At 41.8% G+C, this 127,244-nt stretch overlaps 15 protein-coding genes across 22 annotated transcripts; 9 read left to right on the forward strand and 6 right to left on the reverse strand.

Annotated features, from left to right (window-relative positions):
• Positions 1-294: 294 nt before the first annotated feature.
• Positions 295-4,066, forward strand: lg12h12orf43 (linkage group 12 C12orf43 homolog). Its single transcript, XM_086313287.1, has 6 exons — positions 295-455; positions 759-789; positions 2,330-2,428; positions 2,528-2,610; positions 2,696-2,783; positions 2,875-4,066. Exons 1-6 carry the CDS (start codon positions 326-328, stop codon positions 3,221-3,223), a joined length of 780 nt encoding a protein of 259 aa, XP_086169413.1. The 5' UTR covers positions 295-325; the 3' UTR covers positions 3,224-4,066.
• On the reverse strand, positions 3,333-9,637 carry hnf1a (HNF1 homeobox a). Its single transcript, XM_086313286.1, has 10 exons — positions 8,965-9,637; positions 7,748-7,947; positions 7,463-7,643; positions 7,100-7,302; positions 6,751-6,893; positions 6,528-6,669; positions 6,262-6,450; positions 6,075-6,181; positions 5,911-5,995; positions 3,333-4,040 (listed from the first exon to the last, which is right to left on the reverse strand). The coding sequence occupies exons 1-10, from the start codon at positions 9,261-9,263 to the stop codon at positions 3,910-3,912; spliced, it is 1,680 nt and encodes a 559-aa protein (XP_086169412.1). The 5' UTR covers positions 9,264-9,637; the 3' UTR covers positions 3,333-3,909.
• Positions 9,638-18,642: 9,005 nt separating this feature from the next.
• msi1b (musashi RNA binding protein 1b) lies at positions 18,643-38,053 on the forward strand. Of its 3 annotated transcripts, none has more exons than XM_086313289.1 (15): positions 18,643-18,899; positions 19,203-19,243; positions 19,755-19,836; positions 19,987-20,071; positions 24,725-24,766; positions 26,063-26,155; positions 29,224-29,272; positions 29,764-29,846; positions 29,930-30,047; positions 32,647-32,727; positions 33,571-33,627; positions 33,961-34,020; positions 34,424-34,578; positions 36,163-36,208; positions 36,314-38,053. In XM_086313289.1, the coding sequence occupies exons 1-14, from the start codon at positions 18,841-18,843 to the stop codon at positions 36,202-36,204; spliced, it is 1,047 nt and encodes a 348-aa protein (XP_086169415.1). In that variant the 5' UTR covers positions 18,643-18,840; the 3' UTR covers positions 36,205-36,208; positions 36,314-38,053. The 3 variants fall into 3 exon arrangements, with proteins under 3 accessions (XP_086169415.1, XP_086169414.1, XP_086169416.1); XM_086313288.1 differs by having other exon boundaries at positions 18,645-18,899; positions 36,309-38,053; XM_086313290.1 differs by lacking the exon at positions 33,571-33,627 and having other exon boundaries at positions 18,645-18,899; positions 36,309-38,053.
• Positions 38,054-39,191: 1,138 nt separating this feature from the next.
• Positions 39,192-42,899, forward strand: LOC147316725 (transmembrane protein 233-like). The gene is made up of 3 exons (XM_086313291.1): positions 39,192-40,130; positions 41,059-41,193; positions 41,274-42,899. The coding sequence occupies exons 1-3, from the start codon at positions 39,972-39,974 to the stop codon at positions 41,283-41,285; spliced, it is 306 nt and encodes a 101-aa protein (XP_086169417.1). The 5' UTR covers positions 39,192-39,971; the 3' UTR covers positions 41,286-42,899.
• Positions 42,900-44,241: 1,342 nt separating this feature from the next.
• Positions 44,242-48,948, forward strand: prkab1b (protein kinase, AMP-activated, beta 1 non-catalytic subunit, b). The gene is made up of 8 exons (XM_086313292.1): positions 44,242-44,623; positions 44,780-44,943; positions 45,913-46,082; positions 46,171-46,264; positions 46,381-46,495; positions 47,762-47,895; positions 47,999-48,067; positions 48,225-48,948. Exons 2-8 carry the CDS (start codon positions 44,797-44,799, stop codon positions 48,300-48,302), a joined length of 807 nt encoding a protein of 268 aa, XP_086169418.1. The 5' UTR covers positions 44,242-44,623; positions 44,780-44,796; the 3' UTR covers positions 48,303-48,948.
• A 6,451-nt stretch (positions 48,949-55,399) lies between these two features.
• Positions 55,400-56,885, reverse strand: LOC147316727 (phospholipase A2-like). The gene is made up of 4 exons (XM_086312823.1): positions 56,705-56,885; positions 56,388-56,544; positions 56,158-56,285; positions 55,400-55,930 (listed from the first exon to the last, which is right to left on the reverse strand). The coding sequence occupies exons 1-4, from the start codon at positions 56,883-56,885 to the stop codon at positions 55,806-55,808; spliced, it is 591 nt and encodes a 196-aa protein (XP_086168949.1). The 3' UTR covers positions 55,400-55,805.
• A 5,376-nt stretch (positions 56,886-62,261) lies between these two features.
• Positions 62,262-63,869, forward strand: pla2g1b (phospholipase A2, group IB (pancreas)). The gene is made up of 4 exons (XM_086313295.1): positions 62,262-62,387; positions 62,539-62,680; positions 63,451-63,584; positions 63,698-63,869. Exons 1-4 carry the CDS (start codon positions 62,339-62,341, stop codon positions 63,814-63,816), a joined length of 444 nt encoding a protein of 147 aa, XP_086169421.1. The 5' UTR covers positions 62,262-62,338; the 3' UTR covers positions 63,817-63,869.
• A 4-nt stretch (positions 63,870-63,873) lies between these two features.
• LOC147316729 (perlucin-like protein) lies at positions 63,874-65,679 on the reverse strand. Its single transcript, XM_086313294.1, has 7 exons — positions 65,289-65,679; positions 65,127-65,210; positions 64,926-65,012; positions 64,773-64,823; positions 64,549-64,688; positions 64,342-64,457; positions 63,874-64,220 (listed from the first exon to the last, which is right to left on the reverse strand). Exons 1-7 carry the CDS (start codon positions 65,356-65,358, stop codon positions 64,067-64,069), a joined length of 702 nt encoding a protein of 233 aa, XP_086169420.1. The 5' UTR covers positions 65,359-65,679; the 3' UTR covers positions 63,874-64,066.
• Positions 65,680-66,877: 1,198 nt separating this feature from the next.
• Positions 66,878-68,477, forward strand: cox6a1 (cytochrome c oxidase subunit 6A1). Its single transcript, XM_086312825.1, has 3 exons — positions 66,878-67,049; positions 67,937-68,079; positions 68,182-68,477. Exons 1-3 carry the CDS (start codon positions 66,905-66,907, stop codon positions 68,266-68,268), a joined length of 375 nt encoding a protein of 124 aa, XP_086168951.1. The 5' UTR covers positions 66,878-66,904; the 3' UTR covers positions 68,269-68,477.
• Positions 68,478-69,545: 1,068 nt separating this feature from the next.
• Positions 69,546-73,039, forward strand: LOC147316731 (uncharacterized). The gene is made up of 7 exons (XM_086313301.1): positions 69,546-69,847; positions 69,992-70,166; positions 70,268-70,338; positions 70,613-70,786; positions 70,860-70,957; positions 71,039-71,110; positions 71,198-73,039. The coding sequence occupies exons 1-7, from the start codon at positions 69,832-69,834 to the stop codon at positions 71,339-71,341; spliced, it is 750 nt and encodes a 249-aa protein (XP_086169427.1). The 5' UTR covers positions 69,546-69,831; the 3' UTR covers positions 71,342-73,039.
• A 2,285-nt stretch (positions 73,040-75,324) lies between these two features.
• Positions 75,325-82,077, forward strand: hps4 (HPS4 biogenesis of lysosomal organelles complex 3 subunit 2). Of its 2 annotated transcripts, XR_015131722.1 has the most exons (13): positions 75,325-75,735; positions 75,999-76,089; positions 76,252-76,395; positions 76,494-76,601; positions 77,051-77,167; positions 77,457-77,551; positions 77,656-77,728; positions 79,330-79,454; positions 79,560-80,223; positions 80,342-80,468; positions 80,592-80,618; positions 80,794-80,905; positions 81,192-81,209. XR_015131722.1 is itself a non-coding variant. In XM_086313296.1 (12 exons), exons 1-12 carry the CDS (start codon positions 75,704-75,706, stop codon positions 81,361-81,363), a joined length of 1,860 nt encoding a protein of 619 aa, XP_086169422.1. In that variant the 5' UTR covers positions 75,327-75,703; the 3' UTR covers positions 81,364-82,077. The 2 variants fall into 2 exon arrangements, 1 of the variants encoding a protein (XP_086169422.1); XM_086313296.1 differs by lacking the exon at positions 80,592-80,618 and having other exon boundaries at positions 75,327-75,735; positions 81,192-82,077.
• On the reverse strand, positions 77,438-98,133 carry mlec (malectin). 3 transcript variants are annotated; one of them, XM_086313300.1, is made up of 7 exons: positions 97,117-97,856; positions 96,510-96,730; positions 95,844-96,022; positions 95,358-95,534; positions 92,563-92,620; positions 92,333-92,443; positions 77,438-77,605 (listed from the first exon to the last, which is right to left on the reverse strand). In XM_086313300.1, the coding sequence occupies exons 2-7, from the start codon at positions 96,709-96,711 to the stop codon at positions 77,592-77,594; spliced, it is 741 nt and encodes a 246-aa protein (XP_086169426.1). In that variant the 5' UTR covers positions 96,712-96,730; positions 97,117-97,856; the 3' UTR covers positions 77,438-77,591. The 3 variants fall into 3 exon arrangements, with proteins under 3 accessions (XP_086169426.1, XP_086169425.1, XP_086169424.1); XM_086313299.1 differs by lacking the exons at positions 77,438-77,605; positions 97,117-97,856 and adding an exon at positions 97,899-98,133 and having other exon boundaries at positions 90,738-92,443; XM_086313298.1 differs by lacking the exon at positions 77,438-77,605 and having other exon boundaries at positions 90,738-92,443; positions 97,117-97,851.
• On the forward strand, positions 82,185-85,099 carry LOC147316734 (uncharacterized). Its single transcript, XM_086313297.1, has 3 exons — positions 82,185-83,011; positions 83,877-84,021; positions 84,158-85,099. Exons 1-3 carry the CDS (start codon positions 82,405-82,407, stop codon positions 84,480-84,482), a joined length of 1,077 nt encoding a protein of 358 aa, XP_086169423.1. The 5' UTR covers positions 82,185-82,404; the 3' UTR covers positions 84,483-85,099.
• A 1,726-nt stretch (positions 98,134-99,859) lies between the features above and the next one.
• On the reverse strand, positions 99,860-110,680 carry cabp1a (calcium binding protein 1a). 2 transcript variants are annotated; one of them, XM_086313302.1, is made up of 7 exons: positions 109,680-110,680; positions 103,192-103,222; positions 101,680-101,823; positions 101,471-101,580; positions 101,318-101,392; positions 101,144-101,216; positions 99,860-101,048 (listed from the first exon to the last, which is right to left on the reverse strand). In XM_086313302.1, exons 1-7 carry the CDS (start codon positions 110,415-110,417, stop codon positions 101,023-101,025), a joined length of 1,197 nt encoding a protein of 398 aa, XP_086169428.1. In that variant the 5' UTR covers positions 110,418-110,680; the 3' UTR covers positions 99,860-101,022. The 2 variants fall into 2 exon arrangements, with proteins under 2 accessions (XP_086169428.1, XP_086169429.1); XM_086313303.1 differs by lacking the exon at positions 109,680-110,680 and adding an exon at positions 107,471-108,212.
• A 2,218-nt stretch (positions 110,681-112,898) lies between these two features.
• On the reverse strand, positions 112,899-119,282 carry asphd2 (aspartate beta-hydroxylase domain containing 2). 2 transcript variants are annotated; one of them, XM_086313306.1, is made up of 4 exons: positions 118,963-119,282; positions 116,676-117,892; positions 116,107-116,220; positions 112,899-115,939 (listed from the first exon to the last, which is right to left on the reverse strand). In XM_086313306.1, exons 2-4 carry the CDS (start codon positions 117,538-117,540, stop codon positions 115,809-115,811), a joined length of 1,110 nt encoding a protein of 369 aa, XP_086169432.1. In that variant the 5' UTR covers positions 117,541-117,892; positions 118,963-119,282; the 3' UTR covers positions 112,899-115,808. The 2 variants fall into 2 exon arrangements, with proteins under 2 accessions (XP_086169432.1, XP_086169431.1); XM_086313305.1 differs by having other exon boundaries at positions 118,959-119,282.
• Positions 119,283-127,244: the final 7,962 nt, after the last annotated feature.

The following is a 127,244-nucleotide window of genomic DNA, read 5'->3' on the forward strand; positions in this document are numbered from 1 at the left end:
CCTACTTAATGTGGGTCTGCACAGAATTCCCAAATATTGAGACAAAAATAAACACACCTCATAAAACCCCAAACATGCCATGACCCACTGAATAGTTTTGATAGTGACTCTAGGAAAAAGGAAGAAAACAGGACCCAGAAATGTAACTCTGATTTCCATTTGAAAAGTAATTTGAAAATAATATTTAACCTTGATTTACCACCGTTTCTTAAAACGGAATGAAAGTAGTGATGAGTCTGAGAACGCTTTGGGGTTTTTTCTCACCTGGGTAACAAAATACATTACCCAGAATCCTCTGCTGAAAACACAACACTAATAGCTGCACATGTGTTTCATCATGGCGGCCCCCGTTAAAAAGATGGTTGGGGTTTCGGACGACTCCAGCAGCAGTGACGACGAAGTACTTAAAAGATGTCAGGAGGCGGTTTGGGAGACGAAGGCTGTCAAAAGCAAAGGTTAGTGTTTGCCTCCTCTGTTTGAACCGAGGGGCCAAGCTAGCATACGTGCACCGCTAGCCGTTCCCAACAGGTACCCCGGAGAAGTTTCCACAATATTTATAGTCCATGCATAAAGAGCTGTCGGTCAGTAACATTTTCTAATGAAATTTATTTAATTGGTTACAAATAAACATTACGGTAAGACTCTAAGAGCATAGCGCAGCTTTAGCTAGCCCCTGAGCTTGCTAAATCAACACAGTGCGCGGGTTTAATCAGCTGCAGTGTAGCTCTGTTAAAGACACTAACTCTCTGTGTTTTAAGATGCGGATGCCAGTGTGAAAGAGTCAAAGCGGTAAGTGTTACCTTTTAAAATATCCATTTGCTTCTTTTAGTGTTAAATATCCGTCCAAGTGTGAAAACTGCTTCAATGTTCCAACAGAATACATTGTTGTTCCTTTCACTATTGCACAGGAGGGAAAATGTATGAAAGGTTTAGAGTATTTCCAGATTTGGTTGTTTGACCCACAAAGATGTTGTTTCACGCACAAAAGCTCTGTATGTGAACTTTGTGTCTTTCCAATGTGAGCAGTAAATTGTAATGATATTAGATTCAATTAATGTGAAAAAAAAAAAAACCCCAGATGTACTTAAAATTAGTTTTTGTAAGCTATGACTATCCATCTGTTCTGCAAATTAATCTCGCATTGCGTAATAATAATTTGTTGGTTCAAGTTAATGTTTTTAACTCGAACCAACCCTGATTTCTTTATATTTTGCTTAGAATTGTTTAAAGTAGTCTTGAGCAATAGTTCTTCGGGCTTTTCAGAAGGTCTTTCAGTGTTTCTTTGGACATCGGTTACTTTTTCACTCACTTTCAGTTCAGTCATTGTGCCTGATCATTTTCAAAGGAATGTTGTCTTTCCTTGTTTGTTTGTTGAGCCACTTAACACTGATTAACACAACATTGTGTCTTTAGGCACTTTAATAGCAGCCTGTCACAAAAACACATTACTTGTTACCATTTCTTTAGTTGAAACTATGAAAAATCCCCAAGAAAACACAGTTTGGCAGCCACAAAATAATATTTTTACGCCAACAAAGTGATTACTAAAAAGTTATTGGCCAAAAACTTGGCATGGTTCATAGCGTGTCTTTAAAAAATACGAGTAGATGAAACAAATGGAGAACTAAAAATATCTACAACAGATGAACAGTATCTGAAAGTTATGCCCTTAAAAACAGGAAAACGTTTAGCAAAGACCTGAGTGATGCCCCTCTGTTGATCCATCTGTTGTTCATGAAGCCTTATAACAAATGGTCTCAGTGGAAGTGTGGCTATCAAGAACCCATGCTAAATTACACAAGAACTGGACTGAAAATCGTTGGCAACAGATCTGATGGAGGGAAGAATCCAAATTTGAATTTTATTGTTCAAATAATTGTTAATATGTACGGAGGAGGTCAGGAGAGAGGTACAGCAGTGAGTGTCTATACAGAGGATTTGGGGGTTTTGGGCAGTGGTGTTGGGGATCTTGTCAAAATTGGCAATGAAGTAAAACTTACATAATTAAGAAAACACACAATGGGATACTATCAGTCGTAGATTGAGGCCAGACCATAACATTAGTGAAAGAGTGTGAGAGAATCTTGCAGAAACATCCAAAAAGCTTTAAATGTCCTCCAAGAAGCCTGGAGAAATATTCCTGCAGATTACTGAAAGAAAGGGCAGAAAAATCTGCCTGAGAGTTCAGAGTCAGAGGCTCGAGACTTTTGCAAAAGGCTGTAGATCCTTTATCTCAGTAGGCAAGTACAGAGGTATCTGTTTTTTGTTTTGTTTTTTTATATGAATGTCAGAAGTAAAATAAGCTTCATAAAGTTTTTTTGTATAACAGTCTCGTTGTCGCTGACCATGAACATGATGGCAACGAGCTCCAGGTCACGCCAGGATTCCAGACGCATGTTGCCAGAAAGTTAGGACACTTTCTTGACAGGTAACGACTCTGGCTACAAAAAAACAAAAAAAAAACCTTTTGTTTATAATAATTGATAATCATAAGATTATCTTATTAACCATTATATTTGCCTGTCAGTTGTATTTCAGAGATAAAGCCTCAAACTTCATCCTGTTTAGAACCAGCTAAATGTAACAAAGATGATGAGGAGGAGGAGGAAGGTAAAGTTTCTGGCTCTTTAAGAAGATTTTGTTTCTATGGGAACTTGTGTTCATCTCTTTAAACCTGACAGTTTTCTTCTTCTAGGATTTCGTCTGTTTTCTACATCAGTCCCAGGAAAGAAAGCTGAAGATCCTCCCGCCCCCGTAAGGCGTCGGCCTGCTCCCAGCTCAAGGTTCTTCATCTCTATTAATGTTTTCTTCCTTGTGTTATTGATTCATTTTTATTTCCCTCCGTATGACATTCTTTCTCTCTCTGCCCTTCAGCGACAGCGATGATGAGATGGAAATGAGGCTGAAAGAGGCAGCGGTGTCTGTCAAAGATCTGTTACCCTCGTTGGTGCTCTCACCCCCTTCGATGGAGTCTCCTTGCTCGGTAAAAATGACAAAGACGAAGAAGAAAGATACAGAGGGAGAAGAGAGCCGCGTTAAGAAGAAGAAGAAGAAGAAGAAGAATCAGGAGGATGGGGAACAGGTGGACTCAGATTCTACTCCTGATGCTCAGAGTAATGGTGAGCTCACAAACTCAGAACAGGAACACATGCAAGTCAAAGTAAAACGGAAAAAGAAGAAGAAGAGGCAAGAAGAAAACGCAGAGGAAGAAGCATTGCACTGATTTTTAATTATTTTTTAAATGACTTTCTGCCACGGTGAATTCAAAGATTTAAAATATTTTTATTCAAAAGCTGGGATTGGTCTTTACTTTGTCATTAATGATGTTAAAACAAAAAAGTGAAAATATTTCAAGGTGAGTTAAAAAAATGCAGGTAACATGCTGATGACAAGTTTCAGATCAGTTTACATTTTGTTTAAATTCTAAAACATTTACAAATATTTGAATAAAAAAATACACGTCAGTGTTAATCTTCCGTTGATTTTCTGTGTCCTCGTTTCAGTGACAGTTTGACGTTTGAGTCAGACAGTGTCATCGCTCAGGTGCAACTCTGGGTTTTCAGTGTTACGAAGGCGACCTGCTTCTTACTTTGGTACATCTTCATGGTAACCTACACTGCAGACCTTACCTGCTCGTGTTTCTGTTTCTGTAGTTTTATCTTCTTTTGTAAAATTAGTTGCACTGCTTGTCCACGTTTCTGATTGGTCAGATCTAGATTGGAAAGACCCTGGTTTGACGCATCAAGTTCATAACAGCTTTCGGGTGACTACTTATTCTGAATGCTGATCTTGGGGTGGATGAAGCCAGTATTTTGGGTATTTTGAACTTGCTTTGTAGTACTGGCCCCAAGCTTACATGGCATACGTCCCGATTCACTCCTGAATCCAGCTGACAGTCAGGAGACTCTTTTACTGTGCTGTGGAAACCATTTGTGCAGGGATGTAGGAGCTGATTTCTGTCGGAGACGGTGAGAGGAGGTGAGATTGATGGCTTTCTGTCGCCTGAGAGGAAGGATACAGCTCGAGGCTCTCGGATGAAACTGTTAATTTAAAAAAGAAAAGAAAAGAGGCTTCAGATTGTTTGAAAACAGTGTTTGTGTTGGGACATTTATGAGGATCAGGCTACAAAGACATCTGAGAGTCTATTATCTTTGGGTTCTTTTCTGTGAAGGTGTAGAAGGTAAAAAAAAGAGTTGCTGATATCAGTCAATTGATGTACACATGATAAGAAGTAAATAATGAAACATCTCTGATGGACTAGCTAACCACCCTGTTGGCTTATGCGCCGTAGCCAGCCTTGCTCTATGCACCATGTAATGGGTAAATGTCAGCTTTTGGCTTTGTGCAGTGTTTGAACCAGTCGTCTGCTTTCATGGTCTCCTCTCAGCTGCTCCTTTTAGGGGTTTCTACAGCAGATCATATGCCTCCATCTCACCTCTAGCACCCTCCTCTGTCACACCAACCCTCTGCACGTCCTCTTTCGCTACATCCATGAACCTTCTTTGTGCTCTGTCTTTTCCTCCTCCCTGGCAGCTCCATCTTCAACATCTAATCAGCGTCTAATCTTGTCCATCCTGCTCACTCCCAATGAAAATCTTAACACCAGCTCGGCCTCCTGTTATTTTGTCAAAACCATCTTCTCCAAAGCATTAGCATCACCCCTTCGATTTCCAGCTTCAAACTCGTGAGCCTGTCTGACACTCTTCACATAATCTTCCTTCAGGATCACCCCTAATCCATTTTTCTTCCTGTCTACAGCACGGTAGAACATCTTGAATCCACCTCCAATACTCATGGCCTTGGTTTGCTTCCACCTGAGGCCTGTACTATGAAGCCAGATTTTGGCTTATCCAGATAACTTCAGGGTTAACTCTGGGTGTTCTGTACTGCATGTGGTTCACTTTTTGCCATGGTAACTTATGCTTATATCCTTACTCTCATTCCCCATTATTGTATCTGTAACACGCAACTTCTGTCACTGCTGTGCTACTGGAAACTGAATTTCCCGAAGTAACCCACCCAAGGGATTAATAAAGTTTCATCTAATCTAATCTTATGCCGTGAACCTTACCTGGACCACCTGACCAACCAAATCTCCCAAAAATAGCATCACTATCCCTGGAATCAGGCAGATCTCCATGCATGAACAAGTTCATGGAGCATCGGTAATAATGAATATGTAAATATAGATTTTTACATGCAACTTTATTCCTGTCGGCGCTAAACAATTTTACAACAATTTTATTTTTTCAAGACCTCATATCAAATTTCCACTAAGGTTGAATTCTATTTTTATATTTAGTCTTTACTCTCAAGCTGTAAACAGCACCCAGTCTCCAGCTGAAGGAATAAAACTCAAACTGTCAGGAGCCGGTTATGTTTTGAGTTTCAGTTTCACATTTTTACTGATGCTTTTATTCGCAGCATGTTTTATTCTGCTGGATGAATAAGTTTTAAATGTTCGGCGTGTTAAGCCGTGCCTTATTAAACCCACCGAATGAAGTGCAAACTGCATCACATTGTGACGGGAATGAGAAAGGTATCAAATGGTGATTAAAGATCTATAAATATAAATACGACTGTTATTAAAAGAATCAGATGAATGCTGCAGAAAATTGTGCTATAAATCACCAGATTATCAATCAGTCTTAATTCCAGTGAATCATTTTTTTGTGGAAGTCATGATTTGTAAAACGCCCCTTTCAGTTTGCTCAGACCCTGCCAACATCACCCCTTTCATATGAACCCTTGATCAACTCGTGGGACCGTTTCTCCTGATTGTCAGTGAATCCAGGTGACAGAAAGAGCTCTGGTCTCCTGCAATATATCCAACTTTCCTGTCAACATCATATCATCAATCTCTATCCCTTTATCAGTCCCTACATTTACATGCTGTTTACATCTTTGTACCTGGTGCAGGTGAGTGTGGTTGCATGTTTAGAGAGTCTTCCTGTAAAGGTGCGTCTTCCTGCTCCTCAGGGTCTGTGGTCAGAATCTGCCCGAAACAAAAATCAATGATTTAGGTTTTAAAACTAGATGCTCTGAACAGACTGAGCTCTGGTCAGTCCCAGTACCTGTCTGACAGCAGTGAGGCTGGTCAGGCTGCTGCTGTCTGCGATGACCATGGCTTGCGAGAGCAAACTGGACGGGTGGTACTGGGGCGAATCAGATTTGCTGTACACTGGAACGACAAACAGATGAATGAATCTTTACTCGGGGATGACATGTTGAGCTCTAGTCTTCATGTTACTGCAGTCTTACTGTGACATGGCAGCTGTGCCATGGTTGCCATGAACGGACTGGCAGCCATGTGACTCTGAAGCTGCTGTGGTATTGGCGGCTGAGGAGAGGCGTGAAGCTGCTGCTGGAATGAGATGGGCTGCAAGGTTGTGAAACCGCCTCCCATGTTGTTTATGACAGGCACCGTCTGAGGTTGCGTGGAGGCTAAACCTGTGAAACAGCATTGACGTTGGTCTGAGAATTTTTCCCCTTATTACAAAATGGGAAATAAAGGGAACCAATGTTACCAATGAGAAGGGAGGACTCCCCCAGACTCATGACGCTGGGCACTGAGGCCATGATGAGGCTCTGTGAGGATGCAGGTGAGGCAGACAGACTGTGCAGGGAGGTTAGAGTGCTTACTGGGGGTAGTGGCCCACCACTGGACACCTGAAACCAGAGGATGGCATGAGGATGGCAGCTGGTAATTTAGCATATTGAACCACGAGGGATCCGGACACGAGCTCTCACCAGCTTGGGGTTATGGGTCTCGAGGAGTGTGTGGCTTGGTTCCAGTTGGACTGGACTCACCATGAGATGCCCCACTCTCTCCCCTCCGCTGCCTCTGGCTGAGCTCACAGTGTCGCATGGGATGTGCTGGCTGTATTTCACACCTGGGGAAACAACAATCATCCAGTCAGTCCCAGAACATTTATAAGGTTCGTGGTTTACACACATCACAGCTGACTTTGGTCGATTGCTCCAAGTCTAAATAGAATAAAGGTAAATATGAGCATCCAGCAGCACAACCAGTAGAGTCATGTCTCTAAGCCATTCTGATTTCCCTCTCAAATTTCCATACATGAGGATGGGTTATTACCGTGCTCGGGACTGGGTGGAAGGTTGGCGTTGGAGGATGAGGCAGTCTGACTGCCGAAAGGCGTGTCGAGGGCCAGTTTGTGACGAAAAGCCTCCTCTTTCCGACGGTTAGCGAACCAGTTGTACACTCGGACTTCAGTGACCAGGTTAGAGCCGAGGCCAGCAAGCTGGGAGGGAGACACGCCCCTCTGGAGGCATTCTGCCCTGAAAGAGGAAATCAGACTCTCTTTATTACAATCTTTATTACAAGTGTTAATTGTTATAAATCTATAGAAATATATGATCAGATGCCAAGAATTTAGATCAATCACAGCAACCCTATAAAAACAAGATAAATGAACACAAAATCAAAATCCCGTCTCACCTGTTACATTCCTCCACCAGCCCCTCTCTTTCCTCCTTGCTCGGGTTCTTCTGTCGTTCGTAGGCGTGGAAGAGGATCTGCAGGGATGCTGGACCCCACTTGAACCTGTTCCTCCGTCCTTTCTTGATGTCCTCCCCTTGGTCCTTCACAGTTGCAAGGCCATGTTTGGCATTGGTAAATTCTACATTTAAAAAGTTAGCATGGTTTTTGTTGTTGTTTTTAAACACCTCACATTTTTCTTTTATTTTTGCACTCTTGGAGCTCCAGCACGGCTTGTGTACTCACGCTGGCTGATCTCGCACTGCTTCTTGACATACCAGGTGTACAGAGAAGCTCTTTTTTGGTTCTTCATGGGCGTGCCTTTGTTGAGGTGCTGGGAGAGGTGAGACTGGTTGAGTCCCGTGGACTCCACCACCTCCCGCTGAGGTAGGTTATGCTGCTGCATGTAGCTTTTTACCATTTTTGCAACATGCCAGGGATCCTCACTGTCAGACAGACAGACACCTGAGCTTAAAAACGGCCCACCTTATAGTTTTGTGCATTTTTATTTAGTGGACTTTTCCTTAACAGATACCAGTATATGTAGAAGTGCTAACCAGGCAGTTTGTCACATCAGTAGGGATGTAAAATATGACCACACAAAGAGAGGTTTGTTGACAAAGAGAGATAAGAGAGAGCACGGGGGAACAAAGTCCAGCCCTTTCAGATCACTGGAATGGAAAACATGTAAAAGATTTATGAAGCCTAATTTAACACTTCCTAATTATCAAGTTGAAAACGTCATTAAAGACACACCAAATTATTTTGAAAGTCTCAAACAGCTTCCAAACATTTTGGTAAAGGTATCGGCAAAAATTAGTTGGGTTTTTTTTTAACAATCCTATTTAGAGCGAGCTTTTCCCCCACTTTTTTAAACATTTAATGTTTATGACAGAATGTCCAATGTTTATATGTCTGTGTTCCATATTTTCAGGATCAGGCCTTAAAACGGAACGGACAAAAATCACTCATGCGTTGCGCAAACACAGTCTCACATGACTAGCTCTGCTCTATTAATCTTCACCTCAGGCTCTTGGCTTATTTATTAAGAAATGGTCAGGGAATAATGATGAGGGTGGGTAATTAGTAACTAGCAAAGGAGGAACCCTCTTTATATTCGCCCAAGAGCCAGACTGCAGAGAGAGAGTCAGAGAAGCATGGCAAGGAGGGAGGATTTGGTAAAGACATGGGGACAGAGTGTAAGAAGACAATAGGAATAGTGGTGTTAACAGGTAAATGCGTAAAGTATTGCTTCGACTCTCAAGTGTGTGGTTTTGACACACGGGAGGTAACACAAAGACGAGGAGAATCAGAAGCGGTGGCAAGGATGTTGTCAATTTTCAGAATTTATCCGACCGGGTCCTACTGGAAAAGCTGCTGAGTGAGAATAGCAGTTACCGAGACATTAGGATGATTGTCGCTGTTGCCATTAAGCTTCCAGAGAAGTGCCAGGATCTACTTACTGCAGTAGGTGCTCGACTTCAGTCCTCAATTTGGACGCCTCCTCTGGAGAGAGCTTCTCCAGTTCTCGGAATATAGGTGGCGGGAAATCCATTTCTCCCTCCTCTGAGCTCTCTCCATCCCCCCTTTCTCCCTTCTCGTTGCCAGCACTTGCCCTGTTTCGTTCCAGTTCCCCCATGGCTTGGATCAGAACCTCCCGGGACAGTCCAGATTCCAGCAGGGCCCAGATCAGCTGCTCCTGCAGAGCCGTCAAACGACTCGGCCCCGCTTTGGCTGCCTCAGCCCTCTCCTCTACCTCCATTAGTCTTATGTCTTACCTCACTACTGCCTCGCAAACAAACTGCTCTCATGTGCACTACCACGCTCAAACGACAGCCACACAGCCAGTGCCAGGCCGCATTATTTTATATCTGCAGTCCCTCTTCAGCTCATGAGAAAGTAAACTTTCATTTTCCTTTGCTGAATCCTCCCGATGTGTCCAGAGCTGTCCGGTTTTAGCTTTTCACTTGTTGTTTTTGCTTTCAAAGGTCAATTTTCTTTTAATCTAACCTTCCTCCTATTCACCCCCTCCTCCTTACGTGCGCCCTGTGAACTTTGTCCCTTCTCCCTCAGTCCTCAGCAGGGACCAAAGTTCATCTTAAAAACAATAAATAAAAATGAGGGGTGTTGCACTGGCAGAGTCCACAGTCTACTTCTCAGAGCAGAAAACTGATAAGACAGTGGGGGGAAAACATGACTTGGAAAGTTGGGAGCTTTTTACGTATAGCTTTTTCTCACACGGAAAGGACATTTTAGAAAAATAGTTTTGGGCTTTTTTCTTTCTTATTTTTCATTCTTATTTTTTCTTATTCCATACATTTTATTTGTTAATGCATATGTAAAATATAAAGAAATAAATAAGTCAATAATACACGGAGGAGCAGGAGATCAGCTAAGCAGGAGCAAAGTTTGATTTGTCTTTTCTGCCAGGAGAGGGCGCTGCTGTGTTATCTTTACATTAGACTTTCAGGAAGTTGCTTCATGTTAGGGGCCTTGGTGGAGTGTTTTCTGTCATGAACATGAGTTCAAGACAAGAAAGGACAAAGAATAAGAAAGGAATAAGTTGGCACATCAGTTTCCTAAAACATTTCCACATTTACTGAGAGAGTGCTTTAAGGTCGACCTCTAACACTGTGCTCCCCCCCCCCCTTTTTTTTAAATCAATGTGCACAAGTCAAACACTTTGGACATCATCGACTACTTGTGACTATTTCACAAATTAAACTTTAAAAAAAGGAGCAAGATTTTCTCTTTTTTTTCCCTTGTTTGAAATACATGTGCTTATTTCTAATCTGATTCCAGCAGCACATCCCAGAAAGAGCTAAGAAAAGTGCAACAAGAAATTGGACAAGTGTAATGCAAAAAGCCCCAGACGCCTGTTTTAATATCTTACATTTAATTATGTTAGTTAGCAAAATTTCCAAAGAGCACCCCAGTGATGAATCTTGTAGAAGTAAATATGGGAAGGGGTTTAGACCACATGTATTTTATTCCGTGTTTTAACTATGTAATAATCCAACTTACTTTAAACTCTTCAGTGAAATTGGGAAAAATCTCTGCTTTCTTTGTGCATAAGGACAAAGACTGATGTCGAGTGTCTGTGATTAAAATAGACATAATTATGTAGTGAAAAATCACTGCATGGGCTCAGAAACACTTCTGAAAACCACCGCCAGTGAACACAGTCATCATGCATCCACAAATAAAAGTTCAACTCTGCCATGCATCTAAAAACAAGACCCAGAAACACTGCTGCCTTCTCTGGGCCTTACTGCTTTTAAGACAGCCTCAAGTGAAGTGGAAAACCTTCCTGTGGGCTGTGAAATTCAAAACTGAGGAGAGAGACCACCTGGTGTGTTTTCAGCGTGCAGTTCAGTACAGGGAGCGCATGACTGCACATGGCATGAGGTAACCAAGAGCACCTGTGAGGGCACCATTAATGCTGAACGATGTATACAAATCTACAGCTTTTAGAGCATCAACTGCTGCCATCGTGATTATTTTAGCACGACAGTGCAACCCTGCACATCTGCAGGGTGCTGCTAAACCAGGCTGCTTGCATATTTGGCACATTATGAAATGAAACAAAGAAAACGTGCACGTCAGCTGCAAAGCTGAAATTCTATGCAAAGCATGCAAAACATTTTTTTTTAAATACAGCAGTAGGCCTATGCAAATTCTGCATTTTGCATTTCTGATATGAATATAATCTTATTGATTTTTGACTATAGATCTGATTCTTTATTGAGTCCCTTATTAATTCTTGATCAGTTTTCTTTGTGGAAATTATAGATGGACAAAGGCTTGGAAATCACTGCTGAGTTTGACATCTGTGCGTTGATAAAGAAATTTATATGCTTGGAGAAATATGATTCTGGTATACTGGACAACTTGAAAGTGGTTCACCATTCCCATCTCTAATGTTTAAACTTTAAACTGTTCGGCTGTTGAATTCGAATAATATTATTGTTTCCATAGATTTGCCTTCCCCCTGTCTCTCCCGCTCTCTCCCTCTCTTTTTTTTAATCCACCCTCTTGTTTTTTGACAACATAAGTTGGCAGGAAGACTAAGTTGGAACTGAACTGGAAAGGAAAGAGGGCAAACTGAATAGGAGAAAACCTTTGAGAGTTAATGTAGTCTTTTATCTTTCCTCTTTTCTCTTTACACTGTAAAATGCTCACTTTCTCTGCCTGGATCACCTAATACTATTCTCAGGTTCGGCCTATCAGCACCTTTTTGTGTTGAGCTCCTGTTACCCCACCCCACCCTTGGGAAGATGGCATTATACTGTATTTGGAAGGGTAACAGAGCTGCCTCTATCTCCCTGAGACATGCCAGTGACCTGTAATTAAGTCCCATTGTACTATTCAGAGGAAACTCCTCACCAAAACGGACAGAGGGCAGTTGTGTGTGGATTTCCAGCAGCTCAGATACCGCTGTGACTAATACCCCACCACACAAGCTGGGTTTATCAAAAAGGAACACATGCAGCACACATTAGAGCTTGCATTTTCCCTCTCTGGAGAACTCAAAGCTATGTTGATTGGTAATGAGATACAATCCACGCTGTCCCATCTCTCATTAGTGAGCCATTGCTCGCTAGCTCTCTCTCTCCCCCTCGGTTTCTGTTTCTGCCTCTGCCTAGCGTTAGCCCCCACCCACCACCAACCCCACCATTCAACCCCATTGATCATGCATGCAGAAATTTAACACACCCCTTAATTCCTGTCCAAATAGCCCCTGTCCCACTTCCAGAGCTTCATCTGTTCATCTGCAGAGGGTAGAGTAGGCCTGTTTGCAGGCAGGACACTGACTGCAGCACTCAATGAGGATAAACTGTGCTGGAGAGGACAATCGCAAACCTAAATCAGTGTCTGTGTAACATAGGATGTGTGCTGAGTTGTGCGCTCTGGGCTCGAAGTGTTTCTATAAGGCATGGAAACACTGTGGAGGCATGATCTGGAGGCTGTGTTTTTACTTGTTTTAAAGCAGTTTGGTAGAAACCAACAGAGACCATGCTAGCAGAAACCACCTAGAAACTTTGCTTCAAACCATAACGATTGCATAGGACCGCATGCATGTATACCTACTGCGAGTCAAAGCTGACATTGTCTTTGTTTGAATTGCTCAGGCTATTGATTGGCCTTAACATTACCAGGTCACATGTTGAGTCAGTGTTGAGAAGATTAGCCAGAGCTGGCTTTGGTACTAATTAAATACTTAAACCCCAGCACTGAATGAGCACACAGCACACAAACCTCCTGTTATACCCCGTTGCATAAGCCAGTTTACAGCCTGGAAGGTGCATCAAAATAGACGAACACATTTTTAACTCTACCTGCAAATAAGGACACTGACACACATCACATTTCCACAGACATATTTGAATCCACAGTTATTAGATGAAGCAAGAACAGGAATACTGTATGGTATTGATTGTATTAATAGCACACAAAGTTAATTTCCTGAAGACAAAAGTATGTACATGTGTTGTGGAACTGATGACATGACTCACAGTGTTCTGGGAGACTTTATTTTAGTCTATCACCTCTCATATCTGATGTTTGGACCTTTTTAGAACCACACTAAACCAGACCGAGAACAGCAGATAAGTTCCTGTGTCTGTAAACTGGAAATTTCGACAAGTCAGTCAAACTTAGCCAGACTGTGACAGGAAGTTGAAACTCTTCCTTCATAATAAAGGGTTAACGCTCACAAAAAAGCAGGAAGACTAAAGGTCTGCAGTCTAAAACACTTGGTTTACTCTGGTTTGACTGTAACATAACATGGTTGGAGTGTGATACTCCTAAATGAGTGTCTTTATTACTTATTCTGTTATTTCCAAAATACACATCTAGTCTCCAACTATGGTGGTAAATAATTCTGATGCATGAAATTACAGTGCAGTGAAAAAGTATTTGCACCCTTCCTGATTTCTTAGCTTTTTGCATATTTGTCACATTTAAATGTTTCAGATCGTCAAACTAATTAGACAAAGATTATACGAGTAAAAACAAAATGCAGTTTTTAAATTATGATTTCATTTATTAAGGGGAAAAGTTATGCAAACCTACACGGGCCTGTTTGAAAAGGTAATTACCCCCTAAACCTAATAACTGGTTGTGCCACCCTTGGCAGCAAGAACTGCAATCAAGCATTTCTGATAACTGACAATGAGTCTTTCACATTGCTGTGGATGAATTTTGGCCCACTCCTCTTTGCAGAATTGTTTCAACTGAACCACATTAGAGGGTTTTCAAACATGAGCCGCATATTTTCTTCACTTTGTTTCTATTGACCCAAAGTTTATTTTGGGTCATTGTCCTGCTCCATAACCCAAATACACTTCAGCGTCAGGGCACGAACTGACAGCCAGATGTTCTTCCTCAGGACTTTCTGGTAGAGAGCAGAATTCATGGTAACGTCAATTAGTGATCCAGGTCCTGAATCAGCAAAGCAGCCTCAGACCATCACACTACCACCCCCATGATTGGCTGCTCCTATGATCTTTTTCTGAAATGCTGTGTAAGTTTTACAACACATGTAACTGGACTAAAACCTTCCAAAAAGTTCACCTTTTGAGTCATCAATTCACAGAATATTTTCTTCATTCAGCAGGTCTGACAATAATAAGAGCCGGGTGTGGCTCGTGAAACTGAACTCGGTAGTTAATCACAGTTAATTTAGCATTTAGTTTTTCACACAGGACCAGGTAGGTTTGGATCACTTTTTTCCTGTAAGAAATGACATCATCATTTAAAAACTGAATTTTCTATTCATTTCATCAAATATTAAAATTTGTTTTATGATCTGAAACATGTAAGTGCAACAAATATGCAAAAAAAGTCATAAAGGGTGGGCGAATACTTTTTCACTACACTGTATTCCAAAATATGAATGTAAGAATTTTTTTAGCACACGCAGTCAGAGTGCAGATTACCTATTACTAAAACACTAATCATGGCTCTGTTAATCAATTTATAGTATTAAAAGGGCAATTTCTTTATTTCCATGGGGCTGTAATTGGCTACCTGGTGACAGAGAAAAATTGCGCTAGTTGGATACAATCAGGGGTTATACGGGTAGGGAATGTGAGTGTAAGCTATTCTTATTAATCACCGACCAGTCCTATTAATAATAATACTTTTAAAAAAGTAAATAACATTTTGCAATATTAAACTACATGCATACATTTTCCTTTTCTAGCCATGCTGTAATTTTAGCGGCTTTGATATTCTCCTCGAGGCAGCAAGCTTAATTGAGGTGCTTATCTGTATAGGCCAACCTCTTATTAAATGGTATTAAGTAAAAATAGACATGTAGATTATTTAAGCAGAATAACAGAAACAAAATGAAGTCTCCCTGTGAGTTTCTGGCTTATTCCTTCCCCTACCTTTTCATCCAGCCACACCACCTGCTCCATTTGACTGACAGAAGTGGTGCTTGAACTGCAGAGTGGCTTTTGGAGGAACCGGGGCCCCTTTCGATCTGAAACACGTGCGCAACCATTTGCTGATCTTTCAGGGACAAACAGCAAACTGCTTTAATGAAAAGGCACAGTTGTGGGCAATGGGGCTTTAAGGTAAGCTTTCTTTTTTTGTGGGTGTGTCAGAAGTGTTACCCCTATCAGGAGCAACCCGTATAGCGATAAACCCCACTATCTTTAAAAAGTCAGTGCAGATGGTGAATCAGCGGCCATAGATGCAGGGCTTGCGTAACTTAACACTTTCCTCAGTGCACCAGAGTCTCTATTAAACACGTTTTTCAACTTTTGTCTGGGATCCCAGTTGATTTATTGCAAGCTGCTACATTTTTATATAATCTACAACTACAATCAGTCTAGACCAGGGGTGTGAAATAAGCCAGAATCATCCTCTAGGTGGTCAAACGTGAGATGTATAGAATAATTTTAAATATCGGATGCCATTTTTGCCCCAAAAAATGCTCTCCTGTTCTTGATGTGCTGATGCGATGCATGCATTACTGCATTTAAGGGACTGACCACATGAAAATACAAGCACAGGTGTAATTTTCAAAAAGTGGGTTTAATTTGACCAAAATGTCCAAAAAACAAAACACTGAAAGTAAGCGTTACTCAAAAACACTAGTTAACAAAAAACACTAACTCATCAAACTAATCTTCATTGTTTACTAAAATTCATTTAAATGTTTAGCAAAAAGTTTTGTTTTTTAGTTTGTTGTCCAAAAAACCCTCAACTTATTAAGGAACATTGTACATGCATTCAAATTATTGTGCATTTAAACAGTTCATAATTATTATACTATATAAAATATGTTACTGTCATGTACATAACAAGATAAAATAACATGATATTTACAATCCCCATATATCATTCTCTATTTGTTGTCAATACAAACAAAGGCAGTAAGAAACAGTTTTAAATACCTGTACACAGCATTATTATCACTTTGACTTTATTATTCTATTGACCTTGAAGGAGAGGTCAGAAGTCAAATGTAACATGATATTTTAAATCTTTGTGCAGTACTTTCTATATGTTGACAGTACACACAGTAAGTTATGAGGCTTTTTGTCAGCTTTGAGTTGGCCGTGAACACTAAATTTGAATAAATAGTTAACATGACCCCACTCTAGACCCCTACAATTTTTATCAGAAATCATTCCAAACTTTTCAAGCTATCCTGTTTCAGACAGAATGATACGCATGCATGCAAATGCTAACCTCTTTGGTGGAGGTAATGAGAACTTCATGCCGTTACAGCAGATGGTTCAGTCCATGTGGGTGGCCTTTGCATTTCAACCATTTCCACCTTGTGCCTCCTCTTTGCTCAGACCAGCAAGGACTGTACTAGCTGACACATAACTCAAAAAGCTAGGGAAAAAATTAATAATCAGTCCAGGACACGTTGGAGAGATTATAACTCTCGGCTGGCCTGGGAACTCCTTGTTGTTCCCCCAGACAAGCTGGAGGAGGTGGCTGGGGAGAGGGAGGTCTGGGCTTCTCTCCTTGGGCTGCTGCCCCCGGGACCCGGCCCCGGATAAGCAGAAGAAGATGGATGGATGGAAAAATGATTAATTATTCATGCAACTTCTATAAATCAGAGTCAAAACAGTGTAAACCAAACGTGTTCCATCATTTTGAATGCAGTGTAGTATGATACAGTGTAATGAGAGAAATGAACCAAATTAACTCAATCAAAGAAACTTTTTTTTTGCTGTGTAAATGACTGCTAATTAACTTAACTATGGGACTTATAATATAATATAATAGTCTATAATGATCTGTTAATGGCATCTGATGCAGGGAATTATTCTGTGATCATTTTGCTTGATCTTAGCGCTGCCTATGACACCATCGACCACAAAATCCTACTTAACAGGCTCAAGGTTTTGGCTCTGCCCTAGACTGGTTTTCTTCCTATTTATCAGACAGGACCTTTTCTGTTAGGACTGACAGGTTCACCCCTGACATTGCTGCCCTGACCTGTGGGGTCCCACAGAGTTCAGTTTTAGGTCCATTATTATTTTCTTTTTATATGCTTCCTTTAGCTGGTATCATTCAATCTTTTAGCGACCTGTCTTATCATTTTTATGCTGATGACATTCAGCTCCATATGTCCTTTAAGCCTCATCAGCAGGATAGGCTGTCCACCCTAGTCCAGTGCTTAACCGAGGTTTCTGATTGGCTTTCAAGCAACTACCTCGTTCTAAATACTAACAAGACCGAGACCATGATCATAGCTCCTCCTGAGCTACATTCTAAAATTAGTCAGGTCCATCTGTCAAGCCAAATATTCGAAATCTTGGAGTAATATTTGGCTCTTCTCTGGGTTTTGACTCTCATGTAAAATCTTTGTCCTGTTACTATCATTTAAGAAACATATCTAAACTGCGACATATGGTTTCTTCAGCTGAACTGGAAAAACTCATTCATGCATTTCTGTCATCACGCTTAGATTACTGTAATTCCCTGTTTACTAGTTTGGATAAATCATCCCTCTCTCGCCTCCAGACAATACAAAACGCAGCAGCCAGACTACTAACTCGCTCTACCAAGCGTGTTCACATCACTCCCATCTTATATTCTTTACATTGGCTCCCAATAGAGTTTAGAATTCGCTTTAAAATTCTTGTTTTAACATACAGAGCACTGAATGGCTCTAGATTATTTATCCAAGCTTTTTATAAAATACACTGCTGCTCGTCATCTCCGCTCACAGACTCAGAGTGTGTTGGTTCCCGTACACGACTGAAGACAAAAGGGGACAGAGCCTTTCAGTCTGTTGCACCAAGGCTGTGGAACAGTTTACCACAATTACGTTTGCTTGACTCTGTGGATTCTTTTAAAAAGCAGTTAAAAACTTTTCTGTTCAAACAAGCCTTTTGTTGATCTACATATTTTATATTTTTTACATTATTTACATTTGATCTTTTACATTGTGTATAATGTCTGTTGATTGTATTGTTTATTTTAATACTTGTGTACAGCGCTTTGTGACTGTTTGTCTGTGAAAAGCGCTTAATAAATAAATTTTATTTACTTACTTACTATGGGACTTATGAGGGATTCAGAAACCTTAAATGTGCTATCTGTGGTTGTAGATACACAGTAGAGTAAATGTGTGCAAGGTTAAGAATTTGTAGCTCTTGACAAATAGTTTGAATCGAGGACTGCTTCCACTTATTTCTTGGCTAGCTTTGAGTTAGCATGCTATCTATACCGTCTGATGTTGTTTTAGCAGGATAATGCAGTTGTTTCTGTGCTGAACACAGTTTGCATTCTATCATCACACTCTTGTTCTTTCATGCAATAAAAAAAATAAAGGTAATGTCGACATCTCCCCTCCTCAAAAGCTCTAAACCACTGCACCATTTCTCTCCTCCCTGCGTAAAAACTGAAATCAGCTGATTTTAGCGCAGGAAGAAAAAGGCATGCTTGTTTGATTTTTTTTTCTTTCAATCCTTATGTTTTTGTTTGTTTGTTTGTTTTGTTTTGTTTTTTAAAGACCTAAACACTTTTCTCGGTAAAAACTGTACAGGTGCTACCCAGTCAATGCTTTTATTTTTAAAGGCGTTCCCGGAAGCGGTGGTAGTGATGGCAGCAGCTTTGACTCCGTAGCCGCGTGTCTCGGTGGTGGGATGAGAGAGAGAGAGCGTGAGTGAGAGACAACAGCGAGGACTGACTGGAGGGGGGAGGAGGAGTCTGTCCCAGCCTGCATCTGGCCCGCTCCCCTCTCTGTCACCCCGGGCCAAACCCGCCCAGCTCCTCTCACTCACTCTCCGCCTGTTTTCCCGCACGGCTCGGCCCGGACACACACACAGAGCACCCACTCACACACGGCGCGAGGACACGGAATGGAGACGGAAGGGAGCCAGAGCAGCCTGTCCACCGCGGACTCCCCGCATGACCCCTGGTAATGGAAGAAAACTTTGTTTTTTAAACTTTCTTTCGCACCTCTGATCACACATACACACACCTCTGAAACAAACCTGCTATCCTGCGAGAGGACTTCCACGCACAGCTCTCGCGTAAAATCAGAGGTGATTCTCCCTGATCATCCACCTTTAAAAAAAAAAAAAAAAAAGCTCCACGGTTAAACTTTCCAGGTCTCAACTTTGTCATTTCTGAGGTGCCGCATTAATTTCACCGGAGGTTTTTAAAAAAGAAACGATGACTGTGTCGCCTAAATAGAAATATTTTCTCTGTTTTTCCGCAGCAAAATGTTCATAGGTGGACTCAGCTGGCAAACAACACAAGGTAAATCTTTTTTTTTTTTCCAACACTAGCTCTCCTGAAATGCCACCATGTCGTTAGAAATCCTGGCGTGGATCACAGGGAGCCAAACCAAACTTATTGGAAAAGCTGTGTTTGTTACGGTGTCTGTTGGGATGAACTCAGCTTGTTTTTATTTGTTGTCTCTTTTTTTTAGTTTTGAAGTGGCAAACACGCTCAGAATGAATGCCCCCATTCACATATACCATAGTGGATTCTTATAAGCTCATTAAAGGGGTGGTGGGGAGGTGTTAAATTCTTGAGATTGGAAATGATTTGTGATTTGAATTTTCTTTTGACACGTGAACACGTTTTATGTTTTGTCACTTTTAATCTAAAAATGCAGGAAGTTTGACGAAACAAATCTCAGCAGGCAAATCACCCCCCCCCTCCCCCCAATCCCATCCCCTTTGGTTAACTTTTTGATATTAAAGTACTTATTGCTTGTTGACCACTTGTTTCCTGTGTCTTCTATCCTGCCTTGTTTGATTCCCAGAGGGTCTGAAGGAGTACTTCTGCAAGTATGGCGAGGTGAAGGAGTGTATGGTGATGCGAGATCCAGTTACTAAGCGCTCGAGGTGAGGGAGCTGTTCCCGGAGCTTGGAAGTTTGTCTGAATTTCTGCGATTTTCTCGCTCCTCGTAATGTGTCATATCAACATGTGTCAGTAATGCCTTCCCTCTCTCTCTCTCCCTCACTCCCCACCTCCCCCCACCCTGATGCCCACAGAGGGTTCGGATTCGTCACCTTTGTCGATCAGGCTGGCGTGGATAAAGTTTTGGCTCAAACCAGGCACGAGTTGGACTCCAAAACAGTGAGTTCTCTGTATTTACTTCCCACCACCGGATAATCCCATTGCTCACTGTTTGATTAGTGGATTTTCCAATAATCCGCTACAGAGGTGTAACATTGCTCCATTTTTGGTGTGTTTACGATCGTTCCACCATGTTGGTGTCGCTCGAGTCTGCCCGCCGCCACACCTTACACATGAACCTGTTCATCTCAAAGATGTTAGCGGAGACACATGGGAGGGGGGAAAAAGTGCTCTTTCTCTCCTCTCTCTCGCTCTCTTTAGACAAACAGGCAAAATGTTACCCAGTGTCAATTTCCATAGAAACAAGGGGGGGGGGGGGGGGCTGGACAGGGTTGAATTCACTGCCAATCTTTGATTTGGCCTCTAGGAAGAGGAAAGCAAGACTTTCCTTTCTGCTGTTGGTTTTTTTCCCCTTCTTCTCCTCCTGCCCCCAAGGGGTCGAATTGACCCCGAAAAAAAACTTTCTCAATGAAACGAGAAAATGCAACCTGAAACCATCAAGGTGTGAATGCGGCAACAATCAGACTCCTGTGAGCTTCCTGTTGATCACGGAAAAACTGTGAATGTAGCCTCGAGAAAGTCGCACATTCAGGCCTTTTTCACCTGTGTGAATTCTAACTTCAAATGTATTAATCGCCTGTGTTGCAGAGTGAGTGTGTGTGCGTGTGTGTGTGTGTGTGTGTGTGTCTTTGTCAGTAATGAATGTGGGCTGGCCTGGGAACAATGTGGCCCGTTGGTCGCCATAGGGACCGCTGCCCCCGCCTCTCTCCTCAGTGGGAGTGGTAATGGCTGCGGGTTAGTGACTGTATTGAAATGAGGGAAGCCTATTTCTTCTTTCCCCTCTTTTGTGCTCTGCACGATTCACCTTCTCTGGGAGATAAGTGGAGGTGTTGTAGAAGGAAATGGACGAGGAGAAAATGAAGAAGGGGAAAAAAATGGTTGTTCACTGTAGAAAGTTACAGAAATAAGACATTTCTGTTATTATGACTTCAAAAGTGACATTTTTGGAGGAGTGTGTTGGGGGTGTTTGATACAGAAGTTAAGCTGAATTCAGCTCTTCATAGTTTGTTGGTTTCCCAAGTGCCCGACTGCTATAGTGTCACTTGCAGGCACGACAGCTATGACAAGTAGCACCATCATGGTTGGACGCCACTAACTCACCATGGGGTTTGTTTCCATAGTGACCCCCCCCCCCCCTTTCTTCACAGTTGAAGAATGGCTCTGTCACAAAAGAAAGAAGATAACAATGCACATCATTTACAATCATTTCTTGGATACCAGAAATCAGACTGCGCAAACAGTTGCAGGCGCAGAGAGAAGAGGTCATGACACCGACGGTTTATCCTCCAGATAAGCAACTTATTAAATTCATCGCTGGCTCCACCGATAATGATTCCTTGTCTTTAATTTGACACCCCCCCCACTCCACCGCAGCTCGTGCATCAGCGCAGCCTCACGGGCCGTGGAAGGGCCCCTTGTGGCTGGCACTTGGGTGTCGGTGGTGTTTTGGTAGGGGTGCCGTGGCAGCCTGTGTGTGTGTGTGGTGTGGAAAGGGCTCAGTGATCAGCCACAGGGGTTGGATGGTGAGTAGAGTAGCCCTTTTAGACCGCTGCTCACCCTGCCCCCTCTCCCCTCTCTCATGCAGACAGGTTATCCTGTTAGAGAGGGAGAGAGAAAAGTTCTCCAGTGGCAACAGAAAGAATGTGCCATGCTGTGACCGACTGAACCGCTCCAGCACTGGAATTAACGCAGCTTTGCTCGGCCGCGAGGCTGAGGAGCGAATACTGTGCTGCAGAGGAATTTATTGGTACTTATTGTGTTTGAAGGACAGATGCTGTCCGGTGTTGACCAGTGTGCTGCAGCAGGCCTTACTGTGATTTATGCAACTGCTGCTCTGCTAGCTGCCCCTCTGGGTGTCCTCCCGGCTTCCCACTGTCTGTAAAGTTAGTGACGGCCGAAGCAAAAGACACCTTTTGTGGGACAAAGTGTCCATTCAGCTGCAGCTCCAAGGTGCAACTGTGGAGAGTTTTACAACAAAGTCACACAGCCTTTTAGTTCGAGTTGCATTAGGGGTTATCCTACTCCCCCCTCCTGCTTAACCATTTCCATACTGAGATGAGTGGAAAGACTGAGGTGGTGGTGGGGGCAGGATAACCCCGTCTGTGATTACTGTGACTCTCCTAACTAATAGGATTGGAGTCAACAAGCTTGAGTTGTTCCTCTGAGATGTTGAGTGCGGCCCAATCGGTGCGTTGCTTTAAGTGCGTTCCCAGCTCAGGCTGTGACAGGCAGCACACTCGGCCAACTGTTGCATAGCTGGGATGTAGCCGGTCAAAGGGGATTACCCTGATTTCATAAACCTCTCTTGGAATTACGTTCAGCTTCTTCCCTGTTACCTTGAGTCCGGTGAGGTTAGACTCCTCTCTAAACTACACCTCTGAGGCCTCACATGTATTCATGATATTTCTGTCCCATATGTTTATGTTTGTTTGTTTGTTTTTTAAATATAAAAATCTCACGAGTGAATGTTTTTTAAATTAAAGCCGTCCCCCACCCAAAAAAACCCAACAAAACAAATTTTGTTTAGAGTCGTTAATCATTGAGAACAAGATGCCCCAGCCTCATAAAAGTCCAGTCAGTATGTATGTGCATTGGGAATTTCCCAGTAAAGTTCACTTCTTGCATGTAAGGTCAGTTTTTAAGTAAGTAGAAAGAAACGTTCAGCAGGTGAAAGCGAAGCTGGTCTCCTGTGTCACACTCTGAACACCTGAGGCAACGGGATGAGTCCGATAAACACGGCCACTTCATGTGCTTAATGTTCACAATTTCCTCACCACGGATGTGCCGTGTGCTGCCATGTGTTTGATTTTGTGTGTTTGTGTGTGTGTGTGTGTGTGTGTGTCTTGTTTGTTTGAATGTACACAGGAGTTTTGGACATCGGGAGGGTTGGTGACCGGAGGTGACTATCAGAGTAGTCTAGCCACCATAGAAACTAAACAGTAGACTCTGCATCTGATCCTCCAGTGTTAGCCTATAGTCTTCTCACTCTGCTCTCTAGAAAGAAAGTGAAATAAATAAATAAGAGACAGAAACTTGCGTTGGTGATGTCGACTCTCATTAGAAAACTCTGGTAAATGCACACGGTTTACCATAGAGGCTCTAGCTCTCTACTGTAGTTCAACTCTACCCTCTCATGGTTACGGACTAATCTTAGCGCTGTACTGTCTCACCATCTGTTAGTGTAACAGCAGTACAGTGTGGCGTAGTCTAGTTGTTCTCTAGCTCTATTAGACCGTATAGACTAATATAGAGGTCTCAAATTCCAATTTTACAGCCTGTCTATGATTGCATCTTCATGGTGTGGTTTGGCTCTCTCTCCAATCTTAACCTTGGTGACATTCGGGGGGTTAGTCCACATCAGTTTGGGTTTTTTTGTTGTTGTTGGTTTTTTGGGGTTGTATTAATCTGAAATGAGTTACTCAGTTAAAAAAAAGCACTTTTATTTTTCTGGAAGTAAAGATGACGGACTGCAGGGCAGACCAGCCAGACCACCTAAAGATCACACAGGTCGAATGGTTTCTATTGTTGTCATCGCTTGCGTCACAAGCAGGCCAAAATCGAACGAACAGACTTGGTGTGTCCGCTGTCAGCGCGATGTGATTGACAGCTCTTTGTCTTCCTCTCCTTCCTCGTTTTCTCCCGCTGTCTTTCTGACACACTTGACCTCCGTCTCCGGCTCTCCTTCCTCGCCGAGGTGAGGTGTGTTTGTGATTGTGGTGTCCGTGTGAGATTCCAGGAGATCACATGTCACATGGTGGTGACGAGAGAGGCCTGGGGTTCGCCGGACATTCCCAGGCATTCCACCTGCGCGAGCACGCTCACACACACACACACGCGCGCACACACACACACACACACACACACGCGCGCACATGCACGGAAATTTACACGATCGATCAAGCCAGAGATGCATGTGCCTGCACCACACAGGCAAATCCATGCAAAATAAAAAAAACACAAACTAGTAGCACACCCTCGCACACGCTGCACACTCACTGACAATGTGTGGCTTAAGCAGAAGAATGTAGAGCACGCACTCGCTTCGATTCAGTCGGCCTTTTCAGGCAGAGTTTTTTCCCGTTTTGTCTTGGTTGATGGAAAATGATCAACAATTTGTAAGTACTTTATTAAGAGACGCTCGCTGGAGTCTGGTACAGATTATTATACACTTGATCGTGCTGGAGGTGTGGCCAAAATAAGACGCAATCACTACATCAGTGTTGATACACGTAAACACGCACACTGGCATCACACACCTGGAAGACTCGACGCTTGAGTGGCCAAAGTCTGCATTCGGATTTCTGATTTAAAGAGAAATCTGTAGATTTTTCGTTGTGGTGTCGTCACGTTTTCTAGTACAGCGAGGCCCAAGTTTGATGTGAAAAACAGGTTTTTTAGACATCAGTGTTGTGTGGTATTAGTGAACACGTGCGCTAGGCATGACAGGATAACCTGGATGTGTTGTACCTTCTCTGCTGACTTGCTAAAGAATGAAAGATGAGGGTCTGATATCAGAATACACCAGGGCAAGGCGGCGGGTTATAGCAGCGCATCACTAACCAGGTCCTCTTTTCTCTATATCCTTTGTTTTAGATCGATCCAAAGGTCGCATTTCCTCGCAGAGCCCAGCCCAAGGTGAGTCGAGCGGCCTCCTCGCGCGTGTTTTCTGTCACGTATCTGGGACAGTGCCTCATAATGCTGATGTGAGCACAGGTTAACAAAACCTTTTAGACCCTCACCTGAATGTCGGTGTTACATTTCAAAGCAATGATGTTCATGTAAGTCAAATCAGAGCCAAGCGGAGCCTTATAATAATGAACAAAACAACTGTTTTCCTTTTGTTTGATGTACAATTTGTAGCTGTGCTTTGACAAATAGCTGGAATTTCAGTTTTACTGATCTTTTTCTTTTTAAAAATTTGCATTTACTGTTGTACTCCAAAGTCCCACCCTGACTTAAGTTGGTGTCCAGCGCTGTTCGAATGATTAGTCTAATTAATCAGTTAGTCGAAGTATATAAAATGAGTCGGCAATTCTGGCAATCAATTAGTTGTTTTAGGTCTTTAAAAAAAAAAAAGGACCCAAAATTTGACGAGTCCAATCTCTGAATGTTTGATGGCTCAGTTTAGTAAAAAAAAAAAGTGGTTTTCCTTTTGGACTGCTGGGACAGATTAAAAACAGCAACAACACTGCCCATGTTTGTATTTTAGTGAGTCATTTGTAGTGTTATAGTTACAGAAATTGAACATTGAACAACAGTTTATTCTTTTGGTTTTCTCTCACTGACTGCTAAGAATAAATTTTATATATTCACTAATGGAAAGCCAGCAATACGTCATACAGCATCACTCACTCACTTCGCTCACTGGCATCAGACAAACTGCGAGGAAGTGAAACAAAAAAGCCCAAATAAATAATAACAGGTGTCCAATGCTTCCTGTGCACACGATTGGAGGAACGCAGGAAGTCCTGCTTTTTATTAAAAGATTTTGTGAATTGCTGGTCAGCGAATAACACACGAGAAGCCGAATCCTTAGCATGTGAATCTTTTAAAATCAGGGCTTTTTATTGTTTTGTTTTTTTTAAATCTTCACAGCTTGAGGACATCAAACTTAGAGGAGCAAAGTCATTCACAGCCTTTAAAACAGAGTGTTGCATTCTTGCTTAGTGTCATTACGGCTAGTCAGTCAGACACTTTCACATGTGGCCTGTGCTCTTGTAAAACCTGGCAGCAGTTTGTATTGTGTACTTAAACGGCCTAAAGAAAACATGTGGATGATAATTCTACCATTACACTTAATGACTTCATATGATCAGCTTTAGTGACACAGCTTTATAATCAAATGTAGCTCTCACTGAACTCCATGTGCATGCATTTCTAATGAAACTGGTTCATGAGTGCTGCCCTTTCTTTCCTCCTTCTTTTGTCCAGTTGGTCACTCGAACCAAGAAAATCTTTGTGGGAGGCCTGTCGGTGAACACGACTATCGAGGACGTCAAGCAGTACTTTGACCAGTTTGGGAAGGTGAGTGGTGGGTCCACGCGGTTTGGAATGAAACCAGCCAGTCCTTACGGACTTGCATAAGTTTGCCGGTGCAGAAACAAATCAGCAGCTCAGAAAAGCCGTAGTACCACATCCCACAAGCTCGGCAGGTTCAGATTCACAGCACATTCTCGGAGAAAAACTTCACTTTGAATCAAGCGACTTGACTGGGAGTGAAGGAGTTACTGGGGAGGAGGGCGAGAAAAAAAAGGCTCGACGAGGACAGAAAAAAATAACGAGGCTAGGAGGCTCTGGGAGCAGCAGGCGAAGTTTAGGGGGACTGGAAGACGGAGCGAGGGGTGGGGGGAGGAGGTTGTGTGAGGAAGGGGGAGAAAAGTTTTGTAGTGAGTGTGCGGTGATGGAGAGGAAGGAGGAGGGATTATCAGAATCTGAATTAATCTGATGTAACAGCTGCTCCTACCCACAACCCCCTCCTGGCCCGTTACCGTGGTGACCCGGCTTGTCCATTGTCCCCAAGTAATTCTGCGGGTAAGGGGGTTTTGTTCTGCGGGAGGAGGGATGAGGCGGCGTTAGCATAAGTGTGTTGGTTGTGGAGAGTGGGGGGGGGTCCAACTCACGAGTTTGGGAGCAATAAATAGAAGTTGAGTTGTTGTAAAAAAGCTTGTAAACTTGGCGCTCTTCCTTCAGTTTCTTACGTCGGTGTTTTTAAAAATTAGGTTTGAAAACTTTTTTTTTTTTAAAGATGTTTTGTGTTTTGCAAGATTCTGAAAGGCGTGGGGGCCGAAAAATAGACCGTGGGCTGACAAAGGCATCGTCAAGGGAGGGAGGGCCTTACTGAGGGAGGTTTGCAGAGGGGTAAGAGAGGGAACTGGGTCAAAATGGGGTATGTGTGAGTGCTGATCGGTGGTGGTGGCGGGGGGGGGACCATTATACTGCTGTATAAAGCTGGGCAAATATTTTGCTAGTTTGTTCTGAAGTTATCTGCATACTGGTGGTTTCTGGATTAATTACAATCCAGTGTGTCTTCTGATATGAAACTGACCGCATGTAATACGTGTGGTTTACATTCACACACTCAGTTCTTTCAGTTTTTCGGGGATCTTGTGCAAAGTTATCATTCAGACTTTTTTGTCCAGCAGATTTCAGTCTGCACCTCAAGCCCTTTAAAATGTTTTAAAAGCAAAGATGCAAAGACTCGGTCTGAGGTGCTGCGTTTCTGACCGCGCGTTGCTTCATTTCCAGTGCCGAAAGGTTTGGCCTCGAGTTCCTCTGTTGCTCCCTCCTCAATCATAGCGTCTAGATGAATTTTTGCCGAGAGATATATCCAGGGATGGACGGTGAAATGCAGGCTTCAGCCATCCATGGAAGTTCCTGATTAGACTGCCTCACTGGACCTTTTGTGTCCCGTCCTGGTGAGGACAAAGGAGTGCGGAGAGGGATGGGCAGGGGATAACAGGGAAGATGAGAGGTGGGGGGGAAGGATGAGGGGGAATATTGTTTGGCAGTACTCTGTGAAAATGCTCAGTGTTTGAAATATTGTGCAGTTAATTCTGTTCCCGCCATTAAATATTGTTTTGATCTTCTTCATAGCATCCCAAAGGCCGACATGTGCGGTTTGAGCCCACGTCGGGTTTCTGTTTGCTTTAGTCTGATCATCAATCACTTGCGCCAGTCTGCACGCCGACCCTTTCCTCTGCTTGACTTTGTAGTAACTTTGGGCCGTTTCTCCCACTGGTGTCCAGAATAAAGGCTGTTTTTTTTTTTTTTTTTGTGCAGAGATGGAGACTTGTAGGCAGTGAGTAAATGTCAGGCTGGAAGTAAGCAGTGACTTGAGAGGCACACTGACACTCCTCACTCACCTTTGACCTTTCTGTAGGCAAATTGCCCTTGTGGGTTCTCACACACACATACACAGACACTGGGCAAGGACTGACACTCCAATGTCACTATGACAAATTACTCTGTGGACTGTCTCCAGTAAACTTATTATAGACCGAGAGCACAGATTTACTTACCAAATGTTTTTGTGGAGCTCTGAAGTATAAACATGTCAGAAGAGACTAAAAGCGAGAGAAATAAAAGCAGAGACTGAGCTAAAGAGTAGGTCAACTTTGACAAAAGAAGCTGTGTGTGTGTGTGTGTGTGTGTGTGTGTGTGTGTGTGTGTGTGTGTGTGTGTGTGTGTGTGTGTGTGTGTGTGTGTGTGTGTGTGTGTGTGTGTGTGTGTCGAACAGACACCTGTGTCTTTGCTCTATAAAGGGAGGCCGGGCCAGAGGGAGAGGTCAAAGGGAGAAGAGGAGGAGGAATTATGGCTGACTGTGCCAACAAACAAAGCCTCCAGGCCTCTTTGTTCTCCCTCTCCCTCTCCCTTTGTCTCCTCTTTTTCCTCCCTTTCCACTTTGACCCACTCTTTTTTCCTTTTTTCCCCTTTCTCCCTCTTACAGGACTCTCTGTGCTCTCTTTCACCACATCTCCACCTGTCGCTATTCCTCTCACTATCAGCTCTCCCCTCTCATCGAGTCGCCACCTGCCCGATGGATTCACCTTTCTGCTTGTGACTCGCTACTTTTTCGTGTGTGTGTGTGTGTCAGTGTTTCTCTCTTTGCAGTGCTCTTTGTGTCATTGGCACTCTCCCATCATTCATAAGGCATATTTGATGTTGGGCTTGAACTTTCCTTTCTTTTTCTTTTTCCCCCTTTTTTTTCTTATAAGGACTTTTTGTACAGTTGCCATGGTTATATCAAACTCTGGAGGGGGTCAGAGGGTGGGTGGTTTATTAGCTCTCTGTAAGAAGGAGCTAACGCAGCTTCCAACTTTTTGTATCGCCTGTTATGTACGTGAGCTTGTTGTGGAGTTTTTCAACATATCTTCCTGTTTTTGCCCCCTCGGCCTCCTCTTTGTAACCTGTCGCTCGTCTGCAGCCCTCCCTCTGCCTCCCCCCTCCCCTCCTCCCGCTTTCTGTCCATCTGTTGCTGAGCCTCCCTGCAGAACTTGAGAAGGGCTGAGGTCAGGCAATATGCCGCGTGGTGAGAGAGAGAAAGAGAGAGAGAGAGCTCTGAGTAAAAAACTGTGTTGTTTGTCTCCCCTCAGGTCGACGATGCCATGCTCATGTTCGACAAGACCACCAACAGACACAGAGGTGAGATGGACTGACCCCGCCTTCCCTCAACTCTTCCTCGTTTTTTTCCTCTACTGTTCCCCCACCCATTTCTGGTTGTCTATTGATCCCTCTCCAACCCCTCCACACCCCCCATCGTCCTCCTTCCTGTGGGCTGAGCTGCAAGGAGACGAACGGGGCTAGTCTAATTAGCCAGTCCGTTAATCGGGATCAGGATAAAGCCTCCTTAAGCACCTCCTCCCCACCCTGGGATTGATCGATTATGACAGCCTACCAGCTTTGCCCGGGCCTTCTGGCCAGGAAGGGAGGGAGGGAAGGAAGGATGAGTGCAGAAAAAGGAGCATTGAAAGAAGGAGGGGGGCAATGTGTTAAGCGGCTATTACACCACTAATTACTCCACACTATTTAGCTGTACTACTGTACAGAAAGGCCTATTGTCTAGTTCCAGCGTGTTGTGTGAATTATTACGATCTACTGTTTTTTAACTTACAAACTTGCCTTCTGCTCGTCAGGATTCGGCTTTGTAACATTTGAGAATGAAGACGTGGTGGAGAAAGTGTGCGAGATCCACTTCCACGAGATCAACAATAAAATGGTACGAGGGCTCGATTTGCCACTCTTGCATCAGCACAACATAGAAACTAAGGTGTGATCATTCTCCTCTCTTCTGGAAAACAGGTGGAGTGCAAGAAAGCGCAGCCCAAGGAGGTGATGTCCCCCACCGGCTCGGCCAGGGGGCGCTCTCGGGTGATGCCGTATGGGATGGACGCCTTCATGCTGGGCATCGGTATGCTGGGTAAGTTGGCATCGATCAGGACAGGAAGGATGTGGCGGCGCACATGAACCCAACGGTAACTGCTCCAGCATTAAAGGCCCAGCTTCCTCAAAGGTCACGCGGCGCCTCGCTGGGAGAAGGCTGACCACTGCAGCCGGCTGCTCGCTTCAGCTTATAACTCTCCCCCAAGCAGCTCATAAAAGCTGTGACCTCTGTGGCGCTTTAATACATGTGTTAACTTTACATATTAAAGCTTGAATACCACACTTGTGTACAGTTTAGAAAGTCACAGGGGGTACAGTAAAGGAGCGCAATAACGTGGCTGAAATACACTTATATTTATGCAACCAAATAGCACCTTTTAATCCCTTCTTTTAAAAACTGTTTCCTCTGATTTGTAGCACCTGTAGTCACGTTTTTGTGGACTGGAGCTAAAGCCAGCATCCCTGTAACTTCACCAGCTGGGGTGGATCCTCACACAGCTAAAGACAATATTTTCCAGTGGTTTTTCCAGTCGATCCTTGGGTTGTAAAATGAGTGAAATGGCCCTTTGAAAAAAAAGGTCTCAAATAGGGCTGAACGATTATGGAAAATAATCTAATTGCGATTTTTTGCCCCAATATTGCGATTGCGATGCGATATGCGATTATTTTTTAAGGTATTTGTCTTCTGTATTATTAAACAAAGACAAGCAATACATCATATAGTATGGCCAATACTATATTACATTAATTTTAAACTGTTCTTTCCTGGAAGACAGACCTCTGTTATGATGACATGAGGTGATGCATGAATTGATGACTGACATTTTTATTTAACTTCTTCAATCACAACAGTATATTTGAACATACACAATAGTTTATTTTTAGCTTACAAACATCTGAGCATAAAGTGCTGACAAGGAACCCTGGTGTAAACATTAAAATGAAAGTCAGTACAATGTGCAGATTGCAGAAATATACATAAACAAAATCAGTGGCTTTACCACACTCAGTTTTTCGACATCTGTGAACTACTAGACAGTCATTCAATTAAAAAATAATATTAAATAAATAAAACTAATAAATAAAAAATACACACAGCTTACTGATCTCTGCAGTCAGTAACATTACACATAAAGTGCAAACATAATAGCAATTGTATAAACACACACACAAACACGCCTTTAAAATTTAAAGGCGTGAAATTGGACGGTCTAGTTCTGATTAGCGTCACCGCTGTCTCGGTGGAGTTTAATAAACTCGGCCGCCTGCTTCTTGCTATCTAAAATATAACCAGACACTGGTGTAAATTCTCGACTGTCTCATACTTCTGTTTAATAAGTTTTCTGTTTGACGTTTAGTCAGCTGTGTGAAAACCAAGGAGGAACCCACCCGGGGGATTAATAAAGTTTTATTTTATCTAATCTAATAACTTTAATCTCAGCCAAACCGATTTACTCACGAACAAACAAAACACTGAAAAAAGCCCAACAATAACATTTTTAGGTTGTCTAAGTGACTTATATATTACGTTTAACCCGAGCAGCGAAACTCCGCGGTGATCTGAAAATGATGTGCCGGGAGTTGTGCCGTTCTCGGCCGCATCAGTAACCCTCGAGCTCCCGGCTAGCTGTCGAGCTGGTGGGTAGCAGATGCCTCTGAAAACGTCGAAGCACTTTTGCAAATATGGGATATCTTGATAAACCGAGCAGATATTTGATGTTTACACAACTACTTTCTCGCCTGAAAATATGTTAAAAGTTTATTTTGTGACCCAGAAAGATTAGTATGAGTAATTTTAAAACTTAGTAGCGGCCGCCATTGCTGGAAACTGGAGTTTGGCTGGGCCGCGCTATGAATTCTGGGATATGGTAGTAATTTGGACAGCCTTCGGCGCGTCGCTGTGACGTAATCGGTCTACAAATGCGGCCTCAGGAGGATGCAGCCCATGAATTGTATAATATAATCGCAGCCTTTGCGGTTAGAAAATTGCACTTGATCATGTCGCGATATTATCGCAAATGCGATATATCGTTCAGCCCTAGTCTCAAACCTCCATTACTGTGAACATTATCCTCTACAATACACCCTTTACCCTTGTACTGACAACCACGCTGGTGCTACCACCTGCTGTTCAATCTGAGAACTACTTTCTTCAGTTTCAGTTCTTTAATTATCCAGTGCATAGAAAGGATTTGGTGGCAAATTCTTTCTCTGAGGTGAGGATTTAAAAAAATGTTTACATTACTTTTGTTATCCTGTTGCGCTAATGCTGGGTAACATTATTGTTATTCCCCTGAATGTTCTCCTGAGGTAGGTTCTTCAGGTGTCAGCTTGCATTACAAAGAAATTCCCTGAGTAATGAGCACCGCTGAGAGTGTAAGTGAAGACAATGACAGAAATCCGCCCAGTCCCGTCCTTGCGAGGAAATCCAGATCACAGGTGTAGGATATCACACACCTGCATGTCACGGATTGTACAAAGCTTCACTGTTAGGGGGCAGCAAAACAGCACACACGCATGCATTCCTGTTTATCTATTTCATGTTCAGTATTTCACCACATGTGTAATTGTCCTCACTCGGGATACATCCCATGTACGCCTCAGTTCGCATATTAACGCCAGTTTTCTTCCCACAGGTTATCCAGGCTTTCAGACTGCCACCTACACCAGTCGGAGCTATGCTGGCATCACTCCTGGATACACCTACCAGTTTCCTGGTAATCGCAATATACTTTATGCTCCTTGTACCCTAAGGACTATTCTTTTTAAAATCCTATTTCTGGGAATAAAGATACAGCCATCTTTAGTCGATGTGCATCCTTTGGAAGTGCCTGGTGCCCACTAAAACGACTCTTTCTAAGACTGTGGCTCAGGGTCATGTTTAATAAAACAAAGAATGGACACATCAGGTAAATAATCCGAACTGATTTGCACAGTTTGCTCCCAGCAGCCTTCTGCTGGAGGGAATTTCACACAAAGGTCCCAGTTTGTGTGAAATCGCACGTTCCACAGGATGTATTGAATAATGAGGTGGAGTGTTGTGTCAGTGAGTCAACTGAATGAAGTCAGTAGCTGGAGTAGTGTCACGTTGAACAGCCAGTAGACACACTGTCACAAATACAAACATGTTTCCATGGAAGCATATAAAACACAGTGAGTGCAAATGGCTGCTTGTAAATATCAGGGAGTGGAATTGCATCTGCTTTGCTTGAGTGTGTGTGTGCATGCATGCTAGCATGACATTGAACTTTAGTGATGTGGAAACGATTCCAGTAAAAGAAAATGCGACGCTTTCTTCTGAATGATTTGAAATGATCAGCCTGGACGACCAAACTGTAACTCTTGCTCTATTGTTTTGCTGTCTCAGCAGGATGACTGTGTGTCATTTAACTCCACTTCTTAGACTGTAAAACATCTTTCCGTCCTTTAAGTACACGCACCTGCCCTGTGCGTGTACTTCCTCTCACCTGTGATTTGCCCCTCCCCTTGGCTTTGTGTGTGTTGTCCTTGCTGGCAGTGGTGGTGTGTGTCTCAACAGCACTCTGATGTTTCTGTTTTAGAGTTCCACTTAGAGAGGACTCCCCTTCTGACTTCACCCCACCCCCCTGAGCTCACAGGTCAGTCAGTCCCTCCTCTGGACTTTACAAGCAGCACGTTGTCAGTCTGCTACACGCCCACAATAGCACCAACACATGATCACTCTTTGGTTTGCATGTTTGTGTTTGTCGGTCCTCCTTGGTTTCTAGCTGTAGGCTGATTGCTGACAGTAATGGGGGAAGAAGTAGGTGTTTGGTTTAAAGGGCTCCTCTGGTGACCTCAATGGACCCTGTTTTAAGTTAAATGATCCTAGAATCTGCAGTTCTTTATTGAAAGTTGTTAGCTTCCTTTTACATCTAACATTTGCTCTATCATATGTTTTAACTTAATCTTTTCTTCTCTGCCTTTTTTAGCCATTCCTCTCACGGCATATGGACCAATGGCAGCTGCGGCAGCAGCGGCAGTAGTCAGAGGTACCAAATGACATTAAACACAACATCCATCATCTGGTCAAAATACTATTCTCACCATCCTCAGCTGCACTTATCATCAATTTGAAAAAATATCAGCAATCAAATTATTATCAAGTTTTAGTCTAAACTGCAAGTGTCAGTGTGGGCATAAGTGGTGAATCACCTGATTGTTAATGCTAATCAATGAACCGTGCTGCTAGTGTGTCTAAAAATGAGATTTTTCTCATCCAGTGTGAGACAGAGAAATTACTTTCTCTCCCTGCAGGTTAGAAGATTTACATTTTAATCTGTGTTAAGTCCTCTTCATTAATCCAACCTCTGCTCGCTTAACCTTGGCACTAAAATGATAGTTGAGACAGGTTGATGTCTCCGTTATTGTGACGTCATTATTTTTTACTTTCAGGCTCCACCCCGTCTCGTTCTGCTGGATTTTTAGGTACAAGCAGCCCAGGTCCGATGGCAGACCTTTATGGAACAGCCAGTCAGGAATCGGCCGTCAGCAGTTACCTCAGCGCTGCAAGCCCTGCACCAAGCACTGGATTCAGCCATAGTCTGGGGGTAAGTTACTGTTGCCATTAATTATGTGTTCCAGTTTTTGATTTGAGTCGTGTCTGACCCTTAGTATCACTAAAGCTGTAACTTCTGTCTGTTACATCAAGTCTGTTGGTCCTCATTTAAAAAAAAAAAAAAAAAAAATCACATTTAAGCTAATTTCCCGGTGAAGGCAGGTAGCATCTGCAACGCTTACTTTAACACTGGTACATCACTGCATTATCCTACAGTTTGTCTTCTAATATTTTAATTATCATAATAATTTAGGCTGAGATATTATGTAAAAGGTCAATATCACACTCTTGTCTGTCCATTAAATACAGAAACTGTATATAGAAGATGGGCATAGCATCCGTGTCTAAAAACCGGTTCATCTGACTGATTTATCTGCGGGCCAGTATTGTTGGCCAATATTAGCTATTTGCTAATTTATCTGTATCTGCATTAATGGCTGATAAATGAGTTGTGTGGTTGCATAGTCTGGCCACCAGAGAGAAATGCAAATTTCCTTTATGTAATACGCATTTGGGACCCCACAAATACAACAACCAGCTGATCCAAGAAGAGTCGGGCAGGGCGCATAACAAATGCTAGGTTATTCTGTTTGGGTTTTGTGTATCCAAGAGGGAGAAAATGGTCTCTACATCCTGATATAAGTGGCACAGTGGTTAGCGGTTAGCTGTTGCCACACAGCAAGAAATCCACAACAAAAATAACATCTTGATATCGGTCTTAAAAGTCCAATATTGGCCCCGCTCTACTGAAGTCAATGTGCAAGTGCCTTAAATCCACATTCCCAGTAAAAGCAAGCAGAGCATGACTCCTGTGTCACTTTAGTGTATATTTTGCTTTTGCTGTAAGTTAATTTAGTGAATTATGATCAGGGTCAGAAACGAGTGTAAAGCAGGCTCCACTCATTAACTAATGATTTGCGATTGACAACCTTTTACCCAAAGCTAAGTCTGTCATGGCTAAAAGGTTCATCTTGAGGCTTAAAAGTGGTACTAATGAGTGACATCATGGATGCTGCTTCCATCTTTTGTATACAGTCTATAAGGCTGTATATATCACCATGCTAGCTTAGCTTGAGACTGGAAACAGTACTTCTAAACAGCAATTCACATTAAAAATGTTATTTTTTTTTATACAAAAGTGTTTTTTAAACCGTTTTCATTGAAGCAATCAAAAATAGTTTAGACATGCTGGTTAGCGATGGTGGTTTCTGGTTTTAGTCTTTGTGCTAAGCTAACTGTGGGAATTGCTTCCTGTTGAATGGACAGATGCAGGAGTGGTATTATCTGATCTTATTTGCCATTGCGAGAATGCAAATAAGTGCTTTTCTTAAAATGTTGAGTGATTAAATGAACTTGTTGAGTGAACATCACAAGAATAAACATTAGAAGCAGATTCAGCAACTCTACAATTTGGTGTTTAAAAAAAATTAATCTGGCCCTCATTTAACAGCTTATTTTGGTGTGTGTACATTTCCAACTCCAGTTATTACCACCTTTAGCCCAAGATGGCAAAAGTAGTCAGCGTAGCTCTTAGGCTATATGAAATCATACTGACCTTGCATGCTTGCTCCCACAGGGCCCTTTGATTGCCACGGCCTTCACTAACGGGTATCACTGAGAGTGTGAGTCAGTCCTCCTGCTAGCTGTCATCCTTTAAGTGTAACACATACGAGTGCTTCGTGCTGCCTAACCTGTGAGTAATCCCGCCGGTTTGTGTGTCAGTGCAGAGCTGTAGACTGAGAGCTGGAAGGAGTTGAAGCTGCTTTGGAGCTGATCTGGCCTGTCTCTGTCCAGTCCACGTCTCCGGCTGGGGTGGCCTAACCTGTAGCCAACCTGCCCTGGTGTCAGCTACATCCAGTTGACTCTACAGACACCACACTAAACTCCACCACAATTTTTTTTTTTTTTTGGGGGGGGGGGGACTTAAAAGAAAAAAAAAAACCTTCTCAAAAGGAGCAAAAACGTTTATCACTACATGTAATAGCAACACATTCAGATGCTGTATTTCTTTGTGTTTTTCCTCTGATATGTTTTTGTGATGGCTGTGTTATTTCATGATCTGTTTTGGCTGTGATTCATTGGTTCCTTTGACCTCTTTAATCTGATCTCTCTGAGATGGGAGGAGTTTAATCTCCAGGTGATGGCTGTTTGAAGGTCAGGAGATGTAAAATGTACTGGAAAGCTGTATATTTGTCACTAGTTCATACTGAATTTTAACATTGGGGATTAATACTTTTTCTCAAATGTGTCACAAAGTGTATATCTTGGTAGTTTTTTTTTTGTTTTGTTTTTTAACAATGACTCGTTACTAATAATGGTCAGACGACAAAGGTCATTAGTCTCTGTTACGTAATAGGCCTTCATGAGGTGTACAATTTTGTAAAATTTTGTAAATACGGCTGGTTAGCGGGTGAGAGGGTTCTGCAAAATTTGCGTCAGGGAGGCGGGAGCGTTTTGGCGAAATGGTACGATCTCTTTTATCAATCTTGACTGATAGTTTCACATGAAGGTCGAGAACATTTCAGTTTGTCTGTCTGTTACTGTATTTCTCTCCAGGCGTTTATAAATGATGCGTCACGTGAGTCTTACGACATTGAGGAGCAGCGTCAGAGTTTTACTTGAGCGGGTGAGGGGCTGCGTACTGAGCGACACTTGCTACTGTTCGGAGACGAGGGGTGTGGAAGCACTCCTGTTGGGAGAGGAAAAACACGACTTCTTACTTTATCATATTGTTGTTTTAACTGTGATTTTTAAATACGTGATGATTGTGAGGGCAAATGAAGGACTGTTACGATGGAGCAGTCGTGCACAGTTTGCGTTCTGACTGATTTCCTCTGCAAGATGAGTTGATATTTGTGTGTCATTTGGTCTTATTCACATTGGTTTCCAATGTGCCATGTTTTGTTTTGTTTTGTTTTTTTGTTGTTGTTTTTTTTTTTGGGGGGGGGTACCTCTGCTGCAAATGTGAAATTTTAATCTGACCCTTTTTTTTTAATTATTATTATTATTACATTAACATTGATATAAAAGTGTGGGTGGTTGAACCTTTTAGAAAGGTGGGGTCTTATTAACTCTTGTTTACCTGTCATACCCACCCCACAGCCATCCATCGCTGCATATCCACTGGAGGTCACAGACTGGAGCAATGTGACTTATTTCTTTTGTTTTGTTTTTAGACCAAAACACTTATTTTCAGAGCTACTAGGATTTTGCACTGGCCGGACACGATAAAATAAAAAAGCACTCCCCATCTACAAAATACCAGGTTTTTAAACATTTTGATACACTCGCTCTGTCTGCTGCGAGCTACCATGGTATTTCAAACTCTGATGCTGATTTCACTGCATTATAACAATCTTGTCAACACTGTAACATTTTCTGATTTTCATTTTTCTCGTGTTTATTCCTTTGGAGGAAAGCAAAACTTTTTAACTTTTATTCCTAATAAATTATTTTAAAACATTCCACTTTTTTGTGTCCTGTTTGAGTTTTTCTTGATTTCCTACACAGACTTGCTTTTTTTCATTTAAAACTACTATTTCTAAGGAAAATGATCTTGTATTTCTAGCTCCATTTATTGGCTTGATTTGGCACAAATACATGACAGCAGATGGCCTTTGCTGAGTAAAATTAGTGCGTCTTAACATTTGTCCAGAATTATCATTTGTAATAAACTTCAGTACAAAACAATAAGTAAAAATAAGCCTTTTATAAAATTACTCAATTTTTAAAAAACAAACAAACCCCAATGTTATGTGTAATTCTAGTTTCTTTACTATGATATGCTCTAAAGGAGAACCAGCTTTACTCCACGTTGCTTTAAATTTGCACAAAATCCATAAAAACAGCATTGTGCAAAAGTCTTGAGCCACACATTTCTTTATATGTTATTGGGAATGTAAGAATTAGATGCAGTGATGTATTGAAATGTGCAAACATAAAAGGAACAAAAGTACATAAACGGAGTTTGTAGGATCCCAACAAGCTTAAAAATGAATATTTGGTATGACTACCTTTATTCTTCAACACAGTCTAAACTATCTGAGGCAGATGTCTTCTAATTTCTTGAAGTAGTCTTCAGGAATAGTTGTCCAGGCTTCTTGGAGGACATTCAAAGCTCTTCTGCTGTTTGTTCTGTTCTCTGTCAAGACAATCCCACGCTGCTTCAATAATGTTGAGGTCCGGGCTCTGAGAAGGAGAATCCATCAGTGACAAGAATTTTATCCTCCACTTAACCACTTTCCGCTGAATTTTTTAAGGACACACTGCACACCATGCTGAGATATACCCAAGCTTTTTGGGAATCACCTTGTTGGTGAAAATACTATTTTATAACTCAAACTGTGTTGTATTTGGCATTTTTCGTAGACTTGACTAAAGAAATTATGTATTTTTTTAACCTGGCGTCTAGTAACAAAGAAGCTGTTCGTGTAGAAAGAACACTGGTTCATCCCTTGAGAAAGGTGCCTTTTCTGTGTTTGGACAATTGCTGGGTCAGTGGTAAGTGGGTTACAAAAGCATTCCTTCGACAATGGTCAGGTACAAGGACTAGACTGAAAAAGTAGCCAATGTCCAAATAAACCTTGAGAAAACCTGGGAAAAAGATCATCTTAAGAAGGTCTGGAAACAAAATGTAAAGAAATGAGGGTTGGCTCAAGGCACAGTGCTATTTTTATTATTGCTTTAAATGTGCATTTCATTGCCATCAATAATAATAAATTACATTTAACACATTCCTATGAATGTAATAGGCTACTAGATAAATTAGTTGAAATATATGTGTATTGTTTTAAGTCTGTTTTCCTTGTTGAGCTTTTTTATTTCATGCCTGTACACGATACATGAGCAGTAGGGGATGGAGCACAGAGGCATGCAGAGTTTTAATGTGTTTATTAAAAATTAATGTTTTATTTATGTATCCATTATGTGTTCCTTTTTTGATATACTCTCTCTCTGACCGCATTAACGTATACCATCTGGGTTCTGAGTATGGGGGTACATGAGGTTGGAGGAAAAAGGGTAGGGTGGACCTTTTTGTGTCATATTTTGCTCTGTCACTTTTGAGACTAAGCTGATGGTACCTTCTCTTCCTTTTTTCACTTCCTCCTTTTATATAGGCGATAATAAATAATTGATTACAAAAAAAAAATGCATGATTACAAGTCTGAAGTAAAACATTATAAATGTATCTGCTCAGGCTTCTTGCCTCTGTTCCTCTGCATCTCTCTCATAATCTCTGCTGGCTGATTTCTATCTTCCATCATCGCTGCTCCACTGCCTCCCCTCCCCTGCTTCCACCTCCAGCCTCCCAGTGTCTCCCAGTGTCTCAGTGCTGTTGTTTCGCCTCTCTGCTTTCTACTGTCTCGGCGGGTGTTGAAGCCAGTCATGAACACCAAGCCCTCGCTGGATGGGAGCTCTGACTTTGTGAAGAACGAGGAGGCTCGGGAGACTCCCCCTATGAGGAGCTACCTCTGGCTCACCATGTTCACCTGTTTCTGTCCTGCGTGGCCCATCAATATTGTGGCGCTGGTTTTCTCTGTCCTGGTAAGTTGCTCGAAGCTGGAAATGTGAGGTTTCTGAATCCTGTCTTTTTTTTAGTTTAATGAATAGCTGTGGGTTAGAATGCGTAATGTTTTTAAGAGGTATGCTGGCATTAAAAAAACAAAAACAAAAAAACAAATAAATGTAAAAAAAAATCAAAGCATATGTTATCCTGCATAAATGCATATTTTATAGGTAAAAGTACCACTGCTGGGAAAAACTCTACAGACCACGTGGGGTGATTGCAATAGTTATTAAATATGGAGCAAACATAAGTCAAGTGAGAAATTTGCATCTTTACTGTGTAAAGTTATTCCAACCCACTTAACGTTTCTGAGTGGCCTAACATTAACGCTTCTGCTGATGTTTGCTAAGATTAAATATACCTCCTGTTTCTTTCCAAGCATCCAACCACACCCTGGACTGCTTACAGTAATGCTCCATACAACGATGCTATCAGACCAGCATGTGGATAAAGCTCAGGAAAGAACATCCATTACCAGCCAGGGTGGCACAAAGTTGAACAAAGTTGAAGAATAGATAGCAAAGATGCATTTAGACTGATGTCAAGTCTTTGAGTTGTCAGATGAGACGGCGTGAGTGCCAACAGCAGCTGCTGCATTGCTGTAGCCGTGAGTAATAAGATGAGGCATGCAGGCTTAGCAACGTGTGGTTACCACTGCTTAGGACATTGGCTACAATACAAATATGAATTAGAGACAACATGAGAGGCAGGTGCAGATGTAACGCACAAATAATCATTTCCTAAATGTTCGGTGCAGATTCCCATGAAAGCCACGTGCTGTGTGTCACTATGAGGATTATTATTATTGGGAAAGTGGAACTAGTCTTTTCCTCACAGCACATTTGCCCACAAAACATTACACACACAGTGTGAGCATGTACGGTAATGTCCGTAATTGTCCCAAAGGCCCAGAAGAGCTATACCCACGAGGACTATGATGGCTCCAGACGGCTGGGTCGGAAAGCTCTCCACTTGGGGATTGCCTCGTTTGTCATCGGTGCTGTCATCATCACTGCGTACATCATTATACACTTTACCACGGTATGAATGCACCAGATATAAGAGGTGTATAAAAAAGAAAGAGCAAGACATTTCAGCAATCTGTTTTTTTTCCATTACAGCATGGGGTGTGACCTCTTGAGGGGAAAGAGGAGATGGAAGAGGCGAAAAGGTGGAACTGTTACGGCGAGATGAGCACCATGTGGTGGAAAGGAGCTCTGTTTGGCTTCTGTCATCAGCAGCTTTGGAGGTTTTTAAAAGATCTGGTGGACCTAATTTTAATGTACCGTACATCCTGGCTGAAGCTATTATGTAAATGATATTGCAATTGCATTTTCACAGGCTATGTGAATGTAAGGTAAAAGAGGAGCCTTTGCTGTACTACCAGTGAGCAGGGTTTTTTTTAACTAAAGGGCTAAATTATGAACCGCTATCAGATAACATCTGCTTGATAACATAAACAGAAAACATCTTATTGTTTGAAGAAGCCACTGATAATTCTTAACTTGTGTTTGCAATCTTACTGTACATGATGTGAGGTGACAAATACAACATTAAACGTTTTGTTCACAAAAAATGGCCAATTACACAAAATAGAAATGACACAATATTCATATTTCCTGTCATGCAGAATAAAAACGAGTTTAGAAGTGCTGATGGCAAAGCTTAAACCTATACCAAAATGTATATTTCAAACAGGGACTCAACTCATGTGATCTCCTTACAGTCAATAGTATGATTATGATCTGGCGACAATATTGCCACACTATAGTAGGTTAATTTCACAATACTCAGTCCACTTTGCCTTTTGGCCTCATTTCACCTTCTTTGACACCTGCTGCAAGCTGTTGACTACGTGTATGAGTAGTTGTAATCTGAGAGGTTACATTAACGCTATTACAGGGCTAAAAATACAGCATGCAATTTTTACAGTTTAATCACTGTGCTAATTAAAAAGAAAATAAAAGTCTAATCACCAGCTTATAGTAGTGAAACTGCTGGCACATTGCCGTGAACCCAGAAGTATCTTAATGAAGAGGTTTTCATTGTGATCTGTGTTAACCTCTGATTTTGGCATTTTCCATCGGCAGAACCTCATAAAACATGAGTGCCATGCTTCTCGGCTGATCGTAAACTCTGTACAGCACTGGAAGAAGGTCATCTCGACTTGGTTTTCCCTTTGAAGTCCCTTTTCCAAATCCATATAAATCCCCAAGAGAGAAAAGAAGGAACTACATCTCTAATTGTAAACCTTGGCTGGTGAAAATGAACCATAGCTAAAATCTTTTGAATGATTTTGATTTTTGTGCTTTGGACCAAGTTTCCAATGCTGCAACACTGGAAAGTAATCTGTTTGCACATGAAGCACTGAAATTTTATAGAGAATATCCCTGGAAATACAATAAGCTGCTGATTTTTTTTTCTCCAACACAGTCTAAAATAAAAATGACCACTGTGGAAACGACTGCTAATGTTAATGCTTTTGTTTAAGATTTTCTTTTTGAATCTTAAAACTGTAACATTGTGACCCACTGAATTTTATTTCAAATAAAATGTCAGGATGTTTAAATGTATTATGCTACATTTGGATTCTTTTCAAAACATCTATCAAATATTCGTTTTTTGGAATTGCATTAAAAACAGGACATCATATTGCTTCAGGGAACAAACTGATACACGTTAAAATGCATGCTGTCAATTGTATTTACATGTACAGTAGTTCTCTCTCTGCTAATCCAGACAGAAAAAAAGAGATGAATTTTATTAAAAACTGATGACCCTGTGTTGTTTTTATTTTGAGTGCATACAGTAACACCCGGATATATGGATTACATGAAACTGGAGAGGTGTGAGAATGTCTCAGAAGAATCAGATGTGAGTGCTGAGCTGCAGAAACCTATGGATCTGTGATCGTAACACAGAAAAGCTGGCAGTACGTCAGTAAAGAACAGGCGATAATTCTTTTATTTAGCAGGGATAATGCACATTAATTAACATGAGCACTTAGATCCATCATTTAAAAATTCGATATTTAACCATATAAATAATTTTAATCTCCACTTCCTGGCAGGATGTTAGCAGTTATAAACATGCAAATTAACAAAATTTGACTCTATTTACAATTTTTTTCCTGTATAACTAAATCCAGAATTAAATTTTAAATCCTTTTCGCCACATATAAGGTATTGAATCATTAGAACCCATCTTTACTGTATCACTCCAAAAGAACAATTTGCCCCAAGACTGTGGGCTTACCTGTGGCTCCTATGGGTATTTAAAAGTAGACTGGGAGGCAGAGCCTTCAGTTTCCAGCCTCCTGGTCTGTGGAATCAGCTCCCACTTTGGATTCAGGAGACAAACACCCTCTCTACTTTTAAGATTGGCTTAAAACTTTCCTTTTTGATAAAGTTTAGAGTTAGGGCTGGATCAGGTGACTCTGAACCCTCTCAGTTACGTTGCAATTGCCCAAGGCTGCTGGTACATCCCATGATGTACTGAGTATTTAATCTTCACTCACCTCTTTTCAAGCTCTGTGTCTCCGCAATTAATCAATATTTATTATTAATCTCTCCCACAGTGTGTCTTTTGTCCTGTTTCCGTCCCGTTCGCCTCAACCGGCCATGGCAGAGCTCTGTCCCTCCCTGCTGGAGGTTTCTTCCTGATTAAAGCGTTTTTTTCTCCCCACTGTCACCAAGTGTTTGCTAATAGAGGTTTTTTTTTTTATGGTTTTGGATTTCTCCGTATTAGTTTCTGATATAAGCGCCTTGGGGTGACTGTTTGGCACTATATGAATAAAACTGAACTGACGATAAAACATGCAGAAAAGTGGAAATAGGCACATATAGTTCGAGTCCAAAAAAATCAGTTTTAATACATACACTATGTTTGCATTTTCTTCTAAATGCATTCGAAACCTTTAAAACCTTAAAAACTGTGACTATATTTAAAAAAAAATCGTACTTGAACGCGGATGATAACGTCCAAGTCTCTTTTTCTTTGGGCATTTCAATGATTTCAAGAAGCCGCGGGACACGACATATAAAAAGATGAGTCCGCCGCAGTAAACGAGAAGGTCTTGTCAGTGACGACAGGGCAGCAAACAGTTAAACTGCCTTTGAAAACGAGCACAGGAGGCGGAAGAGGTGTGTTTTCAACAGGCCTTCAACGCCAGACGCTGAAGTTTCCGCTCAACGGCGAAAGTCATCAGAGTACGGCTGACTAAGGCGGAATAAAACTAAAATCAGGGCAGCGGAAGGTAAAAAACGAAAGAAAGAAGGGCCAGGAGAAAACTTGACTGCTGTTTTGTATTAGTCCGCGGGGACGGAGGACGCCGCTCGGCTCTGCTGTTTACAGGCAGAGGAAAACTTTCAGGAGACGGAAAAAGCAACGATAAGGACACAAGAATAAAAACACCCCGACCAAGGTGCTCATCCTGCAGGAAGCCGAGGCGCCACTGGGAGGGTTTATTTTGGTGGGTTATTTGTAGTTGTTAGCTGGCAATCATTGCTGCTGCTGTTGTTATTAGTGGATACGTGAATTGTATCGCGAAGGGCCCCTGGTGGTCATTGTAGGGACCACTGCGGGGCTCCCGGTAGACTCTGCTGACTTGATGCGTTGTCTCTTGCAGTGTGTGAAGCCATCAGGATGGGGAACAGCAGCAGTGACCGATCCAGTGGAAGTCATGGTGAGAGGTCGTACAGAGAGGGACATCATGGAGGGAAGGAGGCTCGTTCTAACATCATGATGGACAGCGCAGATGATGCAGACCTTTACCAGAGAGAAGATCAAAAGGTATTAGAGCAAGTTTACACCATGAACTCTTAAATAAAGCTTTCTGTTCTGTCCCATTGCACTGGATAGCAAGTGACATGCAGGCTTTTGGAAGTAAATTTGTTGTTAAATGAGTTGGTACCAATTATTGTACAATTAACCAATTTCCCCCCCAACCACAACTGGTCGCCGTGGATGGCGGCCAGTCCCTGAGCCTGGCTGTTCCGTTTGAGGCTTCTTCCTGTTAAAAGGGAGTTATGTCACCAAGTGCTCGCTCAGAGCAGGATTGTGTGATTGCTGGGATATTCTCTCTATTGTATGCTCCTTACCTGATGATATAAAGCACCTTGTAACAGGTAGCTGTTGTTGTGAATTGACACTATATAAATAAAATTGGATCAATACCTCTTATATATGGTTTTAAAGAGATAAAAGAGGGGCCTAAACTAGAATTATTAACCAGAAGCTTTTATTTTTACGACTGATCAGAGTGCAGTGTAATGGAGAACAAGAGGCAGGATAACCAGTTTAATTAATGCTGAGGCAACATGTTGACACTACCTCGGAGGAGGGAGAGCAATCCAAAGAGCTTAGTGTCTTGTAAAATAGTTGGTGCAAAGTGTCAGTAATGTGTCAAAATGGTCAAATGTGGTCTGTTCAGGATGTGCAAACTGTGTGTAATGGATGTAAGGAAGGCTATATATTCTGTTAGTGATGTGTACACAAGTCAAATGTTAAAACAAAGATTTGTCCAACAGTTTGTTTTATCAATGTCAAATTCCTGATAAAGGTGAATTAAGTCTTTTTGTATCTAATTGGAGAGTAACATCAAAGAGCATCATAAGCTAAAGCTATGTTTTAGAGGTTACACATACAAAAAGCACTTTTCTGTATCCTTTAGTGTTTTTCTAAGTTTGCCATTCAGTCTGGAGAAAGACTACAGGCGCTCTTGCTAACAGGGCAGTAATGCAGTGATATCATGCTTCTCAGTCTCCACAGGAGTTACAGGAGTTTCTGGCCTGGCAGCAGGACCTGGAGAGCGACGCTAAAAATCTAGCGCAGGCCAGACCGACTGTGTTCAGATGGGCGGGTGCAGCGAAAGACGTCTTTGTGTCCGGCTCTTTTAACAACTGGTCTACCAAGATCCCACTCAACAAAAGGTAGTTTGAGTCAGGGGAAAGCAGCCTCAGAGATGCTTCACTGTTTAAACTTATTAAAAAGTAACAAGCGGTTGTTTCTCAAACCCAGTCGGAATAACTTTGTGGCTATTGTGGACTTGCCTGAGGGAGAGCACCAATACAAGTTCTGTGTGGATGGTCAGTGGATCTTGGATCCGGCTGGGGTGAGTGGAGGTTTTACATTTTGGGGTCACTAGTTTACTCTTATTAGTGGTTTACACTTAGAAGTGTGTATCATTACCTTTTTAAAATGTTTTAATTTTTTTATGCTCTCACACAGGCCGTGGTAACGTCTAAAACTGGAACAGTCAATAATGTCATACAGGTGAAAACAACAGACTTTGAAGTCTTTGATGCCCTCAGGATTGACTCTCAGGACTCGGCTGACGTCTCGGGTATGGAAACTTGTTAATTTGTAACTCAAAAACTTTGAGGTGGTTCTGTAACTCCAAAGCATGTTCAGACTTGGGCCATATTGATTTGTATGCTCACAATTTTGGATATTTGGCTGATTATTGCTTTGATGATTGTACCCTTAGCAGCCAGCTTGTTACGTAGGTACACCCATTCAGCCTGTTGTTAACACAAATATCAATCACATGGTAACGACATGGTACATTTGGGCATGAAGCTGAAGTTCAAACAAAAATGCAGAATGGAGAATAAAAGTGATTTTAAGTGACTTTGGCGTGGTTGTTGGCCGCACACTGGTCTGAGTATTCTAGAAATGGCTGATCTGCTGGGATTTTTTTTTTTCCCCCCACAAAACCATCTGTAGTGTCTCTAGCTAATGGAGTGGGTGGGACAAAATATCCAGTGAGCGGCTTTTCTCTGGGAGAAAATGCCTTATTGATGTGAAGTCAGATGGACTACAGCAGCAGAAGACCACACCGAGCTAAGAACAGGAAACTGAAGCTATAATTTCTGTGGGCTCCCGACTATGTAAACAACATAATCCCTGTATCAGTTCAGGCTGCTGATGGTGTATTAGCGTGAGCAACACCAGTCTACCCTGAATATTGCTGATGTTTGAGATGACTCTGGTTATCTCAAACTGGTTTTTGTTTGTTTTGTTTTTTAACATGACGGTTGGTTCACTGCTCTCAAATGGCCATTGTCAGTCCAAAGAGGACTTTGGGATGTGGTGCAACACAAGAATTCATATCATGAGTGTGCAGCTGTCAAATCTACAGCAACTGTGATGATGTCATATCAATATCAAATTAATATACTAAATCTGAGGAATGTTTCGGCACCTTGTTGAGTCTATGCAGCAAAGAATTACAGCAATTATGCAGGCAACAGGGGTACTAGCAGTTTTTACCCAATAATGTGGCTGCTGACTGTAGATGAATGATTGGAATCGAGTCCAAACTTTATGCTGCCTGATTAATAAAGATTATTGATGGAAAAGCCTTTGAATCGATTGTCCCAGAAAATGATGGTCTACATGCGCCGAAACAGCTAAAATATGCAGAGTGCAGCTGCAGCATTTTGGAGGAGTCTGGTTTTTATTTCAATATTGCATATTGTTTTTTTGTTTGTTTTCACTGGTGTTTGTTTACAAAGGGTCCTTGAATAATTCTGTCTGCTGTATCTCTCTGTAAAGCTTTATTAAGGCGAAGTTATTTATTTGTTTACATTTGATCACTCTTTCCCAGACTTGTCCAGTTCTCCTCCTGGTCCCTACCTACAGGACGCATATGTAACCAAGCCAGATGACAAACTCAAACATCCTCCTTTCTTACCTCCTCACCTGCTGCAAGTGCTGCTCAACAAGGACACTGGTATTTCTGTAAGTCCAGGCTTTGAGTTGTTATATACATTTAATTATATAATTATTTATATGCATATGTTTAATTTTACGTTTGATTCATCCTGCTGTGAATTTTCCACAGTGTGACCCGACACTGCTTCCAGAGCCTAACCATGTGATGCTAAATCACCTGTATGCCCTCTCCATCAAGGTAACAAATTGAATAGATCTTTTTTATTTTTTAATTTTTTATTTTTGCCCAAATTGTTAATGCTGTAGTTCAGATTGTGATTGTCAGTTCTCACGGTGCTGTGTCAAAATGTCATGCGATCATGTGATTGTGGGTTGCTTTCTGTTTGTTTTTAAAGGACGGGGTGATGGTTCTCAGTGCAACACACCGATACAAGAAAAAGTACGTGACCACTCTTCTGTACAAGCCAATATAATCCACGGAGGTGCGCTCCCTCCTCCTCTTTTGAAATCGATCTGTTGGTGTACACAGCTGCTATCTGGACTGCTTTGCTGAAACTGGACCTAAAATATCTTCCTGATATCGGTTTAAAACATTTGGTAAAGTTATTGATTTTGAACTGTTCTATGATCTCAGAATTTGAAAATGTTGAAATGTTCAATGTTTGCAAATACGTGTTATGTTATGAGCAGGCCGGTGTTTTAAAAGACTTCATTCCAACTTCACCCTGATTAATTAATACAAGTGTGGTTGCTGGAGACCAAAATGATGAGGACGGGGGAGATCTGTAATCGTTCAACTCTGACGCCAAGCCTCAATTTTGACATTTGTATTGAAGTGACCTGGAATTGCCTGAAACTGAGACTTGAAAAATGTTAGTTTTACTAACCAGGAGGCTAGCACAGCTGCATCGGCTCTCCTTACACGAGGAAATGGACACAAAGACACTAAGAGGTGGAAAAAATGTAACATGTAATGAATTTCATATGATTCCTCTGTTGTTTTTTGTTTTTCTTTTCTAAAAATACAATGTTTTTCAGATGACACATTATAAATCAGAAATAGAATGAAATTTTCATAAAAAAATGATGACTGCAAAAATCCATTAGTGCTATGAGTTTTTGTGTTTGTGCGTGGGTTTTTATTTTTTGAGGTTGTATGATTCTGTGCACACACTGGGCTTTAGAAACCAGGTTCTTGTTTTTGTCGTGAATTGCACGAGTACACTTATTTTTAGTTCAGCATGAGATGAGCATCAGTGTCCACCTGTGCAGCTGTTCTTATTTATTTTTTTTATTTTTTTTGAATGATGCAATTTGTAAATGAATATACTAAAACAGCTGTAGTCAACATACTCAACAGTATGTTGACTCTAAGCATAAGCATTCACTGCACCTACTGTATCTACATCCAGGTAAAGATTCACATAATCAAATTGTTTTTAAATGGACACGATGAAAAGCAAAACCTGGAAATGGTTCAATTACATATTTTCAGTCTTTTTTTTTTTTTTCCTGTTGTTTGTGCCCATAAAGAAACAAGTTTAGCAGAGTGAAAATCAGGTAAGGGAAGCATGACAGATGTTTACTTCTGTTGCACAAACATGTAGGTAAAGGACATAAATAACATGAACATAATACAGAATGTTATATTTCTATATTTCTAATCAACTTGGTAGCTCTTGACACTTGACGGAGAACAAATTTTGGGGTCAACTTGAAAGAAAGGCACATGTGAAATGTAAAAGAGCAAATATGACATGATATTTAGGTGCAAACTGTTATGCAGCATTTAGAATCCCCATATAGCGGTATCATTTCCTGTAATATGCCAATACAAGGAATTTATTCCGCTCCCCTCCAATCATGGACCATCTTCTAATTCAGTGAATGATGGTCAGCTTATCATTGATCTTTCCACTCAAATGTGGCTGTTCTTCTCTGTCACCCAATTGCAGAAGCTGCTTCATCAGCTGCAAAGCAAACAAACCCTCTACAGCCTTCCTACTGCAGGATGTCACTGACAGTAGCCTTGGTGCATAACCGCAAGTTGTAATAAGAGGCTGCAGACCTCAGATTTTTAGGGACTTCTGGTGTAGACGATAAGGCATGCGTTTATGAGTATTTTATTTAGTTAGCAGTAGTTTTCAAGTTGGAACAGTGGTGGTATAATGGTGGAGTAATGAAAAGCTGAAACAGAAAGGGATTTGGGTCATCCCACTAACACTGTCATCTTTACTCTCATGGAGTTATGTGCACTGTCGATGACTTTTACAGCTGGGTGGAGATGTTGGTCCTCTTGAGGTCTTTATAGATTTGAATTGAATCCTGTCTATAATCTATGTGTGATCTACAGACACAGCAACGAAACTGAACTTTTGAAACGAGGTTAAACAACCAAAGGCTTCCTGCTTTAAATTAAGGAGGCTGGTTTAGTTGATCACAATAGCAACCTAGTAGTTTCAGGGCTTTGTGGAGGCTGATCACTGAAGTTTAGGAAAATTACCGATGTCTCATGTCAACTATATAGGATCACCACAATTTACAGGCAATTTTAAGTTTTGAAAAGCCCCATTTGTGTGTGTGTGTGTGTGTGTTACTGGGGATATTTTGTCACTCCAATGATAAACTGTGTCACATTTAGTCCTGGACAAGTAAAGAAGGAAACATGAAATACAAACATGATGGTCGTGAAAATTAATATTTGTGATGGAAAAAAGCTATGAAGGCCATGTTCTGTGCAAAAATACTTTTCAAATTATATTGTTACTGTAGTCAAATGAACAAGTTGTAATCCACCATCACTTAAATAAGAAAGTAAATCAACAAAGAAACTTTTAAATAACCAGTTCTTAATTCAGTTTTTGGTTGATTCTCGGGTTTTACTGTGCTGTGTTAAATGACTGGGTTTCGTTAGGGTTTATAATCAATTCAATTCAAACTTTTATTCATATAAATCTAATTGACAGCAGTAGCTGTCAAGGTACAGTATGTGATATAGACCCTACAGTATTAGGGTTAGTAATCAAATGATACCCTATGAGCAAGCACTTGGCAACAGTGGGGGGAATCTCCCTTTCAACAGGAAGCAACCTCTGGTAGGGTCGTTATTTGCCATGACTGGTTTGGGGGTAAGGATAAAGGGAAGAGAGCATAGAGACAGAACAAAAAGCACAGCGTGGGAGATAAAAGATAAAGGTTAATGACACGCAGTAGTAGTATAAGCACATTGGAAGTACTCACTGCATCATCACAAGTCCATCAGCAGCTTGAGCCTTTAGTATCGAAAGGGAAAGTTTTAAACTCAAAGTTAAAATTAAATAGATGGTGGGAAGAAAGGGAGATAGGAAACTAGTAAGTGAATTGGAAATGAAGGGAGGGAGCCTGAGAGGGAGAAAAGGAGAGAAGGTAGGAAGATAGAGTGGGAAGATGCTGTGAAGAAAGGGAAATAGGGAGGGATTAAGGAACTGAAGGACAGAGGAAAAAAGGCATAAAGATTGGAGGAAAGAGGGAAAAGAGTAGGAGGAAGATAGAAATATAGGAAGGGAGGAAAGAGATAACACATGAGTATAGGTAGGAGGGAGGAGAGAATGAGGAAGATATGGAGCAAAGGAAGGGAGACAAGGGAGGAGGATCAAGGGAGAGGTAAATACAGGGAGGGGATAGGATGGAGGGAGGAATAAATGAAGGTAAATAGGGATGGAGAAATTGGAGGAAGTGGGTGAGGGGTAAATACAGGGAGGAAGTAAGGAGATAGAGATGGAGGGAGGGTGGGAGAAATTAAGGCACATATGGGTACATACTAATAGAGAGAGAGGGAGGGAAGACAAATAAAGGGAGGGAGGGAGTGTGTGTGTACTGTGTGTTACGCACTGATCAATAATCAGTCATTTGTTCCATTATAAGTGGTCACACTAATGGAAGCAGAGCAGCTGCAGACAGTCTGACTGTAAACTGATTACATTTCATATTGAAATGTCTTCACAGACTGAGATTCAGTCAGAGTCTGAACTTCAACATCTTTTTCACTGAAAGTCACCTAAATCAGTCCCACTGGCTCGACCCAGAACCGGAATCACTTAAAGATGTCACAGGTTCTGTAAAGGATCTGCAAACCGTGCCCAGGTCTGCTTGCATGGTGGAGTCGGACATAAGTCGGACACAAGACTCAGAGCTTAGTTTTAAACTCAGTTTGTTGAACAAGCTGCCTGGTGTAGGGTCCCAGTGGTCTTAAGACCATAACCCAATATTCTTCTCTTTGTTTGAGGTGTGCAAATTTATCTCCACCCCTGCACTGAGACTAATAGATTTACCTGCTGACACTTGTAGTGTTCAGTCCTCAGTCTACTTGCAATCACACCTACAGAGAAAAAAAAAGTTAGATTTTTCTCTATGCAGGTGTGAAAAAAACACACCTTTAAAGGTGTTTTTATTGATTAAAAACACCTTTAAAAGTTTCTCACAATAATTGAACTTACCACAGCAAAAATTGTCTTTAGGCCAGTGGAGCCAGGTTTCTGGTTTGGGAGCAGACAATTAATGCCTGACTAGTTTGTGCCGTTCTGAAGCTGAATCCTGGGGGTTCCAGTATAAAAAGATTGGGATCCCAATCTTTTTGTACTATTGTTAACATTGTTAATCAGAACAGTTTTCTTCTCTCAAGTCACAAAAGTTGGTGATGAGCCAGACTGAACATATATCTCCTCTGATGTCTATAGTTTGGATTCAGAAGTCCTGATCAGAATCCCACAAGGGATGCTCTTAATGAGCCATAAGAAACGAAAACCCTCTGCGTGCGTGTTGCGGACAGCCATTTTTCTGAAGATGAAAGTGTGCAATTATCCTTCATCATACTTCGAACTCATCAGATTTAAAAAGTTAAGGACACTGATAAAACGCTGTCTCTAATATGTGTTGATTTTTACTGTGTAGTTGTTCATGTCATGTATCACCCCCAGTACAGCACCACAAAAGCACAGTGCTGTATGCTCACACATGCTGGAGCTAATCATCTCTACAGGAGGCGGTGCCTGATAACGCTCTCGCTGATCATACCTGTGTTTCCTCTCAGATGACTCTCTCCATGTACAGATGCTCAGTCAACTTGGTGAAGCCCTGAAAACACCTGTGTATTATATTTGTAGGCATAAAAGACATTTTATAACATAACAAATACGTTAATATAAAAAAAAACTTGTGTCACCAGTCACTGAACTTCTGTCCCTTAAAGTGTGCAATGAGTACAGATAGATGAATGAGACACTCTGTAAATAGTCAGCAAGTGTCTTCTGTCAGATTTCAACTACAGCACAACATGGAGACGTTTCTAGGTAAAGTTCTGAAACACGGAGAGCAGCAGCATTTCAGTCTTGGTGGTTCCAAATAAAGACCAAAAAAGTGCACTGAACAGAAAACCCCCACAGATTTACCAAAGTTATCTTCAATCCAAAGTAATGTGATGTTAAAGATGAATTGCACAAGGCACATTCAAATAATATTAAGAAATCACACAAGTCCTTTGTTCCGAGAGTTCGTTGCAAGGATGTGTCAGAGTATTAGTAACAGATTCAGAGAGTGGGACTCAGAGGCTAAGACGACCAAGAACCACTTACAAAGCATGGGAGGTGACAAAAACTAGTGGGCGGGGTATGGTCACATGGAAGTGTTGGTGACAAGAAGAGATTAAGCATCTGAAAGACAACAATGAGCTGATAAGTTCAAAGACCAAGGCATATTGTGGCAAAACAAAAGTTTCACAGGGCCAGCATCAAGCATGCTGGGGGAGATTGTCTTCAGATTTACTTGATTAACCAAGATACAATTCAGCAGGATGAACAGGCATTGTTTCAGTAACAAAGTCATGTTAATTAATGAGACACACAATGTGTAAGGATCAAAGAAGCTTCATTTCAAAGAACTCCTGTTGCTTTAAAAATACATTTTTGATATGCTGTCATGTTATGAACTATAGTTTTCTGGGGTTTTTTTACCAGCTGACATTTAAAATTGCAGATTCCAGTCCTATTTTGTCACAATCAGCTGCGTAGCATGAGGATAGTTTTATTGTGGTGCCAAATGCAGAACACAGCAGACAGAAGTAAAAAATATGGCAAGCCTTTAATGCTGAATAGTTCAAAGATAAACATGATCCAAAAAACAGTGGAGCCAGGAAATGCAAATAACAAGGAAACAGTAGGAACAATAATACAGGAAACCCAGGGAATGCATCCAGGAAACAATGGGAAACACAGAGAAACCAAGACAAGGAAACGTCTTGATGCATCATCCAGGAAAGTAAATCTCCAAAAGTTGATTCTGTTCATCAGGACGTAGTGTTTTGTGGGAGAAACGTTTCGTCACTCATCCAAGTGAGACAAGGAAACACACAAGTGGAGGCTACGTCCACACTAACACATTAGTTTTCTCGTTTTCTCTCCGTTTTGGCCTCCACACTGAGGCGGCGTTTTCGCTGGTGGAAAACGCATACATTTGAAAACATTCAAATGCAGTGTGGACAGCGAAAATGCAGACTTTCTAAAAAGATGACGCATGTTAGTCATATGATGCAGTCATGTAACCAATTAAACTAAGATAGCAGAGGGCATTCTACAGCAGTTGTTTTGTTTGCTCTCAATTTTACAGCCCTATTAAAGATTAATATCAGTTTGTACATGCTCCAGATAGCTTTTCTTTAAATTCTTTAACTCTCACTCGCTTTTGCAACTTTGTACTTTTACGCAGCAACAACTCCACCTCATTGTTAGTCCATTTAAAAAAAAACTCGGTGCTTTTTCTCAACATTTTGCTGTAACGTTTCAAAGAGCCGCAAAGTAAATAAACGGCAGACAGAAATGAGGCAGGTCGAATCTTCTTGCGTTTCACGCATGCGCAGTGCTGGAACGTAAGCATTTTCGGACTCTGTGAAAACGACTGAAAAAGACAGTGTGGACGCGTTTTCAGATGAAAACGCTGTTTTGAAATCTATCTGGGCTAGTGTGGACGTAGCCTAAGTCAATACAAAGCACAAGTGACGAAAACTAGGAAGTAACTAAACAGAGAAGACAGACTCTAACACACAAACCTGACACAGAAGGGGATAAAAGGAAGGCTAAGAAAACATAAAAGAGACCATAAAGAAACCAAAAAACAAAGACTTGTGATGCACATGATACACATCAGGAATAAACAATACTGGTCAAACTAAGAACCAAAGGGTATGTTCAATAATAAGAATAAAAAAAAGTCCAAAACAGAAAACCCAGGACCATCACACCTCACTGCATTTCTTTTTCCTGTTAGCTGTTGGTTTAGTTTGCTGTGACTCTTTTGGCCACTGTGCTGGCGAGAAAAAGCGCAGTCCCATCAGTCCTGCTGTTCCCGCATAACTTACTGATACTAAGACTTGAGACAGGGTGATTAAAATGATAGTCCAGCAGCTCTCTGTATTACTGCCCTCTGTCAAGGCAAAGACTTTAGATGACACCATTAATTTAGGTTCATTTGTTTCAAGTACACGAGTGCACACATTCATCCTGAGCTCAAGCTAGATGACCATCAAGAACCAGCTGTGCAGTTTTATGTTTTAGATGATGGCTGTCTTTATTAATGGCATTTGTACATTAATAAACAACAATTGGAGGTTGTATGAATGAATCAAAACCAATCAACTTTCCACAGTTTCCACAGTGACCACTTTTCTATACAAGGCTCCACAGATCTGAGCTCATTTTTGAAATAAAAGCCAATTGTATGTTGTACGGTTGCTTTGCTGAAACCAGACCCTGATGTCAGTCTAAAGACAGCAGAATAAATTTTGTAATGGGATCAAAAGTTGAAAATATTTCAGTTAAACTTGTGGATCAGTGTTCAAACTGACACCTTAAAAGAATGAGTCAGCTGTGTTATAAGTGCTTATGAATGGGAAATAGTGAGTATTGAAAAGTGACAAATCAATCTTTCTGCTGTGGTGGGTGATGTGATCAGTTGGCACAGTAAACTGAGTGATCCAGGTTCTTGTTTTCTGGGTTGTATGTATTCTGGGCAAAGCAGTGAGCCGCAGCACGATCACACTCGCACACAGCAGCTTGACACGTATCGTTGGCCGCTGCAGAGAAAGAGCTGTGTCAGCACATGAATACACAACTTCACAGTAATAGCTAAACATCTAACACATTTAAACATTACAAATGTGGCGTGGTTCCATACATACATGGACAGTTGGAAATTTGTGATTTAAATACATTTTTTAAAACCCAGAACATTAGAATTTAACTATTTCTTTTGCCCAAAATGTGTGTGTGTGTAAGCCTGTTTAGTAAGACTTGTTGTTACCTGAGCAGGTCACTCTTTGATTATTGCAGGTAAAATCGAAATCAATAATGTAAGGAAGGTCTTCAGCATCCCCGCATCCAGGAATCTTTTTGCTATTTGCATAGCATTTATCGTGAATTTGGCAGCACCTGCAAATGGATCGGGAGGAGAGAGCATGTTTGAGACAATGTCAAGTTCCCTTCTATTTCAAAAACTGAAAACAAGTCTGATGTGTAGTGTCTGATTCCTACGCATCCACTCCATCTCGGGGGGTCCCCTTCCCTCCGAAGCCACAATAGCAGCCGTAATTGTTGTATCTTAGAGGGTTAACACCGGGCTGGGCGCACTGGATCATCGACCCAAAATGCCACATTGCCTTAGGCAGCACTGCACCACTGACCGCACAAGCTGTTAGGACGTACTCAAAAAATCGATTAGGAGAATTTATCTATTTATATATATATAAAATCTCTTGTAAAGGAAAAACAATAACAACAACTTTTAAAGCGATACAGTCATTGTGTAAAACACGACTGATAATAACGTACATAAGCTTTTTCATGCTTACCCGTGAGAAGCAGCAGCAGAGGAGGAGTAATCAAATTCATGGTTGCAGTCACATGAACCTGAAATTTGGTACAGCCTGCTTTTATAAGTACAGGTGAGAGGGGGTGGAGACATCTGTCAAAGACTAACATCAAATCTGATGCTCTGTTAGGCCAGCACACTTTGTTTTTCTTGTATTTCATTGGTAGAACATAACAGCATTTACTCGGTTTCTGTACTGTGTAAATTTAAGGTAATAAACCTCACTTTAGTATTTTTATGACATGCTTCTTAAACTTTGTTTAGAAAAATCAATATCAAAGTTTCAGTTTATAAATTATGCTTTTATATATGAACCACCAAATGGTACAGTTCAATCACATGCGGAAAGCACAAAATAATGGAAAGGAATATTCAAAGACCTAATTCTGAAGCAACAGGTGAGAGGTGAACGATCAAAGGAGTTTATTTCATCCACTAGTTGTTTTTCAGCAGCAGTGAGTGGTGGGATGCATAAGTAGTCAAACCATGCACTACAGTGAACTTGAACTAATTTATGGGCAGTGGGCACAAAGGCTTGTTATAGTAGGACAAAATGCGATTGGACAGTTAAGATCATTCCCTCAGCAGACTGGTGAACTTGATGTGAACCTGATGAGTAAGAGCAGACCCCAAAATCAGATTTCAGGTTCAATTAGAAGATCGGGGGATTAAATGCTATGAAAAATAACTTGATGTTTGTTAAATTAAAAATGAAAATCTAAATGTTCTTCCAAATGTTCAGCATGAGTATATACAAAAAAGCCATGACATTTTGGGACTCTTACAGCACATCGTCCACCTTTTCTGCCAGAAAATAAAATCCATGCCACGAGACCAGCAAAACCCTTTAAAAACCAGTTGGAGTTGGTACTAACTGCCCCTTTCAGACGCACTCTGACACGTACAGATATGCTCCGTTCACTCTCAGAACAGCTCTGCCAAACACAGTTTAAACACCTGTCAGAATAAACCAAATCAAAGTGCAGTGCCATTGAAAAAAGAGGAACTGGCAAAAAATCCTGACAACCAAAAGAAAACTGTGTATAATGGCTTCACTAGTAAAGCACAGATTCAAGTTCCTTCTATAAGGAAAACATTCAGAAAACGTTTATAAGAGCAAAATTATGGAGAATACCAATGGATCATAAAAGGTCTACAAAAAGCCTCTAATTAATTAGAGAATTTATAAAATACAGAAGGTTACATCAAAGATATCTGGATCACGTGTGCAGCTGAACGCACCGAGAAGAAAAGAAGGTGGCACTTTGAGCATTAGTAAGATCTATTAGTAAGGTATTAGCAAATACTTAATTCATCATTTATACATCATTACTGCTTCTTAGTATGGCATTTCTAAGTACAGGTATGTTTATCCATCTGTTACGTTTAGGCCGTTCACGTTTACAGCTGTCACTGCAACCGCATCACTGCTAGCAATAATCATAGTCATAATAATATATGTGCAGTAATAAACTGCTAAGCAGGACTAATGCTATATAAATGATGGATTAAGCATTTGTTAAAACCTTACTTATATCTTTCTGATGCTTAGTAGTGTGACATAAGTGGCATTGCTAAAAAAAACAAAACGTCAGTGACCCTTTAACATACAATTGCAGTTTGTACACAAATGAAAATAGCTGAAGTTATAACACTGTACAGAAATAGAGATCGACACCAAGTCACAAGTGATACAGTTACAGGCCTGTTTCTCTGCTTTTACAACTCTTCAAAATACTGGACGAAGTTGTCATTAACAGATGAGAACAAATAAATTGATAAACACAAAACAGCTCCGGTTCTTGATCACAACAAAAACAAAAACGTTTGTGAACCTGGTTTTGGAAGGATAGATATATCATTATATCTATATTTATCAGATAAATAAAAAAAATTTCTTTCTCTCTTTTGTGGGGCGAGTGTAGACAAGTATTGGGGGGATGTGGGGTTAATGGTGATCAGGGAAAACTGGTTTTGAGCATGTGGGAGGGATTAATAAGTGTGTAGGTATTCCTTCCTACTCTATTTTGGACTTGGCAATTGAGTTGGTATTTCATGTCACGTTTATATTTTATGTGTATATGTTGATTTGTTTGATTTACATGTCTGGAGTAAAAGGTTATCATCATCATCATCATCATCATCATCATCATCGTCATCGTCATCATCATCGTCATCAAGGAGGCAGTCACCATGTACAAATATGTCACCGTCTGAAGGTCAGTGAATGACTCACAGCTCAGACATTCATTTGATATACTGTGAAGACTGTATATAATTAAAATATTAATTTAATTATATATGCATTACATAGAAATCTTAAGGTTATAGCACAAAAAATATAATGTGAGATGAGACCTTGGTGACCTCATATCTGGCTTCAGAGACGTATATACGGTTATTTATGGGGTTAAGCTTTCATCACCATCACCTGCCTTTATATTTTATGCACATTTTTATATAATGAAAGTTTGTTACAATATTTTTTACTTTTAACTGAAAATTTTTCTTCTACTTGCCTCTATTATATGGTTGGTCTTTTCTCCCTGGTCACTCTGTGTTTCCATGGATTTGAATTGTTGGAAGTTGAATTAAAAATAACTCGTCAGCCTCACAGCTGTGTAAATAGCCAGCACTTACCACAGTTCCCACAACTTTCCACAGCACATTTCTGACGTGGGGTGTTTTATATGTGTATCTCATAGTGTTGTCACAAAAGGAAGCAGAACATGATGATGAATGTGCTGGACCTTTACAGCACACTGAGTAGTTAAAAAAATAAAGTGATGCATATTAAAGTACGGCTGACAAAATTACAGTTAGAGCTTTAAAAACTGAGAGAGATCAGTATCAGTGCCAGTATCAGAGTCACATAGAAACCTCTCCTCTAGGACTGCTGACAAATCACAAAGAGGACATCTATGACAAAAACAAATGCTCTCACGTGGATCTCTGCGGGTCACATGAGTTTATTTTAATTAGACTCGATTTTTTTCCCTCTACTGTGCAGTTTACATTTGTCAAGCTGATATTTACTTAGGTATTGCCAAAAGCATTTGCTCGTTTGCTTTCACACGTATGTGCACTTGAGTGACATCCCACAGGGTTTAATATGATGTTGGCCCACCCTTTGCAGCTATAACAACTACAACTCTTCTGTGAAGGTTTCCACAAGGTTTAGGAGTGTGTTTAAAGGTCAGCAAATATGTCTGGAGTTTTGATCTCCTCCATACCTGCTTCATGCCCTGGAGGACGGGGCTGTGGCCCCCCCACACCCTCTAGCAGATCATTACATGAAGGAACCTTTTAAAAAAACAAGCGTGTCCATGCTCACAGGTGTACACACGGGTGATCACACCCACAAACTACACCCTTTTTGGCTCCTACCTCAAAGCACACTGTGTTCTGTTGATCTTATGTGCTGCACAATAATGTTTAATATTTAGTATTTACTGTCATATTCCCATATATCATTGTGATGTTGTTTATTCTATTACTCTTGTTCTCTTCTGCTTGTTTTCTTTTTTCTTTCTCAACAGGTGATCCAGGTGATTGATATATGCATTTTTTTATTTCTTTTTCTCTTTTTTTTTCTCTGCTCATTCTGTTTGTTTGTTTTTTTTGCCCTTCTCCCCCGTCCCTCTTCTCAGCTGTTTCTCTTTCCCTCTTTCTTTCTCCCCTTCTTTCCCCCAGTCAAGTCTGTCCCGTATTAAGCAAGTGAAAATAAAATAAACAATAAAAGGTGAATCAAATGGACCATTACGGCAAGGCTGGGATGGTCAATTTGGTAAAGTAAATCCGTTGGGCATCTTTCTTTGCCTTTAGACAACAATTCTGATGGCAAAAGAGCCAAACGGGACAGGCCAAAAAAAAAAAAAAAAAAAAAAAAAAAAAAGGTCAGCAAATATTTGTGGAAACCTGACATAAGTAACATGCCAGAACCTCAATGCGCATTAAGATAATCCCCCAAAGCTTCTCTTAATCTGCTTGAATTATTTTCTATAAATTCATTCTTCTTGCACTGTGCTACTGCTGCACAGTAACTATTGTAAGTGACCACAGGGAGGCAGTATAACAGCCTCCCTGTGCTGAGGGAGCTGGAGACCCAGCCCTAACCCTAACTTTTTTTGAAATTCCCCAAATGTCCAAGAAATAACATCCCTCTACTCTTTAAAGACCTCTGCATTTTTTAATCAACATCTTTGACATCTTGGAAATCTTGAAAACATTCTGGAGACATTACATGCTAAAATGTGACTGCTCTGTAGTGTAGCTCTTATTTGATTCAGTGAGCAATGACTGGTACTCCAGGCCTGGAGGCTTTAGCACACCTGCTGGTGACTGTGACAGGCAACACTGCTGAGCCTATTTAGGCTGTCTGTGTCCGTGCTGTGACCGTAACTGCTGTAAACAGCCTTGCTTCACAAAGACCCAAAGAGTGGATCAAAGAAGACACAAAAATGATCTCTGGGAGACTCACAAAAAGCAGCAGTCTTAAAAGCATCATTAATAAAGAGAACCACCAGCAGAGCCATGACAGTTAAGTTACACCAGGATACAATCGTTCAATAGGACCGTTGCTGTTAGGCTTTGCTCTGTTGCACCAGTAAAACAACTGTATTCACTCATAGAAACTTTGAGATATGTGGCCTTCTGTGTTTTCATGTTATGCTCTCTTATTTTGAACAAAACTGCTGCATGTATACTAAAGCTACATATACTTGAGTGTTTCTCTGAGCAGAAGCAATAAAAAGACAACAAGCATTTCCATTTCCTGTCTCCAACATGACTCCTAAAAAGACAGCATTTATCTTCTCATGGACTCCACTAGTAACCTATTATGTGCTCCATAACTCAGCACGAGTCGTCCAGTTGTGGATATGATTCCTCGTGAATGTTCAGGAAAAAAATCATCTCTGTCATTCTTAGCCTAATTTCCAGGCAATGTGTGATACTAGAAGTGATGTGGTAACAGTGACTGCTGTACACGGTGTAACAGCAACAGACGGATAATTATCACACACTAAGGAGGAGGAATGGTGAATTAAGCACTTACCAATACTGCACCAATACCTTACTAATATCCTACTAATGCTTAACAGCCTGACATTGTTATAAAGTTACCCAATTACCCTATTTGGGCTTCTTTTTTTTTAAAATTTTCCTGAATAACGTGGTCTATAATGTATTTCTACATTTTCTGCTTACTCTGTGCTCCCTTGGGTTTGGATTACCTGGAGTCAAATTAAAACTTGAACATGCACCTGTGTAAATAGCTAACATTTGGCACAGCTCTCATGACCTTCGGTTGCACCTTGCTTGTGTTCGGTGTGCATATAAGATCAAAGGAAATTAAACTTTACACAACAGAAAAAAAAATCAACCAAATATAAAAAGCATTAATGTGTTTGTGCTTGCTCTTATATGCATGTGATTGTGTATGCACCTGTTGCTTATTTACAATACATGTGGATCCATATACGTTGTATAAGGTATTAAATAAGGGACTGGATGAGTCCCAGCAGCTGGTCAAAGCAGGACCGCCTCTCAGTTGGACGGTCAATATAAAGCAACAGCTTTACCCCAAAGACCATTGAGACACTTCTCCAGTAAAATGCATCTGAGTCATTCTCTGCTCATTGTGCTCTTCGGCCTCCCAGCTCGTAAGTTTAAAAGTATTTGTCATGACAGCTCTCTTTCAGTGAAACTGATATCAGAAAATCTCCCAAGAGGCTTGAGTTTTGATTTTGCCTGATGCAATGCCAGACAGTTCTGGGATGTGAACCTGCTACATGTCTCTGTTGGGTCTCGTAGTGCTGGGTTATCGAGCTCTGTGGCAGTTCAGGTCCATGATCCTGTGCACGGTACCCGATAGCTGGCCAGCGCTGGACTACGCTGATTACGGCTGCTACTGCGGGCTGGGAGGCTCTGGCACACCTGTTGATGAGCTTGACAGGTAAGATTGCTGGAGTCGTACTGCTCATGCTGCCTGCCACGTTCTGTCCCCCAGTGAGATATCCACCTCTGAGTCTCCCACAGTCACTGTGAGTTATACGGTGTATCGCACAAAGTATTTAAACAAACTTAGCAGGAATAGCAAATAGTTTATGTAATCCAAGTGGATGTATCAAAAAAAATGTCATTAAACCCAAGAGTGTTTTTCTGCAGTGTTAATATCACATGTGAGGAGATTTCCCACAAACTGCACAACTGCATGATTATTACTTAGCTGAACACAGGCTGGAAATCTTTATTCACTCTAATCTTGGTCATGGCAGACACGAGTTAAACTTGTCTTTTCTCAGCCACACAAACAGTAGAAACCACATGAGGACCACAAAACTACTTAATTCATTATTTGAACATTAACAGTCCCGTGAGCCTTTGTGCTCACAGTAACTGTTTCCTCAGAAAAGCCATTCAGTTGTATGTGTAAATTAAATCTATTGCATTAATGGAATTTAGCTAGAATTTACAGTGTTCAGTGAAAAGCGTTTCTTGTGCAACTTTGCTTTATTATCTCTTTTTGTTTTATTAATTAAAAGCTCATTAGATAAAATTGATTAGTGAACTCAAGGCGTTAAAAATGTCTCCATGGACTGAGCCGCACTGTTACAGACATATTTTTTAACGTTTGCTTTTTGCTTGTTATAGACACAGATAGATATAGATAAAGAAAATTAGTAAATTTAAAAGGGTTGCTTTAATGGTCTGTGTTTGTTGTAGGTGCTGTCAGGTCCACGACCAGTGCTACAGTGATGCCATGCAGCACGATGACTGCTGGGCCATCCTGGACAACCCCTACACTGAAATATACAGCTATAACTGTGACAAGGCCAGCAAAACTATCACCTGCCTGGGTGAGTGTTAACAACAACAGCAGTGTACTATCGATCAACCTTGTCTACAGCTAGATTTTCTCTTACTGTGTACAGCAAACACTCAACCGTCTTCTCTGCCTTTCCCCTTGTAGATGACAACGATCCGTGTGAGAAATTTATCTGCGAGTGTGACAGGAATGCAGCCATGTGCTTCAGTGAGGCTGGTTACAGTGAGGAAAATGCTGACATCCCGAGTGACCGCTGCCAGTGAGCTGAAGAGGGCATCATCATTTGAAAAAATAAAACATCAGTAAATGAATAGAAGTGCTATTGTTTCCATAGCTATTTATTTATTGTCCAAGAAAAGACTTAAAGACATACATGCACGTTTCATCTATTTCTGTGACACATCAGCACCAGTAACATCTTTTCCATCATTCTGGACTCCTGCCTGCCATGCAGGGTCTGCCTTGCTGGCGAGGAAGGGGCGGGGTTGTCATCTCAGGGCGTTCCCCTGTTCCTCATGCCCTTTTCTCACAGATGTAGCGGTACGTGATGTTACAGTCGGCATCATTCCACAACCTGCGTTCACGTCTTTCAGGCGGATGAAGCTGCCCGCAGTCCTCTCCATTCTCTCTGTATTCCCAGTCGTCTGGCTGACCTTCATCCCAGAAACTGAACACAATCAGAAGAGGGAGGAGAAATAATGATGCCACACACAGTGATGACTTCCTTCTGCCTCGATTTGTTCCTCCCACTCATCTGTCTTTACTTTTTTTTGTTACATTTCTCTTACGTTGGGGTTGACCTGTAGTCAGTTCCGTCCACCCAGCTCCACTGTCCCTCGTGATGTCGTTCCACGAGTCCGATCCAATAGCTATACTTGATTGGAACAATTCTGGAAATGTAGTCCTAGAAGTGATTAAAAAAAACCCTTTGTTTAAGACTATGTGTGCTTCTTAACTGGCATGTTCACAGCAAGCTGATGTGATAAGGAGCTCACCAATTCCTCCGCAGTGTTCAGAACCAGCAGGTGTCCTCCGTGTGCTTTGCACTGCTCCTCTGCTTTGCTCCAGGTTATACTGGTGATGGATACCAGGTAACAGCTACTCTGGTAAGACACCCAGCCTTCGCTGCATGTCCCTATTATGATAACGATTAGCATATGTTGACTGTAAAAGGAAATAAAATCTGATATAAATGATTTAAAAGCATGCGGTTTAATACCTCTAACTGGGGTGAGCTCCTCTAAGGCGTCACTGTGAACTGTCATCTCGCCTTAAATGTGGAAAACCACAAAACGACAGCGCAAGATTGTGAAGAGGACTAAAAGGTTTATGTGTGCACATATTCAAACCAGATATCATTTTGTTTTTTAACCTGAACTGAGAGCTGATGTTGTTCCTCCATGGTTCGTTTTCCCAAGATACTGTTTGAGATCTGTGATTTCCCTGCTTAACTGTGAAACTTTAAGATAAAGGAATGATAGAAAGAAAAAGGTTAGATTCTTATACAGTTATGTAATAATATATGAATGAACCAGCTTTACTTGACTGTGGTCAATGTGGACTATAGTCGTACATTTGATCCCAGTTACCAGCAGCAGAATCAACAACAGCAGCACCAGCAGGCCATAGAGCACAAAAATCACAATCCTCTTCATACCTACAAACAGTAACCAACCAAATCACTGGAAACTACTGGAAACTACTTGATTAAAATGAAGTGACGTGAAAATGTTACCTGTCTTTGTGGTGTTTTCATGGACAGAGCTTCTATCCAAAGATCCAACCTGGTGATACTGAAGCTCCATTGCTGAAAGAAATCAGCTGATGCAAATGTGTGCATAAGTACTTAAAGCGCAGTTACCAGGATTCAGTCTAGAGACATGATCAGACTACAAGAGGTTAACCAAATGGTTCTTGTTTGTTTTTAGGCCTCATATTATGTTAACTATTAATGGTTCAATAAATAGACGCTGGTCTTTTAATAGTCTAAAAGCAAACACTTTCAAAGGTGTACAGCTAAAATTTGAGTTATTGTAAATGTAAATTATGTAAATACTTGTTGTATTTATTGATATTTAGATGATTACATTTATAACCCCCTGTGTCATGCACTAGTCTAAGCCTGCAAAGCCATATCAAGAGCAAACAATCCCAACCAATAAAACTTATCACTCACCTTGATCAGCCAGAGTATCTGCGTATCTGGACTCTGACCATGCAACCCCACAAAATCCTCCCCTGTTTAAAGAGAAACACATTCCAGGCACAGGAGACGTTCATAATGTGTTATAGTTATTTAAGGTTCATGAATCATTCTCTTGGGGTGAAGTTGAGAGAATTTAGGGGCTGTAACAAAAAAAAATGAAAGTCAAAAAAAAAAACTAGCTACAGTGGTGTTGGGGATCTAATCAAATTTGAGTGAATTATAAACACAGAAAAGTACAATCAGATTTTGATCCACCATGCAATACCATGTGGAAAGGATCCCAAACATTACTGGAGCAGCGTGACAGACTACTTAAAGAAATTAGAAGAAAGCTTGCTTAAGACAGTTCAGGCTGTGCTGAAGAATAGAGGTGACTTTCAGGATCATTAGAAATATTTTTTTCCCTCCATATAAACTGTATTGCATGCTACATAAATTGCTGCACATAGACTGCTGGGGGACTACCATGATGCATTGAGTTTTTCCTTTCCTTTCACCTTTCTCACTCACTATGTATTAACAGACCTCTCTGCATTGAATCACACTTGTTATTAATCTCTGTCTCTCTTCCACAGCATGTCTTTTATCCTGTCTTCCTTCTCTCACCCCAACTGGTCGCAGCAGATGGCCGCCCCTCCCTGAGCCTGGTTCTGCCGGAGGTTTCTTCCTGTTAAAAGGGAGTTTTTCCTTCCCACTGTCGCCAAAGTGCTTGCTCATAGGGGATCATTTGATTGTTGAATTTTTCTCTGTATGTATTATTGTAGCGCCTTGAGGCGACTGTTGTTGTGATTTGGCGCTATATAAATAAAATTGAATTGAATTGAATTGAATTTTGCATTCAATATACAATATACAGAAACTGAGGGGAGGCTGAACTAAATTATATATAACAATATTTTACAAAGTTACAAAATATGAGAAATACCTTTAATAAATACAAATAGCCCAATTATAAATATTCAGGATATTATAGGGATTAAATATATACGAATGATACATATAGAAAACCTCACATCACATGAAATCAGAGAAAACAGATCACGGTTACAGCTGTGTTGTATTAATGTGAAATGCAGGCTGCAGTTCTCCATCTCGCCGCTTGGTGACACAGCAGAGCTCACAGTTGTCTGGCCTTTACGTCACGCATGTGTACAAACCTCTTCCGGTCTATTCGTCAGCCAGAAAGGAAAATGGCGGCCTTTGGACGTTTCTCTCAAGTGTTGCTGAGGTCTTCTTTGACCCAAACCCGGCGTCAGCTCTCTGCCGCTGCCGGACACGGCGAGCAGTCAGGTAATTATAACGCTCTATTTTACACAAGTGGTTGCATTTAATTTGTTTTGGCTTTAAGACGACCTGTTATGTTAGATCCAGTGACCTTGCTGAGCTAGCTAGCGTTAGCATTAGCAGTAGCAATGCATCCTTGAGAGGAGAGCACGTAGTCGCTGCCCCCCGAAACTTGTGATTTTCTTGCATTTGTTGTTGTCTGTGTCTCACAGCAGCGCAGTCTGTTAGTTAATATGATTTAAAAGTGGAGCAGTGTGACGGAACAGCATGTCTTACGAGCTAAAGTGCAACAAAAGATGAAAGGATAGTCACAAAGACACCTGATAATCGTTATGACCGACAGCTTGTAAAGGAAGTATTTATTTCAACACGAGAAAGGCAGACCAGTGTTAAGATAAAGAGAGGATAGGCATGCGTTTTGAGCAGGAAGGAAAAGGACAGCTTTGAACTGAATTGACTTGAGTTGAATAATTGTGGAGATGCAAGGAAGTTGAACTGTTCTTGTATAAATGCACAGTTAATTTTGCATTTCGCATTGACAGTCTTTTAAAAGAGAGACTTTAAACCGTGTCTAACTATTCACTAAGTGAGGTCATATCTTACAGAATCTTATCAGAAATCTTACAGCTGAAAGTAACAACATGCATCCAGTGGGGCCTTTTTATATGGTGTATTTTTGGACCAGATTTGAATGTAACTGTCTTTTAGTGAGTTAAACTGGTTGTATTTCTTGGATTTAGTTCTGGTCAAGGGCATGCTCTGTCGACTGTCTCAGGGGCGTTCATATGATCTAACAGTGTCAGATGTCAGCACATTGTTATCATTTTACTTCTCTTTCGCTCTTCTTTCTATTGTTACTTGTTAGTTAAATAATTCTGATTTCTTATCCCCAGGGAAGACCTGGAAGATCCTCACCTTCGTGGTTGCCCTTCCAGGTGTTGGAGTTTGCATGTTGAACACATTCTTGAAGGAGCAGCACCACAGCCATGAGCAACCAGAGTTTGTCCCCTACACCCATCTCCGCATTCGCAGCAAGGTCTGACTTCATGAGACTTGTAATTTTAAGTGCTGCCTTTAAAAAAACAACAACATTATTTTTGACTTAATTATGTTTTTCTTATGCTTCCTCTCCCATTAGCGTTTCCCCTGGGGTGATGGCAACAAAAGTCTTTTCCACAACCCACATGTGAATCCTCTTCCTGATGGCTATGAGGGACATGAGTAAAAAACAAACCTCCAGATGTCACAGATGGGATCAGTCCTTGTTAAGCAGTTGTTATTGGACCACACTCCTATTCACAGTTTACTCTTTCCTCTTTAATCGTTTTACCTCTGTGCTCTTAACACAGGGCACCTGAACCAATAGCTCCTTTGTTCTGGACCATTATACAAAATGTCTGACTTAACATAAATAAAGTAACTTCTATTACCTCACTTCATGTTTCTTGTATGTATCCATGCAGTTTGACCCATTTTATTTCCAGTTAGAAAATAAGTAGAATTACCCAGTTGGGCTGTTGTTTGTTTACCCTGTACATGTCCTTGGCAGTTCCAATGCCCTGCTTTGGGTTTGCTCTGGCACTGGAATACTGCACCTTGTCCTTTGGCCTGTAGGTGCTGTTACAGACTCTGAGGAGGAGCCGCACGTCACTCATCCTGGCTGGGGAAAAGCTGGCGGTATTTTGTGACAATAATGTTGCCAGTGCAAAAAGTGAAATAGAACAGCCCAGTCTCAGTATGTTCCTCTACATTCTTGCTCTCAAACAGTGACCAGTCGGTATCCATGAAACAGTCCTGTCACAGAGACGGCCTGTTCTGGCCAGATTTTAACCTTTTTTGTGAGAGGTTTGGATCCAATTTCTAATTACTAACAGCAGTTTTATTGAAAAAGCATACTCACAAAGCACAGGAGTTACAGTTTGTAAATAATTATCATTCTTCAATATAAAGCTACTCTCATCGGCTGCCTTAGTCACGACAGGTAGCAGAGCATGTTGATTTCATGGTCACGGTCACGTGAATCACTACACTATGCAGCCATCATTGTTTAATATCGTTTGTTTTTTCTTTTAGATCATACACAAAATCTTAATAGACCCTGTTCATAGCAGACACTGAGAAGTCCTAATAGAGGAGCTGGCAGTAACGAGTGTTCTTTCCCCAGTAAAAGCTTTGATGTCTTGCTGAGGGAGTGCCTGCAACTCCAGCGCTGAAGCAGCTCTTGTGTATTGTTCACACCTGTCTTCCTCTGTTACACATAAAAGAAAAAACCCTTTTCTTTGTCTCACTCAGTAAAATCTGGGTCAGGCTTGTGCCCGTTCAGTCTGTGGCTACCCCCCCAAACCCGACATGACTCCTACGTTTTCCACAGTTCACCAGTGTCTATAAACCAGCTCCGTAAGCTTGTCCCGACCCAACAACCATTAACGTTATCAGTGATGATGTGATGATTCGCGCACGTGACTCGCTCTTTGTTACAGACTCCACCTCTTTCACGTGAACGCGCTTTAAGCCGAATTAGAAAATCCAGGGTTAACAAAGCTCGCTGATAGACAGCTCAATGACACCGTTTACCTTTGCCCGCTTCTGGTTTTTTCGAGGCTAACTGATGATGGGACTCGTGCCGTAACTAACCGTGGCATCGATCAAGCTCGGCTTTACTCCGTCTCGCGACCGCGGGTTACGATTTGATTACTAAATCTAGCATTGAAACATCTCGGATAACTGCGCGTCCCCGCTCCTCCACAAAGGGAAGATCAGTCGCACGCAGAAACCCGGATCGAAATCCATGAACGCAGACGGAGGTGAGGAGACTTTGTGCAAGATCACACAAACTGTAACAAAACCCCCAAAAAACAATCAAAACCAACAACAATCATCACGTGGTTTTTGACTCTCATTCGTGCACATTTATAGTACATTTATATTTCTGTGTTATTTTAAAACAGATTTTCAGATAATGAGGAAACAGGAGAGGGCGCATTTTTTCAGCTCCAAAGAGCAGGAGCTCATTCTGAAGTTGTATGAAGAGGAGAGAGAGATACTAACAGCTAAATCCAACACCACCAGTGCCTCTAAACTCAGAGAGGAAGCCTGGCAGAGAATTGCTGATAAAATAAATGCGTAAGGACATTTATTCACTCGTGTGAGTGTGATTGACCTATATTCAAATTATTGAATATAGACCCTACTGACACATCATCTTTATTTTTCCTGCTTCACAGGGTCTCAGACAGTGGCTACAAAAGGACATGGCAGCAAGTAAAAGTCAAACACAAGAACATTGTGCAAACAGGTGCAAGCACTTTGTCTTAGTTTTGATCTCAGCGAGTCAGCAGTTGCTTCGTAAAAGAGGTTTTTCTTTGTGGTTTTCTGCAAATCATTAAGTCTAAATGAATGAGTTTATGATCTTTGAGCTTATGAACTCTCCGCATCATTAAAATGCTTTATGCACATACATGCACTAGCATGACGGAGCTGTATAACATTCAGTGTTTCTCTTCCTGCACTGGCTCAGAGTCGGTAAAGTCCAGGTGTGTTACGTATCTGTCAAATCTGTCCCTGTGCAGCAAAAAGGAAAAGGGTTGCAATGATGAGAAACGAGGGCGGCTCGGCGACCCCGTCTCTGAATTCGGGTGAGGATGACGTGCTGCATCACAAAGACAATGGGCTGAGGGTGGAGGTTCTCCCTGGAGGCGCCTGTATTGACCCAGCAGCTGTGTCTGACAGCTCTTTCATGAGCGGTAGGTGAAATTCACGAGCATCCCTGCAAAAGTTTCCACATTGGCTTATTTAAATGTTTCTTCGCTGCTGCAGTGTCGGGCCACCCTGTCCTGCTGCTGCCCATAACAAAGACTGAACCAGAGAGCCTCAGCAGCGACGAGACGGACATTAGTGACACTCAGTTTGAAGGGGTGAGTACTGCTGCGCGTGCATCTCCTGGAGCTTTTGCCTGTGAGTACTTGGCGTGAAGACTGGATTGCTCTTTTTAACAGGACGTTCACGGCAGCAGCTTGCAGGAGGGCGCTAACGCGGCCGGGGCTACAGCTGGTGGCAGAAGCGGAGAGGTGAGGTCCATTTGTCACAGCTGTCCTGTGCTAATGAGAAGAAACGAATGCAACAAGAGCGCATGTTTTGTGTAATCTGATTCACAGAAGCAGACAGAAAACCTCAGGTCTCTCTACTGCTCCTACCTCAAGAAGGAGATTGAGAACCGGGACCAAGAGATGGCTTACAGAGCACTTAAAATGAGGAAGCTGGAGAAAGAAATCTTATTACTTGACAAGCAGCTGATGTGATTGCAAGGAAAAAACAAAAGTACTTCTATCCTTTTATGTGGAAAAACAAGAATTTGTTGAAATGACATGTTGCCTTTTACCCCGGCACGCTCACAGAGGTGTGTTTAGGTTGTAGTTGGCTGCAGCTGTAGGCAGCATAATCTCTTACATGCTGGTCAGGGTTGTAATGATACATGTCACTACCCTTTTTTTTTGCAATATTGCATCACACAACTTATGCAACGGTGCTGATGCTGCCGTACACCGATTCTCAGACCACGAGAGTGTTTAAAGCGCACTGATGGAAGGCAGCATGGCTGCTTGAGGGTTCACAGTAGCATGTAAGTGGAGCCTGTGAGAGCACCATGTTCACTGTACTCTACCTCAGCAGGTTTAAATGAACGAATGCAACAACAGATGGCTTTAATGTCAGAAGAGACTTTTAGGGCCTTTTATATGTATTTGTGACAACTGGTCCAAATCTTATGCTTAAAATTTTAAATTGAAATTCTCAAGCTCCTTGGAAAACATCCTGAGGTCCAGGAAAGATGTGACAGAGAGTTCTTGCTGATCCACTTTTATTAACCTTTCTCTGAAGTCACATTAATGGATGCCGTTGCTAAGCAGATGCAGCTAATGCAGTCGGTGTTCCACCAGAACCCTCGTTCTGTTTTGATGATTTTATTCCGGCCAGTTGTGGTTATTTATAGAGATACTTCATTAAACCACACAGTGTCTCACACAAGGAGACATCTTCATGACATGACAGATTTGTAACAGTTCATCATTTTCTTGCGGTTGCCTAAACGAAGCTCAGCGCGGGAGATTATGTGATGACTTGCGTCATTTCTCAGTCATGTTGGTTTTTTAATACAGGACGCTCCAGCCTATCCTCTGCTAAAGGATAGGAAGCATCTGAGCATCTTTAGCATCCAAGGAATTTCACCAGCTCTTATCATGGCTGCCATGCAGATACATCTGAGTCACTTTGCTCAGTTGGAAACCTTCTACAGCAAAGCTGACTCTTTGTTTTTAATCACCAGCACGCAGAAAATTGGTGCTAACTGTTCTGTCACTGCTGGAGGCCTCCTAATAAACAGGCCGCTGGGTCACGTGATTTTCAAACGCATAAACTTCGCAGTTTATAAGAATCGTTGTCTGCTCGTTGTCTATGAACAGCTCTAACTCTCTGACATTTATCTCCAAAGAGTGATGTAAAAATCATGAGGTTCAGAGTAGAAAAAAGTCAACTGTTTTTTTTTTTGTTTTTTTTTTTAAAGAAAAAAAAAATGCATATATCGATCACCTGGATCACCTGCTGAGAAAGAAAAAAGAAAGCAAGCAGAAGAGAACAAGAGTAATAGAATAAACAACATCACAATGATATATGGGAATATGACAGTAAATACTAAATGTTAAACATTATTGTGCAGCACATAAGATCAACAGAACACAGTGTGCTTTGAGGTAGGAGCCAAAAAGGGTGTAGTTTGTGGGTGTGATCACCCGTGTGTACACCTGTGAGCATGGACGCGCTTGTTTTTTTAAAAGGTTCCTTCATGTAATAATCTGCTAGAGGGTGTGGGGGGGCCACAGCCCCGTCCTCCAGGGCATGAAGCAGGTGTGGAGGAGATCAAAACTCCAGACATCCAGAGGCCCCCAGAACACAAGAGACCAAGGAAGACCAACAGAGGGGCAGCCGCGCCACTGTCCCAGAAAGAGCTGAGGAGAGTCCCAGATGAGGGCTCACTCAGCAGCCGCGGAGCAGAAGCCAGGGGGAGTTGCAGTGACGCGCCCGTGAGCTCCGCCGGCAGCCAGCTGCGCCTGAGTAACCGAGCCCCAGGCCGAGAGGCCGGGGGCACCCCACCTCCGAAGTGGCCCGAGCGAGCCCCAGGCTCCAGGCCCCGATAAGCGGCCGCCAAGGAGTGAGCCGGTGTGTACCTGGACGCCCATCCCCGGACACAAAGAACCACCAACGCACCGATGTCTGAGGGGGTCCGCCACTGGCAGGGGAAGTGGTGGTAGGGGGAGATAGGCCTCCAAACCTTGGAGGGCCTGAGATGTCCCCAGAGAGGTGGCGCCTGACACCCAACCTGACATATAGACACAGACATACAGGCACACACAGATACAAACATCCATTCCCACCCTCATGCTCTCATATGCACTTACTCCACACTCAACCAACGTGGAGACAGACATAAAGAGACGCTGTACACACGATCACACTCCCCAAGCGTACTCTACAAACCGGGTCTAGGTGCCCCCGCCCCTGGAGGGGGGAACTGCACCCAGACCCAGGTGGTGTTTCCCTTTTCCCTGCGGTGGGGGGAGGCAGACCGCCCCGACTCCGCAGCAGCAGGAAGGCTCCACACTCCAGACCGCAGTCGGACGGCCAACTCCTCCTCCTAGTCCTAGCCCCCCTGCTCCAGCAGGTCGCAGAGAATGGGGGTGAGAGAAGACTCCAAAAAAGTCAACTGTTAATCATTATGTTGATTAAATATTAATTTTGGTAAAAGTGTGTCTGCTTAGTGTAACTATTACTACTTCATATCATCGCTGTTGAGTCCGGTGTGCCGGAGAATGGGTTGTGAAGACTTTTATACAGAGACAGGTGTGTCCTTGGACTCCCACAGTGCACTGCGCGCCTGTTTGTGGGTCCAGAGTTCGCCGTTAGGCGTGGACATTGCCCAGCAGCTGCACGTCCTCAGGAGGCTTGGACACTAAATCAAAATGTCTGGGCTGGACTGAGAGTGAAAACAGCGCTTCCTCGCCAAAAATATTAAACTCGGGTCCCTCCTTTTGAACAGCTGCATGCTTAAACGTCTCCCTCTGTCACCTGATAAGCAGCTGAGTCCAGTGTCATCGCGCTTTCCTGCAGCCATGGGCTGGCTAGCGGTGCGCGTTCACGGCCCACGAATGGTAGCCATCATTAATCAAGAGCAGAGAAACGGATGTGCGATGGCTCTGCGGAGGAAAATGTGAAGTCAAAGCGGCTGTAAGATGTAGAGCGTTTCAAAATTTTCCGATCCAGTCCCAGTGGAAACACGCGTGATGCTGAGAGGGGCTCGTTACAAATGCGTTCTTATTGCGCAGTTTTAAATCCACGCTCGACCTTTAACACCGTGCGCGAGAGTGGAGCTGCTGGAGGTCACCTTTCCTGCCAAAAGCCTCTGGCACTGCCTTTCCCAGGATGAAGAGCACGCGGGCATCTCACGTTTCCAGGCTTATGATCGGTTGTTGTCGAAGTCTTATGGAGCAATACACAGAAACGGTCCATGTAATGTGCCACCGGTTTAATTTAAAAATAAAATACAATAAAAACAGAACATTAGTTTTGTGTGGATGTGATTTCTTCGTCTTTTTTAAAAGTTCTACCTAAAGCATCCGTTTCCACATAAATCAAAGAGTAATTTAAACAGTTGTAAATGACTTCTTGGGCTATAATCTGTCAAAAACACCTCAAACATAACTCTCATGAATGATATCAAGTCATTCCGAGGCAGAAAGAACGGCCCTGTCACAAAGTAGAAGCTGCAATCAAGTTTTGGTAAAGGGACTATTTACTGAGACTAAAAAAATGTCTCTTTAAAGAGAGATCTGGCCAACATGGAAACAAATATCACATTTCTATAAAGATGTTTTAAGTGTCAAAAAAGAACTGGACAGACTGTAAATATGGAGTAGGAGCAACCAGGCTTGCAATGCTGATCATTACTTGATTTTAGCCCTTCATAAATCCTGTTCATTACCAATAAAAATGGCTTAAAATAGACACATTTGACTGTGCAGGATTCATACATTCAAAGATGTCTAAGAAGCACGTTGTCTGAAAACGCCATGATGGTTTTACAAAACAAACAAACAAAATAAGAAGAAAGTGACACTTTTCACAACAATTTCACGTAAAAGCACCGACACTGGGATCATAATCAATGTGACACTAAGAGGCAATCCGCCAACCAGCAGTGAGTAATCCTCACACACTCTCGTCTTCACCTTTCTAGTAATGTGCAGCGTAATGGCGCACTAGTTTGTCCCTGTGAGCTCGCCGTCCTTTCACATGATTTCCACTGCGTGTGACTGCCCTGCATTCCTCAAGTGGCGATATTTTCTCTGTGTGGAAGTAATTAAAACTTACGGCGAGCGAAACGTAAACATGGCGTGAAAACACGCTCCGTGGCCGTGTTTTGAGTGATCTGCGGCAAACAGCGGACCGTCTGCGGCGTGACAGGCGATTACTAAGATCAGAATTCGCGGATAAAACATCAGTTCCACTTTTTGTGTTTTAGTAGTTGTGTGTGTGTGTCAGAGTGCATCTGCAGCCTGCTCGGGCGGATGGATACAAGATACTGAGGGGCTCCTGGGGGCTTCGCGTCGGTCATGGCTGAGCTTCTGCAGCCAGATTCAAGAATGTAAGATCCGCTGAGAGCCACCTTTACTACAGACACCAGCTACAGCATGCAGGATGGACCATAAACATACACGGCTTTGCTACTTAGCTGATAGTGAGCTACTACATTATTATAGCAAACCAAACACATATCTTTATGCACAAAGTTAATTAGATGCTTGCTTCCAGCACAGTATTACTACTGCGTGGTTGAAATGTGTCTTTTCTTGCTTCTTTATTTCTTAAATGACACATTTAGCCACTCGTGTGTGTTTACTTCTGCAGGTGTAACTATTTCTTCCTATATGATGGATCCAAGGTCAGAGGAGAGGCTGATCCTACAAGAGACGGAATCTGCTACTTCTACCCTGAAGAGGTCTGGCTGACACAAAGTGCTGCAAGCTGCACGTCTAGTGTGTGTGTGTGTGTTAGGGAGTGTGTCGAAGATGATAACAATCTCCCAGCACTTGTATTTGTGTGCGTATGTTCTTAGCTTGATTTCAGAGAAGTCTGTGAAAGCATCACATGTCTCTGTCAGACCCCACTAGACAAACAGGAGCTGCTGTGTGGGCAGCTCGCCGGCGTGGGCCGCTGCGTCTCCGAGCTCTCCTCCTCTCCAGCGCGCACGCTCAGGCTGCGGCGCAACAAGTTCGCCATCCGCATGAAAGACGACTTCTTCTGGGTGAGTGGGGCTCTACTGGTGGTCCAGCAGCAACCTCTTGTGATATTTCAGGCTTCCCTAATGGTTATTCTGGGGATGTGTTTTCTTTTCTCCCCCAGGCGCTGGGCTGCTCGGTGGATGTCCCTACTGTCAGCGTGTCTGAGTTCCTGGACCAGCTGATAGACCTCTTCTGTTTCTACAACGGCCCTGTCCGCCAGAGCTATCAGGTGCAGCTGCACAAATACTTCTGCTTTGTTCTACGTAGGTTTAAGAAACATTTACATCAGCCGTCACAAAAAGATCAAGATGTCTGACAGCACAACCAGTGACAAGTTAAAGGGGCAAAAAAACCTTTATGTGTGTGGCTTTCAGCAACACTGTGGGGCTTTTTATTGAAATGGTTTTGGGTGGACTTAGTGTGAAGGGTCAGTGCAAACTTCATGTCTGGTCTCTTCTCTGAGGAGCCTCCCTGTGCTTCATCCGTAGCACTGACTATGACAACAAGGTGAATCACACGCTGTGGCAGGCGAGCAATCTCGGCCCATGTGAGACATTTCGGGCCGTGCCGTTAAACAGTGGTCTGCCACCTTTATGTTTGAATTTCCTTTAATTTGCCACCTGTCTGAATAAAATCCCCAAATGCTCATTGTCATCGAGTTTGACCTTTGCTTGGCAGCTCAACAGTCAGGAAACCCTGGCAGCCCAGTGGGCGAGGTACCTCTCTCACCTGCAGTCAGGATCCTCAGAGCTTAGTCACATCTTCAGCTGCTTGAAGACCATCGACTCGACTAACGTAAGTACTAAAGGTCACACGTGGGGTTCTGCTTTTAGCCTGCCGCCACTCAGAAGGCAGAATATATAACAACATCTTGTGGTGTTGAGTAAGACCTCAGCATGGCTCGACAAACCATCAGCGGTTCATTTCTGCTTATTTAGTGTGCCTGCAGGATACATGTAAACAATACAGTGGGCACACGCTGGAGATTTGCTCAGTAGATGATAATATAAAAGCAAAATCATTTTTTTTATTGTTTATTTCTGCATGAGCTGCAGGTAACATTTCATCGGATTCATTTCCTCAGGTTGACCCTCTTCTCCTGCTCAAAGCGGCCCTCATTCTTCAGGCCTGTCAGCGCTGCCCTCTAGTGTTAGCTGGATGTATTCTGTTCAGAGGAAGGTGAGCTGGCGTTTGAAGAGAACGGCCACGACTTCTTCTTTTAAATGTCAGCTTCTGAAATCAGAAATTTTTTTTAATGTATTTTTTTGTGATCTGCTTCAAAGAGTTGTCAGCACACAGATGTCTCCAGGGCTCACAATGAAGGTCATGATTCACGAGAGTGAAACATACACCAAGGTAGGACTTCAACATCTGTCCAGAGGTTTCCTCAACTTTTTTTTTCTTTTTTCTTCAGATCAGCAGTAGTACAATCGTAGATATAATGAAAAGTTAACGTAAGTAAAGCAGCCTGAAAAGACGAGACGCACCAGCCCCCTCCCCCATTCACACGCATACACATAATTAGGGGATGGAAGCTCAAGGGTACTTCGCAGGTCCCTCCGCTGTGAGGACACCATGCTTGATTGATGCACTGTGCAGTTAGTGTTTTGTGACAAATTTCTTTATTTGAGCAAGCTGCAAAAGCCATACTTTAGAAGTCAGAGAATAACTTATTCTTCATCCAGGGTCACTCTCTTTGATGTGATAGGTCTATAAACGCATAATATTTCCACGTCTCCACTGACTCTATATATTTGTTTCTCTAAGACGCAGGCAATCTTTAATAATGTCTAAAATGTAACAAAAAATACAGCATAACTTTGGCCTGCTGTTAAAGTGCAGAACGTCACTCGTGGACGGGCTATAAACAATCAAGAAATTGTTTAAGTTTGAAACAGCAGCTTGTATGCATTGTAAAAATGAATGAATATTAAGTGTTGGCATATTTTCAGCCTGATGAAAACTTGGTGTATCTCAACATGGTGTGCAGTGTGTCCTATTAATCTATAACAGATTAATAGAATCTGAAAGCAATGTACTTAAGAAATAGGGGAGAAAAATCCAATAATAATGAAGGGAAACGGGGAGAAAGGTTTTATGGAGTGATGAATCCAAATCTCCAAATGTAAAAGTTTTGTTTCAAAGACACTCCGAGTGTCTGTGACCATCTATAAAACACAGCGGAGGCTCTGTCATGGTTTGGAACTGCATTCCCACCAGTCGTTTTTGAGATCTTGTCAAAATTAATGGAGTTATGAACCCAGTAGAGTTCCATCATTTTCATCCACTGTGCCAAAAAGTGTTTTATTGGAAGCAGCTTCATTTTTCAGCATGATGATGATCCCAAACACACAGCCAGTGCCCTAAACCTGGGTAAAAAAGACACAGTGGAACACCATCAGTCATGGACTGACCACTCCAGAGACTGGACATCAACATTATTGAAGCAGTGTTTTGTCCGTGAAGAAGCCTGGTGAGCTATTCCTGAAGACTATTTAAAGAAAAGTATAAGAAAGCTCGTCTAAGACAGTTCAGGCTGTGTTGAAGAATAAAGAATAAAACCTATAAATGACAGAAAACAGAAAAACTGGAGTAAACCATGACAACTAATCTCAGCACACGCAGTGATTCATCCTGTATGCTGCTGCTGTGACCCCGGGGTAGCTCAGCTATAAGCAGCTAATGCAAAGACGCAGGCAGAATTGCAGTGTGGTGCCAGGTGTTCTCACAAGCTAGCAAACCTGTTAGATTCCCTGGGAGGATGTGGGCTGGTGGATAATTAAAGTGGGCTGATGATGCAGCTCTCACTCTCAGAGGTGCTCAGAGAGCCTTTATTGTCATTGTGCAGAAAGACACCGAAGTAAGGAGTGCTGCTGCTCCTGGTTGTTGCATTTAAGTGTTGCTGCTGTATAACAGGCAGCAACAAATAATAATAATATTTTTGTTTTTTTGTGTAGGCTCAGCGGCCTAATGGAACAAGTGCATCAAGCTCATTTAGCGGTACTGTCAGCTCCACAACTGTGTTCCTGACCGCGCCTGAACTCCAGGACCTGCAGTCCGCTCCTGTCGACAAAGGTTTCAGGTGGTTTCTCCTTATTTATTTTACAGATGATATTCAGTGAAGCTTATTTAAACAAGCTGCTTGAATCCCTTTGTTACACAGTTCTGACATTCTAAAACCTTCCAGCTGTCCTACCACGCCACAAAGAGATGGTCCCTCAAAGAAGACCCGCCTGTCAAGGACTTTATCCGACACTCCTTCTACTGAGTCACAGGTGTCAAATCCAAGTTTATCCAAACCTCCTCAGAAGGCGTCCCTCAGCCCTCGTTTGTCAGACTCCGATGTGTTCAGCCCGGCTTCGTCCCACAGCGCTGCCAATTCCCTCAACCCATCTCCACAGTCGCTCAGGTTTCTCTCAAATGGAGAAAACACTGTTGAAGATGAGGCGGAAGAGAGCCGCTCCCGCGACAGCACAGGTGGTCGCAGCCAGATTCGCAGTGAAGGAGACGGCTCCGTGTTTGAAGAAGACTCCCATCTAAATGGAGGAGAAGTGGAGGGAGCTTTTGGGGGTGTGTTTGAGTTTCAAGCGGTCGAGTCTGGAAATGAGCAGCCGCACGATGATAATGTGGTGGAGGAAGACAGCAGAGTCTCCCGTGGGAGTGTTTCAGGCCACAAGGCAGGGAAGAGCGATCCTCCTCCTCTTCTTCCTCCTCCTCATCGTCTCTCTGACGCCTCAGAGGAGAATGCGCTGATCCCCATGACGTTGTACATGCACAGAGTGAAGGGCTTGGTGCTGGCTCTGCTGGTGGAGCCTCACTTCATGAGTGACGCCACTTCTATGGAGGAAGTGGTGAGGGCTGTGTTTTGTCTTTCCTCTGCAAACTGCAGCTCAATTTAAATTCAAGCAAATGAGTGCGTTGTTTTTGCCTTTGTCATGCTGATACGTGGCATTGTCGATCTGTCTCCAGTATCACAGCAGCCTGGCTTCACTCAATGGACTGGAGGCCCATCTGAGGACCATCTCTCCGGGTGCCCCGGGAGGTCCAGGGCCCTACACCTTTGCCCATTTCGACTGCATTCAGAGCACGCTCACAAGTAATAACTGCCCCTTAAATATCTAATCAGCTGTCTCCCTGCATTAAATATTCGGCACTCCCTGCGCTTGTCTTTTCAGCTTTTTTTCATATCTGATATTCCCAAACATTCTGTCTCTTCCAGTTTTCCAACTTTCACTTTTCTGCTGAAGTGAGTATAAGTCCCTGCATCTCTACCCAGGGCAGTGGGGCTAGGAGGGGGGAGGGTTGGTAGATTGTCTTTGCATGAGCTAACTGCTAATTTCAAGGACTGTGATCAGCATTCTTTTGAGCTGCAGGCATGCCTGTCCAGGTTAATGTGCCTCTGTTATTGTGTGTCTCTGCAGCCAACCTGTCTGGCCGGTCAGGGGGAGCCTGGGATCAACCCTTTGTCAGAGCCACATCACTTCTTCACTCGCATTTCTGTAACACTGAGACTCTGCAGGAGGCTATTATCAGGTCAGCATGGCAATGATGCAGTAGCTTTTGGTGTGAGAGGGTGGAGGGGGCAGGGGGATTTCTTCTTCTTCTTCTACTCAAGTAAAGGTTAGAAGGGAGGGGGGATTATTTGACAGTTTATCACGTTCATCCCTCTGAACCTAAACCTTCCCTTAACTAGCGTGGATCTCGCTCTGACAGCTGATGTTTACTGGTAAAAACCTCCCACACTGTTTGCCTTCTCTAGTGTGTTTGTTTGTTGCACAGCGGGCTTGAAATTTAAATCTGCGTGACATTATGTCGGCAGGAATGCCAGCACAGCTGTGTATGGCACCCGCAGCGTGGCCCAGGAGACTTACTTCCAGCAGAACGGAGGCTCGCTGAGGAACTCGGGCATCCCGAACCACCAGGACAGCGCTTTCTCGCTACCCAGCAAGGCCCGGCACAGACTGCTGAAACACGGGGTTAACCTGCTCTGACAGGGCAGCGTCGGGTCGCCCGTTCAGGAGGAAATGTATTTCACTGGGAGAAGAACTGCCCTGTAAGTAACATTAAAAAAATAAAATGGAAAAAAAAGCTCTGCTGTAGGAAATTTTACAACAGGATTACATCTTCTTTGCTGCCCTCCAGCTGTGGTTTACTTGTTCCCATGCTGTACATTACCGTACACTGTGGCACTGTGCTGTAAAACCCTAGTGGATCTCATATTCACAGCAGAACTGTTTTTTTAAATTTATATTGTAACTATAAATTTGCTATGACAGTGGATGCTTGTTAAAGCTTAGTTAAAGTAGGTTATGTTTACTTCCATGCTTGTATGAGTCTAATTTTATTTGTTACATTTAGACAAAAATAAAAAAATAAAGTAACTGTCTGCAGCAGATGTTTCTGTTGCTTTCACTCATGCATTTAGACTGAAGCCAGAATCGTTATCCTCTCCCACATTTGAGAAGAAAAACGTGCTTGTTCGCTGCTCCTGTATTGGCTTATTTGTCTAGAAGTTCTAAAGCATTTTATAATCAACTCTATGTCAGCAATCAAAAAGTGTTATTTAAATATTTGGCTATTAGGACTGTGATTTGTCTTTATTGCTGCCATTTACACAAAATGTGTGTATTCGAAGGTTGTCTGAGAAGAGGTTTGCTGTGATGAACTTCTGTGTGTTTTAAAATAAAATGTGATCCGCTCTGAGTTGGCCTCTTATGAGTTACTTTTCTCATAACTTGTTGAAAACAGCTGGGGTTGCCTGACCTTCTTATGACTTCAGTGTGGAGCCTATTGTTTTCTGCCTCTTGCTTAATGCCTCCGTTCAAACGACCATGAACAGGTGTGTGCAAAGCGGTCTGAAATGCCAAACGCATGCCTGTAAGATGTTCATACTTTTGCTCTCTCAGAATATCCTCCCCTATACGTGTTCCGAGTAAGGTCGTTCTCGACCATCCAGCTATGGAGTAATTAGGGCAATTAGCTAAGTAGCTGAATGTGAATGGGCTTGCTCGGCGCTCTGGGGGCGCCTAATTATGCAGGCGCATTCAATAAAAGGCAGCGGGGGTCAAATGGGTGGGCAAGGCACAAAAGGAGGGGCAGGGACTGTGAGGAGGGCCAGGATTCAAATTCTAAGTGGTGTGTTGTCCCCCCATTGTCAGTGGGGTATAATAGCGAGGGGTTCAAACTGGCCGCAAGGCTTTGGAGAGCTGGCATCAGAGAAGAAGTGGCCGCTCCTCGTCGCTGGAAAAGCACTGGGCGGAATTCGGGATTTCACCATGGCCTCTTCAAACTGCACGCGGATTACATCACTTTTCATTTTAATGATGCTGAGCTGCTGTGGAGTGTTCGGGCGCGCGGTGGGCACATCGGAGCGTTTGTCACGGGAGCCACACGAAGCGACTTTACGCACGGACCGGTGCGCGGAACTGGAAGCACCTTGGCTGGAGAACACGCAAGAAGCTCGCGTGGATAGCGGGACGCGTTTGGAGATCAGCATGCGGCACTTTTCCGCGAGAGCTTCACGTGGGTTGGTTTTTCCAGGAAAACCTCTGTTCGGCTTCGTCCGGCGCGTCTACCGCTGCTGTCAAGAAGGAGAAAACTGCAGGAGGCTGAAAGGGATTCAAGGTCGCATGAGAGGAGGTAAGAAAAAAAAGAAAGAAAGAGAGAATACACCCAGGCAAAAGAAACTTTAACTTTTCACTTTAACTTCATGCTCGTCCTGTGGAGGTCAGATGTGCTGAGCGGGATTGATCCTGATGGGAGGGAGTATTTCTAAATAATCCCCCAAACAAACAAAAAACCCAACTAAAATCGAAGATCGAAGATAATCCCTGTGGTTAATCCTCCAAAACAGAGTTCAGTTCAATACATAAAACTAGCTGTGTGGTAACCACGGGAACGGACTCTTCACATCTGTAAGCATCAGCTGGCCTCCACACAGCTTCTTCTCATATTTCTTGAGCTTACCTGCTATATTAAGAATCTTAATAATTCCAGAGTTTAAAAAAAGTTGTGCTGCAAATTAATCAGGAGAGAAGAGAAACTTTGTTCAGTAAACCATTCTGAATGGGTCTAATGAGCGATGAACTAAGTGAATAAATTACAGGGATGAATTGGTACCTAATTTAGCAGAAAATTAAGCAAAAGAAACATGAATAACACGAAGCAGCCACACACAGAGTATGCATTCTGGCTTTTCCCTTTAAAAATATCATTTTTCAGCAGAGGTGAAGTGAAGACAGAAAGGCAGTTTGGGGGTGGATAATGACTTGAATAATGCAGCTGCAGGGAGGACTGTGTTATCTGCACACAAATGAGTCTTAGCTGGCTTAATGTTCCCTTCAAGAATTGTTGAGACATCCTGCTGACTCATTAACAAGGCATTAGGAGTGAAAACATCACCTCTGCGGCAGAGCCTGACATGAGTGAATGTGCTTCTCTGTGACATGAAATGCTGTACTGTGACTCTGGCAGACTGTTAATTGCCTCTTCTCCGCCTCACCAGATACGGGTGTGGAGTTTGTCCTCACCAGGGAGATCTTGTCATTAACGGTTACAAGAGCCGAGCTTCACCTTCAGCTTTCCAACCCGCAACATCTGGACATCCGCCCTGTGCTTCCATCCATGGCGAAGCACAAGCTTCCTACAAGGTACAGGCTCAAAACTCAAGAAATGTACTTTTGGTGTTTTTACACACACTCTTATTCAAGACCCAGTAATATCATTTGACTGATGGGCTCTGGGAATGGCTGGCCTGATTGTGACACTGTCTCTTGCCACCTTTAGGTACACTCTGGGGTCACGGGGTCACACCGTGGAATTGAGAGTGGACCTGCTGTTCCTTTTCCACAGCGCACAGGAGGTCATAGGTGGTCGAAGGCAGGGCCCCAGCTTGACAAACATCTGGCGGGTGGCGTTTTTGTCCGGTGGAGATCCGCCGGGTGAAAACCCCTTCGTAAAGGATCCGCAGGACAACATGTTGGGGAGTCGTCCTCTGGATCTGGGCTTGGTCCTGGGTTGCAGTCAGGGTGGAACTGAGGTGTCATGTAGAGCTGGTGGTGTTGACTTTACGCACACACCTTTCATGGCTCTTTATTTTGGATCAGGTTAACAGTTGGACCTGACTGTTTTTGCATGGCAGCATTCATCAGTCTATTGCCATTACCAGCTGAACACAAAAGGATGCACTTCAAATGTCAAAATGATTAATTTATAGGCTAAAGCTTATGTAAACTATCTATTTCTCTCTCTATATATGTAAATATGTACATTGTAAATATGACATACTGTAAGTTTGTGTAATTTTGTGGTTATGAGACTCGGTCCAGCAGCAAACCGCGTGGCCTCCTCAGTCTGCTTTGTTCAGCAGCTGTCCTCCTTTAGCTACGCATGAATCTGCCTCGTGCTTCTATTTAAAGAAGTTTTCACAGTTGGTGGGAAAAGAAGAAAAAAACAACACCTGGACAAACAAAGGGCTTGCACATGTGCTGCGACCATGCTGAACTGAGCTGTGATTATTCTGTTCATTTGTGAGGACGTATGGTTAGACCCTCGGACCCTGTGACACTTTTCTATCCTACCTCAGAAACCGATGATTATCATCGTTCACTTTTTTTTGTGATTTTCATTTGTTTCATTTGTTTACTCAAAATTTGCTTTGCTTATGTGGTTGAACTGACCATAAAATAACTTATTGGCTACACAATAAATCAGCTATTAATAAAATTCTTTAGACGACAGTGTTGACTTTATTTATCTGTGTTGCTGTCCCTAAATTTATGGCACCAAGGAACACAAGGCATAAGATGGCACGACGCTGCTGCCATTCAATAAGGATTTCAAAATAAAAATATATACTTATGAAGGACAAACAGAAAATAAGAGATGAGAGTCCCAGCTAAAAACACCCCAAAAAAACCCCCAGGCGGTCCTGAGGTGGTGCTTTGCCTGACTTGGAAGAGATTCTTTTTTGTTTCTGGATTCAAAATTGTTATTTTCTGGAACGATTCTTTACCATTGTGAGATACAATTTTGCATCTTATCGCCAAATATATACCAAACTGAAGGAATATGACATAAAATGAGATCCAGATGTTCCTGATGTGGTGTGGCATGTGTGTTTTCAGCCTCTGTGGAGGTATTCAGTTTCAGGCTTGTTCAGTTTTTAGCCTTTTTAGACTATTTGAGTATTTCTATTATTACACACACACACACACACACACACACACACACACACACAATATCTCACCCTCTGACTCAGTTTGCCAGTGGGGGGGTGAGGCACTCAAAGCTATTTGAGAGCTGCTACCCTTAATCTGAATAACAATAATCTGGCCAAAGGGTTCAGGCAGTGAGTAGCCACCATCATCTGAGAGACAATTATCCATTTGTGAAGTAATTAAAAAAAAAAAAAAAAAGAATAATGTATGTTATTGTGTTATTTATGCAAGGCGTCACATGACACGGGCACTTTTAAGGTTAAGAGGTTTAAGGCAGAGCCTTGCTTGTCCTGGATTTTTAGCTAACGCTGATATTTAGGCGGTATCAAATGATGTACTGGTTTTAAAGTAATAACAAGAATTATCTGATGACCTGATCTTTACTGCAGTTCAGTTAAAAAACAAATTCTTAAAAATATATTTGCACATATCAGACGACATATACCCTGATACAGACAAATGTGTGATAGATCAATAATAATTACCAAGCCAAGCCAATATGTTGGAAGCTATTCATGCATCAACAAAAGGTACAGTGGTCCCTCATTTCTTTATATGTTGTTAAGAAAATGGGAAATAGGTGCTGTGGATGACTGAACCATGCAGTCAAACTTGGATCTAAATCTTTTTTGAACTTTGTGTTCATAATTTCACCAATTTTGGAAAGATCGCCAACGCTGTGTCTCAAAGATGGCTGTCTACACTCACTGTTGTACCTCTGTACATACTGGATTAATCACTCCATAAGATCTGTTGCTGTTCAGTCCAGCTCGTGTCATTTAGCATAGATCAGTGTTTTCTCCTCGTTTCTCTTCATTAAGCACGACTTCTTTCCACTTAGACCACTTCTGTCCAGATGCATCTCTCAGTATCAGATCTTTTATGGATTTTTCAGTAAAGACCTCATTAGATTCCATAAATTACTTTTGCAAACTGTTCATCTGGTGAAGATATATTTGTTTAGGCTTTTGCCATGCAGAGAAATACCAAGTTTTCAACTAACAGCTCTGTGGGAGTCTCCTTGTTGGAGTAAAAACACTAGTTTGTGTGTCAAACTGTTATCTTTACAATTTTTCATAAATATAGCTAAAGAAATAGGAACAGATGTGTTCCTGCAACAGGCTACAAGCAGTAAAATGATTAAATACTACTTTTTGTTTTGCCAAGTTCTCTATTATGTGTAGATATTACTGGTTTATCCCTTACGAGTCTTTTATGCTCAAGTGATTGGTAACGTAACAGAATAAGTTCCTCTGAAAGTGGGGGAGGAACAAGGACTGCAGGGAAAATGAGCAGATAACACTACTTAAATACAACTCTGGCTCCTCGGAACAAAAGAAAGAGAAATGAGGGGTGGCTCAAGACTTTTGTACGCTACACCAAGTCCAGCATACTACACACTTTAATTCCAAAGTACTCGGCCTAAAAGAAATTCAATTAACCAGAGCACTATGTTCAAATATTAACTGACCTGGAATAATTGTAGGTGGTAACTCCTGGGTGGTGGAGGTGGAAGAACAGCAGCAACACATTCTGATAAAATAGCACATTTATTAAAAAGGACAGCATTTATCAGCAGTTCCCATATATGCCATATCTGAGGCAGAAGATCAGGGGTCTCGTATACAGTTTCTCAGTCCACCTGCTGCTGCTTACATCCCTCAGAAGAGCAATTATTTACCAAACACGTGGGTATAAGGTACAACTTGCACACTCCATGTCTCACGCATACACATTCACGGCAGCAGACCCGGCTGTTCAAATTGAATGGGCTGCTGCCTGGGCAATGGGCAAGTTGGCTGATTTCTGCTGTTCAAATTTGTTTCCGTTTAAGTTGATCTCACGTTTAGTTTAAAAAAAAAAAAAAAAAAAAAAAAAAAAAAGTTAAAAGAAAACATGCCAAAACAAAAACAATTTTACAATAATTACAGAGCAATTCAAACGACTCTTTTACAATGATTTTTAAAAAAACAAAACAAAAACAAGATTGAGTATTCTGGCATGGCCTCAATAAACGCGATGACAAGACATGAAATGACGTGTTAGCTTGATTTAGCACGTTTCCCAGGTGAAAGAAAGGATGAGAGGTAATTATTTTGCACCATGTTAGGACTCTGATGAACAATTTGGATGGAATGACTGAAATTCTTTGGTTCTCTTGTGGGAAAAGAAAAAAAGCAGAGCAGATCTTCATTCCACTGCGGTAGTTAACTACGAGACCAACAACAAAAGGTCTGGAAAGAAGGATGTGAGGACACTGCTTGAAATAAGTTGTGGGTATATGTTTATTACACTTTTCCTGCAAAACTTTTGTGTTTTTTTAGTTGAGGTTAAGAACAGACTTGATATACATTTTAATTCTTCTAACATGTGTCCTGTTCTCCTAAAAAGAGTCCTTCCTGTGGAATGAAAATCTAGCCCTGAAAAGTTTTTTGTACAGAGAAGGAAGAAAAAAAATAAAATAAAAGGCTGTTTTGACATAAGCCAACAAAAGAGCCACCTCAAGGCGAATGATGGTAAAGCGCATTTGTATTTAACAATTCAAGGCAACAAAGACGCATGCACACGCACACGCACACACACACACACACACACGACATTTTAAAATACACGAGGCAGTGCAAAATGTCACACCAATAATATATCACGTTTTAAAAAGTCAAACTAAAACAAATCCTGAGGAAAAAAAAAATTCAAACAAATCCAAGCGTATTATAAAATATCTCCAGGTCAGCCCCGCTCAGATTTAAATTACACCTAACGCAATGGAAGATCCCATATATTCAGAGATAATCTCATTTGTTTAACAGACAGCTCATCTGGCTGCCTGTTAGAATTTTTATACTCTGTACCAATAACCATTTCTCCCCAGAAGAAAAGGCCACAAAGTCATCTTCATAAGAAACAAAACAAGATCAAAAACAAACCCTCACTTAAAACCCCAAATTAAAACCAAAAACATTGTCGTCACACGATAAAAAGTGTGATCTTGTACCTTATATACAAACGCGACTGTGTAGACTTGCAGAGGAGCAGAATATGGTGACTTTGGCGCTGGATTAAATGAACGTCTTGCATCTTTTCAGAGGAAAGAAAGGCGCTTACACAGATTGGTGACAAATGAAATAAAGAAAAAACAAACCCCAAAACAAAAATCAGTCACACACTTGACGACTGCAGCGAGGAGACCTTATTTTCTGCTGTGCTATGAGGCATTTTGATGGGATGGCTTGGGTCCACTTGGCCCCCTGAAGCTGGTGTTATATTTTCCCTGCAAGGGGTGAGAACAAGGCTCCAAGAGGACATTGTGTGCCCCCCCCCCCCCTTTTTTTTTTTAAAACCATGCAAATTGTACACTATATTATAAATAGTACACTATTTATAATAAAGAACTATAAAAATTTCTTGATGGCTTCTTTGAGCGATGGACGCAAGCTTGCACATGACAAGGGTGGAGAGTCCACACCAAGCTGGGAGCAAGTTGTTGCCCCAAGTGGAGGTGGTTGAGTATCTCCAGGTCTTGTATGTGAGACAGAAGGAAGGAGCAGGTGTATGCTCCAGTGCTCTGTCATAGTGAGGAGAGCGCTGAACTTGAAAGCGAAGCTGTCGATTTACCTGTGGATCACTTATGGCCATGAACTCTAAATAGCAACCAAAAGAAAGACTGAGCAAATACAAGCGGTGGAAATGAGCTTCCTCTGAATGGTGTCTAGGTTCTGCCTTAAAGACTGGATGGCTATTCAGGTCAGCAGAGCTGCTGGATCTCTGCAAAAAAATGAGCCAGTTCAGCTCAATCAGGCATCTGACTTGGACCTGATCTGCGCTCCTGGATGAGGTGTTTCGGTTACGTCCAACTGGGACTAGGCTGGAGTAGACCCCGGACACGCTGGAGAGATTGTGTCTCTCTGTCTTAGGAACACTTGAAGGTAAAGGAGGTGGCTGGGGAGAGAGAGATCTCTGCTTAAGGAGCTGTCCTGGGACCTGGATAAGTGGCAGAAAATGCAGACAGATGGAAGGACTACACATTCTCGATATCCGTGTCATCAAGCGAGCCTAAGTGCCACCATAAAGGCAAAGGTCAACGCAATCAAATGGTCATCTTTGTCCTACAAGAAGAAACAAACAAAAAACAAACAAACAAACCTTCAAACCCGATGGGAGTGACTTGAAGGAGGGTCCAAGTCTAGTCTCACTTCCAATTAAAAAAATAAAAAATAAACATGCTGAGACTCAGTCAAGGCATTTTGGCATCACCAGCAAAATTCTGAAGATACTAACAATTAACCACTTAGGAAACCCCACCAGGTTTGGCTACCTTAACCCAACCAAAAATAAAGTGAAAATATGAGTAAACTTCACACTAAAACAACCCAAACATGCTAAAGCTCCCGCATAAGACACCAGTCAGTTTCCTTCGTGACACACTTATCTGGAAACTTCTGGAATCAGTGCCAAGGCACACTGAAACACTGTTGGTTTGTTCTTTCATTTCTCACCAGTCTGTATGAAATAAGAGTAAGATATTACAACATTCAAAAGAAACAAAAAAACCACACAACACTACCATAAACTGGCTAAATATTTTCTGGCACCAAATTTTTAAACCACCATCAATCACAATGAGGAGGACTGAGGAGTAAGGAAGCATCCACGACGCCTGAATTATTAATCACTTTTCAAGTACTGCGTATGGCAACAGCAATACTAGTCAGAGAAGGGAGAGGAGGATTGGGTGGATGGGTGGTGAGTACTTAAGACGCATTAGTGAAACAGGCAAAGTTACAAAATCATCCTCAGAGTAGAGCTAAGCACTTAAGGTAAGTAACTAGATACATTAACAGGAGACTTCACAACAACGCCACCAAAACCAAGAAACAAAGCTTCTTTTCAGTCTGCGTGGAAAGCCAACAAGAACATTTTTTGTCCAAAAGATCAAAGCGGACGCCGACAACATAGATATGTGAGAGAGGGGGGGGGCTCATAGATTTCATTTTGCCCCAATTTGATCAACTCAAAAGACCGAAATATGACCCCACGGGAAATTCACAATGTAACTACTCAAAAATGTACAGGCAACACTGAAACGTTTGACGACAACAGAATGGAAAAAGCTAAGAGAAGAATTGAATAAAGGTTCACACATAACATCCGGTACACAGTTGATTATTATTATTTTTTTTTAAACTTATATTATTGTTGTGCTTTCTCACCTCTCAGAGGACAAACATCCGATATACAAAGAGTGACTTGGAGAATACATGGCAAGTGTATCGAGGGGGGGTGATTTGTAATCATTTAGAATCCTAATATCAAGAAGTCCTGACCTGTTGTGATAGTTTAACACTTCAGAGTCAACTACTCACATTTGTTTTAAAAACACATTTTGGACAGAGATATAAAATTCAAATTTAAAAAACAAAACAAAAAAAACAACAACAGGCCACCATGTTTGAAGTTTTCTGATAAAATAACAAAAATGACATTCTTTGGTGAAACAAAAAAGACACGCACTAGTGAATGAACAGAAAAAAAAAGGCAGATGTCACAGAAAATACAGCGATGTAACTGACTCAATGAAGCTTTTCACAGCATGAACTTTGCCTCTCACCAAATATGAATATGGCGTCTTTTACTGAAGGAAACTGCTTTTTTTTTTTTTTTTTTAAAGATTAGATGTGCGACTTATAAAATAAATCCATCCTCGGGATGACCCCCCCCCCCCAAAAAACAAACAAACAAACAGACAAACAAAAAAACCGACCAAACAAACTCCAATAGGGTCTTGTAATTTGTTATCACAGATGAGCACATTTTTTGATGCCCCTGATTTAGTATTTGGTGGAACAATACCAAAGATGTTCATCACTGCACACAGACGCATTTCTGAAACCCGACCTACATTTACGTAAAGGCAAGGCGAATTAGACAGCAAGTGAGCCCACCGGTTTGCAAAGGACTTTCTGATATTTCAACATGGCAGGTAGAAGATGGCACGTCAACAAAAAAGGACCAACTAGAACAGAAAGATACGAATATTCCATCTCTGCACTTGTCTCTCAGATGACAACTGCATTTCCATTAACCGTGACCGTGTTTGATTTCTAGTTAGTTCTATTTAATCAAATTCTCAGCAGTACCATTTCCAATTTGAAAGTAACATGTCTGGCCAGATGCTGAGCAGGAGTGCATTCTTTCTACGCCCCGTACAAAGCAATGCTTTTTAGTTTACAAAAACCGTCCCGGACCAAACACTCTTGAGCATCCTTTTAATGCCGAAATGTTTTTTTTTTTTCTCCCCAGCCTTTGAAGGACTGGTGTGGAAATGGCTAACACTGTTCAAAAGGGTCAGCAGAGGTGGATGCAAACAAATTCACAGAGAAGCGCACAGCATACACTTCCTGCATCCCCCCCCCCCCCAATTCTTACAGCATCTGCGTCGTCTTGCAGTGGGTCTTCCAAAAGTTATTGTCTTCTTTGTGTACTTCCTTGTCCAGCCCTCTCCTGTGTGTATGTTTTATCTGTGCTGCTGTTACCACCCCTCCCCCCCTCATTCTCCTCCTCCCTTCCTTCACAGTCCCGTGTCCGTCTCGTTAGTAGATAGTTTTAGCTCACAGCCGGCAGAGGCAGAACAGTGTTGGGATGAACACCCCAAACGCAACGAGGATGGGAAACATTAGGCTGCTGTTGTCAGCTGCGTATGGGTTTGGTGTTCGGGGGCCTGACTGGACCCTGTGATGGGTACCTTTTGGGGGCTTTTTCTTCCCACCTTCCTCGCCTACTTCACCCTCATCATCGTCGTCGTCATCGTCCTCAGGCTTCTCTAAGCCAGGGTGAGGTTGAAGCTTTGGTACATCTTAAAAGATGTAGAACAAAAGTCAGGGAGAGCTCGCTGGTCCCAGAAAGTCAAAATGCTTTAGTCAACACACTTCACTGTAAAGTGCTGAACAAGTGTTTAACAATCTCAGGACTCACCTTCTAATGTCCCCTTCATCACGTAGAGAGCGCAGATCTTGGGGTTGTCATAATAACCCTGAAACAGCAGATTCAAATGTAAGCAAAACGTGTATCCACATATACTTTCAAAGCTCCCATTTAGTTGTTTGAGTTTCCATATTTGTTTCTCGACTTCCCATTCAGTTTGTGGTGTACATTTAATCCCATTTTGTGTCCAAATGGAGTTCAACTGATTCAGGGAAGGAAATCTTTTTAGACAGGAAAAATGCAAAGAGTGCCAGTGGTCCACAAAAAAAATGGAAGAAAGAGGTCACTGCAGAAACTTTCCCAAGTATGCCACTTTATACATTTAGCATACAGTTGCATGCCCTACAAACAGGCTACCTGCTGTCATTCAGAGCTTTAAAAGGAATCATAAAGCTGTATTTTTTCCCCCTATGGCTGCAGCTCATTGATCAACATTTATTAGTATAAACTGAAAAGTGTAATAATTATGATGCATGTGTGCGAAAATAAATGGTGACTAGACAATTTCAATTTGGAGTCATTCAGTGAAACTAGTTAAACACATTTGAAATGAGAACACTACATAGAATATTTGTACAGTAACAGAACCCATGACTTAATTTTGGTCATGTTGCCACGTCACTCCAAAACCGCAAATAGCAGTCAATAAGAAGTCACACGCATGTGCGCATTTTATTATTTTATTGATTTATGTATTTTTATATGTGTGTGTAAGTAGTCCTACTTAATTAGGTCAAGTAAATTTGATTTTAATTCATTCATGCTCTTATATCTCAAAAGTCTAAAGTCGAACATGATGGATTATGTGAATGGGAAACACAATACTGCTGCTACACTCACACTGGAGATACTTAACAAAATAAGAATTATTAACTTCTGATAAGGAAATAAATAGCAGGTCACATCAATGAATTAAAATAAATCTCAAAAAGAAAAAACCAACAACAATAAAAACTTACTTGACCTAATTAAGTAGACAGACAGACAGACACACACACACACACACACACACACACACACACACTCCATTTTCAAAGGCACTTATTGGGAACCTCACTGATAACATCGACTCCACTATTAACAGGAGCATGAAAGAGATTCAAGATATAAAAATATGGTACAAGATGCACGATCTAAACTATTCTAAAGACAATTAGGTTGAAAAGCTTCAAGACACTATGGGGGATAAATGATACCAAGGAAGGCAACAAGGTTTGTGAGTCAGCTGAGACAAGGGCATGCCTCAAAACACAGGGTTCAAGCACTGATGAAATTATTATTATTATTTTTAATCATTACATTAGCATTACATTGTTTAAAGGAAAATAAGATGTTACAATGTTAACCAATCCAACCATTTTGACACCCCCAACTTTCGCAGACATTACCCACAAAACTCTGACCACCTGTGTCGATATGAAAATAGATGCAAGTAAACATCCAATAAATTCACAGGCAGCACGGTTGTCCTCTACTCAGACAACACCCTGGCCTGAACTAAATAAACCACTTCTAGCAGTGAGAGTCCTGTTTTGCGCTGAATGTTGGAAAGGACAGCTTCAGATAATATCTTGATGTGATTCTCCTGATATTTACCAAAGCTCGTGTGTCAAGATGATCCAGAAATGAATAAACGCAAAATCACTGAAACGAATGTGAAACAGCACGCTACATCTGTGACATGAAAACAGACTGTTCAGAAAGAATGAAAACCACAGATGTGCCACACTCTTAGTAATCCTGTCCTTCCTCCGCTACTAATTTGAATTCACCACCTGCAAGCATCAAAGCAAGTGATGTACACCTAGGTTTAATTTTTAGCTTATTTATAACAATTCATAATCTAACAGGTAGTTGTAGTGATATCAGGGAGGAAAAAAAACAAAACATCATTTAATTTATTTATTTGTTTTTTTTAAGAAGCATGGTAGGGTCTGGGCTTTAGGCTTTTTTCTTCAGGGGCTTTTGAGTTTAACAGGTTCTGTGACTCCACCCATAAACAGCATAAACAGCATCTGCTGTGCCAGTTATTTTCTTCAGTTCCTTGACAATAATAGTAGGAACAGGAAAAAAAAAAAAAGCCACATCAAGTTCACTCTCCCCTAAGAGCCAATAAGATACTGGATGGTTATCAGTCAGTTTCACAGCCCACACACCAACTGGCTATCAAGAGACACTTTCACAAAGGGAGTTCATTATGCAAAGCTTTATGTGTGTCAGGGGTAATGGCACCCATGACACACAAGTAGTTATGCTCATATCTAGATCAAACTGCATTTGAGTTATATTAACATAAAGTGAGTACTACCTTTTCTCCCAACCTCTGACTATTACACATAGCTGCTTGTTGCCATCTTACAATGCTAAAACACTATTAAAGATATAGAAAATAAGAATTAAACACTTAGTTCATCGCTGTTTTTGGACATGTTGGGTTTAAAAAAAGAAAAATAAAGAAAAGTGTTTTAAGCTCAACAATTGACAAATACTTCCAAATACAGCGCTCTTATGTAAATGGCCTGCATTACACATTCATGCACTGGTGATGGCAAGCTACATTGTAGCCACAGCTGCCAGGGGGGCCCTTTGACCACCACCAGTTGGCAGACATGGGGTTGCCCAAGGATATTTAGCATGCAGCCAGGAGGCAGCCTGGGATCGAACCACTGACCTTCTGATTAGTGGCTGACCTGCTCTGCCACCTGAGCTACAGCCCCATCCCACACAGTATGTAAACTGTGTGTAAAAATAGCCAAGCTCAGATAATTCAACAAATTAGAACTCACCTTTACAAACTCCACAGTGAGCTTGCCATTGAAAGTGGACACCTCTCCCTGCACGCTCAGCTTGCCCCGTCTAATAGAGAAGGGCACGATCTCATCATGAGCAGTACTGTGTCCTACTCGATCAAATATATCCAGGTCCTTCACCACCACGTGGCCATTTAGACGAACATCAAACACCTGGAAAAACATTCCTGAATCAGTAATGATTAACACCTCATTCTTGTACTGTCACTCACAGACACGCTTAACAGGGAACATTAACAACTCATAAAGTACAAGAAAATGTGGATTAAAGGTGAGGTTATGATGTTCCTTTTACACAGTGGTCATGAGATGGGAAATATACTGGGCCATAACCAATTTAAATGCAACAAAAAATGTTTTTATATAAAAATGCTTCCTGTCCCTTTATTCATTATTCTCACTAAATTAACTTCTTATTAATTAGCAAATCATACCATGAACAGCCTTTTAAAACTGCCTTACCTTTTGCTGTGACTGAGCAAAGTAAACTTCTGCATACTTCATAACCAGTATATACTCTCCTTCTTCACGAATGGGGACGTCATATCCAAAGCTGTCTTCATTGTAGCGCTCTGTCTGGTACAAAATCTGGTCCTCCTGATTGGACCGTAGTATTGGCAGACGCATCCCATAATTAGAGGCTACAAACGGACAACATCATCAGGCTCGGTATGCAATCAGAAGACAAGATCTGCCTAACAGCAAGAGTACTAGAAATGTGCTGCTTTAGTTGACTTGCAGCATATTGCAAAATCCCACAGACCTTCTCTACATTTGATGACATAACAGCACCGTGCGTCAAAAAAGTAACCAACCATGCTGCGTTTTCACCAAGGTTCAATAAGTTCGCCTCAAAAATGGAACCAAAAACTGTTCTCCAGTCACGCTGATCACATCACTACCTGCTTCCTCTACATATTGAGTGGGGCGGGGCTGTAGCCCTCTATGCTGACTCCTCATAAGTTTGGAGCTACTTGCGGAAGCCAGAACACGCAGGGGTTTCTGCAGGAAATGCCAATTTTACCTCCGTGGAGCACCTACCTTCACAATGTCACTCTCACTAGAACATCAGAGGTGAAGCCTAGCGAAGACACGCACGCATCTTAACAGTTAATCACGTTCACTCACCTTTACCAAGTTTCCCTTCCAGTGGGTCCTTTTTGTAGTGAATACCGTGCACATCTACATGCGCGTCGCCCCCGGCATTTACAGCCCAGATAACCCGTTCAGAGAGGCTGGGCCCCCCACCATCTGCCCAGGACTGCTCGGACAGCAGCGACAGCACCGCTGCGACCAGCCCGGCGACGAGCTGCGCCGTGACCCGCTGCATTACCTCACACCGCCTGCTCCTGGACACACAGACAGATATTCAGCGTCGGTATTTCCCCGCATGCGGCATGTAACATTAACTGTACCACATTAGCCAGTGTCAGGAGCTAGCAAGCTCGTCTTGATGACATGAAACATGATATCTTTAAGTTAGCCAGTATGCTAACAGTACCGGCAGTGGCATTTTGCACATACACACGGAAAATGTCAGTCCAGTCATAAACAATTATTGTAATTTCACGGTGACAAAGTCACGACATATCACCTCTGTATTCATTGGCCAAAGAATAAAAGACGACGAGAAATTAGCAGTGAATAACGTTGGTTATTTAGCTAGGCTAGCTTGCTAGCTAACCTACCTGTCTAACCAGAAATTCTTGGTGAATGAGAGCCCGGCAAATCTTACCTTCCCCTGCCACAAATATCTCCAACCTGGATTTTTCCAAAGTATAGGCGTGTCTCTGCTTGCCCTGTGAAGCTGAGTGCCTACAATCTACACTGTGCGATAACTTCACCTAGTGCAGATATTGTTAGTTGCTGCTGACTACAGCCTCCTACACTGACTTTCATTCAATGTGTGCATCCAAATGAACATTTGCTCTGCTGCTAGCTGCAGCTGCTGGCAGTTTGCAGGGGGCGGAGCAACGCTACCTAACTACACTTCAAATGACTGACAAGTACTTCGTCCAATCACTTTACTCCGCCGCTTAAAGGTTTCCCGGACCGTCAAACACATTTTGTATAACACAAACCAATCACACAATTCTTTGTTTAAACACAAAAAACACAGCTATTAATTCACTTTTAGAAGAATATGACAGAAAATTACTTTTTGAGGGCTGGAACAATTATGCACACTTAATAGAAACAGGCAAGACTTGTCGTGCGTCTTTTTTCCACGTCAAGTGAGGGATTTCAGCTTGAAAGCCCCGAGTTTAGCCTTAAAGGCAACATAGCGCAGAAGAGTCTTTAGAAGAGTTTTAGGAAGTGACTATGAGGCATAAAAATATTTTAAAACTTCTAAACTCTAATGAAACTATCATTGTGGACTTCACAGCGTGTGAAGTGCTGTATTTTTCAATACTTGCTTAGGATTAAAGCTTTTTTTTGCCCGTCGGTTTAACCATCAGTCCCTTCAAAAAAGCCGCTCGAGGGAAGGCTGTTAAGAAATCTGACAGCTCTACTCACTCTGTAAAAACAAAGGGGAAAAATATTCAACGCTGTACTTCCAGTATTTTGTTTTTTCTTTTAAATACAATGAACTGAACTATCTAGTCATACAGCATGCAGCACGTGTTCTTTAAGAAGAAGTACCGCCCCCTGTTTTTCCGGTATGGTAGGGTCTCGGCCAATTGGGAAAGTCCAACGCAACGCGCATCCAGGAGAGCCCTCTGCGCGAACACGGGGCACCTGAGATTTGGCCAGAAAGAGATGAATGAAGATAGTTGCTATGGCAACGGCCAACCGCCACGGATGACAGGTGTTTTACGACTGCCCTTTTCCCTTTTTAACTTGCTAAATATCCTTTCTTCTTAAAGTAAAGCCTAATAAAAAGAAATAGTTTAGTGCAGCTGTTTCTCTGTTTGAACCAGTACTGACTGTAGTGTTACGGCGGCACACGCCTACAGAGACCTAGTGTTTCCACGAAGCACATTGGCTTGTTGCTGCTTTACAGACATTTAGGGCTCGGCTACATCTTTTTCTCCAGAAGACAAATAACCCAGAGGCAGCACGTGATAGTGCAGCTATGTCGTGGGTGTTGCAGTGCCCGCCTCAGTGTTTGGTTGTTTGTGCATGAAAACTTCATCTTGCACTGAAAATGTAGGCAAAGCATTAAAACAGACGTGTTCTTTAACTTTGTTGGTTGCTGCACATATCAGAGTACTCTGAATATGGTCAGTTTCTGAATAGTCTTACCTGGGAATTTTAATAAAGAGATTATAAAAGCAAATGTATGTATGTTTGTTTTATGGAAAATTATTAATTTGCATGTAATTGTCAAACATATTCTCAATAACGAAACTGATAAAAGTTCACACAGGAAGAAGGCACAGTTAACCTCACCCACCTTCACCCACCACTCCTTGCATCCTCACTGTTACACCAGAGCATACCTCCAGTTCTCCAGGCTCTGTTGCACCTGTCCCCTCCTCTCACTACAGATCACAATGTCGTCTGCAAACATCATAGTCATAAAGACTGCTGCCTGACCTCATCTATCAGCCTGTCCATCACCACTGCAAACAAGAAGGGGCTCCCTGATTGATCCCTGATGTAATCCCACCCCCTTCTTGAACCTTTCTGTCACACCTACCGCACACCTCACCATTGCCTCACTCTGCTACTCCTCACTTCCTCATGCAGTACCACAGTTCCTCTCTTAGTACCCTGTCATATGCTTTTTCTAGAACCGTAGATGACATTTGATGATTGTACAATAATATCAAAACATACCCAGCTAGCAGACTCACAGACATGCCCAGTACAGTATAACAGTCTTGAGCTACCTCTTTGGTTTTAAGCAAGCCTTATTGGAAACACCTTCCGTTTTTAGCATGAAAATGATCCCCAAAACACTGTCAATGCACTAAAAGCATGTCTAGATAGAAAAACACACAATGTTACATTATCAGTCATGGATTAGGCCTCCCCAGAGCCTGGACCTCAACGTTACAGAAACATCTTGAATGGAACAAAAGGCAGAAACATCCAAAGAAGAGCATTGAATGTCCTCCAAAAAGCTTGGAGAACTATTCCTGAAGACAACTTTAAGAAATTACAAGAAAACTTGGCAGAGGGAGTTCAGGCTGTGTTAAAGAACAACATTTGGTCTCACCAAATGTTGACTTTCAAGCTCTTCAGAACTGCACAAGCTCTGTTTTTGTCTTTTATACCGACTGCATTCCCACGCATGTTTGCACATATTTAAATAAACCGCTGCATCTGTTTGCCGCGTTCCTAGCAAAATATAAAGAAATCAGGGTTGGCTTGTGATTTTTGAATACTGCTATATGAATGACAAATATTATAAGGAGGGCGGAGATTTGTCCTCAGGACATGCAGTAACAGCAGTCTCACAATCATTCTTAAAATGAATGCATTATAGAAAAACAAACAAAAGGTCCACACTGAAATAATCTGTTGTCATGTTTTCATTTTGATCGAAATATCAAACTAAAGACAGCAACACATTTTCCTTGGCAACATCACCACAATAAAAGGGGCTCAAATGTAAACACCTTTTATTCTTCTACAGTTAACTTGGCGGCTATTTTGTTTACTTTGTTAGACAGGAATGCAAATGTGCATACTGAATGTAATAAATGTCTTTGGCATGCATAGAATTTTCTTTTGACAGCACTGACATGTGGAGCATTACCACAAATACAATCATTGAGACACCGACAGACAGTACATTTACAACGTTATCACATCCACTGTAAATACGCTTCATATACGTTATTTCTACTGTGTAATCCCAGACAGGGCAAGGTGTTTCTTAAAAGAGAAAAACAATCTTGACATTGGCAGGATAGTGTCAGTTTGGCTCCACGGATTTAAAAGCTGTGCATCTTGTTCTTCTATAAATATTTCATCTGCCCTTCATCCCAGACAAGTGAATAACATACATGAAAAGTATTTATATTCAGCAGCTCATTATCATCAGTCTACTGAACTGCATGTCACACAGTGGTGCATTTTATCAGACTTTAACTGGCACAGTGAAAAACCACAGATGGTCACACAGTTAGGATACACAGTTAGGACATTGCCACCACATGGTTTCCTCGGTGGAGCACCAATGTCACACAAAGGTCGTTCTGGTTACAGTTTCTAATATAACACATACTGGGTGAATATATAGTGGAATTTTCAACAGTACAGTGACCTTTAACATCTTTTCTACAAACATTCGGCCTCTCATTCTGACGCCGTTGTACATCAAAGGTGACATTTTGTGAGACGCGTAATTAGACCACGTAAAGACTAAGACACCAGCGATTTATCCACAGAGGAAGTTATTAGTGTTAATTAAAGTGCAAAAAAAAAACAACCCAAACATAAATTAGGTAATCATCAGCTAGGCTACAGCGAATTCTGCCTCAGTTGAACTGGAGACTTTTCAGGAAGAACACTTATTGACTGAAAGCGTGAGGTGACGCCTTCACTCTGTAACATTCAAAGTAGTTTTATTTTCCAGTGTCATTCAGAGTTGGATGGCTCAGAAGTTCTCAGTATGTCGTCTTGTTGTAGTTAGTCTAGTGTAGAGAAGGACGTAGCTTCACATTCAGGACCGATCATTTTAATGATCTCAGCGAGACATCATCCGTACAAACTCTGAAAGGAGAGAAGAAAGAGCACGAAACTGCAACTGCAGCTCAGCCACACTCTACGCTACACCTTAAACAGGTTGTCTGAAAAGGACGTTTTACCTTCAAAGTCGACAAGTCCGTCCCCATTCAAGTCCACATCCCTTAGGATGTCTTCTACTTCCTTCAGACCAACCTGAAAAACCAAAACCAAACAGGATGGTAGCAGTGAGTAAAGCACAACAAAAAACGTCTATTTCATTAACGATAACTCTCTCGCTCTGAGCTGAACCTTACTTGTTGTCCCAACAGTTTTCTCATTGCGTCTCTGAGCTCCGACGTGCTTATGGCACCATCTCCATTAGTGTCGAACTGAAAACAACAAGCCGAGGTTCAGTATTGAAAACAGAAAAGTAGCTAATAAAACCACTTGAATCCAGACAGTCTCACCTCCCTAAATGCGTCTTTTAGCTCCTTTATTCCAATCATGTCCGCAGTTTCGGCGAGGAGTTTTGGGCCCATCAGCTCTACGAAATCCTCAAAATCAACATGACCTCCCACTTAAAAAAAAGAGAGGATTTAGTACAAATTTCAAACCTCAAAAGACACAGAGGATATAGTTATATGTGTGATGTGTATAGATGACTGCTTGTCCTTACAGTTCATGTTGATCTGTTGGCTTAGTTCTATCAGCTCCATTTCAGTTGGCATGTATCCCATGGTCCTCATGCAGTTTCCGAGATCTTTGCAGCTGATGAAACCGTCCTTGTCTTTGTCAAACTCTTTGAAAGCATCTCGGAGCTCTGTTATAAAAATAGTAACAGAAATCGTATTAGTAATTGAATTATATTGATCCCTAGATGGTATATATAAAAGATGGCTGTAAATGTACAAGTATAGAGCAAGTGGAAGGGCAAAATTGCCTTAATTATCCATTCTTACAAATGACCAGAACGGGGTGACTAATTTGATTGCACTTGATTTATGACCCCAGTAAACATGTTCCTTTTTTCAAAAATCCTAGTTTTGGGTCTCATTTATTACACTAGGATGTTCATTTAGTAAATTGTTGTCTCATTAGAAATTACATTGCTAATAAATCAAAGTACGATGTGGCGTGTTCTTGTTTTTGCTCAAAAACACCAGTCGCTCCTCACATATGGTTCAAAAAAGCAAATAATAATAATAGTCAAAATATTGAACTCAGAGCATGAATACAGTTCCCCCTGCCATCCTCAGAATCAGGTTAAAGTTCTGCCAAAACGAAGAAGAAGCGAACATGATCCAGAACACGTCTCTCTACTTTTAGCTACAACTCATTTTCACTGACTGAGGCAAAGTATGAGACAAATCAAAATTTATAATCCTTTTTGGAAAACATGGATGCTGCATCCTCTGGACTGAAGAAGTCGGGGAACATCCAGCTTGTTATCAGCACCCAGTTTAAAAGCCTGCATCTCTGACGGTATGCAGGAGCCTATAGAATTTGCAACTTGCACACCTGGAAGCGCACTGTCAATGCTGAAAGGTATATATGAGTTTTAGATCAGCAAATGGTCCAGGCATCGTCTGAATGGGATGACCTCACATATTTAAAAAATATTGGAAACATTGCAAAAGGGAAAATATGACGAAGAAGAGCCAGGACTGTTTAGCAGCTAGAATCACATATCAGACAAGAATGGGACAACATTCCTTTCCCAAAGGTCCAGCAGCTGGTCTCCTCACTTCGCAGACATTTACAGTGTTGTTAAAAGTAGAGGGGATGCGACATAGTGGTAAACATGGCATTGTCCCAACTTTTTTGAGATGTGTTGCTGCTATTAAATTTAAAATGAGTTCATATTTTTTCTTAAAATTATCCATTTCCTCAGTTTAAACATTTGACATGTTTTCCATGTTCTGTTGTGAATATAATATTTGTTTATTAGATGTGCATTTTGTTTTTATTTACATTTTTGCACAGCGGACTGGGGTTGTAGCGTCTGTGCATTGATCTGTACTCTAGCCCTTTCATTTGCACGTTGTTTCCATTTACAAATCCTGGTAATTTTAGACTTATGTTATGAAGGATTTGAATAATTTGTTTCATCTTTTCACTCTCTGTTTTGTTTATCTTAATGGCCTCAGCAAAGAAAGAAAGTGACAGCATTAAGCAAAGGGAAACTTACCATCCATCTCTTCTGGCCTCAGCTCTCTGTCCTGTTGAGAAAAAACAGCACAAAATCAAAATTACAATCCGCGAAGAAAACATTCATCATCATCATCATCATATCAAATATTCTTCTGCATATGTGCTCTATGTAGACATACTGATGACAATGCTGTGACTTGAGTGACGCCTGACTCTAAATCAGCAGTATTTTCCATAACAGTCCGCAGACGCCAAGTAAACTTCAGCTAAAGTAAAGATGTAAGAGCAGATTGGAAACGATCTCATGTCGTGATGACCAAACTTCTGGCATAAATAGGCCAATTCCTATAAAGCATAGCTGGGAATAAAGACTCTGGAGATCATAGAAGAATGTGACTGTTTCTATTTTTTTCCTGCTTGCTTACAACGGCTTACAATGGCTTACAATAAGTGCAACCTTTAAAGGACAGAGAAAGAGGCAGACATGTCCCAGAGTCCTCAGGGGTTAACAGCAGGAGTCGTGTGAAGTCTAAACACAACACTGAGGGCTGACATTGGGCCCGAAGAGCTCTCAGATGGGAAAAAACTGACATAGAAAACAAAGAAGAAATATGAGCCCAGAGGACCAGCCAACCCAACATGAATGCACGTGCAGTCCACGAGCAAAGCCTGTGTCAATCAGTCACTGCTAATACATCAACCATTATCGGTTATCCAATATACTTATGCTACAGAAAAAGCTGAACGTCTTTGCAGCGCAACACATCAGAGCAAAACGTTTCAAAGACGCTTGTTTGTTTTATGCAAATCACCATCGCGATCAGTCACCACAGTGCAGACAGGAAAATACATGAGCTGTGGATTTTGTGTGTTCTTACAGGAATAGGTTGACATTTAAGGCAATAAAAACTTTTTGCCTTTCTTGCCAAGAGATAAATTACAATGACATCATTCTCATGTCTGTGTGATAAATATGTTGACTCAGGGGGGAAACAGCTAGCCTCAATCTGTCTGAAAGTAGCAAAATCCACCTATCACCCTCTAAAACTCACAAACTAACATATCACACCCTTTTCTTTACAGTGTGTTGAAGTGCACTTGCTGCTCTAGCAATAGTATAGCAAATAACCTCTCTAAAAGGGGACCTATTATGTTTATTCCAGCTCTATATGTTTGTTGGACTCAGCTGGAGTGGTTGTGAATAATTCAGTTAAAAAAAAAACCTTGTTTATCTCAGAAAAAGAGTTTTTACAGCAGTCTGAAGCCTGAGGTTTTAGCCACAAGGATTACTTCTACACACACCGTTCAACACCTTGTTAACACAGACATCTAATCAGCCAACCACAAGGTTGTTTGTACCAGAGGTTGATCTGGGTATTTTAGAAACAGCTGATCTGCTGGGATTTTCCCCACACAACTGTGTTTTATGTGGTTCGCTTTATAGATACTGGTCTGAAAAAGAGAAAATATGCAGTAAGCCGTAGTTCTCTGGATGAAAACACCTTATTGATTACACAGGCCAGAGGAGAATCCCCAGACTGCTTCAAGCTGATAGGAAGGCGACAAAAACTCAAATAAAAACTTGTTATAACCAAGCTATGCAGAAGAGCATCTCTGAATGCACATGTAGAAGACCACACTGGGGGCCACTCAGGTCAGCTTAGAACAGGAAACTGAGGGTACAGTTTACACAGACTCACCAAAATTGTGCAACAGAAGACTGGAAAAACCGTGCCTGACATGACGGGCCATGATTTCTGCTGTGAAATTTAGATAGTAAGATCAGAATTTGGCCTAAACAACATGGATGAAAGCATGGATCCATCCTATGTTGTATTAAAGGTTCAGGCTGGTGGTGTAATGGTGGAAGGAATTTGAATATATTAATGTATTTTCTTGGCTCACTTTTGGGTCCTTTGGGACCAAATGAGCATATAATCACCACAGCCTACCTGAGTATTGCACATTGTGCCCATTTTCTGATGGCTGCTTCCAGCAGGTAACACACCATACCAAAAAGCTCAAATCATGTCAAACTGGTTTATTGAACATGAACATGAGTTTACTGTAGTCAGATAGCCTCCTCAGACACCAGATAGCAATCCATAAGAGCACTATTAGGATGTGGAGAAACAGGAGACTCTCATCACGGATGTGCGACGGACAAATCTTCAGCAACTGTGTGATGTTCTCATCTTAATATGGATCAAAATCTCTGACTTCCCCACACCTTGATGAATCTGTGCCATAAAGAATTAAATCAGTTCTGACTCAAAAGTGAGTCCAACTTGAACTAGCAATGTCTACACTACATATACACATTATCCATCTATTTTCTTCTGCTCATCAAATTCAGAGTTGTAGGGGCTGAGGCTCATCCCAGCTGTCACAGGGCAAGAGGCAGGATACACCCTAACCCTGGACGGATTGGCAGACTGCTGCAAGAATAACACATAGAGATAAACAACCAATTACATCTACAGTCACTTTAGAATCAACAATTAACTGAACCTCATTCATGCTTTTGGACTGTGGGAGAAAGCTAGAGTACCTAGAGAAAACATACAAACTCCACACAGAAAGACCCCAAGCTGGATTCAAACCCACAACCCTCTTTTTATGAGGTAACAGCGCCAGCCACCATGCCACCTCTATACACTATACTGCAAAAATGGAAAAGCATAATAGGCCCCCCTTAAAACCACAACATGCCCCCCTTTTAATACTTTTTTATATGGATCGAGTAAACAAGCTGCAGCACGTTAATTAATGGAAGCTTAAGCAGTGCTGGGAGGCGTATGCTGTTATCTTTGGACAGGAACAGGCTTGATGTTTGCCCTTCTTTTTAAATCTTGGCACTAAGCTAACTAATCCAGCTCCAGCTACACATTAACCTGACAAGCGGAGCAGTATGTCAGAATGCTGCTGTAATATTTTGTGCACTCACTGCACAAACATGCAGATTTTTGATGTTAAAGCGAGAACAAGAGAGACAGAGAAAAGGTGTGTCTGCATTGCTACAGCTGGTTGTCCACGTGTGACACATGTTTGGACTGTTGTTGGGTTACATGCATTGCATTTAATCTTTCTGACCTTCTTCTTCACCAGTGAATTCCAAGCTTATAGCTGAAAATGATGTACAATTAAGTTGCAGCTTCTTTAATAATTGCAGAAATGACAGCTTCTCTGACAGGAAGGAGTCATTAAAGAGAATTTTTGTCCAGACTTACGTACAGCCTGCCTGCACTTTGCCATGCCTTTACTCAGGAAGACACAGGATTGTCCCAGTATGTTGCTCACGAGAACGCAGTTTTGTGTCACCGAAACAATGGAGTCCTGATAAGACCCAAGATACCCAGACTGGCCCATCTCCTCACAGGACAGCACCACTCTGACTCTCCGCTCAGCATCCTGGAGCATCTTTCCAGAGGGGTGCAGAGACACAGCAGAATGGAACAAAGATACAAGTTGAGAGGGGAATCGTGAGCTCTTATGAGAAAGTCACTATAGACCTCCTGTATACTTTGAGGGATGACACAGCTGAGCTTTGCAGAGTAGAATAATACTATCTAAGAATTATATATCAGTGCCTGTGTGTGTGTGTGTGTGTGTGGTGGTGGTGGTGGGGTGCAAGTGTGTATACAATAGAAACAATGTGGAAAATATGAAGACACGACTGAAAGGTAAATACATCAATAAACCAGCATGCTGCCAACTTTCCACTCATCGTTCATAACAGTTTACTCGCCACATTTTACGGACTGGCACCTCACACCTATACAGTGTCACTGGAACAGTAAACACACACACAGAAGCAGAGAAAAGGCAAGTGAAAGCACCGGGGAAGAGGTTACACATATACTGATCACAGACAGACATCACAACATCATGTCTTCTACAGGAAAGCAGTTCTGGATGGTAACAAAGATCTGCAAGTTTCTGAAACCATCAACCTGACTTGAGTTTAACAAACTATACTCCAGAGCAAGGTTACAAAGCAGTGCAGTGCACGCACATCTGCAGAATTAAACATCAAACTCTGTTCTTTTTTCTTTCTTTTGTTTTTTCTGTGTGTGTGTGTGTGTGTGTGTGTGGAGGAGGGGGGCTAAAAATGAGTATTCATCTAATTAATAATTAGGTGCATGCTTCTTGCATTACCATGAGCATTTGCAATAAAATAAACAGAAACAACTGCAGAAAACTATGCACCACCTATGCAGCAGTACAGTCTGCTTCCAAGTTGCAAGTGCTACTGTAGCTAGTACAAGAGCTATGAAGGAAGCTGAGAAAGGCAGAGTGCAGCAGCACGGGCTTACCGTTCTCAGAGGCCAGTCTAAGCAGTTTCCCATACCAAAGGAAAGAAGAGGCACCGAAAAGGACCATGTGGGCCTTCTCTCCGTTAAGCTTGCACTCTGGGTTCTGAGAGGAGTGTAAACTCTGGTTTCAACAAGACCCATGAAGCCTGGGCTTCTAACCTGTTCCTACAGCCGAATGAGAAACTGTGAAGGATGCTGTTCTGGACTGTGGAGTGTAGCAAAAGCAAGACCAGCAATGATATGGAAAGAGTGAGAGAGAGTTGTGGGGGTAGGGGTAGAACATAAACGAGGGCGGGAAGTGGATGGACCAAAGAAGGAAACAGAATTATGCAAGGAAAAGAAGACATGTGAGCAATATTTCACCTGACTGTCACACTAACCAGACTACTATAAACAGCACGGACAGCTCCAAACAGATTAACAGACCTCCAAACACGAGAATAAATGAGAGAAATGGCGTAAACTTTCCTACAGCAAAACACAACAAAGCATTAACAAATGTAAAGTAAACCTTTACGTCATGGGTTGCATGCACTCTGGGAGGGTTTTGGAAAATCTGTAGCAGGCAAGTTTGGAGGAACATTCTGTGATGACCTATTTACAGCTTTGTTTTCCTCCTTGGATGAACTCTCACTCCAGAACAGTTTGTCAATGTCCAGCCTTCAGATTACATTTGAATTCATTTATGGCCTTTTTATATTTTATGAATTTTGATTTTTTTTTTTTCTTTCTCTGCCTTCCACCCACTCACCCACCCACACACACACCCACACATCATCCTTTGCCCTCTGCAGGCTAGAGGAAGGTCATGCTGACCTACAGCAGCCACATGGAAGAGACACATATAGAAAGACTGTGAGTGGCAGGAATACTGTCAACATGTAGTCCAGCCATTGCAGTTAAATGTATATCTACATGTGTAAGTGCTCATTTTCATGTGTGTTTCTCTTCTGTGCTGCAATCAGTGCAATGTAAATCCTGCTTACTTTGTATGTACTACCAGAGGCACCATGCGTTGGTATTGCTCAAACCATGCGTTACAGCATCGTTGCTTCTGTAGCTGTCTCATCAAAGCCCCCTTTCAGGTCATGCTAATGTTTTCATAGAACTGCTCACAGACTGACTCACGGGTTATTTGTAGAAATGGCTTTTGTACTACAAAGCAATAGAAAATGTTTCTCTGGAAGCCACAAAGGTTGATCTCCATGTTCCGGTGCTGAGCTTATTTTACGACTGAGATCGGCCTATTTTGGCAACGTATGTAAATCACTCCCTGATTCATAATCTGACTAAAACCCAAACACTATAAAAGCAGCAAATAAACTCTTGGCCTTTGTGGAAGAGAAAGAAGAGGAAAATGTCCTCAGTAAACATCATTACCAGCAGTTTAAGCAGCAAGCTGGAGCTTAGTTCGGATTTTTCAGTGTAAAATGAAACCTGGCTGCTTTTATACATACCCCCCCCCCCCCCCCCCCCCCCAACACACACACACACACACACACACACACACACACACACACCAAAATGAGCACTGATAAAAATCCAAGCACATTAGGCTGAACTCCTTTCTTCTGTATAAATAGATTTGTCGCCCAAAATAGAAGCCCCCTCATCATCAGCAGGAACATCAATTTTATTTCCTTCAGTCACAAAACAGAAAACGCAGCAGTGTGCCTGACAGACTGATGCTGGAACATGAATGAGTTCCCTCCCCCCTATTTTTTCCTTTGAACAAATACACATTAACACATGTGAGATTTTCACCTCTCTGATGTTGGACCATACAGGACTGAGCAAACCTGTAGGAGGAAGAACTGTAAAATTATATAAGAAATGAGATGTTTAGATGAAGCTTTTTCTTGTACGTCCAGCAGTGTCAGTGTTTGCTGACAGCATCACAGGACACACACAGGACTCAAGGGAAGCCACATGTACACTTCACTGCTTCATATCTGTGTGCACCTCATGCATAAAAATATACTAACAACAAGGCGGCCTTCAGCAGAGAAGCCTCAGAAATCAATGCAGATATAGTCTTTTTTTAAAAAAAGGTTTCTAGTAGGGTTAAAAAAAAGAATAATCATTTTCATACAGGTTATGGAAATGGGGTGTCACTGTCACAGCGTGTAAAATGACATTTACCCAGCTGTTGTGTTCTAACTGAGACCACACTACTGCTTTAATTCTCCCGTATATTTCAGGGCCTTACCTGCCCAAAGAGTGAATTGAGGATGGTGCGTAAATTAATATCTGATGCAGAAGAAGCAGCGCTGGACCTCCGAGAGCGACGAGAAGACCTGCTGGACAGCGGGACCAGGGAGTAAGAGGACGGGGATGGACTGCTGACCTGACCGCCGCTGTTGGCCGCACTGGCCCCGTTGCGGTCCCTCGGCTCGCAGAGGGGAACCCTGTCGTCATTGCTGTCCGACAGAGAGGGCACCCTGGGGACCGCGCGGGAGTGCGTGTGACAGCGACGGGGATGCTCCGGTTCGTCCGGTCCCGCTGCTGCCGGACGCTCGTCTCGGTTGTGCTTCCTGCGGTGGTGGTGACGGTGTTTTGATGTCCTGGAGCGCTCCCTCACACTTCGGCCTGCATCTCCGTTCGGCTCCGGCGGAGCGGAAACTTGGCTGTGAGGAGCATGTGACTTGCACTTGCCCCGAGTGGCTGCATTATTACTACTGTCCTGGCTGCCGACGAGGGAGGGATGGCACAGGGGTCTCCGGGCACTGACGTCGCACTCGGCCGACCAGAAGGATTCCTCGGCTTTGCTGCTGCTGCTCAGAAGCGCGGCGGGACGCTGGTTGTGATGCTGATGGTGGTGCTGATGGTGGTGCTGACTTCTCTGGCTTTCTGCCGTGTGCTCTGGGAGGTGTGTCGGTCTCCTCGCGGCCGAAGACGATTTCAGTAAGGAGGTCGTGGAATCAGATTTTGGAAAGGGGGTGCTCATCGCGGCGAATCTGGTCCGGTCTCTGTGTGCGGGCTGCTCATCGACACCATTTGCCGTTTTCTCTCCATTGTCGACACATATTCTCCCGCAGAGCCCGCTCGCTTCAAGTTGAGCTACCACCTGATTGCTGTGCGGCAGCGGTGCCGGAGCGCGCACAGACAGTGGAATAGAGGCTGCAGAGCGCGTCACCTTCTCATTGATGTGAATGTCTGTTTGTGTGACATCGGCTGTGATGTAGGTGAGGATGGTAGTATCCCAAGACAACACGGTGCTCTAGTTTTCAGTGAGAAAATAACAGATACTAATCTGCTCCTTAAATTTGAATTCAAAGACTCTAAAAATAATAACGTGAACTGAAACAGGTGGAGAATAAATATCACAGGAGCTTTAATTAATGACAGAACTACGCATTTGGATAATATTTACCTAAAACTGAGAAAGTGGCTATTCTGCACCATCAGGGGCGTGGCTAGAGCGGGTGTGGTTCAAATTTGTTTTTGGCCAGCATCCTCGAAAATTATGTAATGGTCAAGGTGGTGGGAGGGGGTGTCGGGATCTGGATCCACCTCGTCCTAAATATAAAACTTTAAACCCTATAAAAAGTTATGTTGCTAATGTTTTATTAATGTAAACTGCCCAAACAAACAATCAACAGAGGAAGAAGGAATAAAAAGAAAGCATTATTATGCACCGTAAGCTCTTATGTAAAACAAAAGACTATTCAAGTTTTGAAAATTGAACTCCCCCGCACATGTCTCACAGTGGTTTGCGCCGTTGTCTAACTGTTTTACTCTGAAAAGTTGAGTGTTAGACAAAGGAAGTGTGAGACCCTACACTTTCTGCCACATAGGCAGATAAACATATTTACACATTTCGATATGGATTTGGATTGTCTTCCTGTTGCGTCATTGTGACCACCAAAAGGAACTCATTGCAATAAAGTAGCATTTTTATAGCATTGTTCTAGAGTTACTGACCAATCACAGGAGTTTGGACTGCAAGCCAGATTTAACCTCACTGATACAATGTTATATACTATATAAACTTTAGGTACTTTGTTTATCTCATTATGGGAAAAGCATGGACTGTGGGAGGAAGCAGATTACCCACAGGAAACTCATGGAGGAAGAACATGCAAACTTCACAGAGAGAGGCCCCAGCCAGGTCTCAAACCAGGAACTTCAGTGCAGTGAGTGACAGTAGCTGGCAAGGGTTAGCACACTTTACTCACAGCAAGACGGGAAGGTTCCTGGTTTGAATTATAAGATTTTTTGTATGTTTTTGCACTTACCTGCTTATTATTGAATTTTTCTTTGACTCAGTGACATCAGTGCAGTGCATATATCTTTTATCCACTGATAATCCTTGTTTGTATATATGTTGCTTACATTTCAATAACTATATAATCTTAAAGGTGGTCTAACCTTCCACCAACATCAACTATTACTGCACAGACTACTATGACAATGTTGTGCCTATGAAGGGTGCAGCTTAGACAACCACTGTGTTTCCTGTTCTGTGGCATTGGCATCAGGCCTTGAACAATCAGAGCTATAAAGCCCACGTATGGAAACACGAATGAAACTTTAGAGAGGTACTACAAATACAAACCACACTGATCTACCGTGTTGTGCAAAAGTCTTGAGCTATCACTCATTTCTTTATATTTTGCCAGGAGAAGGGGAAATAGATGTAGTATTTAATTGAAACGTGTGCAAATATACATATAAATACAGTATATAAGGCAAAAATAGGATTTGTACAATTCTAACAAGCTTGAAAGTCAGTATTTGGTATGACCGCCTTTATTTGTTAACTCAGCCTGAACTCTCTTCTTGTCATGTCTTTAGGTGGTCTTCAAGAAAATACATGGGAAATCGGAAGAAATTGTGTTTTTGTGACAGACTGCTAGTAATAAAGTGGCTGTTTGCTAAGCTGTCTGTTATACTTGAGTTATGTGCCTCTCTGGTCAGAAACAAGCACTGTACTGAATATGAGTGAAAAAGCAGCCAATGTCCAAAGAAAAACTTTGAATGACCTTCAGAAAGCCTGGACCACTTTAAAAATTACACGAAAGTTTGACTGCTTAGAAACAAAATATAGACATGAGAGATGGCTCAAGACTTTTGGACAGCACTGTATAGGAGACACACAATTTTTTTTCATTTGAAATTTTTGCATTGTGGCACAGTGTTTCTGACTTGACATCATATACAAGTAACAAGTTTGAAAGGAAATAACTGTCACAAGCAGAAACCGGAGCAGTGACAACATTGTTGCACTGGTATGCCTCCTTGTGCCAAAAGTATAAAACTGCATCTAGATGACAACAGGGAACAAACTCTTGCTTTATGTTGTGCAAGTAAAAAACCATAAGACTTTATCCTTCACACAAGTTTTCTCTAGCAAATTGAAGCCTACCTCCGACTCACATCTGTAACTCCTGCGTGCAAGTGAGAATTCAGACACCAGCTGGTTAAATAAGATACTCGACCATTTATTAAATGTACAGAAATACTGTTCAAAATTCACACAAGAAGGTGTCAAACAACAAATCCTCAGTCCAAATGTAAACAAAACGGTTGCCCCATCATCATGTAGAAAGCTTTAGGAATGACAGTTTTCATTCTCTAAGATGGATTAACAGCGCTCATGATTCGAACCCAATCACTGACAGCTGAGCGTCAGCGTCATCCGATGCCGTCGACAGCTCGGAAATGATCACGCCTTTGTAAACATTAGAACTGATGGGTACCTTGAATTGCAGTGGACTAGTAAAGCTGCTGAAGACTCATTTTCACTAGCTTTTAGACTGTGCACATATATCCATCAAGTGCTGTTAAAGAGTTAAGACTGTGGCCTTGAGAATAGATACAGTGCTGCAAAATTACAGTGATTGAAAGAAAAGGGAAATATAAACCCATCACAGAACATCAGAGCTTTACTTTATAAACATTTTACAGAATATGCTAATTTAATCTATCAAAATGACGACATGGATGGCTCTTTGAAGTGGACAATGAAATGCAATCACTTTAGCTAGAAATCAGGACAACACAAAAGTCTGAAGCATCGAAGACAATTGTTTAAAAAAAGAACAAACATCTGAGACCATTCAATTTTTTTTGCTTTTTGTGTTTTTTGTTTGTTTTTTACCTCAACCTTATTTACAGAAATACAAACCTCATATCAAATGCAACCAAATTACAAGAGTTTAGTAAATTTACCAAAAACACTTCATCTCCAGTGGTACGGCACAGGTCGACTCACACACTCGGATCTAAAAATGTGCTTGCCTAACCATGTCTTGTGAAAGCGGGGGGATGTTTCCAAAGGGGAGCACGACTGACTAGCACACCGGCAGGAGCTGGGACAGAGGCATTAGCTGCGTCTGTAAACAATCACGTCATGATCGGCATTGGACCTCAGTTAGCAAACCACACATGGATGTATCGGTTCGCCTTACTGCTGACAAGCAAAGACAACATTCCTCTGTAGCTGCTCTAACACTGTTACAGCTCTATCTGCGATCCATTTCTATTTCCGTATCTACGTAACGGCTGCCAGTTGGGTCGGAATACTACAGAAATCCAACACAGCACCCAGCTCCAAATTAGATTTCCAGAAGGATCCTGCACTGCTTATTAAATCATTTTGTACAAATGGCTGAATCTGTCTTGATGTGCGTATCACAACAGTTGGCACAGCACGCCAACAAACACCGGAGCCTTTTCTTCACCTTTACTCCATCACTAACCATGTGGTGGTTTCATATAAATTATTACAATCAATAACAATATGTTAACATTCAATAAAAAGGAAAAAGTGTGTCCTATATGTTACTATAAATGAAACCCTCTGACAGCTGAGCTGGGAATATGGCTGAATGATAAAAAGCTGAATTATCAAATCTCCCCCAGCAGAACTTCAAGCTTTTCTGAAACATACCCCCTTTATTAGATTCATCAGGTCGGATCCCCCTTTTGCCTTTCATCGTAGCACAGATTCAACAAGGTGCTCTCAGAGAATTTGGTCCATATTGACATGATAGCATCACACTGTTGCTGTAGATTTGGCACGTCCATGACTACTCTCTTGTTTCTCTACATCCCAGAGGTGTTCTTTTGGATTGAGCTCTGGTGAATGTGGAGGTCATTTGAGTACAGTGAACCTAGAGTTTCTAAAATCCTCACACTAGCCTTTCTGGCACACAACAAACATGACACTTTCAATTTATTAAATCACCTTTCTTTCCATTCTGAAGCTCAGTTTGAACACACAGAGGCTGCCTCGATTATGCCATGCGAGTGGCTAATATGATCTGGGTTCATGAGCAAATGAATAAGTGTACCTAATAAACTGGACAGTGAGTGTACACTACACTATATATAAAAAACTGGTATTGCCAAAATAAACACAGTCAAAGGTTTAAATAATGAGGCAAAGTTATGGAAAAGTAATCAGTTTAGGGCAGAGGTTCAGCATTCACACAGCTCTAAATGCTTTGCTCCCAAAGGTTTTTTGTACTATTTTGCTCGACTGACATCATCTCGACAAGGTTTTCCTTATTTGGTCACCTTAGGCACAGATAGAACTGTGGCTCTTAAAAATGGCTTGCTTCAAACAGACGGAGTGTGACTCGTAAAAGACAAATAAAGGATGTGTTCAACAATGACACTCTAGCAGTGTTACAGAAAAATATTATGAAGTTAAAAATGAGTTAACAGATGTTGGCTGTCACCAATTGCCTTTCTTAAGGCCTCGAAGGAAGCGAGGGGTCTTTAATTCATGCAGAATGACTTCACTTCTTTGGGACATAACAGGTCAGACTGACTTATGGACCGACGTGTGCTGTGAAAGACTTCCGCGACAGAGTGACGCGCTATTACCTGGCTCGCAAAGAGACTTTGCCCCACATTAGCATACTGCTGCTGAAATAAATGTGACGCAAGTAGAAGATAAAATCCCCAATTTTTTGCTGTTCGGTGACGTCATTCATCTGTACTCGAATAAACATTCAGTGATTCAAAATAAAGCAACACAACAGCAAGAAATGAGCCAAAAGGTCCCTGCTATGGTGTTATTACACATTAATAAAAATGGCTGCGTGCACCTACTAACCTCTATTTAAAAAAAACTTTTAAATATGGCTGCATTTTATACAATTAGACAGAGAAAAGGTGTTTGATAAAAGAGGCCCAATGTTTGGTCATGTGCTAAGAGGAATTAAGAGCAAGACTGCATGAGCTGGAGAATATGTACACAGTGAATGTGAGAGCTGGTCTGGAGGCAGGAAAAAAAGAAGAAAAAAAAAGGGCTGCTTCTCATACTACACACACCTCCCTAAATGCCATCTGTGTCTCACTTGGACACACGGCTTCTCACTCACACCTATTTCCCCTCCCTGTCCTCTAAACGGCCCGGTGTAAAAATGTAGTCCAAAGCCTGTCTCTCAGCGGCGGCCACGTTGGGGTGCCACAGGTCCACCATGAAAACCACCCTGGGGCCGTCCTCCTGGCTCCCTGCGTGCATAAAAACAAAATCGATGTTGTGAACTTAAATCTATAACAGACTCGCATTAAAAGGCTCTACATCTACCTTAGCTGCTGGATTGAATTAGGCCAATCCTCTTTTAGAATAAATAAAATGACACAGCCTAAGCCAAGATTGAATTTTAATGCCTTCTTACCCTCGTGGAAAGCCCTGTGAAGGAAGGAGTCGTCGAAAAGCAAACAGCTGCCCTCAGACCAGCACTGCGGCTCTCCACCAACCACAAGTTCACAGGAAGGGGGCACTCTGAGACCTGTCGGGAAAAAGACAAAAAAACAACAAAGTAATAAACGAGCCAATGTGTCGTTATAATAGTTAAAAAATAAATGCACTTAAAACATTTGTTTTGTTTGGATTCTACTGCGCAGGTGGCCTAATGCACAGGTCATAAAGGGCCCTGTGTCATTACAGCACGCTGCTCTAAACGCTCTCACTAAAATGACTGCATACGTAACGATAAACGTGACTGTTTAGAGCCATCTCACAGGGTACAGATGGAAAGGGAATCAAAGCTCAGCTGCATGAAAACATTTTCTAGCATAACACAACATTTTAGCCTTTTGCCTCCATGACTCAAGAGAATTCAGGTTTTCAAGAGCAGCTGATTCTCTGCGTTGTTCCTTATAAATACACTGAAATCATCTGCTGTTGCATCGGCTTAAAATTCACACTGAGACTCATTAGTTCCAGTTCAGTGAACTCTCTTACCCAGGTGGCATCGGAGCCTGACATTTGTCGGGCCGTAATGCTCGGTGATGAGCGCCCCGGGAGTCAGTACTGAGAAGCAGGCGTTCCCAAACACGTTGTTGGAGATGAAGGTGCGCAGCTGGCCCAGCACCCTCCAGGCTCGGGGACATCTCCTGACATTTAGAACCAGAGGGGTGCCTTGGTTGACCAGGTAGTAGGTCCACCACTGCCCGCGAGGAGTATTGTTGGCCTTCCACCCCGGCGGGAGGGAGGAGCCGCTGCGACCCGGAGGCTGGTGGTAGATGCTCTCGAACTCAGCCAGGAGTGCAGGGAAGCTCTGCTCAAGCAGCTCCACGTCATGTCTCTGCACTTCCCTGGAGAAGAAAGGCGCTGACGGCAGGTCGGGCAGGAAGAAGACCTCTGGCCGCTGGATGGTCGGTCGGCTGTTAAGGTACCGGCCTTGATCACGGACTCCTTTGTGCACCCTGCCCATCCCTGACCAGGTGTAGCGCTTGGCGTATTCCTGCAGGCTGTGATAGAGCCTCTGGTTCAGGCTCTCTCCAGCGCTGGTGCAGCGGAAGCACTCTGACGACTGACAGAAAGCAAAGCCGTTCTGCTCCTCCAGCATGGATCCGTGCTTTCCCTTTCCCCTGCTACGACAGTCTGAACTCATGAAGCCCCCCACCACACCTCCAATCCGTCCCGTGCCAGCTAGATACCTCCCACGCAGAGGGCTAGAGCCATGCTCCCGGCCCACCCGATAACAGTACCACATAAACAGCAGCAGCACACACATGGCTATGGCAAAAGCACAGATCTCACACTCCCTTATAGACTGCATCCCTCCAGCCACCATCTCCCTCACACTCTCTAGTGACCACTCCATTCTGGCTCGTTTCTGGGTTGCTGAATCGGTAGGAAACGCAAAACGATGATGGGGAAGGATCAGTGAATGTGTCTTTTCTTGATTGTGATTGAAAGGTGGCCGTAAACCACACACACACTCACACGCGGGGCCACGGGTCTAGTGTCAAGCAGCTCTTATCGCCCCTCCATGATGGAAACAGTCTGCTGATTCAATCTGACACGCTCGCTCTTCAGGCCCAACATTTCAGCACTTTGCAGCGAGTGAAGGTTTCTCGTTGCATGATGTCTGGCCGTGTGGTATTTCTGCTGCTGCCTCTCCTGCTCTTTCAGACAAATGCAGACAGACACCACGCCTTAGGGTTATCAGTTCTCTGGAAAACAAAGACAGAAGGGAGAGAAAAGGGGGGCCATGAGAAGACAGGAGGGTATAGAATTCACAGCAGGAGGACGGTGCCATCAGTGCGCCAAACTCTGTTTACGGTGTGACTCGTTACACTTTGCTTTGTATCTGTGTGAGACACACCTGCCTCTCTGACAAAAACTTACCATCCTGGATCCACCACATGTTAAACACAGCTGCTGGAAGTCACCCACACACTGTTGACTTCAAAACAACTGCACCCCATGCACACACACACACACAGTGAACACAATTTTGAATTCAGCCTTACACACACACCCACACACCCCTGTTCTCCTCTCTATAAAATCATGAGTCATGGGTACATCGCTGCATTTAATTCAAATTTCTCCCCTTTTCTATTTTTTTGCGCATGCACACACACGCACGCGCTCGGAAGAGTGAATTATATAAACGTAAACAGTTGCTGATACCCACCCACATTTATAATTTGGCATTCATAGGTTGCTCAGCAGGAGCTGCATAAATGGATCCTCGGGGGGAGGAAGGAGAAGGGGGAGCGGGTTCTAGTCTGTGGAATCGTATGCTGAGTATATAACAATAATAAAAAGGCTGGATTACATGAGTATGATTATATAATGATAATGGGACCGGCAGCCAGAATGCGAGGAGTGCAATGCGTCAACTGTGATCAGAACTCCAGTCTGCGCTCTCACCAAAAATGGTCGGGTAATCCTGCTCCAACAGATCCTCCCCTACATCCTGTCTGACACCATCAAGACGCCCCCACACCCCCCTACACACGCACACAGACAAACACTCGCTGCTTTTAGGACACACTGACCACCAAACCCTGCCGAGGAGAGCGATATAAAACGCTCATTCTTCCAAACACTCCACTGTTTGAATGTAATCCGAGCACTCACGGATGCTGCCACCGGGATCGAGCTGTCTACAAACTGATGCCCAAAATATTGATGAGCTGTAACGTTCCACAAGGCTCGGTAAACAAGCAGAACTAAGGTCACGTTTCCTCCCCTCTACCTGAGTGTCTGAGGCGGGTTTCAGATTCATACCTACTCAACATTCATGACTGTGGGCATGTCGAAGAGACCGGCGCACAGGTGTTTCTCCAGGCGAAGCTGCGCACCACTGCAGTGCACACGGCAGACGGATATCACTCGCCAACATCACAGGAAACAGCTCCAAAATGCACAAAAGAAGTCGTGACTGGAACCAACAACAGAAAATAAGAAAGAAACAGAAATGAGAAGCTGTTCTACCGACAGGAGGAATCTTTGTCTGGCTGTCTGTGGAGGACGGCAGCGGAGGACAGGCTTCAGATAATATTGATGTAAATACTAAAAGCTCCACCAGGGAAGCCACCCAACACAGAAAGGAAAGGAATACCCACCAATATTTCCGGTTATGACTTTCAAAGTAAAAGTCTAAAATTGTAAGCGGAGGAGGGCAGACTTTCAGTCGTAGATTCTGCTGTAAAACTGTCCCTAAACAAATAACAACAACAACAACAACAACAATTATTATTATTATTATGATAAGAGCTTCCTCATTAACCACACACTAACCTTTGTGCATAAAATTGTGTTAGCTATGTAAGATTTCAATAAATTAATTTAGGGTCTTGGCATTTTCCTCACAATGTTAAGAAAAGTAATAATTCCGAAAAAAGTAATAAATTACCGTGGCAGTAAAAGTAATATATGGGAACACCATTAACAAATGTCTTGAGATTCAATTTACTGTAGTCAGTTATTTTACTTTGAAAGAAAAACTGCCTTCCCTCTGATTTTGGTCTCTTGATTATTTTTACTTGATGGAGCTCTTCCGCATGTCTCATGGCTCGCCCATCGACTGCTGTTTAACATTTCTGGAGACATCATTTCCCAAAATGCATTGCAACTTGCCCTGATTTCACCCACAGCAGTCACAAAGCAATAGTTTGCTGGTTATAGTTTATGACAGTGCACATCAAACAACCTTTCCTGGAAGGATTCAACTCACAATCTTAAAAATTTGAGCATTTTTATTTTCTTTGAAGTCACTTTGTCGCTATGTAAATGTGTATATATGTACTCGCATTCAAGGGGTTCCAAAGTGTTTTCTTTAAACAGAACATCTGACAAACACTGACAAAAAGAAAAAAAAATTAACAGTACAGTTAGGCCCATATATATATTTGGACACTGACACAAGTTTAGTTTAGTTTTTTTTTAACCTGTTTACTGAAACATATGTTTTTTATAAGAGACCAAAGGTATTTGGACAATTGGCTCAAAGGCTATTTCATGGGCAGGTTTGGGTAATTCCTTCATTATGTCATTGTCAGTTAAGCAGATAAAAGGCTTGGAGTTGGTTTAAGGTGTGGTGCTTACATTTGGAAGATTGTGCTGTGAACAAACAACATGCAGTCAAAGGTGCGCTCAATGCAGGTGAAACAAGCCATACTTAAGCTGCAAAAACAGAAAAAACCCATTCAAGAAATTGCTACAATATTAGGGGTGGCAAAATCTATAGTTTGGTCCATGCTGTGAAATACAGAAAAAAACGGATGAACTCAGCAACACAAAGAGACTGGGATGCATACTGTGTGCTCAAATGCAATCAAACTGATTGGGCAGTGTTTCATAATACAGATGGACAATGACGCAAAACATACAGCCAAAGCAGCCCAACAGTTTATTAAAGCAAAGAAGGTGAATATTCTTGAATGGCCAACCTGATCGTAACCCAACTGAGCATGCATTTCACTTGTTGAAGACTAAATTTCAGACAGAAAGGCCCACAAACAGAAACTGAAAGCTGCTGCGGTAAAGGCTTCAGGCTGTCATTGCCCGCAAAGTGCACCTAAGTTCTTTATTTTAAATTCATTATGGTAATCTACAGAACCAAAATTAGTAAAAAGTTGTCTCTGTCTAAATATTTATGGACCTAACCATATTTGCATATTTAACAATATCCAGAGCACCTTTAAGCTAGAATCACTGCTATGGTTGTTTTGACTCAGCCAAACAGTTAATTTGTGGTTTACATCCATGTCTGTGCACTCATGATACAGTATACATATGCAGTCAGTTATGTCCAAAAACACACCTTTGATTACAGAATTGCATTCACGTCATGAATGAATCCGAGTGAACATTTGTCCTAGATTACGGTACCACTGTCGATTCTTTACCTTACGATATAATGCGCTCTGAGACAAGAACTGTTGATTGTTAAGTGGTGCTATATGAATAAAACTGAACAGATCTAAAGAAGGTGTTCCTGAAATTTAAGTTTATTAGAACAGGACATATAATAAATAAAACACCGAATAAAACATGAGCAAAGTACAATTAGAAGTGCTTATTCTGATGGAAACATTAGAACTGTAGACAGCAGCTAAGTCAATAAGGATCTGTGTACACACTCCTCCTGTGTCCAAAAATCCCCAGAAGTGGCATCGCTTGAATAGAATAGAATAGAAGAATAGAATAGCTTTTATTGTCACTGTTACAGGAACAATGAAAGGCTGTTTGGCATTTCTCCAAGTGTGTGAAGTACACAATAGCATAAGTATTTACACAATCACACACAAATTTACATTTACACAAGAAAGATATGTACAGGTTATACCTGCAAACATACGGATACACCCATACAAACATACATACATATGTGTATATATACATGTATGCATGCGTACATACATGCACACACATATTTCCACATACACGCTTACATATATATATACATATAAATACATGCCATCTATTGAGAGGTGCATTGAGAGGTGCAGTGTGATCAGTGATATTGCACATCAAGTGGGGGGGTGCTGTTGCAACTATACTAAATAAGGCTATAATAAATACAGTTTAAAGAGGTAAGGATGTTGGTTGCATTGAAGTATAAATAGAAATACGGTTTATAAATAAGGTGTAATGTCCATGAATGTTGTAAGTGCAGTTATCCTCCAATCAGGGTGGAGGTAGGGCATATTGAGTGCCATAGTTCAAAATCCTCAGTGCCACTATTTTCTCTGCTGTCTTCAAGATGCTCGCAGCTGTTTAATTTTAGGTAGGGGAGAAAAGTTTGACATATTTCACGACCATTAAATGTTAGAGAAATCTCTGAAAACCAGGTCACGGTTACTTCCCGAGCAAAAACCTCTGCTTGTGCAGGAAGACAAAACTGCTAAGTGACACCAGCTGAAGAGCAAGCATTGAATTGAGACGCTGTGTGTGTGTACAGTGCACACTCTTGTTCTTGGTACCTCTCTTCATGTACCAGTGTGACAAAGTCCAGAATGGAGCCTTCAATGTCACCCCATCAAGTTCCACCTGAGCTTTACAGAAAATAAACTCAACTTTTCCTTCGTTTGAAGTTTTTCAGTTCATCCAAGAACCTCAGCAGTTTCTGTTAACATGTTGCTGTTATGCTCCTCCATCTCAACCACTGAGCCTGGTCAGGATGTCTTTAGAGGGAAAAGACAAAAAGGAACAAAAGGATTTTTTTGAAAGTTTTTTGTTGTTGTTGCTGTTGTTTACTTTAAAGCAAATAAATAAATAAACAAATAAAATGAAGAAAAATGCAAAGTTTAATACTGAGAAAACTGAGGTAGAAAATAACTGAAGAATAAATTGATGTAATCGATTTGTATACTTTACCATTAAAAGAAAGAAGTTTTTAGGTGCAAGAAAAGGCGTTGCCTGCCAGAGTCTCTCCATGGGAGATACTGAGATAAGTAAGTAAGTAAGTAAGTAAGTAAGTAAGTAAAACTTTATTTATATAGCACCTTTCAAGATAAAAATCACAAAGTGCTTCACAGAAGCTGAAACCTAAAAATAAAAATCAACTAAAAGCAAGTTTAAAAAGATGGGTTTTTAGCTGTTTTTTAAAAGTGACCACTGAGTCCACAGATCTCAGGCTCAAAGGGAGAGAGTTCCACAATCTGGGGGCCACAGTTCCAAAAGCTTTGTCGCCTTTTGTTTTCAGCCTCGTGTGCTGGACAGCAAGCAAGCCCTGGTCACATGACCTCAGGGACCTGCTGGGTATGTATGGATGCAAAAGTTCACTTATATATGTTGGTGCTTGTCCATGCAGGGCCCTGAAAGTCAAGGTTAAAACCTTAAACTGGATCCTGAATTTAACGGGGAGCCAGTGCAGCTGAATCAGCAGGGGTGTGACATGGGAGGACTTGGAGGACTTGGTCAGAAGCTTTGCAGCAGCATTCTGAACAACTTGCAGACGATCCAAAGAGGCTTTACATAAACAAGTAAACAAAGAATTACAGTAGTCCAGACAAGATGAAACAAATGCATGAATGACAATTTCTAATTCGGAGCGCGATACAATGGGACTCAGCTTAGCAATGTTTCTCAAATGATAAAAACAGGAGCGAACCAAAGATTTTACATGGGCATCCAAAGTCAGAGCTGAGTCAATACTAACACCAAGGCTCCTGATAGACGGTTTTGCAAATGTAGCAAGTGGACCCAAGTTTTCCATAACACTAGGTACAAAAGTTTTAGGAGCACAAACAAGAACTTCAGTCTTCTCCTCATTTAGTTGAAGAAAGTTTCCAGCCATCCAACATCTAATGGAGTCTATGCACTTGTGCAAAATTTGTAGCTTGGAAACATCATGGGGCTTAAAGGAGATATATACCTGAATATCATCTGCATAGCAGTGATACGAAATGTCCTTAAAAGTGCTCAATAAGTGTTGAAGAGGAAGTAAATACAGTAAGAACAATAAAGGCCCCAAAACTGAACCTTGTGGCACACCATAGGCAAGAAAAGTAGAAGAGGAACTGTACTTAGAGGTAGCCACAGAAAAGGATCGTTCATGCAAATAGGATTCAAACCAGTCCAAAGCAGCCCCTGATATACCCACCCAGTCTCTCAGCCTATCTAGCAGAATATGATGGTCCACAGTATCAAAGGCGGAGGTCAGGTCCAACATCAACAGAACGGAGCATTCTCCTGCATCACATCTCATTAAAATGTCGTTGGAGACTCTAAGAAGTGTAGTTTCAGTAGAGTGAGCTCTACGAAAGCCAGATTGGAATTTATCCAGAATGCTGTATTCATCTAGAACAGCTATAAGCTGCTTAGCCACAACCTTTTCTAAAATCTTAGAAATGAACGGTAAGAAACTCACTGAAAAAAAATGCTACTAATTCTAATTTTAGTAGTAGTAGTAGATTGTTGTATACAGTTAATGACCCCGCCCCACTGCCACCCCATAAAATAAAACATAATATGTGTGAGAGATGTGAGATGAGCAAAGCAATGATACCAGAGACTGCTTATGTATAGATCCCTGAGTTATTTCCTTCATCCTTACATGTAGGCCTGCATAAATACAAAGGAAGGCAACTATATCATATCTTGAAAACTTAGCTAAACCAGGAAAAGTGCAAATATGTAAATATAGCAAAACAAATAAATAAATGTAAAACTAATAAAACTAAATATTTATCTCTAACATACTAGTTATAAATGGACACAGCATTTAAAAAGTACAGTGTTTCCTTGTGATGTAGTAGGTTAGAAATCAGTTGAAGTTTAATTATACGAGGACAGGACATTAGAGTATACTCAAAACACGAGCAGATGTATGCGTTACCTTCCAGCACTATCCATTATTCATCTGATCAGATAGTAAATTGATTGGTGTTCCTGGAGAAATTCGAGGTAGTGCAGAACCACACAGGCTTTATGGGAAGTTGCCGTGGGCCGACCTCTTTCAGCCGACCATCAAATTAGCCAGAGAAGGATTCCCTATTTCTCAACTCCAAGGTCAACACAACTCGGAGACTGTTAAAAATGACAGAACCCTGTTGCTTCGGTATGAAATACACCCACAATGTGAGTTCAAAAATATGAGGATCAAATGATGATTGTTTTCTCTCACTATGTTTGTCTTTTAAGACGTTTTATTCATATATAACTGGGAACCTGCTTAAAAGCCATGATTTTGTCAAATTTGAGAAGCTGGATAAAAACTTTGGAGATGATTGCAGAGCAGGGGGCACATGTGTTTTACATCAGAACAATAAAAAAGGATTTAATCACTGACATACAGCAAGCAGGTATTGTCAGACAGGTTTCATCCTGCTCTCTTTTCTGACCATTTTCTATGTCTGCCAAGCACAATGATCTAACTACAAACAAACAAAGCAATTGGCTCTGTGAATATTTGCTATGATCCCTCACAGGCTACACTGTGAGTTGTCTGGATCAATTAAAAGTATTGATTATAAGATGCGTTGTGTTCAGTTTTGCTCAACAGATTCATTTGTTTCACTGTTTTTGCTCAGGAGGAAACCTCACACTGGAGGACTCGGCCTCGTGTAAAGTTACAGTGACTGATGCGTGGAATATGTCTTTGGGAGAATACCAGATGTACTTCCCTCTTCCCCCTGCAGGAGGAGCCCTCCTCACCTTCATCCTCAACATCATGAAAGGTTCCAATAGACACAGACTGTTGAGCTGCTGCTCATGTACACTTTGAAATCACAAAATCACAAACTGACATTTTCTTGAAATCTTAATGTGTTGAGCTGAGCTGTTTAATTTAATAACTGATTTAGTTATGGCTTGAACAGTGGTGGAAGCAGTATTTAGATCTGACTGGAGTAAAAATAGCAACATTCCAGCACAAAACACTAAATATAGATAATATATTTAAGTGAAGCTCCTGGTTTCAAAAAATGATTATTATTATTATTACTAAATTGATGGTTATTTCAAACTAGAAAAAGGCATAAAATTTCAAACAAATAAGTATCAGAGGTTTTTGAACTCAAATCTCTTTAAGATTTAGCTTTTATTTGTTGTTTGTCTTTGTCTCTCATTATTTTCTCTAATGCGTTTGTTTTTGCAATCACAGAGCTTTGCAGACAATATATGGAGCTTGATCAGCAATACTCATGATCTTCAGTATTACGGCATCACATCGTATTTGGAGAGCATGGGTACCACACATGTGTCTGTGCTGACCGAAGATGGATCCGCTGTGTCTGTCACCAGCAACATCAACCACATGTCAGTGTCTGGATGAATCTGTTTTACTGTTAGGAAGCAGCTATCAAAAATGTGTCTTCCTTTAAAACTGAAAGATTGAAAAGGTTTAAGAGATTATTTTTAGAAGCTGCTTTGTAAAATGTCTCTACTTGTATGTGTTGTAGATCATTTAGCATTTTGTACTTACAGATTTGGCTCCAGATTCCTCTCTCCAAGCACTGGAATCATCCTCAATGATGTGCTGTTTGACTTCTGCACAATATCTAATTTTGGTAAGGGATCAGCTGGATACATTTTACACTTATGAAATACAAGCATAGGGCAGAGCAATGTTCCTCACAGCAGTGGAGGAAAAAGAAATAATTGACACTGTACACATGTGCAAATATAAAACATCTACTGATTGTAATGATATTTACATGAAAATCGTCAAGAAGGTCATAGAAAGAATTGTAGGACCTCTAACATATATTTGCAACTTATCATTTGAGACGGGAAAAGTTCCAAACAAAATGAAAATAGCTAAAGTTGTGCTGTTGTATAAAACTGGGGACAGACACCATTTCACAAATTACAGGCCTGTTTCTTTACTTCCACAATTATCCCAAATCCTAGAAAACCTGTTTAATAAACGATTAGACAAATTCTTAGATGAATATAAATTACTCTCTGACAGTCAATATGGATTCAGATCAAAAATATCAACATCTCTGGCATTAATCGAATCAATTGAGGAGATTACAAATGCTATAGATCAGAAACAGTATGCAGCTGGAGTATTTCTGCATCTCAAGAAAGCATTCGACACAATCAATCATGACATATTAATTAATAAACTGGAACGGTACAGGATAAGGGGGGTTGTACTGCACTGGGTCAAAAAATATTTAAGTGACAGGAAACAATTTGTGAAGCTGGGTGTCCATTCCTCATCATGCTTGGACATTGCTTGTGGTGTTCCACAAGGCTCTGTAGTGGGTCCAAAATTATTTATTATTTATATAAATGATATTTGTAAGGCATCTGATATATTAAAATTAGTATTATTTGCAGACAACACAAATATTTTTTTCTGGAGGGAATCTAAAGGAGCTGCTGGATAGAATTACTTCAGAAATGTGCAAAATTAAAAAATGGTTTAACAGGAACAAACTATCGCTAAATCTAAGTAAAACTAAAATAGTCTTATTTGGGAATTCCCTTAGAAATGCACAAGTGCAGATTCATATAGATGGTGTGGAAATTGAAAGAGTACTTGAACATAAGTTTCTTGGTGTGATTTTAGATGATAAATTAAACTGGAAGTCTCATATAAATCATATACATAAC

This window comes from Aulonocara sp. 'chitande type north' Nkhata Bay, linkage group LG12 (genome assembly GCF_057382095.1).
Source record: "Aulonocara sp. 'chitande type north' Nkhata Bay isolate Kocher_YH1m ecotype deep benthic linkage group LG12, A_spYH_male_GT1.1, whole genome shotgun sequence".
NCBI lineage: Eukaryota > Metazoa > Chordata > Actinopteri > Cichliformes > Cichlidae > Aulonocara > Aulonocara sp. 'chitande type north' Nkhata Bay.

Bases quoted from the DNA above. Each gene is read 5' to 3' on its own strand.
- pla2g1b (XM_086313295.1), top strand. From the start codon at position 62,339: ATGCATCTGAGTCATTCTCTGCTCATTGTGCTCTTCGGCCTCCCAGCT. The intron at 62,681-63,450 runs GTAAGATTGCTG...TGTTTGTTGTAG, and splicing joins CCTGTTGATGAGCTTGACAG to GTGCTGTCAGGTCCACGACC. The intron at 63,585-63,697 runs GTGAGTGTTAAC...TTCCCCTTGTAG, and splicing joins CAAAACTATCACCTGCCTGG to ATGACAACGATCCGTGTGAG.
- hnf1a (XM_086313286.1), bottom strand. From the start codon at position 9,263: ATGGAGGTAGAGGAGAGGGCTGAGGCAGCCAAAGCGGGGCCGAGTCGT. The intron at 6,451-6,527 runs GTAACATTGGTT...GCTGTTTCACAG, and splicing joins GGAGTCCTCCCTTCTCATTG to GTTTAGCCTCCACGCAACCT. The intron at 4,041-5,910 runs GTACAAAGATGT...TTAAATTAACAG, and splicing joins ACCACACTCACCTGCACCAG to TTTCATCCGAGAGCCTCGAG.
- cox6a1 (XM_086312825.1), top strand. From the start codon at position 66,905: ATGTGTACAAACCTCTTCCGGTCTATTCGTCAGCCAGAAAGGAAAATG. The intron at 67,050-67,936 runs GTAATTATAACG...TCTTATCCCCAG, and splicing joins CGGACACGGCGAGCAGTCAG to GGAAGACCTGGAAGATCCTC. The intron at 68,080-68,181 runs GTCTGACTTCAT...CTCTCCCATTAG, and splicing joins ATCTCCGCATTCGCAGCAAG to CGTTTCCCCTGGGGTGATGG.
- cabp1a (XM_086313302.1), bottom strand. From the start codon at position 110,417: ATGAGCACCCCCTTTCCAAAATCTGATTCCACGACCTCCTTACTGAAA. The intron at 103,223-109,679 runs GTAAGGCCCTGA...TTTTCTCAACAG, and splicing joins TCAATTCACTCTTTGGGCAG to GACAGAGAGCTGAGGCCAGA. The intron at 101,049-101,143 runs GTAAAACGTCCT...CTCTCCTTTCAG, and splicing joins CGGACTTGTCGACTTTGAAG to AGTTTGTACGGATGATGTCT.
- LOC147316731 (XM_086313301.1), top strand. The intron at 70,339-70,612 runs GTGCAAGCACTT...GTCCCTGTGCAG, and splicing joins CAAGAACATTGTGCAAACAG to CAAAAAGGAAAAGGGTTGCA. The intron at 70,787-70,859 runs GTAGGTGAAATT...TCGCTGCTGCAG, and splicing joins TGACAGCTCTTTCATGAGCG to TGTCGGGCCACCCTGTCCTG.
- prkab1b (XM_086313292.1), top strand. From the start codon at position 44,797: ATGGGGAACAGCAGCAGTGACCGATCCAGTGGAAGTCATGGTGAGAGG. The intron at 46,083-46,170 runs GTAGTTTGAGTC...TCTCAAACCCAG, and splicing joins AAGATCCCACTCAACAAAAG to TCGGAATAACTTTGTGGCTA. The intron at 48,068-48,224 runs GTAACAAATTGA...TTGTTTTTAAAG, and splicing joins TGTATGCCCTCTCCATCAAG to GACGGGGTGATGGTTCTCAG.
- hps4 (XM_086313296.1), top strand. From the start codon at position 75,704: ATGGCTGAGCTTCTGCAGCCAGATTCAAGAAT. The intron at 75,736-75,998 runs GTAAGATCCGCT...TTACTTCTGCAG, and splicing joins CTGCAGCCAGATTCAAGAAT to GTGTAACTATTTCTTCCTAT. The intron at 80,224-80,341 runs GTGAGGGCTGTG...ATCTGTCTCCAG, and splicing joins CCACTTCTATGGAGGAAGTG to TATCACAGCAGCCTGGCTTC.
- LOC147316734 (XM_086313297.1), top strand. From the start codon at position 82,405: ATGCAGGCGCATTCAATAAAAGGCAGCGGGGGTCAAATGGGTGGGCAA. The intron at 83,012-83,876 runs GTAAGAAAAAAA...CCGCCTCACCAG, and splicing joins TCAAGGTCGCATGAGAGGAG to ATACGGGTGTGGAGTTTGTC. The intron at 84,022-84,157 runs GTACAGGCTCAA...TGCCACCTTTAG, and splicing joins AAGCACAAGCTTCCTACAAG to GTACACTCTGGGGTCACGGG.
- asphd2 (XM_086313306.1), bottom strand. From the start codon at position 117,540: ATGGAGTGGTCACTAGAGAGTGTGAGGGAGATGGTGGCTGGAGGGATG. The intron at 116,221-116,675 runs GTAAGAGAGTTC...TTTTCCCGACAG, and splicing joins CAGGCTCCGATGCCACCTGG to GTCTCAGAGTGCCCCCTTCC. The intron at 115,940-116,106 runs GTAAGAAGGCAT...TTATGCACGCAG, and splicing joins TCACAGGGCTTTCCACGAGG to GGAGCCAGGAGGACGGCCCC.
- lg12h12orf43 (XM_086313287.1), top strand. From the start codon at position 326: ATGTGTTTCATCATGGCGGCCCCCGTTAAAAAGATGGTTGGGGTTTCG. The intron at 2,429-2,527 runs GTAACGACTCTG...TTTGCCTGTCAG, and splicing joins TTAGGACACTTTCTTGACAG to TTGTATTTCAGAGATAAAGC. The intron at 2,784-2,874 runs GTTCTTCATCTC...TCTGCCCTTCAG, and splicing joins CGGCCTGCTCCCAGCTCAAG to CGACAGCGATGATGAGATGG.
- msi1b (XM_086313289.1), top strand. From the start codon at position 18,841: ATGGAGACGGAAGGGAGCCAGAGCAGCCTGTCCACCGCGGACTCCCCG. The intron at 24,767-26,062 runs GTGAGTCGAGCG...TCTTTTGTCCAG, and splicing joins CTCGCAGAGCCCAGCCCAAG to TTGGTCACTCGAACCAAGAA. The intron at 26,156-29,223 runs GTGAGTGGTGGG...GTCTCCCCTCAG, and splicing joins ACTTTGACCAGTTTGGGAAG to GTCGACGATGCCATGCTCAT.
- mlec (XM_086313299.1), bottom strand. From the start codon at position 96,711: ATGCAGCGGGTCACGGCGCAGCTCGTCGCCGGGCTGGTCGCAGCGGTG. The intron at 95,535-95,843 runs GTAAGGCAGTTT...ATGTTTTTCCAG, and splicing joins TTGCTCAGTCACAGCAAAAG to GTGTTTGATGTTCGTCTAAA. The intron at 92,444-92,562 runs GTGAGTCCTGAG...ACATCTTTTAAG, and splicing joins GATGAAGGGGACATTAGAAG to ATGTACCAAAGCTTCAACCT.
- LOC147316725 (XM_086313291.1), top strand. From the start codon at position 39,972: ATGAACACCAAGCCCTCGCTGGATGGGAGCTCTGACTTTGTGAAGAAC. The intron at 40,131-41,058 runs GTAAGTTGCTCG...ATTGTCCCAAAG, and splicing joins CGCTGGTTTTCTCTGTCCTG to GCCCAGAAGAGCTATACCCA.
- LOC147316727 (XM_086312823.1), bottom strand. From the start codon at position 56,885: ATGAAATACAAGAAAAACAAAGTGTGCTGGCCTAACAGAGCATCAGAT. The intron at 56,545-56,704 runs GTAAGCATGAAA...ACGTCCTAACAG, and splicing joins TCTGCTGCTGCTTCTCACGG to CTTGTGCGGTCAGTGGTGCA. The intron at 56,286-56,387 runs GTAGGAATCAGA...ATCCATTTGCAG, and splicing joins CCCCGAGATGGAGTGGATGC to GTGCTGCCAAATTCACGATA.
- LOC147316729 (XM_086313294.1), bottom strand. From the start codon at position 65,358: ATGGAGCTTCAGTATCACCAGGTTGGATCTTTGGATAGAAGCTCTGTC. The intron at 64,458-64,548 runs GTGAGCTCCTTA...AATCACTTCTAG, and splicing joins TGAACACTGCGGAGGAATTG to GACTACATTTCCAGAATTGT. The intron at 64,221-64,341 runs GTAAGAGAAATG...GATTGTGTTCAG, and splicing joins GACTACAGGTCAACCCCAAC to TTTCTGGGATGAAGGTCAGC.